This window comes from Camellia sinensis, chromosome 9 (genome assembly GCF_055761805.1).
Source record: "Camellia sinensis isolate YWXY chromosome 9, ASM5576180v1, whole genome shotgun sequence".
Lineage (NCBI taxonomy): Eukaryota > Viridiplantae > Streptophyta > Magnoliopsida > Ericales > Theaceae > Camellia > Camellia sinensis.
This window is the reverse complement of record NC_138969.1, coordinates 120473862-120618040: the sequence shown is the minus strand read 5'-3', so window position 1 is coordinate 120618040 and position 144179 is coordinate 120473862. Positions and strand designations below refer to the sequence as shown.

The window sequence follows — 144179 nt, the reverse complement described above, 5'->3', positions numbered from 1 at the left end:
GCTTGAATTGGTTGTGCCCGTATTTTCCCTCTTGGGAGGCACGACATCGGGTATTCTGTTATCTCTTTCCCAAAATTACTTCCTTGGGCTTGGTTCCCCGGAGCGCAAGGCTTTAATCCCATTTTCCGTAATGTATGCTCGATCCACCACCTCCGCATAGGTTGGTAGTTTCAAAACCTCCAGCCTGTCCTTGATTTCAGCATCCAATCCTGCTTTGAATTTCCTGGCTTTTCGAGCTTTGGTGGGGATGACGTATGTCGCAAATCGAGCCAGTTATGTGAACTTGCTCTTGTATTCAGCCACCATCATGGTTCATTTCCTTAGATGTATGAATCCTGCTGCTTTTTGTTCCCGCAGCGAATCTGGGAAGTATTTTGCATGGAATACCTCCAAGAATCTTGCCCAAGTAACAATATCTTCTTTCTCCAGGATAAGAAGTCACCATTCTTATGCATCGCCTTTGAAGGTGAATGTGACGAAGACTACCTTCTATCTCTCTGTGCAAGGTAGTGCGCGAAAGATTTTCTCCATGTCTCTAACCCAAGCTTCTGCCACTAGTGGGTTTGGACCGCCGATAAACGTGGTGGGTTTCAGATCCTGAAATTGTTTAAACGTAGTTGGTTCTTCTCCTCTCTCTGGTGTCCTATTGGTTATGCTGGTTTACAAGGCCTGCAAAAAGTTAATGGCTGCTTTTTTCATGATTCGCTTCATTGGGATGGTACCGCTGACTGATGATCCGGTTTCATTTCCATCGTTGGCCATTACTACAAGGTAAAATGATATAAGTGTAGACACCCCATTTTTGACCGACCTTAAGACTCAGACGTCACCGATTGAGCGCTTGGTGATGTTGCATAAAGTGCTTGTTCAGAAGTTTCAGGGTCGCGGCCGTAAGCCCTGCCTCCGGACTTCCGAACCCTTTTCTGTGCCTTGTCTCGGTTTGCGAACCTGACTCGGTTTTCTCTGTTTCTTTCCCTGAGGGGAGAGAGAGGTCCCGTAGACCATCTCTCAATGTCCGTAGGCTACATTTGGTGGCCGTAGGCCATTTTGCCCATTTCGGAGTCCGGTTCCCGGTTTTCGGAGCCGTCAGGCCGTGTGCCTCGGTTCGGGACCGCTTAACCATCTCCTATTGCCCTGATTTTTGGCATACATCCTATTTCATCCATTTTGAGGGACACTGAGGGCTGAGAAACCCACTTCGAGGTCAAATACGATTTTCGGTGCTTAACAGCCCATTTCCGGGACCCCGAACTACGTGTTTTGGCTCCGGAACATTCGTCTTGCAACGGTTTTCGCTCATTTTTGGCAGGTACCTCTGTTTTATCACATGGAAGGTCACTGAAGGGTGGGAGGCCAGCAATTGTTGCGACAGCCAGTTATCTCTCCTCCCGAGCCTCCCGGCGCCCGTTTTTCTAACTTCCGGGCTAATGTTGAATACCTTAGAGCTAGCGTTGCCAACTTTCAACCACATATCTGTGATCTACACATCTGAGAGGCCCCTAAAAGTTCATGGCCGGCCATTAAGGTCATTTGACCCTTTTGACCCCTTTCTTCCGGGCTAATGTTGAACCCCTTGGACCCTTTTTCTCCAACTTTCAACCACATATCTGTGATGTACACACCTGAGAGGCCACTAAAAGTTCATGGCCGGCCATTAAAGTCACTTGACCCTTTTGAACCCCTCTTTCCGAGCCACTGTTGAACCCCTTGGACCCACTTTCTTGGAATTTCAATTACATGGTTGTGTTGTACACACAAAGGCCTACCTCCCCATTACCTGGCCGGCCAGAAAAGATGCTTGACCCTTTTGACCCCTAGCCGGCCGGCTAGGGGGTGTGGCCGGCCGGCCACCTCCAGCAAAAGTAAGCGGCCGGCCGTGCTCCTCTCACTGTTCCCCTTCCAGCTGTGAGGCAATATCCCCCAGATATTTTCTGTATCCGGGGGATATTTTGGGAGAGAGTTTTCCTCTCCATTTGACCCCCCTTTTACACCCCCTTTCTTGACCATATAACCAGCTGAAGACCTTCTTCTAGGGGGTTAGAAACTTTCATCTTCAAGCTTCCATAGCCAACTCCATCTTCTTCCTTCTCAATTCTTGAAAAAACCCTAAGTCCCTAACCATCATTCCTTCTACACCACCAAGCTCTACCACCACCATCTCATTTCCAGCAACAAGGAAGGATTCTTGAAGGCTAAAGAAGCTGCAAATCCATCCAAGAAGCAACAAAAGTGTTGATCTTCAAGGGTAAGTAATACTTTGACCCTTTTGACCCTTTTTCTTGATCAATATGTAAGCCATGCATGCTTTTTGTGTTGAGCTCCGGCCATAACTGAAAGTGGCCCTCTTTTGAGCTCATTTTCACTTTTCATTAAGGGCTCAACCCTGTTTGAGCCCTCCATGATGCACTTGCTTCATTGACCCTCTTGTATGTCAACATTTTGCATGCTATTTTTAGCCTATATGTAATCTGTTTTTGAGCATGTTGTAATCTGTAAATGTGCTTATTTTGGGCCCTTCTTCAACATTGTTGAAGGGCCCCTCACCATTTGGTGCCTCCATGTGTCACTTGTAGTTTAATCCCCTATTTGGCCCCATTTTTGCATAAATTGGTAGCCCTCTTTGCTTCTGTTTTTGGACCTTGGTCCGAACTTAAAGTAGCCTTATTTTGGCCTATAATTCATGTTTCATTAACACTTTTTTTCTTTTTGGTGAATATTTTGCATACTTCATGTTATAGCTACTTTTGAGCTTCATTTTGCATAGCATTTTTAGCATATTTGTATATTGATTTGAGGCTTGTCATATACTGTAAATATTCATATTTTTGGTCCATCTTCAGTGTTGTAGAAGGAATTTTTTCAGTTTGGGTTTAGCTTATACCACTTGCTTCATTACCCCTATCTTGGCCCCTATTCTTGTATGCTATTTTTGCCATACCTATATTTGCTGTTTGGCCATGTTTATAACTGGAAAAGTGCTTATTTTGGGACTGTCTAGCTTCTGTCTTTGCATTGCATGTCCATGTTGTGCATGTTTAGTATGGCTATAGGCCATTTCGGATGCCTAATGTTGCATTTCGGGACATTTCCTTGCATTTCATGTCATTTCGCTTCATTTCGGGACTGTTTTCCCCCATATTTTGTTGCTGAAATTCCATTAGCATGCTTGCATATCATTTTTGCCATGTTGCATCACATTTCATCATTGCCTCGGTTTGCGTGCCCGTGTGCACGCATTTCGAGGCACCTCATTTTCTACCATCGGCATCTTATGTGAGTGTGGCTGAGGCTCTCTCATGTTAGTATAAGTCCATTTGTCATTTTCCATGTCATTTGCATTGCGTATGCATTGCCTCGGTTTGCGTGCCCGTGTGCACGCATTTCGAGGCACCTCATTTTCTACCATCGGCATCTTATGTGAGTGTGGCTGAGGCTCTCTCATGTTAGTATAAGTCCATTTGTCATTTTCCATGTCATTTGCATTGCGTATGCATTGCCTCGGTTTGCGTGCCCGTGTGCACGCATTTCGAGGCACCTCATTTTCTACCATCGACATCTTATGTGAGTGTGGCTGAGGCTCTCTCATGTTAGTATAAGTCCATTTGTCATTTTCCATGTCATTTGCATTGCGTATGCATTGCCTCGGTTTGCGTGCCCGTGTGCACGCACTTCGAGGCATCTCATTTTTATCATTCTGTCATCGCCTCGGTTTGCGTGCCCGTGTGCACGTACTTCGAGGCATCTCATTTTTATTGTATCTATCATCGCCTCGGTTTGCGTGCCCGTGTGCACGTACTTCGAGGCATCTCATTTTCATTGCATCTGTCATCGCCTCGGTTTGCGTGCCCGTGTGCACGTACTTCGAGGCATCTCATTTTCATTGTATCTATCATCGCCTCGGTTTGCGTGCCCGTGTGCACGCATTTCGAGGCATCTCATTTTCAGCATTCCGTCATTTTCTCGGTTCGCGTGCCCGTGTGCACGCATTTCGAGGCATGTCACTCCATGGCATTGTGTATGTTAGGATTGTATCTTAGTTGCATTTCATGCATATCATGCATATTGCATCATGTCCGGAATAGGAGTTAGCCCGGGCACGGGAAACGAAGTACATTTCGTACTTCGAGTGACGGAATGTATCTCAATTCCCCAGTCACCGACACTCCGGATTATCCATGATGGAGTTAGGTTTTAGCTGTAGTTTCATGTGCATTCATCCTATATTGAGTTGCGCATTTCGGCTCCTCGGCCATCATGCCTCGGTATGCGTGATTGGTGGCACGAGGATCGAGACATGCATATATTTGTGCAAATACATTGCTATGCCCCTTTCCTGCTCTCTGTTGCAGCAAAACGCAGAATCAGCAACTTTTCGAGGCTTGGCACGCATTTCAAGAAACAGGTGTAAACAGAGGCTAATTGGGGCATTCCGGTGGATTTCCGCGCAAGACAACCCGGACATGCATCATCCATCAGAAGCAAGGCAGTCCCTGGCTTGCACGCCAGTTTTATTTGCTTTCTTAGTTAATTAATTAGAAATCTGTAATATTTTGGACTGTATTTATTTGGGACTGTATTATTTGGACTGTACTATTTATTCGGACCCTCTGCGCGAGGGCAATGTTGTAATAAGTGTGTGTGAGTGTGTTGTATGTCTTCCAACCCCACGTCTTTCTCCCTTTTATTTATTCGCTTTTGATGGTTAAATTAGGGCATGTTTAAATTAGCATACAGTATGACAGCATGTCTGCATCATTCGTATGTATTGCATGCACCGGGCTCGGCGCATCATACTAACTGCATTGTACTTTCAATTCCAAATTGAATATATGTTAGCTGTAGCATTTCATATGCCATGTTTAGAATAACCGAGCCTGCTATAGTTGCATTTTGCATGTGTTGCATTAAGCATTTCTGTACACTTAGGATCATGCATGATTTCTAATATAGTTTCTATTTTGGCTTGGAGTACTCGGTGAGTTTTATGCTTTAGCATCCTTGCATGCGTGTGAGTGAATGCCATGATAGCATGCTTACCATGAGGCTATGTGCTTATATGATATAACTGCCTGAATGCCTGTGGGTGAAGGTCGGGTTATCTGAATTGGAGTAAATCATCAAATGTTTCAAGCCTACCTGTGGGTAGCAAACCATTTTCAAAAACAAGCATGAAATGTTTTGTTCCAATTCGGGCGACCCGGTCTATACTTATATGCTGTGCGCATCACATAGTAACCTAGGCTAATAACCGGTATAAGAACTCACAATGTTTTCAAAAATTGATATCATGGTTAGTAGAGGCCGGTCTATGACCGGGCGAGCGGGGGTGCTCACGAAGTGACCTTCCCCAATCGTACCCAAGTTCCCGAGCCGAGGTAACTTTGGTGATGACGGACACGTGGCCTTTTTGGCACCGAGTCAGGGTTTCCTAAATTTCCCAAAATAAAATATTTAGGTGGCGACTCTGTATCTGGCAAAGCAGTCCATGTTTGGCACTTCTTTCAAAAATCTGTTTTTCTCAAAAACGATTTGCCGGATTTGGACTCTTTGGTTCAGACTTAGAACCGTGACTACAAAAGTCGAGTCCGAGCTGTAGCGAGGTCCCCCGCGGGCTTGTTACAGTTTCTGGCGACTCCGCTGGGGATTTAGAGAACTTGACTCGAACTCATGATATCTGTTTTTGACTACACTTGTGTGTTTCTTTGCATTGCATTTGCATTGGTGCGCCTAGGACACCGTGTTTGCCATCTGCTATTCCTGAACGGTTTGCCGGAGGCTTGTCTTGTCAAGGCATGACCATAAGGCTGACCGGTTGTGGGCTCTGCCAGTATGGGAACACAAACCCCGGTTTTACCGGGGCACCCTCTTTGACCATTCGACCTAGTGCATATTCGGATCCATAGTGACCATTCCAAATTAGGACAGGTTGCTTACCCGTTTATAGGTTGTTTGAAACCGCTGCGTGCGTAGTGAAACCCTAGCTCCTGACAAAATAGGACAGGGAAACCCTACCCCTTTATAGGGGTGTTATGGCTCTCACTTATCTGTTATGTGCTTTAGAGTGCGTCTCTACAGGAATGCATGTATCAGTGTATGAGTTTGGGCGTCAGGCCTGCGGGCACCAGTTTGTGAGTTTGGGCATCAGGCCTGCGGGCATTACTATCAGTATTTGGGAGTCAGCTTTACCTGCGGGTATCAGACTCAGATTTTGAAGCCGAATTTTGGGGCAGAATTCAGTAAAGGGCACACTCATTCAATTATGCTCGTATCTGTTCAGATGGAATCAGGCTGAGATGCTATCTGTTTTCCCTTTTGCTAGGTAGTCTTGGAACTATAGCTTCAGAAGGCTCCGATATCCCCCGAGTACATTGGATCCGTGTCGATAGACTTTGTCAGGTCGGAAATTCAGTTCAAGGGCAAATCAGTGTTCTTTCGCTGAGGTAAGGCAAAGGAGGGCCAGTTAGGGTTCATTTTGTTCATCTGATCCGACAGTCACCAGTCACATCATTGGCAGACCCGTGATGGCACAGGGTTCGGAAGATCTTCAGAGAACTGTGATAGGTTTGGCCTCCGGGACGTCGGTTCCATTATCGACCACACCACATACCGGGAACTTCATGTCAAAAGACTCCCCGATGTTGGGACGGGCAGCATTTGAGGAAAGCCAATCCCTCGGCAAAGTGGAGGCGAGTGGAAGGAACGAGGTAGGGGTGGACATGGATCCTCATAAACATCTTCTGTTGGCTGTTGAGGCTTTGAAAGCCGAGGGACTGAACAAAGAGCAAGTGTTCGCAGTCTTTGCAAAAACTGTGGACGACATTTTCGCCACTCAAGTTGGGGGCAGTTTGAATCAAGGGGCAAGCCGGGAGAAGGGTCGTTGTATCAGAAATGTTCCTTTCGACTATAATCCTGCACTTGGAAAAGATCAGCAAACTAGGCCAGCACCTGCTAATCCCCCTGCTGGCGCGTCCAGCAAAAATCCACAAACCTCAAAATACCCACCTCGAGGCCAGAGGGTGTTCGCACCATTATATATGTCTCTATCAGCGGCCTTTAGGATCTTGATTAGAGAGGGGGATTTGAAGCCCCTGAAGCCGCAACCATTACCAAAGGACCTCCCTCTCTCGCACAACCCAGCCGACTACTGTGCCTTCCATCAGCGAGCTGGCCATGACACTGACACGTGCTTTCGTCTCCGCCACGAAATACAAGATCTGATCGACAACGGGGTCATCCCCGCACCAGGTCCTACAAAGTCTATCGGCACTTGATCAGTGAACTTATGGGGGATAATGTGATCAAAGGGATGAACCACCTGCGGGCAGCGCTCAATTTACTTCAGACGTGGGAATGGCATGCACTGTTCTGAGCAATATGCAAATACCAGTTTTTGTGCTTTTTGACTTGGGTAGTGAGTTAGTCTTGTTGTCCTGTATAGAGTCAATCTTTTCTTTTGTGTCGGGTCTGTCTTATCATATCGAGTCAGTCCTGTTGTATAGGAGTCGGGTGATCCCAGGGGTGTTACCTCGGGCATCACCATTTTGTTTTGTGTTTGTCTTTTCGTTTTGTTTTGAGTCTGTTTCTGCCAGGGAGCCAGTTGTGCCAACAGTTTTTTTGAATGAAACAGCAGTGATTTCCACACTCTCACATTTGCTTCTGCCATGTGCTAGTTGTGCCGGGATTTGAATGAAATGGCAGTACATTCCACCTGCTCTCTCTTGCCTTGAAGTCATTGTAATGACCTGAGTTTTTCAAAAAAAATTTTGAACACTGCGGTGAAAACGAAGAGGAAGGAAGTCCTCGGGATTTGCAAAACTTTGATCAAATTGAGAGAAAGAAAGGCGTGCTAAGTCCTTAATGAATGAAATCATGCTTGTTAGCGTGAGTACTGGGAAGGATCCTGGCTTGATCCAAATTGGTCCCACACCGTCTTCAGCGCGAGCGATTTGTCGCTTTCTTAAAAATTTTCAAAAAACAAAATGTTTTGCGCGGTCCCGCGAAGACCTGTGTAGAATCACTTTTGGGATTGTGCAGCCTAGGATCGCTCTCGGCCTCGAGACTCAACCCCTTCGCTTCCAAACCTTGAACTTAAATTCAGAAGGTTCAACGGTCAACTACGACGTGAGACCTGTGTGGCCAGATTTCAAAGCAGCCCTCGAACAAGAGGCACCAAAGTCAGGTCAAGAAGATCAGACCTCATCAGAAGAAGCTTACGAAGCTAGAACAGCAGCCATTCTCCTGGATTCAGATAATTTCAGGATCTCAAAACCATTTGGCATGGACAACGTTACACTTTTACCCTTGAGAGGCTCGCTGGGCCGAAAACCCGGAAGGGCGACCCAGGCAAAAGTTAGAGCAAGAGAAAAATACAAAAAATGCAAAAAGATAAAAAAGAAGAACAAAAAAGAAATATGCAAAGAAAAGAACAGAAAAGAAAATGCAAAGAAAAGAAATGAAAAGAATTGAAAAGAAAAGAAGAACAAAGCTCGCAAGGTCGAAAACCCGCAACGGGCGCCTTGGTAAAAGTTAGAGCCTAAAAAGGAGAGGTTAATACCCGAGTGTACCTTAACCCCGAACTACGTGAGGCTTGATTCCCATCTTTGGGATACGTAGGCAACTTCATTCTGAAGTCCAGCCGTAAAATACTTCAAATTGACTGTGCCCATGTAATGGTTTTGATCATCTTCGATTTCTCTGTATCTGAGAATTTGGTTGTATTCGTCGCTCTAAGGACTGCCTACAATGCGCTGCGGTGCCATCCAAACAAGGGGCAACTTTCCGTTGCCATTCAATGCACCGCGGTGTCATTCAAACAAGGGGCAACTTTCCGTTGCCATTCAATGCGCTGCGGTGCCATCCAAATAAGGGGCAACTTTCCGTTGCCATTCAATGCACCGCGGTGTCATTCAAACAAGGGGCAACTTTCCGTTGCCATTCAATGCGCTGCAGGTGCTATCCAAACAAGGGGCAAATTTCCGTTGCCATACAGAACGCCTCAGTGTCGTTCCAAACAAGGGGCAACATTCCGTTGCCATGCAGTGTCCTTCAGACAAGAGGCAATTTTCCAGCCATGGATCCGAGGTTGCGCATCTCAAGAGTAGGTTCCGTACTCGTTGAGCAGTGGTCATTTGCAAAAATAGTTTTTGAGAATTTTTACTGAGGTTGACTAATCTTCTCGAAAGGTATTCCATTTTTAAAACTGGACCATCCCTTGGACCCAAAAGAGGAAAATTTTTAGTGCTCACAGCCTAACTTGCATGATTTTAAATCAGAAAATTGAACAAGCATGTTAATCTAACTCTCATTTTGGTCAAAAAATTTTTTTAGGAGAAAACTAAAACAAAAAATGGTCAAAATGATGAACTAAGGGCATAGTTGAGTCAGGCTTCCTGTCTTTCCCATTGTCAACATACTTGCCAAGAAGGGCACTCTACCTGCCAGAAAAGGGCACAACTAAGGGCAGAAAGCTCTCACATCCTCCAAGCAACGAGGTATCAAGCAAAGTGCGAAGCACGAACTAGAATGGGGCAAGATATTCCACTCTCTTGTCTGGACACATCTGATCACGTCCAAACTCCCCAGCAGAGCATCATCAACCGATGTTAGCTGAAGATTTGCTACACACCCAGTTGTAGCACAACCTTTCCGTAGGAGGAACTCACTGTTGTGAGCAGAAGAAAGAGAATCTAGCAGAATGCTAGGGACGCGAGCCCACAATTTGCTGTTCGTCCATCAACCACCCAGGGGAGGGATGAAAAATGAGAGATTGAAGAATAGAGAGACGTGCGTTGAGAGAAAAAGTGAGAAAAGGGCTTTTTCAGAAAAACAGAGCTTGAGGGCCGAGCGATGTGAGAACTACAAATGAGAAAGGGTGGGAAACACTACCCGGTGAAACAGGCTCCCTGTGCGCGTCTGAGTGTCGTGTCTTTTTATTTTATCTCGATTCTTGTTTTGAGTCGTTTCGAGTGTTACTCGATGTGTCTAGGTTGTGTGCCTTTTATTTCCTTGTTGAGTTGTTTTGCTGCGTTCAGTCATAGGCTCAATACTTGGCCGAAAGCTCATCTCTCAAATTCAAAAATAAAATCGTTTTGCGCTCCGAACGCCGTGCCATTCTCCACATCTGTGCAAAACAAGATTCATTCTTTCATAAAACCTCAGGGTTCAACCCAGGTCATGCGAGAACAGCAAAACTAGGACCCATCTGAAGCCATATGGGTTCCAGACTACAAAGCAAAAGCAAAAGAGGAAATGTCGAGCATCTGAGTTTGTTTCAACTTCAGTAAGTTCCAAGACTACATTCCGTGTGTACCTCTTCAAGTCTTGCCAAAGCTCCGAAGTATGAATGTGCCTCTACCTCAAGCTCAAGATCAAGTCTGCTTCAAGCCAAAATGGTAATCAGAAGTGCTCTCCCTGAGTACCATTCCCCGCCAGAGGCATCTTGGCTGTGTTCGCAATGAGTTCCTAGGAGACCAACTGCGACGGTGGAAACTAGAGTTCGAATGGCTGATGCCTAGGACGCAAAGGTTCGGGATTTCCGAGACTAAAGTCTGGTTTAAATACCCAGAGGCGTGTCCTCGGCTTGAAGTCTGTATGGAAGCCCCATAGGTTGAGATAGCGTGTATGCACCTCAATTCTGGATACTGAACCAACCTAGTCTGTCACCCCGTTGGAGAATAGGGAAAGTTGTGAACATAGCCAGAAAGGAAAGGTAGTAACTGCGGTTTGGAAGTACAGTCAAGAAAGCGCAAGAAGGACCTACTCTTTTCAGCTCAAAATGTTTCTGCGGGATTTTCAAACTCATGTCTTCGATGTGTAGCTCATCGTCAGTCGGCATGCACGAGGTGTATCCTTTTTGGAATGTATCATGACCCCTCCGAGAGGTAAATCGGAGGTTGCGTTTGGAAATTGGTCTACTTAAGGCTAGTATTCCCTTGTTCGGTATTTTGTTTCAAATATGCGTTGTCACGCACACTCCACCTGCATTGTTATGCTCATTTGTTGCATTGTTATGCATATTTATCTAGCATTGTTATGCTCATTTGCTGCATTGTTATGCATATTTATCTAGCATTGTTATGCTCATTTGCTGCATTGTTATGCATATTTATCTAGCATTGTTATGCTCATTTGTTGCATTGTTATGCACATTTATCTAGCATTGTTATGCTCATTTGTTGCATTGTTATGCACATTTATCTAGCATTGTTATGCTCATTGTTGCATTATTAAGCACCCACTTCACTAGCATTATTATATCCATTACATTGATTATGCACATCTATCTCGCATTGTTATGCTCAATTACTTGCATTTTTATGCACCAGTTCACTTGCAATTATCTTTCTTTCTCCTCGCGCGTGCGACGGGTTAGACCCTCTTCGGTTAAAAGCATTCGGAAGAAGTCCCAATGCTCACACCACTCTGAAACGCCGGGATACGTCCCTATGTTTCTCCCTTTCGGTTAAAAGCATTCGGAAGAAGTCCCAATGCTCACACCATTCTGAAACGCCGGGATACGTCCCTATGTTTCTCCTCCTTCGGTTAAAAGCATTCGGAAGAAGTCCCAATGCTCACACCACTCTGAAACGCCGGGATACGTCCCTATGTTTCTCCCTTTCGGTTAAAAGCATTCGGAAGAAGTCCCAATGCTCACACCATTCTGAAACGCCGGGATACGTCCCTATGTTTCTCCTCCTTCGGTTAAAAGCATTCGGAAGAAGTCCCAATGCTCACACCACTCTGAAACGCCGGGATACGTCCCTATGTTTCTCCCTTTCGGTTAAAAGCATTCGGAAGAAGTCCCAATGCTCACACCATTCTGAAACGCCGGGATACGTCCCTATGTTTCTCCTCCTTCGGTTAAAAGCATTCGGAAGAAGTCCCAATGCTCACACCACTCTGAAACGCCGGGATACGTCCCTATGTTTCTCCCTTTCGGTTAAAAGCGTTCGGAAGAAGTCCCAATGCTCACACCACTCTGGAACGCCGGGATACGTCCCTATGTTTCTCCCTCTTCGGTTAAAAGCGTTCGGAAGAAGTCCCAATGCTCACACCATTCTGAAACGCCGGGATACGTCCCTATGTTTCTCCCTCTTCGGTTAAAAGTGTTCGGAATAAGTCCCAATGCTCACACCATTTTGAAACACCAGGATACGTCCCTTTGTTTCTCCTCCTCGTCCTTAAATTCTTGGGATACGTCCCTACACCTCTGGGATACGTCCCTAAACACCGAGTTACAGCTAGCTGCATTTGCACGATCATTGGGCTACCTTCGGCTTCTTGCATATCATTTGCATTTTGCCCCCTGCCTGCGGGCATGCCTGCGGGCACATCTTTTTCCATCTTGTATGTTTGTCTGAGTCTTCGGCCTTGTCAAAAATGGGTCGTCTCTAGGCTTTGACATTCACTCCCGTCACTTGTGACTTCCGAGTTCTGTCAAAGAGGGGCAACTGTAGACACCCCATTTTTGACCGACCTTAAGACTCAGACGTCACCGATTGAGCGCTTGGTGATGTTGCATAAAGTGCTTGTTCAGAAGTTTCAGGGTCGCGGCCGTAAGCCCTGCCTCCGGACTTCCGAACCCTTTTCTGTGCCTTGTCTCGGTTTGCGAACCTGACTCGGTTTTCTCTGTTTCTTTCCCTGAGGGGAGAGAGAGGTCCCGTAGACCATCTCTCAATGTCCGTAGGCTACATTTGGTGGCCGTAGGCCATTTTGCCCATTTCGGAGTCCGGTTCCCGGTTTTCGGAGCCGTCAGGCCGTGTGCCTCGGTTCGGGACCGCTTAACCATCTCCTATTGCCCTGATTTTTGGCATACATCCTATTTCATCCATTTTGAGGGACACTGAGGGCTGAGAAACCCACTTCGAGGTCAAATACGATTTTCGGTGCTTAACAGCCCATTTCCGGGACCCCGAACTACGTGTTTTGGCTCCGGAACATTCGTCTTGCAACGGTTTTCGCTCATTTTTGGCAGGTACCTCTGTTTTATCACATGGAAGGTCACTGAAGGGTGGGAGGCCAGCAATTGTTGCGACAGCCAGTTATCTCTCCTCCCGAGCCTCCCGGCGCCCGTTTTTCTAACTTCCGGGCTAATGTTGAATACCTTAGAGCTAGCGTTGCCAACTTTCAACCACATATCTGTGATCTACACATCTGAGAGGCCCCTAAAAGTTCATGGCCGGCCATTAAGGTCATTTGACCCTTTTGACCCCTTTCTTCCGGGCTAATGTTGAACCCCTTGGACCCTTTTTCTCCAACTTTCAACCACATATCTGTGATGTACACACCTGAGAGGCCACTAAAAGTTCATGGCCGGCCATTAAAGTCACTTGACCCTTTTGAACCCCTCTTTCCGAGCCACTGTTGAACCCCTTGGACCCACTTTCTTGGAATTTCAATTACATGGTTGTGTTGTACACACAAAGGCCTACCTCCCCATTACCTGGCCGGCCAGAAAAGATGCTTGACCCTTTTGACCCCTAGCCGGCCGGCTAGGGGGTGTGGCCGGCCGGCCACCTCCAGCAAAAGTAAGCGGCCGGCCGTGCTCCTCTCACTGTTCCCCTTCCAGCTGTGAGGCAATATCCCCCAGATATTTTCTGTATCCGGGGGATATTTTGGGAGAGAGTTTTCCTCTCCATTTGACCCCCCTTTTACACCCCCTTTCTTGACCATATAACCAGCTGAAGACCTTCTTCTAGGGGGTTAGAAACTTTCATCTTCAAGCTTCCATAGCCAACTCCATCTTCTTCCTTCTCAATTCTTGAAAAAACCCTAAGTCCCTAACCATCATTCCTTCTACACCACCAAGCTCTACCACCACCATCTCATTTCCAGCAACAAGGAAGGATTCTTGAAGGCTAAAGAAGCTGCAAATCCATCCAAGAAGCAACAAAAGTGTTGATCTTCAAGGGTAAGTAATACTTTGACCCTTTTGACCCTTTTTCTTGATCAATATGTAAGCCATGCATGCTTTTTGTGTTGAGCTCCGGCCATAACTGAAAGTGGCCCTCTTTTGAGCTCATTTTCACTTTTCATTAAGGGCTCAACCCTGTTTGAGCCCTCCATGATGCACTTGCTTCATTGACCCTCTTGTATGTCAACATTTTGCATGCTATTTTTAGCCTATATGTAATCTGTTTTTGAGCATGTTGTAATCTGTAAATGTGCTTATTTTGGGCCCTTCTTCAACATTGTTGAAGGGCCCCTCACCATTTGGTGCCTCCATGTGTCACTTGTAGTTTAATCCCCTATTTGGCCCCATTTTTGCATAAATTGGTAGCCCTCTTTGCTTCTGTTTTTGGACCTTGGTCCGAACTTAAAGTAGCCTTATTTTGGCCTATAATTCATGTTTCATTAACACTTTTTTTCTTTTTGGTGAATATTTTGCATACTTCATGTTATAGCTACTTTTGAGCTTCATTTTGCATAGCATTTTTAGCATATTTGTATATTGATTTGAGGCTTGTCATATACTGTAAATATTCATATTTTTGGTCCATCTTCAGTGTTGTAGAAGGAATTTTTTCAGTTTGGGTTTAGCTTATACCACTTGCTTCATTACCCCTATCTTGGCCCCTATTCTTGTATGCTATTTTTGCCATACCTATATTTGCTGTTTGGCCATGTTTATAACTGGAAAAGTGCTTATTTTGGGACTGTCTAGCTTCTGTCTTTGCATTGCATGTCCATGTTGTGCATGTTTAGTATGGCTATAGGCCATTTCGGATGCCTAATGTTGCATTTCGGGACATTTCCTTGCATTTCATGTCATTTCGCTTCATTTCGGGACTGTTTTCCCCCATATTTTGTTGCTGAAATTCCATTAGCATGCTTGCATATCATTTTTGCCATGTTGCATCACATTTCATCATTGCCTCGGTTTGCGTGCCCGTGTGCACGCATTTCGAGGCACCTCATTTTCTACCATCGGCATCTTATGTGAGTGTGGCTGAGGCTCTCTCATGTTAGTATAAGTCCATTTGTCATTTTCCATGTCATTTGCATTGCGTATGCATTGCCTCGGTTTGCGTGCCCGTGTGCACGCATTTCGAGGCACCTCATTTTCTACCATCGGCATCTTATGTGAGTGTGGCTGAGGCTCTCTCATGTTAGTATAAGTCCATTTGTCATTTTCCATGTCATTTGCATTGCGTATGCATTGCCTCGGTTTGCGTGCCCGTGTGCACGCATTTCGAGGCACCTCATTTTCTACCATCGACATCTTATGTGAGTGTGGCTGAGGCTCTCTCATGTTAGTATAAGTCCATTTGTCATTTTCCATGTCATTTGCATTGCGTATGCATTGCCTCGGTTTGCGTGCCCGTGTGCACGCACTTCGAGGCATCTCATTTTTATCATTCTGTCATCGCCTCGGTTTGCGTGCCCGTGTGCACGTACTTCGAGGCATCTCATTTTTATTGTATCTGTCATCGCCTCGGTTTGCGTGCCCGTGTGCACGTACTTCGAGGCATCTCATTTTCATTGCATCTGTCATCGCCTCGGTTTGCGTGCCCGTGTGCACGTACTTCGAGGCATCTCATTTTCATTGTATCTATCATCGCCTCGGTTTGCGTGCCCGTGTGCACGCATTTCGAGGCATCTCATTTTCAGCATTCCGTCATTTTCTCGGTTCGCGTGCCCGTGTGCACGCATTTCGAGGCATGTCACTCCATGGCATTGTGTATGTTAGGATTGTATCTTAGTTGCATTTCATGCATATCATGCATATTGCATCATGTCCGGAATAGGAGTTAGCCCGGGCACGGGAAACGAAGTACATTTCGTACTTCGAGTGACGGAATGTATCTCAATTCCCCAGTCACCGACACTCCGGATTATCCATGATGGAGTTAGGTTTTAGCTGTAGTTTCATGTGCATTCATCCTATATTGAGTTGCGCATTTCGGCTCCTCGGCCATCATGCCTCGGTATGCGTGATTGGTGGCACGAGGATCGAGACATGCATATATTTGTGCAAATACATTGCTATGCCCCTTTCCTGCTCTCTGTTGCAGCAAAACGCAGAATCAGCAACTTTTCGAGGCTTGGCACGCATTTCAAGAAACAGGTGTAAACAGAGGCTAATTGGGGCATTCCGGTGGATTTCCGCGCAAGACAACCCGGACATGCATCATCCATCAGAAGCAAGGCAGTCCCTGGCTTGCACGCCAGTTTTATTTGCTTTCTTAGTTAATTAATTAGAAATCTGTAATATTTTGGACTGTATTTATTTGGGACTGTATTATTTGGACTGTACTATTTATTCGGACCCTCTGCGCGAGGGCAATGTTGTAATAAGTGTGTGTGAGTGTGTTGTATGTCTTCCAACCCCACGTCTTTCTCCCTTTTATTTATTCGCTTTTGATGGTTAAATTAGGGCATGTTTAAATTAGCATACAGTATGACAGCATGTCTGCATCATTCGTATGTATTGCATGCACCGGGCTCGGCGCATCATACTAACTGCATTGTACTTTCAATTCCAAATTGAATATATGTTAGCTGTAGCATTTCATATGCCATGTTTAGAATAACCGAGCCTGCTATAGTTGCATTTTGCATGTGTTGCATTAGGCATTTCTGTACACTTAGGATCATGCATGATTTCTAATATAGTTTCTATTTTGGCTTGGAGTACTCGGTGAGTTTTATGCTTTAGCATCCTTGCATGCGTGTGAGTGAATGCCATGATAGCATGCTTACCATGAGGCTATGTGCTTATATGATATAACTGCCTGAATGCCTGTGGGTGAAGGTCGGGTTATCTGAATTGGAGTAAATCATCAAATGTTTCAAGCCTACCTGTGGGTAGCAAACCATTTTCAAAAACAAGCATGAAATGTTTTGTTCCAATTCGGGCGACCCGGTCTATACTTATATGCTGTGCGCATCACATAGTAACCTAGGCTAATAACCGGTATAAGAACTCACAATGTTTTCAAAAATTGATATCATGGTTAGTAGAGGCCGGTCTATGACCGGGCGAGCGGGGGTGCTCACGAAGTGACCTTCCCCAATCGTACCCAAGTTCCCGAGCCGAGGTAACTTTGGTGATGACGGACACGTGGCCTTTTTGGCACCGAGTCAGGGTTTCCTAAATTTCCCAAAATAAAATATTTAGGTGGCGACTCTGTATCTGGCAAAGCAGTCCATGTTTGGCACTTCTTTCAAAAATCTGTTTTTCTCAAAAACGATTTGCCGGATTTGGACTCTTTGGTTCAGACTTAGAACCGTGACTACAAAAGTCGAGTCCGAGCTGTAGCGAGGTCCCCCGCGGGCTTGTTACAATAAGCGCGACATCACATTAATACGACGTCATATATAGTGTATTAGTTTTACTATTACATTAATATTACCACATTAATGCCACATAAAACATTATATATACATTATTGTTACTATACATAAGGCGTTAGTCCAGTCGTCAAGAGTTAATGTCTAATCCTACTGATACAAAAATATAAGGATTAGACTAGTCATTGTCAGCTCCCAAAAAAAAAAAAAAAAATCAACAACATCTCTCGGTTACGCTCCTAGAATAGGTCACTAAGCCCCCACAAAAACTGACTTTGGAAGACTGGGCCGTGGAACACCCATGGGAACTCTTGCTGCACGAGGGACTCAAACTTCCATCCACCGAGCTCAATCACAAAACAGCGCCAAACTACCTGAACCATGTAGGTCAGTACAGCGTGGTCATATCCCCAAAACTGTCGCCCAGTGAGCCGCATAGGTATCTGTAAGTATGTGGTACAGTCAGTGTAGTCCACAGCTGGGGTCTGGACAATGTGCTGTGGAGGAGGTGTCGTAGTGCGAATATGGCTGCTAGGGTATATATTCCCTCTCCTCTCGGCAAAGTCTAGGGGTAAGAGAGCAACCAAGAAATGTGGATGTACCAATCCGACGACGTGCGTCAGCCCAATGTATCTCTCTCAAGTGCCAGTCCGACTAAGTCTCCAAAACAGGTAATCCTCATCAGGGTCGGCCTGCAAATATACTGGCCTCCCCATGAGTCGGTCAAGGTCGGGATGGGTCTGTCTGATGGTGCTATCTGAGTCTCCCTATCCCTCTAATAAGTTAGGGGCCAAATGCGCTCCCTAAGGCTCGAACCAAATCAATTCTTCCTAGTGTGCCATGTCCTACAACACATGAAAACTTAGTTTACCCAATATTTTAATTAAATCATGTTGGACACAATATTTTATTTATTTATTTTATATTATGACAATATATATATATATATATATATAATTAAACAATTATGATGTTGGACAAAATGTAGTGTTTATTTATTTTTATTCTACGACAATATATATGTTTTTATTTATAGATACTCATGGTTTTGTTTTGTTTTGTTTTGTTTTTTTATTTTTTTATTTTTTATAAAAGCTCTGATACCATTTTTGTCAAGACCCAAACTCGGAACCCAAAGGTTTTGCGTCGCAACAAGATAAAAATAAAATAATTCTAAAATTTTTGCAGTAGTAACGCAACAGATAAATTAAATAAATTAAAATAAAATAATTGGATACCAAAAGTTTGTTAAAAAGAAACAAAAAAGTCATTTGGGCTTTTATTTTACTACACGAGTCCAACCAAAAATACAGATAAAGAAAAAAAAAAAAAACTTTGTGATTTATCCCCCATCTTGAACCTGCTAAATCTCGCCACGTGAAAGGGATAACAACTATAAGCACATAGCAGAGTGAGAAATATTATACTGTGAGTATAGGGGCACAAAATAGCCATGAATAGTTATTTAAACTAAAACATTAGCATAATTTAAGTTGACTAAAAAAATTAATTTAGTGGCAGAAACTGAAATACAGAAATTACGTAAATAACTATAACCACGGTACAGAATAGAACAGAATATGGGTCACTAGAGTGACAATCAGAACAGGGTTCGATGGATCCATGACAAACAGAGGACCACAAAGTAGCCAAACAGGGGCTAAGGGTTATTTAAGTCCCCCAAGACATGGGACTCCCGTGGTAGTACTTACAGAAAATAATTGTTTACAAAATCATTGTCAAATAATTATTAAAAGTTAAACAGACATATCCGTGGGTTTCAATTTAAGTAAATAGAGTTCAGAAAATAATCTACATTTTTGAAACATTAACGTAACCATAAAACATAAATTATATAAAATAAATCGTATAACTCAAAACATTCGTAAAATATATTATGATAACTCAAGATATATTTAAAACATGATATCGTTGCTCAAGGTATAATATAACTCACCCATATAAATTACTCTTATTATCATTGTGCTTCCTTATTGATTTCACCTCATTATTCATACCCACCCAATGTGTGAGGCCCAAGCAAAGGACATCACACGTAGAACACACGTGGCAGCTTCTGACCCCTTGCCCTCTTCCCTGATTTACCTTTTGGTTTGCCTCCGGATTTACCTCTTCGTTAGACCCTTGTCTTGTCTTTTACCAAGAGTCACTTAGGTCTTTTGTAAGGGTTATTATCCTATTTGGTAATCCACAATGATCCCTAAAATTACGTATGATTATTAGTTAGATTCACCTCTAAAAATCTCACTATCAAACTATAAAACATCACTTACTACTTACTAAAATATTTAATATTTAAAATGTGGTGTCCCACAATCTATCTCTTTAACAAAGATTTCCATTATTAGACTAAGGAATTGTATTCAATTATATATATATTTATTTCTTATTTATTTATATTTATTATTATTATTTCTTTTATATATATATATATATATATATATATATATATATCCTATGAGTAATTAATATAATCATTGTATTAAAGTCATTTGGGCTTTTATTTTATTACAAGAGTCCAACCAAAAATTCAGATAAAGAAAAGAAAAAAAAAAAAAAGAAAATTCAGAGATTTATCCCCCATTTTGATTCTGCTAAATCTCGTCACCTGAAAGGGGTAACAGTTATAAGCACATAGCAGAGTGAGAAATATTATACTGTGAGTATAGGGACACAAAATAGCCATAGATAGTTATTTAAGCTAAAACATTAACATAATTTAAGTTAACTAAACAAATTAATTTAGTGGCAAAAACTGAAATACAGAAATTACGTAAATAACTATAACCATGGTATAGAACATAACAGAACAGGGGTGAAGTGACAATTAGAATAGGAGTTAATGGATCCATGATAAATAGAGAATCACAAAGTGGCCAAACAGGGGCAAGGGTTATTTAAGTCCCCCAAGACATAAGACTTCCGTGGTGGTACTTATAGAAAATAATTGTTTACAAAATCATCGTCAAATAATTATTAAAAGTTAAGCAGACATATTCATGGGTTTCAATTTAAGTAAATAGAGTTCAAATAATAATCTACGTAATTGAAACATTAACGTAACCATAAAACATAAATTATATAAAATAAATTGTGATAACTCAAAACATTCGAAAATTATATTACGGTAACTCAAAACATATTTAAAACATGATATGGTAGCTCAAAGTATAATATAACTCACCCATATAAACTGCTCTTATTATCATTGTGCTCCCGAACCTTACTTGGACATTGGGTGGGTACAAATAATGAGTTGAAGTCAAAGGAGCGTAGCAAGTAAGGTTCGAGAGCACAGAGATAATAAGATTAATTTATATGTGTGAGTTGTATTATACCTTAAGCTACCATATCATGTTTTAAATATGTCTTGAGTTAGCATAATATATTTTACGAATATTTTGAGTTACCACAATATATTTTATATAATTTATGTTTTATGGTTTTGTTAATGTTTCAATTACGTAGATTATTATCTGAACTCTATTTACTTAAATTGAAACCCATGAATATGTCTGTTTAACTTTTAATAATTATTTGACGATGATTTTGTAAACAATTATTTTCTGTAAGTACCACAACGGGAGTCCCATACCTTGGGAGACTTAAATAACCCTTGACCCCTGTTTGGCCACTTTGTGGTCTTCTGTTTGTCATGAATCCATTGACCCTTGTTTTGATTGTTACTTTTGTTACTATTACACCAAGCCTTTGGGTACTGGGTTTGGGTCGTGACAAAAGTGATATTGACAAATTTTTCTATATTTTGAAATTCGATTAGCAGAAAACATAATAGTAATAACTGCATTTTTTATTATAAGTACAAAAATCTCATATGCATGCATAGCTTCTTTAACAATCAAGTTTAAAATATGGACACAACAACGAACATGAAATAAATCACCATCAACAAATAATTGTGAAGTTGATATTAAATGGATTACAGTCTAATTATAATATGTTGAATTATCTAAACTAATTGTAAGTATTTTATTTTGTAAAGTCCACTCATATAATACATTTCGTATTTCTACATTAAGCGAATGACTAGTGTATGGAAGTTCAACTAATCTAAATGAAATAATTCTTTTATTTAACTTCTAATCATTATCAATAAACTGTGCACATTGATATTCTAAATCATTATTTGACCACAGATCAAATATTAAACAAATTCTTTCATTTAATTTTTTAAAGATATCAAATAATTCACTTTTAATATCCTCAATTTTTTTTTTAAATCCTGTTTCTCGTAGTATTTTTTGAAAAACTTTGATATTGTGGTGCAAAATTTTCGTGAGTCAGTTTGGTAAAATCGGGACATTCACTAGTAGTAAAATGTTATTATTTTTTAATAATATAATCAACTACAGAATTTTGTACACGTATACAATCATATGAAAATGTTTTCAAATGACCAGTTGATGAAACCCCTAATTGCGTTTGGACTTCTAATATCATGTTGTTAACTTTGTAAATATTTGTTAGCATGCCTTTTTATATTACTAGTACCTTCTGCCGATACAACACTAAATTAATGTGAATAATATTTACATTTTACTTTAAATGTAATTGTACCATCATGACTATTTATAAATATTTTTTCAAAATATTTCCAAACACTACTAGTTGTGTCCCTAGATGATGATCCAACTGTTAGAAGAGGGATATTAGAAGGAGAATCAACAGGTTCATATTGTGTAGTATATGTATCAATATCGATATAAACATTAAGAATATTAGGATCCATAGTAATATAAATAAAATAATATATAAGAACTAACAATTAATTTAAATAATAAATAAATAATAACAATTAATATATGTTCAGAAATAATTAATGTAAAAAAATGAGTAGCTAATAAATTTAATTAAACTAATTAATATTACTGATTGACGAATGAGATACAAAAATTATTCGATAAAAGTTTCTTTTTGTACAATTGTAATTGGTATTTCAGGATGAAACTTCAAAATTAATTAAGAGTTGAGAGAGATTGAGAACTTAAGAGTAAGAGAGAATTATTTGTGAAATTTATTTTGAAAGATGGAAATTATTTATAAAAATTTAAAAGATCGAAGTGAATTTGTAAATAATAAAAAAAAAAAATAGACCGTTGTGTTATCCAGTCATGTCGCCGTTAAATTTTTCTTTCTTTCCTTCACTGCAATTTGCAATGGTGGCGCATGGCATGGGGCAGGGCGACAAGGCAGGCATCAGTCCTGCCTGCACAATGAAAAGACTTTCCTTTTTTTTAAAAAACAATAATGATTCATCCCATTAAAAACATCACTAATAATAGTATTAATATATTAAAAAAAAATACAAGATCAAAATATCACATCATTAATGGCGAGATCCACTGCCACCTAATTAGTGGGAGCACTAGTGTTCCCAAACATTTTTCTTTAAAAAAACTTTTCATATGATTTGTTTAAAGTTTTTTTTTTTTTTTTAATCATGATGAAAACTTACTGTCATAGTTGATCACGAACTAACAAAAAAAAAAAAAAAAAAAAGTTTTATCAACTTCCATCAATCTTTTCATCATTTCATCGTGTTTGTATTTTTTTTTTTTTTTTGAACTAGATCATTTCATTGTTGATTGGCTCCAAACAACTACCGAAAATGTGTTGGCGGATTGTTAGAGGGTATGGCTTCTGTCCAGTCGGGGATTAGACTGGACCGTATTGTTGGATCTGTGGAGGTCCATCACGGGTCCCATTTTGATAATCTGAACCGTTGAATGTGTAGAAATTATCGAGTACTGTATGTCTGTAAAAAATCACGTTGATCGGATATCGATAGCTATATGATCAAAACAGTTTTTTGTCAACCGTTAATTTGTTCACCGTCCAATTTTTTAATACGAAACTGATTTGATCATATAGCTATCGATATTCGATCAACGTGATTTTTCACAGCCATATAGTATTCGACGAGTTCTATATATTGAACGGTTCAAATTATCAAAACGGGACCCGTGGTAAGCCCCCACGGGTCCAACAGCACGATCGAGTCCGATCTCAGACTGCACAGAAGCCATACCCATTGTTACATATGCCAGAGTTGATGTTGTGATGTGTGTAAATGTTTTTTGTGTGGTGTGTATTTAAATCATAAGCTAGGGATATATTTAAAATATTAGATGTGCGGAATGAAAAAAAATATAATATAATTAAATTAATAAGTATGTGAATTAAAAAATAATATGCACAAAATATAAATCAGTGTGTTTGGTTTGAATTTTTTGAATTAAGTTTTTTGAAAATTGAGTTTTTTAGTTTTCGTGTTTTTTTGTTTTTAGTAAATATTTTTAAAATTTTAAACATTTTTTTTATTTTTTTAGATGCACCTTACTTAGATGTATCTAAAAAGTAAAAAATTTGTAAAAAAATATTTTTAAAAATTAATAAATACATAAAAATACAAAAAAACGTACTGAATTCTCGTATTTTATGAATTTTTAAAAGGTTTTTTTTTATTTTTTTTTTTTACTTTTTAGGTATATGTATGTATGTTAGGTATATTTAAAAATTAAAAAAAATTATTCAAAATATTAAAAAAATTCAGTAAAAACAAAAAAAAATACGAAAAATAAAAAAATAAAATTTTCTGAAAAATATTTTTAAAAAATAATAACCAAACATGGTAAATGATGTATGGAATTAAAATTACCCACAAGTTATCGAGCGTGTAATTACGGCGTTGAAATAAAAAACAATGCCGAAATATCACCTGCTAATACTAGAATCAATAATGTTACAGACGTTAAATTTTTATTACTAATACCACTATTATGACAAGTAAGAAAAAATTAAAACACAAAGCACATGTGACAGTAAATGAGACCAACTGCTACATCTCTAGTGCATACCACTAATTAGTGGTCTGCATCATTTTTCTACTAAAAAGTAAAAAAAATATTTAAAATTTTAAAAATATTTACTAAAAACAAAAAAACACGAAAATTAAAAAACTCAATTTTCAAAAAATTTAATTCAAAAAATTCAAATCAAACACACTGATTTGTATTTTGTACACATTATTTTTTAATTCACATACTTATTAATTTAATTATATTATATTTTTTTTCATTCCGCACATCTAATATTTTAAATATATCCCAAGCTTATGATTTAAATACACACCACACAAAAAACATTTACACACGTCACAACATCAACTCTGGCATATCTAACAATGGGTATGGCTTCTGTGCAGTCCGAGATCAGACTCGATCGTGCTGTTGGACCCGTGGAGGCTTACCACGGGTTCCGTTTTGATAATTTGAACCGTCAATATATAGAACTCGTCGAGTACTATATGGCTGTGAAAAATCACGTTGATCGAATATCGATAGCTATATGATCAAATCAGTTTCGTATTAAAAAATTGGACGGTGAACAAATTAACGGTTGACAAAAAACTGTTTTGATCACTTAGCTATCGATATCCGATCAACGTGATTTTTTACAGGCATACAGTATTCGACAATTTCTACACATTCAACGGTTCAGATTATCAAAATGAGACCCGTGATGGACTCCCACAAATCCAACAACACGGTCCAATCCAATCCCGGACTGGACAAAAGCCATACCCTCTAACAATCCGCCAACACATTTTGGGTAGTTGTTTGGAGCCAATCAACAATGAAATGATCTAGTTCAAAAAAAAAAAAAAAAAAAAAATACAAACACGATGAAATGATGAAAAGATTGATGAAAGTTGATAAAAAATTTTATTTTTTTTTGTTAGCTCGTGATCAACGATGACCGTAAGTTTTCATCCTGATTAAAAAAAAAAAAAAACTTTAAACAAATCATATGAAAAGTTTTCATCATTGATTTTTTTTTTTTTCCCTCACAATCCTATGGAAGTTGAATTTACAAAATAATAGTAACAGTTCTTTTGCTCGCAAAAAAAAAAAAACATATAAGAAAAACCACTTCCACACATAAAATATTACATTTTCATCCTTGCATTGGTTGTAAAGTTATATTCTTCTCTAAATTTAAACTTCTATAATTTTGTAAATCTTTCATCACACAGATCAAGAATGACGGAAGTAAAATAGAGTGCAACAATAGTGAGAGTAAAAAACAATAGAAGAACAATGTAGGCATTAGCGTGATTTTTTTTCAAAAGATGTGTATAGAGAAAATTTAGTTTTAAGATTTGTTGTGTATTGATGTCTATAGTGGTCATTTTGTTTAATGATAAAATTGCAATAAAAATTTAATTTATTAAGTGTGTGCATAGAAAATAAATGATGTGTAGAAATAAAATTACTCATAACTTGTGCACACATGGTTCTCACCTTTCATTTTTTTGGTTATTTTATTACATTTTGACCTCCACATATATAATAATTACACTATCTTCATTTGGGATAATACACAATGACCCATAATTTTAAATTAAATTATATTTTATCACACACAATTATAGAACCAAATCTATTTTTTCCTAATCCTGATTAGTTGACATTAATACGATGTTAAAACTAATTGAACATTTGGGGTGTCACAGTTTCTCTCGCAATAGAGCTTATTGTGCACTAGCATATAGCAGACAGCCTTTACCCTGTTACGAATGCATGCAGTATCAACACATGAGATAATAAAAAAATATATGACAAAAAATTTGTGGTCATTGTATCATTATTAAAAAATAAATAAATAAACTTCATTTTTTAAATGTCCAACCATAGCCCAAAAAACCTGTCTCTGAATGCAAAGAGTGAAAAAAATATATATATTTCTTTCTTATCAAGAGGCCAAAAAGCAATCATCTTTGAATGAAGACACTTAATTGGACAGGCTGAAATTTTATTTATATATAAGACTAATAGATAAAAACATTTTATTCAATGGCTCAACTAAAAAAATCATTATCCTAAGACGTTGTCAATATTAAAGTCTATAATTTTAGTTGCAATAATTGAAAAAGAAAATAAATTTTAGATAAAAGATTCACAAATACAAGAAATTAATAAATGTATAAAATGGTTAAATATTAAAAGTCTCTAATTAAAATTCTGCCTCAACCTTCTTGGGTTGGCTTATTCCGTTGTCTATCACTATCTCGTAATTATGAAAATGTTACTTTGATATTGTTATATATAAGTTTTAGGCTTTGTTTGATTAGCAAAATTAATAGTGAGAGGATTAATAGTTTATGAGATTAGTATAAGATTGATTATCCAGTTAGATTAATGAAATAAATAATTCTCTCTCGTCCAGATTTGTTTTACAATGGCTATGTAAATATATAATCTCGATTATATATCTGTTTTAGTTGTATAATTAAAAAATTTATCAATTCTGTTAGATAGAATGTCCATTAAAATCCAATTTAGATAATAAAAATTGTAACAAAATAATAAAATGCAAATGTCATGGATTAATAATCTTAATCCTATGTTATAATTCAGCCAATCAAATAACACCTTATTAGATAAAGATTATTGACGTTTAGGATTTGTCCAGTATTTCGGTACATCTTAAGGGCAAAGGCCTTGAAATGACACTAATTAATTGCTAGCATTATAAAGCGAGTCATTTAATGCTATTAGGTTATGTTTGATTGACAGGATTAGAGTATGTGATTAAAATTATTAATCTGTGAGCCTAATAATTCTGTGTTTGTTGTGCGATTTTGTTTCAAGATTATTAATCCACTGGATAATTAATCCAACAAATTTGTAGGATTATTAGTAATGGGATAGGGGTGAGATTATATATCTTGAGTTGAAAAATAAAATAAAAAGACTCTTTTACTTACTAATCCAATACAAATCAACCAATGGACAGGAGGATAATTTATCCTACTAATTCAATTGGATAGTGAATATCACACTAATTTGATGAGATTATTAATACCTTCACTATTAGTCTTGTGAATCAAACATGGCCTTAAGGTATTGTATTCTCGTTGATAATTTTTGTACAGGGGTTGAATACATAATAACAGACCGTATATTTGAAACATTACCGTCTGATGAGCAGAAGCTTTGGCACTCCCATGCATATGAGGTCTGCACCAACTCCAATTTTTTTCTTCATCTTTTCTTTTTTGAAAAATATATGTTCTAGTTATGCATCTACTTCAGTAAATTATATATATAACATTATTGTCAAGTAATTAATGTGAGTATTGTTGGTTCAGATCAAATCAGGCCTTTGGGTGAATCCTGAGGTACCAAAGCTGGTTGTAAAGCCTGAACTTGAAAATCTCACCAAAACTTATGGTAAATTTTGGTGCACCTGGCAAGCTGATAGAGGTAAGTGGATAAGAAATTTGGGTCTCTCTCTCTCTGATTTGAATATCAGATTAGCAAGATCGAGTAATATTTTTCAAATAGAAAAATTATAATGTTTTTGTAAAAAAATGAGATGTTTGAATTGGAATTTTTAACTTAAACAAAACATATCATTTCATCAAGATTGTTCTTAATTTTAGAGAAAATTACACTAGTCTCGATATTTTGCTCATTATGTCAATTTTTGGTATGTGTTGTTTCAATTGACTTAATTTTAATCCTAACTTTGTTTGGTTTGTATTTGAGAAATATATTTTGAGATAAAAAGTACAAAAATTTGTTTGGTTTGATATTTTTTCAAAAGATGTTTTGAAAAATTATTTTGAGAGAGAGTTTTGAAAAAAATGATTGATTTGGTGTGTATGAGAGAGAGATTTGTTTGGAAAACTTGTAAACCAAACAAGTTTTGGAAAAAAAATTTGGAAAAATTTGTTTGGTTTGATTACTTTTGAAAACTTATTTGTAGAGAATTTTTTCCAAAATTTTTTGAGAAACACAAACTAAACAAGGCCAGTTTTTGTCTCTAATTGATCCAATTTTGATGATGGCAATTGATTTTTTTTAATTGAAGTGGAACACGAGCGTAGCACAATATTCTCTAATGCTTTGTTTGGAAAGGTAGATGAAATATGAATAAAATATACTTACATTTCACCTAATTTCACACCTTTTTTCTTTCCGTTTCCCTTTCCAAATCTTTTCTCAAATCCCTCAACCAAACACAGCGTAAGGAAACCGTTAAAAAGAGCCGAAAATTTTTTTCTCTCTCTAACTGAGAGCTTCTCTCTCTTCTATGAGGGTCTCCCTGCCTTAGGGCAGTTTCTGGGTTTCTCCGTCAGTAGCCCTCTTTCAGTCACTCTTTCTCCTTTTGTTCTCTCATTTCTACCTCTAGTCCACATTCTTTCTTCGATTCGGCTCCTTCTCTGCCCCCTCCTCTTCGCTTCTAACCCTTTTATCCTCTCTCCATCCCTTACCCACTTCGTTACTTCAGTATGGCTTCGATAAGTAGCAACCCTGAGGTTGGCGACGAGCTGATTCTCGAAGCTGGTGGTTGCGAGGTTGAGATTGTCTCCAAGTTTTGTCTTATTGGGAAAGTCCTCTCACCCAAAATCCTCAACCGAAATGCAGTCTCCTCCATTATCAACAGTGCATGGAAACTGCGAGGTACCCTGAATATCTCCCCTTGGTCTGATAATATTTTCCTTTTCCATTTTACGGAGGCGGAGGACCACAACCGGATCCTTTTCGAGAGCCCTTGGTCCATTATGGGTTCTCTCTTGGTTCTTCGTACTCTATCGGCCGGACAAACTGCAGCTGAAGTTGATTTTAATTGGTGCTCTTTCTGGGTACAAGCTCATGGATTGCCATTCCATAATATGACGAGGCAAACCGGTGAGATTTTGGGTTGGCGAGTTGGACATCTGGTCCATGTGGAAGCACAATCTGAAGGTTTACTCCTCAATCGAAGCTTTCTCCGCTTTCATGTGGTTATTAACCTTCAAGAACCCCTCCCTAAGGGTGTTTGGCTCAAACGCCCACAGAGTGGCTCGATGATTTGGGTTTTTTTCAAGTATGAAAGGCTTTCTGACTTCTGCTATGACTATGGGAGGATTGGCCACGACAATAAGATTTGTAAATTTGTATCTAAGGAGCAAGGCCTAGCATCTGGCTATGGTCCAGAGCTTCGAACTGGGGCTGTTAAGAGTTGGGGACTGTAGGTTGATCAACTTATCAAGATGGAGGAGGAAATGCTTGTTAGGGCAAGCCCTCCCTCCAGTCACCGGAATCAGCACTCTGCTTCACCCTCCTTCGACTCCACGGCGACGCGTACTCAACCAGGCCACCAAGACATAGTACCGCATTCGTATACCCCTTTCTCTGGTACAGAATTATGCGCACGATCCTATGCCTTTCCAGAGACAGATGGCATTGTCAGCTCAGAAACAGGTGGCACTCTCTCTACTGAGCCACCTGGCTTGACCGTTATTGATATACCTCCAAGTCTTCCTAGTATTGAAGGAGACAAATTTTTCTTGTCCTCTCAGCCTCCCCACCACACTGATGATTCCTCTTCTCTAGACCTGATAACCAAAGTTGGGCCTGCCCTGGAGCGATCCACTTCTGCCTTGAGGTTCACTTCTCCACCCACTGGGCCTGCTTATTATGTGACAGAACCACCAGACAGCCCACGTACCTCGACCCCTACTCCCCCCTCTGGCGAATTGGGCCTCTCACTCCAAACCCCTGGCCCTCTTCCACAAACACTGGCCCCTTCTTATGCTCTGGATTCATGCATTTCCAAAGCTCTTAAATCCCTCTCCCTCAAAAGGAAAGACCCTGAAGAAATTCAACCCTCATCTAGACCCTCTAAGCTGTTGCGTTATGATGCACCCTCCTCAGTGGTCCCTCACATCTCTGAACCACCATCACCTTCTCTGCTTGATGGCATTGGTCTTTACTCTCCTGGGCCACCAACCGCCAGACAGCCAACTAATGCCCCAGCTCGTCGTCGAGGCATTCGGGTTTCTCGAAGGAATACTCTGGTTGAAATTGCGATTGAAGAAGCTGGTATTCACTCAGATAGGGCAGCTCTCATGACAATACCGGTAAGTCAGTGTACCTCCGGAACTGACCTCTTAGACTCATCTCCTTCTAGTTCTACTCAGCTTGTGATTCCGTGTGTTGAGGCGGTGGTGGCTGGCCCTAAACAGCCACAAGGTCCATGTTAATCCTGAGTTGGAATTGTCAGGGGGTGGGGCGACCTCTGACATTCCAAATCCTCCAAGGGTTGTGTCGAACCCATCGTCCTCAAATAATTTTCCTCATGGAGACGAAAAATAATCAATTGAAGTCGGAAGCTCTCCAACGGCGGCTCCGGTATCCAAATAAAAGTTATGTGGACCCAGTGGGCCTTTCAGGAGGTTTAGCTTTGTGGTGGTTGGATGAGGTACATCTACAGGTTAGTTTTAAGTCGGCAAATCTCTTTAATTGTCATGTCTCTGATAATCTCATTAATTCCCCGTGGCTAGCTACTTTTGTTTACGCGCCCCCTAGATGGACGGACATGAGGGTATTTTGGCAAGTATTACAGGCAATTGCTCAAGACAACCATGATCCTTGGCTTTGTATTGGTGATTTTAATGAAGTGGGGATGTCTTGGGAGAAACAAGGAAGAGTTGCTTGTAATCGTGCGAGGATAGAACATTATCAGAGGCTCTTGTCGGAGTGTCAACTTATGGATCTTGAATACAAAGGCACCCCTTATACCTGGACTAATAACCAAAAAGGCATCTGTAATGTAAGGGAACGGCTGGATAAAGCTTTGGTAACTGTTAATTGGAGACTTTTATTCCCCTATGCTCAAGTTCATCATGAGCTTTTTCTAGGCTCGGACCATTGTCCCCTTCTTCTTCATTGCCAAATTCCTCCAAGGAAAGTGCCCCACCAGTTCAAGTTTGAGTCTATGTGGACAACCCATCCTGAGTGTGAAGAAATTATTAAGGCAAACTGGATTAAATTCCAACCGGGTTCTCCAATTTCTAAAGTTTGTTTCAAGCTCCAAGCCTGTCAAAGAGGCCTTTCTGAATGGAGTAAACAAGCCTTTGGGAACAACAGAGCAAGATTGACGGCTTTGAAAACCAGACTTCATCAACTACAGTTTCTCCCCTATTCAGATTCTAACGACACCCATATTCGACTCGTGCAAGCTGAAATTGAGATGGTTTTACTAAGGGAAGAAATGTTCCAACACCAGAGGTCTCGAATCAATTGGCTCAGTTATGGGGATCGTAACTCGGCTTTCTTTCATGCTTCGGTCGTCCAGCGTAGGCAGAGAAATCAGTTGGTAAAGCTCAAACTAGATAATGGCGTCTGGTTAGAGACTGATAGTGCCATTAATGATCATCTCTCCTCTTACTTTTCTCACCTTTTTCAAGCAAAGGGACCTAGACATTTTGAGGACGCTTTGGCAGCGGTGAATTTGTCTGTGACTCATTCGATGAATGAGGCTCTTCTTAGGCCAATCGATGATGATGAAGTAAAGCTTGCAACCTTTCAATTGGGTCCTTTAAAAGCCCCAGGGCCTGATGGGTTTCCCGGTCTGTTTTATCAAAAGCATTGGCATGTGGTTGGGTCAGATGTGTGCAAGGCGGTTCGTAACTTTTTTCATACCGGTCGATTGCGCGAAGGTGTAAACCACACTAACCTTATCCTTATCCCTAAAGTGCAAGCCCCGGAAAAACTAAGTCAGTTTCGGCCTATCAGCTTATGTAACTTTTTCCTGAAAATCTTAACAAAGGTGCTGGCTAACCGATTGAAGGTCTGTATCAAGTAACTTATCTCCCCTCAGCAAGCGGCTTTTGTGCCTGGCCGCCTCATCCAAGATAGCATTCTAATTGCGCACGAGGCCTTTCACTTTTTAAAACATAAGAAGCAGGGGCGCAGGGGTTCTATGGCTCTGAAACTAGACTTTAATAAAGCTTATGACCGCATTCAATGGGACTTCTTACAAGCTACTCTTCTTCGTTTGGGATTTCATCACAAATGGGTACGCTTGGTAATGGAATGTGTGACAACAGTGGAGTTTTCAGTGTTCGTAAATGGCGAGAGGCGCACCTCATTTACTTCCTCATGTGGGCTTCGTCAAGGTGACCCACTCTCACCATATTTGTTCCTCCTGGTTGCTGATGTGTTTTCTAGTTTACTTCATCAAAGTCTTCTTTCCAATGCGATCTCTGGAATCCGGATGCGTAGGACTTGTCCCCAGCTATCACATCTCTTTTTTGCCGATGATGCCATTATTTTCTTTAAGGCTGAGCATTATGAGGGTCTTCATATTCTGAATATTTTAAGGGTCTATAGTGAGGCATCTGGCCAAATTCTCAATTTTGATAAGTCTGGAGCTCTTTTCTCAGCTAACACCTCAGTTAGTGCTCGCCAGGCCATGTGTCTTCTATTGGGTGTTTCTGAAGCTAATCCTAAAGCCAAATACCTGGGCCTCCCAGCCTCATGGGGAAAATCTAAGACTGAAGCCTATAGTTTTCTTTTGGAAAAAGTGTTGCTGAAATTACAAGGGTGGAAATCCAGCTTATTATCTCAAGCGGGCAGAGAGACTCTCATAAAGGCAGTTGTTCAGGCTATCCCCTCTTACGCGATGGCATGTTTTCAGCTCCCTCAAGCGTTTTGCTCTAAGCTCAACAGCTTTATTCATAATTTTTGGTGGAAGGGAGATCCGGAAAATAGGGGCATCTGTTGGGCTAAGTGGACACATATGACTAATCCGAAATCGGAGGGGGGTATGGGGTTGCGTGATTTTAAAGATTTTAACCTCGCCCTTCTGACCAAACAGGGCTGGAGATTATTGTCTAATCCGGACTCCTATTGGGCTCGAATGTACAAGGGACTTTATTTCCCTCATTCTTCATTCTTACAAGCTACTAAGGGCTCAAATGCATCATGGGCATGGAACAGTCTGTTATAGGGTCGAGAATTGATTCAAGTTGGTATTCGGTGGCAAGTACACTCTGGAAAGCAGATTCGTCTATGGGAGGATCCGTGGATTCCGTCAATTAAAGGTTTCAAAATCCTTTCAGCAAAGCCTCCCACCTGCGATGTTATGATGGTGGCAGACGTAATTGATCAGGTTCATAAGTCTTGGCATTTGGACCCACTGTTGCACTGTCTTTCCCCAGCCGAAGTTGAAGCCATATCAGTTATACCTATTGCAGTGGAGCGACGTGATGATTCGGTCATTTGGCACCAAAACAAGTCCGGCCTCTACTCAGTAAAATCAGGATATGCTCTAGCCAGATCTCTTAGAGACCGATCCTTGGACAGCTCTCCCTCATCCTCTATATCCCTCGTCAATAATATGTGGAAGATTATTTAGGGATTAGAGACTCCACCCAAAATTCGACACTTTTGGTGGAAGGCTTGTCATAACCTCCTCGCAACCAAAGTTGGTCTTTTCAAGCACAAATGTGGCACTTCAGCAGTCTGCCCAATCTGTCTTTCTGCTACTGAAACAGTGGAACACTTGTTATTTGACTGCTCTTGGTCCAAAGCTGTGTGGTTTGGAAGTCCACTTAACCTTCGGATAGCCCTTGGCTCAATCCCAAATGTGTCTCAGTGGACAAGTGATATCATTAGCCAAGCCTCCTCCCTCTCTGATGGCAAGGCCTCTCTCAGCAAAATTGCCATTGTGGGTTGGTTCATATGGAAATCGAGGAACGAGTTCGTCTTCAATAATATCCCTGTGGATCCTTTGGCAACACTCCATAGAATTGCTCACTCTTGGACTGAACCGGAAGACTTCTTAAGCACTATCACCAATCAAGATCATCGGCCTACTTCTCTGTCCTCTACCCCTGTCTCAGGATGGATACCAGCCAACTTTGGTTACTTCAAGATCAATTGCGACGCCTCTTTCTGCCAACGGAACTCCATGGCTGCCATTGCAGCAGTTATTCGGGATTCCAATGGCCAACTAATTGATGGTAACGCCAGGACTGTTTCGGCCTCTTCAGCCTCCCAAGCTGAGGCTTTCGCTCTCCTCATGGCTTGCCTTATGGTTAGGGCCCATAACTTGTCCTTTGTGGAGATTGAGAGTGACAACCAAATGGTTATCACACTGTGTGTTTCAGAACAGGTACCTCCCTGGGAGTTGAGTGCTATTATTATGGATATTCGCTACTTTGCTTCTGCCTATCATCTTTCCTTTTCGTGGACTCACAGATCCAACAACCGGGTAGCACATTGGGTGGCCACATCCCAAGCCTCTCAGGATCTTCCTGTATCCTGGGCAGTGATCCCACCAGATAGTCTTTTATCCTTTTTAACTGCTGATGTATCTTCTGCTAATGTATCCTCTGTTGTTGGTTAATAAAGTGTTAGTGCCTTTCAGCTCAAAAAAAAAAAAAAAAAACACAGCGTAAGGGAAAAAATTGTAAATTTGTTTAATTATCATCTAAATGTGCGAGTTTAACTATGTATTTTGGGAAGCTGGTAAAAAGTCAGGTTCTAGCTTTTTACTCATTTTGTGTCACATCACATCTCACATAACTTACTCACAAAAAGACAAAATAAGTTTAAAAAATTAAAAAATTAAGGCTTCGTTTGGTAAGACTCTCAAATTATAATTCCACCCATTGATTTGAGTGTGGTATTTGTTTTGAGCTTTCAAATCATAATTCTACACTCATTTCTCAAAATTCAATTCAAAACATAATTATTACTTTTCAAAACTCATAACTAAACACATAATTCAAAATTCTTTTCAAAACTCAATTCAAATCAATATTTTAATTTTTTAAATATTTTAAATATTTAAATATGTTAAAAATATTTTAATTTTGTTAAGATTTTAAATATTTTAATATTTAAATATGTTACGATTTTTTAATTTTTTTATTTTTTTAAATATTTTAATTTATAAATATTACGATTTTAATTTTTTAAATTTTAAAATATTTTATAAAAATAAATTCAAACTCTATTTTATAAAAATATTTTTAAATATTTTAATTTTTTGGTTATGTATTTGGTTACGATTTGAGTGTAGAGTTGTGAAAGTAGTATGGAGTTTCGAGTTATGTGTTTGGTTATGAGTTTTAAAAATAATTTCTTAATTGAGTTTTTTTTTATATGTTTGGTTACGATTTGAGTGTAGAGTTGTTTTTAAATTTAAAATATTAAAATTTTAAATTATTTAAATTTTTTGAATATTTATTTTAATTTTTCACTTATTAAATTTTTTAGATTCTTTAAATTATTTAAATATTTATGATTTGAATTTTTTGAATATTTATTTGGAAAAAAAATTATTTCTTTTGTAGTATTTTCAATTAAAAAATTGATTAATTTTATTTTCTGTTAACAATAAAAAATTTTAATTGAATTTTAAAAAGAGTTTGGTTATGAGTGTTGATCAAAATTTTCAAAAGTGTGAAAGTAGTGTGTTTTGTTATGAGTTATAACAATTTGAATTAAGTTTTGAAAATGCTTTCCAAAACTCATAATCAAACAAAATTTCTTACTTCACATGTCAAATCAAACTTTCAAAACTCAATTTCACACTTAATTCAAAACTCAATTCAACATTATATTCAAAAATCATAACCAAACAAATTTTCTACACTCAAATCATAATTTAAAACACACAAAATCAAAATACAACTCATATTCTCAAATCATAATTAGAAAGTCTTACCAAACGGAGCCTAACTTTTTACCAACTTCTCAAAACAGCCTGAGACTTTAGATATGGGCGAGTTAACTCACTGAAATAATAACAATTTTTTTAATAAATCATATATACATAGAGAGAGATGATACATAGAGAGAGGGAGAGAGGAAAGTAGATAGTAGGGTGTTGGGGGAGGTGAGGATGACAGCAAAAGCGGTGGGGGAAGGGAAAAAAATGCAACAAGGGAAGTAGAGTGATGCTACTGGAGAAAGAGGGTGGGAGAGATGTGACGATAGGAGAGGAGAGGGGGATGTGATGGGGAGAAGATGAGAGGAATGAGACAAGGGAGAGTGGAGGGATGTGACCACTATGACAGACGATTCTCAAAATTTAGATCTTGTTTTGCATGATTTAAAAAAGTTAAAAAGTTACTATCCTATTTAAATTACATTATCTTATTTAAATCATATTATTTCTCTAACACATCACTTTAAATCTAACCTATACTAAACTCATATTTCATAAAAATTAAAAAATATATTTATTTAGATCATCCCAAATCACCCCTTACTATAAGACGGTGATTCTCAAAAATCCCTCTATAATTGATGATTGTAATAGACGACATTGTTCGGCGGCTCAAGTCTTCATCTTAAATATTGGAATTGATGATGATTTTATTGTCTTTTAATTATTTGGGTGATGTTACACGGGGTATTGGGTTTTAAGCAATGATATATTTTTGTAATTTTAAAATTTTGAGTGAGCTCTAATGATGTGGTAAAGAATAAAATAAATAAAATAAAATAAAATTAAGGCTAAAATATCACATTGCAGTGGAATCTATTCTTATTAGAATTCATTAGAGTCTATTTATTAAGACTCTCAATCATTTTTTATTAAGTTTTATTTTTCATCTGTAATTGTAATTGTGGGATATTGGAGAGAGAAAAATGGGGGGAAGATAGGAATGGAGGAATTGGCCAAGAGATGATGGAGGGAATGACTAGTTGCTGGTTGTACTGAGTTCATGGAGGTGATGGATGGGCTTTTGGAAGGGGCTTTATAGAAGCGGTGGTTGCTAGTGTGGGGTTTGGAGGCGGGTGAGAGGTGAAAAGAGTTTTTTTTTTTTTTTTTGGGGGGGGGGGTTTGGGATGATCAACACTCATTTAGTATTTTAAAATGGTAGTACTAATATCAGTTCTAATAAATTAATAGTATAAAAAAATAAAAAATAAAATAAAGACTAAACTATCATATCGATGGTGAGATCCACATGATGCCACGTCATTAGTGATATATTAAAAAAAAAAAAGAAGTGAAACTATCACATTAATGTCACATCAGTGGTGAGATCTATATGGTGCCACGTCATTAGTAGTGTATTAGTGGTATTGAATTAATGGTCTAAAGCATTTTTCTTAGATGATGATAGTGGTTTTTGGTGTTGGCAAGTGAGGAGTGTTCTTCAATGGAGGGAGAGAATAGTTGTGATATTGGCGAGAAAAATATTTAAATAGTAATATTACAAATATAGAATTAATTATTTTGAATTATCATATTGTAATTTAAATTTATTTTACATATAGATTTCATATTACAAAAATTCAATGTTAACTACACATATCCATTCGGGATAGTTAAAATGGGATTCATAGACTTAATTCATATTTAAATGGATGATTTTTGTATACAGAATTAGCCACGTGGGATGTATGTGTGCCACTTTTGTTTGAAAAAAAATAAATAATAATAGCAGTTTTATTGGATCGATTGGAAACATGAACTAGTGTTAAAATGAAGGGGTTTTTTTTTTAAGGTCCCTGATATTAATATTTTATAGCATAAAGGACATTCAATATTTTTATAATGTCTAAGGTCCCTCAACAATATTTTCATAATGTCTAAGGTCCCTCAACCTTGATCTAGAAAAATTTCAGTCTAGAGAAATTTCAGTCCAGAGAAATTCTGGCCCAAAGAAATTTTAAATTTCTCTGGACCAAATTTCTTTAGAAAGTCTAGAGCAATTCTGAATTTCTCAGAATTTCTCTAGTCTAATTATTCTCAGAATTTCTCTGGCCCAATTCTTTCTAGAATTTCTCAACATTTCTCTAATGCATTGGCTGAGTCCAGAGAAATTTTGAATTTCTCTAGTCCAATTCTTCTCAGAATTTTTCTGGCCCCAATCCTTCCTAGAATTTCTCTGATGCATTGACTGACTAGAGGAGTGGTTCATGGCGTAAATTCAATCCAGAGAATTTCTCTGGACCAACCCAGAGAAATTTCACTTCAAACTAGAGAATTTCTCTGGACCAACCCAGAGAAATTTCAGTTTAAATCAGAGAATTTCTCTAGACCAACCTAGAGAAATTTTCTACGCTTGATTAATGAACCTGTTGGAGGGGAGTGGAAGGGAACATACTGGGCAATCTGGATCATTTTCCACAAGAGGGCAAAAATGTATTATAAGAGAAGGCCAGAGCTAGTAACCTTTGTTGAAGAATCGTACCGAGCTTACCGTGCCTTAGCTGAACGGTATGACCACTTATCTACAGAGTTGCAAAATGCCAACAACACCATTGTTACTGTTTTTCCAGAACGAGCCCAATTAGCAATGGATGAAAACAACTATGGTTCTTCTAGAGCTCCAAAGAATCTTTCACAAGCATCAACAAAGTTTCCAAGTAGAGACTTGAACTTATTACCAACATCAAAGAAACTGCAAAACAAGGAGTCATCAAAAGAAGTAAATGTTAGTAAAACTGCTTCCACGAAATCTGGTTTGAGCAACTCTGAGGCGTTTAATGAGGTTGACAAGCTTCATAAAGAAATTTTGGGACTACAAACTGTGAAAGAGTATGTGAAGAGCTTTTATGAAAGTGGGCTTGCAAAGTATTGGGAAATTGAGAACCAGACCACAGAACTACAAGAGAGAGTTTTCAACTTCCAAGATGAATTCGGGGTGACCAAGGTCATTGAGGATGATGAAGCTCGAGCTTTAATGGCAGAAGCGGCTCTACAATCATGCGAAGAGGTATTGGCTCAATTGCAGGAGAAACAAGAGAGGTCGAACTCAGAGGCAAGAGCAGAGTACAAAAGGGTTGAGGATGCTCGCGAGAAACTTAGGTCCCTAAAGCACAAGTTTCTTCCTGACCAACAAATTGAAGTTTAGGTCTCAAATCTAACCTTCGAAATGGGTCACACCACTCTCAATCGGCGAAAGAGAGAGAGAGAGAGAGTGTTGATCAGAAGCTTGCTGCCATGGTTGCGCGCGGTGTTGAGGTTGGTGTTGGTCGATTCTTCGCAGTGGTGCTGGCTCGGTGCAGAGGGACAGAGAGTTGATCAGAAGCTTGCTGCCATGGTTGCGCGTGGTGTTGAGGTTGGTGTTGGTCGATGCTTCGCAGTGGTGCTGGCTCGGTGCAGAGGGAGAGAGAGTTGTTTGTCCATAGTTTCCGATGGTAGCTCTTCGTTTAGATCGGGCACGGAAGGAGAGACAAAGAGGGGGATGGACCTTAGACTACAAAAGAACATATTGTGGACCTAATCCATTACTAAAAGTTGGACAAGGACTGTAGACCGATTTTCCCTAAAATGAAGTCTATTAAAGCAAGATGGACAAAAATGACACAAGGTTTGAAATATAGAGATTGTTAGTATGATTTGGTTTTAATTTCAAGGGGTGATTATATAAAAAATAAAAAATAAAAAAAAAACCTCAAAATTTGACATTGGTAACAAAATAAACTTGAGTTTTTATTTTATTTTTTAATCTTTATTTTTTATTTTTTATTTTTTATCTTGTTAATTTAAACATTAATTTTTTAATTTGTTTTCAATCTAAATTATTTACGTAAAAATCGAAATAGTATTTTAGTCATCAAAATTTAGTTTAATGACTAGGGTTTAGTCATCAAAATAATATTTGATTTGTTTTTAATCTAAATTATTTATGTACACTTATATTGATTTTAACGATCAAAATACTATTTTATTATCAATTTTAGAATTTTTTTTTTAAAAGATTAAGGTTTAATAAATTGATAAAATTGAAATTTTAAAATTTATTTTGTTATAAAAGTTAAGTCGTAAAAGTTTTTCGCTATTTTTCAGGTACACGTCACAACAATTTGAACACATTAAACACATGGTCAATATTGTGCCATTAGAATATTTCTCTGAGCTCTTCCTTCGGGGAAAAAAATACTATGTATGAATGTTCATATAATTTAGCAAGAATAAATCATGATTTGTGGGTCAGTGTGGGTGATAGGCTTCCTCTAGGTCCACCTTCATTGATGATGTCCCCACAACCTGCGAACTTAGGCAAGGTAAGGCCGCACTTATTTGAGAAGAGGGATTGCAAGTACAAGAACTCAGTTGATGATCTGAAGATGTCAAGAGTGGAGATTGAAGAACCAGAATGGATCAATCCACAAGCAGAGAACTGGAAACAACATGGAAATTAGGGCTTTGTTATCTTGGTTGAGCCAATTGAAATGAAGAAGATGGCACCTTTTCCGTGAAAAAGTGGTTAACATAGAGACAAAATGGACTTTGGACTCATACATTAGGTAGGTTTCCTATTCAAGTCCAAGTATAAACATGTAGTATTATAATATCTGTTAACATGTGTCGTGTTGTCCTATTAATCTAAGTTTGGGACTCTCCACCATGAATTTGGACTTGTATGAAAGTGGATGCACTACATATAGTATATATGGGTGGTGCAAATTTTTTTATTCTATTTTATTAAATTCTCTTCTCCCATCTCGTTTTATCTTTTGATATTGCTTACTTTTCCAGGAGCAAGATTTGTCAATCCTTATCTTCGTGTATGTTTTGATATTACTTATCATTTTAGGGGCAATTTGTCAATACTGTGCAGTGATTGGAAAAATATTTCAATTTTCAATTTGAAAATACTTAGATATTCATATATATAAAATATATAATAGTTGTTCTTATGTTGATATATTAAGGATAATCCCTCCATGAAGGCGCTGTTAACAATTTTTTAATTTCTAATTTGAAAATATAAGAGTTGCCACTTAGATATATCTATTCTATTATTAAAAGTCAACACCAATTTTGGTGTCATGAAGCCCAACTTTTGATTCCAGAAGCTTTTGCCACCTGTAATTAGATAAATAAATACATCCACATCCTCCCTACCCCACTCCACCCACATTCCCTCACATATCTCAACCAAACCAATTCTGAACTTCCACAAACACCTTTTTTTTTGTTACACGATCCACAAACACCTTTTCAAACGCATATTCATCTCTAACATATTTAAGACTACGAGAATGGTACGTAATTCAAATTTTGTGGCTCAAAAGTGGCTCAAATGGCCAAAACGACGTCGTTTTGAGTACAAAACAACATAAAAATAGCCAAAACCCGTTTTGGCCATTTGAGCCACTTTTGAGCCACAAAATTTGAGTTACGAGACATTTTCTTTAAGACTATTGTTTTTCACAAATAAAAAAAAAAAAAAAAAAGACAGGGCAAGACTATTGTTTCTCTTTGATGGTAAGTAATTTAAGAATCATTAATTTTTATATTTTCATTGATTGAAATTTTTGTTTTTTTGTTTTCCATATATGTTTTGTTTATATATTCTGTAAATTGTTTAAGAATTTTAAATTTTTTATTTTCCAAATCAAATCAAAATCAATTCGATAGTTCGAATGGTTTCTGGTGTTGCGTGGTGGCGTGTGTGAGAGAGGGAGAGAGAGAGAGAGAGCGGGCGGGGAGGTTGCTGTACAACGAAGAATGGTTGTTGGATTGTTGTGTGTGGTGCCGGTTTGATTTTCTAACAATATTTTTAGAATTTATTTTTTAAAAACTAATATAAAAAGAATATTTTAAAACTATTTTAGTTCTCTCAAGAATGATGGCAGAGAAAGTGTAAACAAGACTATTGTTTCTCTTTGATGGTAAATGATTTAAATATTTTCAATTTTAATATTTTTATTGATTTTATTTATTTATTTTCATATATATTTTTTAAATTGTTTAAGAGTCTTGAATTTTTTATATTCTCAGTCATAGAAGTTTTTGTTCTATTTTGTTGATCATGTTGACTGAAAAAATAACAAATAAAACAAAATTAAAAAAAAAAATGTAGACGTTATAATTTGAATTTTAAACTTATATTTTTATGAATTTTTTTTCATAGAAACCGCCATATAAAAATCTACATGTTTATAATGTGATTTTTTTTTTTGAAAGTTTTATTGATGGAAACATGCAGACATTATGATGTGAAATTTTTCAATTTTTCTTTTTTTTTTTTTTTTTGATGGATGAACCAATTCTCTCTCTTAAAGTCTTTATTTGTTATTTGGGTTCTAGAGTTGTGTTTATATATCAATTGTGATGAATTAATTCTTCACTTTTTTTTTCAGTTCTTTCTCCCAATTTTTTGGACTGAAACTTTTTCTTTCTCAATTTCTTTTTATTTTATTTATTGTATTTTTTATTATAAAATATCAATTGTGATGAATCAATTCTCCACTATTTTTTCCATTTCTTTCTCTCAATTTTTTTTGACTGAATTTTTTTTTCTCTTTCTCAATTTCTTTTTAATTTATTATATTTTTTATTATGATATATCAATTTTGATTGACCAATTCTCCTCTCAAACTCTTATTTGTGTTTGATATGTATTACTAGCTAAAACTTTTTCTCCAATTTTCTCTCAATAAGAAGTTATATTATAAGATAAGGAAATTTTAAAATATTTTAAAATTAACAACAGAAAACATATAGGATAGCTATAAGATTATGCACGAGTAACAAATAATTTTCAATTTATTTGTTATATCAGATAAGGTTCAATTTATTTGTTTATTTTTTATACTTATTGATTAACAAATTATTTGTAGATAATAAGAAGGTTTCAACAAATATTAAAATTGAAAAAATAATAATTTAAGATACCTTGAAAAATTATGTATGAGTGTAGTTTTAAATTTGATTAAGCAAATAAAAAATAAATTTATAGATAACAAGGAGGACACCAAAAGTAATTAAAATTAAAATTTTAATTTATTTGTTATATCAGATAAGGTTCAATTTATTTGTTTATTTTTTATACTTATTGATTAACAAATTATTTGTAGATAATAAGAAGGTTTCAACAAATATTAAAATTGAAAAAATAATAATTTAAGATACCTTGAAAAATTATGTATGAGTATAGTTTTAAATTTGATTCAGCAAATAAAAAATAAATTTATAGATAACAAGGAGGACACCAAAAGTTATTAAAATTAAAAAAAGATATTAATTTTTTTTTTTTTTTGTGATCTTTCTTTCCAGTTCTCTCTCAATTTCTTTTTATTTCTTTCATTTTTCTTTTTTCATGATATATAATAAAGTTATTAAAATTAAAAATAGATATTTAATTTTTTTCATGATGTTTCTCATAATTTTATGAATTCATAATGTATATATATATATATATATTTTTGGTGGTGAAAATTAGGAAATATTGTATATTTTTAAAAGATTTGTGTATATTATATTGTTCATATTTTTGTTTGAAATATATACCAAGTAAATGTTATATTACACATAGTCAGAAATATTTAGCTTACATTACATTACACTTATAATTCATATGTATATTATTATTAAAAAATATAATAAAAGAATAATATCTTTTTTTGCTGAATTTGCACATGCATCGCGTGTGCCTCAGCCGCTAGTATATATATATATATATTAACAATGTTTGAGACCCTCCTTTGGGAAGACTCTCACCACCCCCATAGTGATGTGAACCAATGATATGTTTGTATTGTTTTTTTTTTCCTCTCTCTTTCTTACTTGGACCAATCACAAGTGAGTGGGGGTAATGTTCTGTGAGGGTCTGAATTATTACTGTATATATATATCTATAAAATAATTGTTCATCTGTATATTAAATAGGTGAAATTTTTTTTAGAGCAGTGCTAGGGCCCTCTTGACAAATTGAGACTCGAATGTTTTGAATTGTTTGTTTGTTTTTTTTTTTGTTTTTGTTTTTGTTTTGTTTTGGGTTTTTTTTTTTTTTTTTTTTTTTGTGGAAGGGTAGTTATGTGTAGGGTTGTGTTAAAAAACTAGACATCTCATACCAACTTAGCATATATGGTTTGACAAGGTGAGTGAGTTGGGTTGGACTGGTTGGGTGATGAAATTGAATTTCATATAGTTTTGTACGAGTTTTGGCTATATTTTTATTTCAAATTTGGAAGACTGGGAGGAAATTGAAATGGCTTTGGTATTGTGTATGCAAAAAAAAGAAGCTCGTACAAAACTATATAAAATTAACAAATTTTAACCAGCAATCTAACTGATTAGTCAATTTCATCACCCAACCAGTCCAATTCAACTCACTCACCTTATCAAACCATATATGCTGAGTTGTTGCGAGATGTCTAATTTTTTGACACATCCCTACATATAACCACCCTTTCAAAACAAAAAAAAAAGAAAAAAAAAATTCAAGGAATAATGTCCTTTAAAATAATAAAATATATTTCTTACCATAATATTTTTCATCAAAAAAAAAAAAATTTCGTTTTAGTTTTCTGAATTCAATTTTTTGAAAATTGAATTTTTTATTTTTTGTGTTTTTAGGGAATATTTTTAAAATTTGAAGTAGTTTTTTATTTTATTTTTATTTTTAGATGCACCTTATTTAGATGTATTTAAATAGTAAAAATATTTGTAAAAAAATATTTTAAAAAATTAATAAATATACAAAAATCTGAAAAATATATTGAATTTTTATATTTTTTTGGTGTTTTTGATATTTAGTAAATTTTTTAAAGATTTTTTTCACAAATATTATACTTTTTAAGTGTATTTATATTAAGTGTATTTAAAAATTAAAAAATACTTAAAATATTAAAAAAGTTCATTAAAAATAAAAAATATGAAAAATATAAATATAAATTTTTTTAAAAAATATTCTGTAATAATAAAAACCAAACGAGCGACCTTTTTAAATTGAACGTTTTAACAATATTTTCATAAAATTGTAACACAAATTTCTGTCCAATATGGCTTGCTTTGGCAAGCTAGCAAAAAGCTAGCTTTTAGCCTTTTTTTAGTCAAAAAAGTTTACTTTTTTACCCAAGTCATTACTCAAAAAGCTAATTTTTTTAGAGTGATGCTATTAGTACCTGTCAAAATTCTTTTGACCCCCCATTTTTATATATATATATTTTTATTACAATTATACCCTAAGGTAAAATTACATTAAAAGATATTATTAAATGGAACACCCACCTATCAATAAGAACTAATACTCTATAATATTGAACGCCTACCCTCACCCCCACCACCACCCCCACCTCCAACTTCAAGTCCAACTATACGTATTCCATGTCTGTAAACCCTGAACCTATTACTTTTCATAACCAACTAACATAAACCCTAAATCTATTATTTTTTATAATCATTTTAAATCTTGAATGTATCATCTTTATCACCATCATCAACGCTATTGAACTTGAAAATTTTGCTTCAAGTATAACGTATACTTCATTACTTATTTCACTGCGTAGAGCAATGGAGGACGAGGACAACAATTCTAGTGAGACCGGCGTTCCATTGATAAGTTTATCTGTCTTGTATTAACATTCTCGATCGCTTTCGGTCATTCTTATTTCGTTCGAGCTGTTCGGTGCTGGTTTGCTGTCTGTTAGAATTATGTTCGGTAATACAGTACTGAACATAATCCTTTCGTTCAATACATAGATTCCGAACATTAATGCAAATAGTCAGTTATGTAATTTCCTTTGTTAAACTAACTTAGAATGGAAAATAGTGAATTGGAATGGATTTAAGTTATGTATTTTGAATGGATTTAATTTATATTATTTTAAGTTGTGAATTGGAATGGATTCAAATTACACAGTGATGAACAAATTTTGTGCAGACATACAGTGCTGACAGGATCATTATTGTTCGACAAAACAGTTCTGAACAAAATACATTTTTTCGGCTACACAGTGGTGAACAAATTGTTTTGAGCTACATTCCGAATTCTGATGGCGATTCAGACGATGATTCTGTTTTTCCTCATCTTCCAAACGGTTATGCAAATCCTGTAGAAATTGGAGTATCTTCGATCGATCTCAGCAATGATGAAGATACAAAAAGCAACAGAGAAGATGATGATGAGAGGATGAGAGAGGTTACTGATTCGGCGATACGGAGAGCGTTCAGAGAAGATGAGAGTCGTCGGAATGCTTCGTTGACGGCCGAGACAGCGACGAGAGTGATGGAGGGTTGGGGTCGAAGAATTCTATACTAGACCAAAGCTCCAAACTCTGAAGATTGAGTGAATCACGGAAGGTGATGGATAAAAAATTAGATAGGTGTGCATTTCATTGTGAAAAATATTATGAATATGAATAGATTTGATAAGAAATGGAGTGTTCAAAAAATTATTATTAAAATTTAGAGTTTAAAATTAGAATCCAAAAAAATAAAAAGTGCAAAAAATTTTAATAAGGAGTAATAACAACACTCTTTTTTCAATTAAAAAAAATTAAAAATCAACTTTTTATTAACTTCTTAAAACAGCGCTACGAGAAGTTGCAAGTTGCAATTGGAAAAAGACCATTGTCATATATGAAAAATAAAAAATAAAAAAATAAAAATAAAAAGACCATTATCATATATCAGCCGTCAAGGTCCCACCTTAACCACATGCGCCGTCACCACGTTAAACCATATCACACCAACCTCTCAGGCGCCGCCTTCAACTCAAAATTTGTCAAGGTTCTTTCTGTTGAAACTTCCAACTACTTTATCAAACTATTACACAAATCCTCTACCAAACCCCCTCAATTCCTCACAAACACTACTAGGGTTTAAGCTGCTCCAAACACTTCCTTCAATTCACCATTAAATTATCAAATTTTTGGTGGTTTTTGGTGATGGATTCGACGGCGACGGCGCCGGTGAGGTTCACTTTGGGAAAGCAGTCGTCGCTGGAGTCGGGATTCGGCAAAGGCGACGACAACGACAGCGACGGCGAGTTTGAGGAGAGAGAGATTGATGCGAGTGTGAGGCTGATGTACTTGGCAAATGAGGGTGACTTGGAGGGGATCAAGGAGCTCTTGGACTTGGGCACCGATGTCAATTACCGGGATATCGATGATCGGACCGCTCTTCACGTGGCAGCTTGCCACGGGTCTACTGATGTTGTCGAATTTTTGCTCAACAATGGTGCTGAGATTGACCCCAAGGATCGCTGGGGAAGCACGGTATAGCACAAGCTCTTAATCTCTCTCTCTTTCTACGTGTTATATATTTGTTTGAGTTGGTCTATGTTATGATTGTTCAATTCAGGCTTTGTTTGACGACATGTAGTCAAAAAGTCACTATAACTTATTACATTAATGTCTCTGCTTTCCGTTTGTATGTTCGTAAAAAGTTAAAAACTTAGTAAAATAGTCGATTTCTAAACAGGGCCTCAATGGATATTCTAGAATTGTGGTGTCTGGTTGGTTTGGACTGTGGAGAGAGAACAGTTTGGTCTATCTGTGCTAAAGATGATTCGTGATTAGAAACGATTTTGATGAGTTTATAGGAATTAAGCATTCAGGTAAATGTTTTGATGATACCAATGAAATTTTAATCTAGTTTTATACTTCTAACATTACAGTCTAAACATTCTGATCAGATTTATATTACCCAAGAGCTAGGAAGCATGGGTGCGGGTGCTAATACAAACATGGGTACGGGTACATTATGTATGTGTTGATAAAGTAAAATAAAAATTAAAATAAAATATGGGTATGGTTGGGGTCTATGAAGCACGGGTACTTCGAAAAATATGCCCTACTCGTACCGGGTACTTACCGGCGTACCGTACCTCGTATGGTACTTCTGCATACGTACCAGGTACACGAAACACGTACCCAAGTTTTTTCTTCTTAATTTTTAACGTACCCAGACGTACCTAGTATATATCCAAGCCGTACCGTACCTCAGTTGAAACAATATATTCCTTCTACTACAGAGATAAAACTCATTTCACTAGATTTCTTTTTCAGTTTTTGTTTTATGCTTAGCATGATTTTAAAATTAAACTATGGTTTGTAAGTTGTTTAATATATTGATATTTAATTTTGATTTATACTTTTCCTTTTGGCATTAAATGTTAATTATAGGTTGGACCTTAACAAATTAAACCATTTAATTATTTTTTGCATTACTCTAAATTAAAAATAAATATTTTTTTTACAAGCGTACCAAGCCATACCCGTACCCTATTTTTTTTGAATTTTACCGTATCGACGTACCCGTATCGTACCAGTACCAGTACTCGTACCCGTACCCGTACCTGTGCTTCATAGGTTGGGGTCCATAAAAAATATATATTTTATAATTTTGAGTAGCATGATCTATGACAATTAAAAAGCCAAATGCAAAAGATCATTAAAATAAGGTAGGGTGGTGGACATAGGCCAGATGGCCCCTAAAGACCTCATGAGCCCACCCATGATTTATAGGACCCATGATTTATAGGACTTGGGATGGTTTAGGCCCATAAGGCCGGGATGGGTAATTTTTTTAGGTCTAGTTATAATATGGGCCAGGCTTGAAAAGCAGCCCAACGTAGCCATACCCGCCCACAAACTGTATTACAATATTTTTTTATAAATTATTGTTGAATTTTATTTTTTTACAAGTATAAATTATGTATTACTAGTTATGTAAATAATTAGCTATGAACTATTAGCTTTGACTAGGTTAAAAGAGCCTGAAATTACTAAATTAATTATAAATTTTTTATTTGTAAATATGAAAATATATTGATATTAAATAATATTTTGTTTTTAGACGGGCTTGGGAATAAAGTATAGGCTTGATCTTGGGCCGCACTAGGCTTGGGAAATGACTTCAAATGTTGTTATGTCGTATGGACCTAGCTCAAACCTGCCCAAACCCGACCCATGTTCATCCCTGTTTAATGCCAAATTAAGAAGGATCCAATCTACATATCAAAGTTCAATTGGTCAAAAGAGGAAGCTTATTGAAAATGTTGAGCTTTGTGGTTGTCAATCTTAATCAGTAAAATTGTCATAGACAACGAAAGAAAGAAGCTCTGTGAGAGAAATCCATAGAGATGCTTTATGACGAATTTAAATGTTTTGATAATTGCAAGCATATCTTATATAATTAAAGATTTTAAAAATAGGTTCAATATAGTAGTTCGAGTGCCCCTATGTTTTTTAGAATTTACATTTTTGCCTTGACGTACTCACAAATCAGAACGCACACATGTTGTATCTGGTACACACGCAGTACCCAACATTAAAAAAAATAAGAAAAAAATAGTGGATATGCTTTTTTCACATACCCGGTACTCGTTCGACAATATTTTCAGAATACTATGCTTCATAACCTAAGAGACCCCTTCTACTAGCTTGCTTACCCATTAGTTCATGCGCGAAGCTAAGAGGAATCCTAGATTGGTCAATCAATTCTACTTCAATTACTTGTATAGCAGATATTTTTTTTATGGGATGGCAACATATGGGTGCACTTTGGTACTATGAGGAGATGGTTGTGTTATTCATTGAAATCATTAACCATGTATTTGCCAATAGACTTATCCAACTTAATACATAGTCGGGCCTACCAACCTTTCCTCACTTCTTGCCTATGATTTTTGATCAAATTATCTTGTTTCTCATTACCATAAAACCCCTCCTTGTTACAAACAAAGACCCTGGAAGTTATTTTATCGGTATGCTTATTCTTGTTATGATAGGACCTTCTGTTAGTAAATCCTATTCTCCCTTCACGCACATTATAAAATTCAAACACAATTTGTTCAGAATCAAACCCCATTCCATGTTTAGGCTTTCAATCACAATTTCTCAACCCGTCAACAATCGTGTGGGGTGCAGCAGTTGAATCAGCATAAAATGCAACTACAAAGACAAACCTTGATTAAGAACTCAAAGATGAAACATGTGTCCCAATTAGAAAATTGTGATCAATGTCAAGAATCCAAACCCAATTTTTTTTATTAGCATTGGTGCTATCGTGACAATTCCGTTAACTTTTTTTTTTTCTTCGATTGATAAGTAAAGTAACAATATAGAAAGCAAAGTAAACATCAAAAAGGGCAGCCATCCTCTTGAAGAGGAGCAACCTATGTTACATGGACTCAGGTATGGGTGTCGGGTGCGGGTGCGGGTTTGTATCTAGAGATTGGACTAATTAAATTATAAATTTAAGGATATGCGTGTTAGAATGTGTTAGGATATTTCCCATTTTTATTCATTCAGTCTCTTTATTTGCTGTAATGGGCCTTTATTTAGGCCTTAACTTATGTTTATGATTTAATATAAAAGGGTATGATTAACCACTCATACTCTAATCTTTTCTCTTCTAAAATTAACATGGTATCAGAGCTGAACTAGAAGAAGAAAAAGAAAAAAAAAACAAACAAAAAAAAACAAACCGTAGCCGTAGCCGTACCCCCACCACGCCACCGCACCACCACCCCAGCCTACAAGCCCCCGGTGAAGCCACTTAGGGTTCCGACAGCCCTAGTCGACGGCACCTAGGGTTCCGACAGTCCCAGTCGGAGTCACGACTCCAGTCGCAGGCCCAACCTAGGGCTCCGACAGTCCCAGTCGCAGGCCCTAGGGTTCCGACAGCCCTAGTCGGAGTTGCGACTCCCGTCGAAGGCACAGGCGCATCTCTCTCTTAGCTGGCTTGGAGCCCTGTGGTCTGTCCTTGTCGACATCTCTCTCGGTCTCTACATGTAACTCTGTCTTCATCTTTCTCTGTGTCTTCGTCATACGTAAGCCTCTCTGAGTCTGTAATCTCTCTCTGTCTTCTATAACAAAAAAAAAAAATAAAAATAAAAATAAAAAATGTTCTATTAAATTTATTTTAAATTCATTATTATTTTTTCCCATCTTTCGGGTTTGTGATTCACTCTGGATGTATTTGTGAGGGTTCCGTCGCGACGTCATTATGGCCGAATTGACTAGTGAGTTTACTACTTCGCAGCCTGCTACACAGGGCGCAAGTCCTATTTTGACTACTTCGATGACCGATTCTCTTCACCCTGGCCAGAAAATCACCACCTCTCTCTTTAATGGTCAGAACTATCTAGCGTGGTCGTAGAGTTTGACTATATTTTTAAAGAGCAAAGGGAAGATGGATATGTTGATGGGCGTGTTCAGGCTCCCAGTATCACCGATACAGGTTATGAGCAGTGGGAGATTACCAATTCTCTTATCATGGGTTGGTTAATACACTCTATGGTTCCGGAGATCGGTGAGGGATACTTGTCTATGGACACAGCACAGGATATTTGGGAGGCTGTGGCCACTACGTATTCCCGCAAAGGTAATTTCTCACAGACTTTTGAGTTACAACGCTCTATTGATCGGTCTGTTCAGGGTGAGATGACTATTCTCCAGTATTTTACTTTCCTTAGCAATGAGTGGAAGCGACTTGATCATCTTCAGGACTACAAGCCTATCTGTCCCACAGATTTTGCTGGTTACTGAAAATTTGTTGAACAAGTGCGGGTCTTCAAGTTTTTGGAAGGTTTGAATGTGGAGTTTGATCCTGTTCGGAGTCGTGTGTTTGGTATGGATGCTCTTCCTTCTCTCCAAGAAGCGTTTGCTTATGTGCGGAAGGTTTGAATGTGGAGTTTGATCCTGTTCGGAGTCGTGTGCTTGGTATGGATGCTCTTCCTTCTCTCCAAGAAGCGTTTGCTTATGTGCAGAATGAGGAGAGTTGTCGTTCTGCTATGCTTCCGACTATCTCTTCTGATCGATCTGCCTTAGTTTCTGCCCCTTCTCGAGATGGGGATCGTGGTTCTCGCTCTCCTTCTGAGAAGGATACTCTCTTCTGTGATTTTTGTCGTCGCCCTCGCCACACCCGTGAGACTTGTTGGAAGTTGCATGGGCAACCATCTGGAGGTCATGGAGACCGTTCTAGTTCTCGAGGGGGTCGCTCTGGACAGGCTCGATGCCGTGGGCCCAATGCCCGAGCCCATCATTCTGATACAGTTGAGCCACAGTCCACAGCTCCAGTTGATTCATCTGTTGATATCTCAGGATTTTCTACTTCTGAGTTGGAGGTTGCTCTTCGCCACTTGTTAGACCGTCAGGCCTCTAGTTCATCTTCAGGTAATATTGCCCAGTCAGGTAACTTAGCTTCTTCTACAAGTGCTTTCCTCTCTCATCAAGCGTTACCTTGGATTATCGATTCTGGTGCTTCCGACCACATGTCTGGTTCTTCTGATTTGTTCTCCGCGTATACCCCTTCTTCAGGGCAGGATAAAGTTCGAATTGCTGATGGTACCATTTCTTCTGTGTCCGGGAAAGGTTTAATTCATGCCACTGCTTCTCTCCCTTTATCTTCTGTCCTACATGTTCCCAATTTTAGTGTTAATCTTTTGTCTTTGAGTTGTATTACTCGGGATTTAAATTGTAGTGTGACCTTTTTCCCTGACCATTGTTTGTTTCAGGACCTTATCACGAGGAAGATGATTGGTAGTGGTAGACACGAGAATGGTCTCTATATCTTGGATCAAGCAGACAAGCTGGCTCACTCATCCATTCAGTTTCCATCTACCAAGGAAGACATCTGGCTGTGGCACCGCCGTCTTGGGCATCCATCTTTTTTGTTACTTAAGCATCTTTTTCCCTCTGTTTTTTTGAAAAATAATGTTTCTGAGTTTCATTGTGAGTCATGTCAACTTGGCAAACAACACAGAGCTTCTTTTGCTCCTTCTATTAATAAAAGTTTAGTTCCTTTTTCTTTGATTCATTCTGATGTATGGGGTCCCTCTTGTTTTGTCTCTTTAAAGGGTCAACGATGGTTTGTCACCTTTATTGATGATTGTTCTAGGACCACCTGGGTGTATCTTATAAAGGACAAATGTGAGGTGTTTTTTGTGTTTCAAAATTTTCGTAAAATGCGTTGCACTTAATTTGGGGCAGTTGTCAAAATTCTGCGTTCTGATAATGGGGGGAATACATTGATTCTGGACTTGCCAACTATTTTGCCACTCATGGTATTATTCATCAAACTTCTTGTACCAATACCCCTCAACAGAATGGTGTTGCTGAGCGTAAAAACCAGCATCTTCTTGATATTGCACGTTGTTTATCCTTTGAAATGCGCGTTCCTCGATCCTATTGGGGGGAAGCGGTTCTCACTGCTGCGTTCCTCATCAATCGGCTTCCTACCCAGGTTCTTCATAAACAAACTCCTCTTCAGGTTTTGTTTGGCTTCCAAGCTTCTGCTGCCTTCTCCATTCCTCCCAAAACCTTTAGGTGTGTGTGCTTTGTTCATAATCATTCTCCTACCCGTAGTAAGTTGGATCCTCGGTCTCTTCGGTGTGTCTTCTTGGCCCTTGGTGTGAAGAGACTCCTGTATCACTACCATCACCATCAGTTATTGTGACTCCTGAGACTATTATTACTGATGATCCAACTATTGAGAATGCTGACTTTCCATCTATAGTGAAAGACGGCAAAGTGTATGTCAGGGACAAGGGTAGACAGAAAGTTACTTGGGTACAAGAGACCAATTCAGATTCTCCACTGCTATCTTTTTCTTCTGATGAGTGTCCAGAATCCTCTCCTTCTGGTGAACCTCCAGGCAACTCAATTCTTTCTGATCTAGATGTTCCCATTGCTAAAAGAAAGGGGGTTAGGTCGTGTACTCAACATCTTATTTCTCATTTTGTCTCCTACACTAATCTGTCTTCTTCCTATAAAGCTTTTTTGTCTAAAGTTTCTTCTGTGAGTCTTCCTTTCAATTTTCAGGATGTTCTTTCTACTCTTGAGTGGAAGCATGCCATGATGGAGGAGATGAGAGCTCTTGCTAAAAATGGCACTTGGGAATTGGCTGCATTACCTAAGGGCAAACGACCTGTTGGATGTAAGTGGGTGTACACTGTAAAGCACAAAGCCGATGGTTCAATTGAACGTTACAAGGCTAGATTGGTGGCCAAGGGTTTTACCCAGACTTATGGAGTAAACTACCAGGAGACATTTGCACCGGTTGCTAAGATGAATTCTGTCAGAGTCCTCTCCCTTGCCTCTAATCTTGACTGGCCTCTCCATCAATTTGATGTAAAAAATGCTTTCCTCCATGGAGATCTGGCAGAAGAAGTGTACATGGACATTCCCCTTGGCTTTGAGGATGTTAAAACCACAGGAAAGGCGTGTCGGTTACGCAAGTCACTTTATGGCCTTAAGCAGTCTCCTAGGGCTTGGTTTGAGAGGTTTACTTAGGCCATGCTGAGATATGGTTTCAAATAAAGTCAAGCTGATGATACTTTGTTTGTGAAACACTCCTCACATGGTAAAATGACAGCTCTCATTGTCTATGTGGATGATATTGTACTCACAGGGGATGATGTTGAGGAGGTTCCTCGGTTAAAGGAGTATTTGGCTAATGAGTTTGAAATCAAAGACTTAGGCAAACTGAAGTACTTTCTAGGCATTGAGGTTGCTCGGTCCAAAGATGGTATCTTCACATGTCAACGAAAGTATGTGCTTGATTTGCTAAAAGAAACTGGAATGCTTGGAAGTAAAGCATGTGATACACCATTAGAACCCGGACTAAAGCTTAGTGAGGATGAAGGAGGCGAGCCTGTAAATAGGGGGAGATACCAGAGACTAGTGGGTAAGCTTATTTACTTATCCCATTCGCGGCCTGCAAGGTTCTGAAAAGCGGTTGCGGTCGCCGTAACGGTGGCGGTGGCACGGTTGCGGTGGCACGGTTGCGGTTGTGGGGTGTAAAGGCCGTAGCGTAATGGTTGCGGTAACCGAAACCGTGAATTTTTTTATTTTTCGCACAATTTGAAAAAAAACTTACCGATATACATTTTTTTTTCCATGATCATATTTATTGGGTTTAAAATAAATATTGATCAATTTTTGTAAAATTTTAAGTATGATCTAATATATTTCATATTTTTAAATCTCTATAAACCGTGTTTTTTACATTTTATTTTAATAATTAATGACTTTATATTATACAAAAAATCAATCACTAATTATTATATATAAGATAAACAATGATAAAAGTAAGATAATAAACAAGAGTCTAAATATATATATATACACATATTTTAACCAAGCCAAATAGATAATGACCACACTTATTATTATTATTATTTTCAAACAATATATAGGTAGACACATACAAACAAAATGGTTGAGTGATAGCAGCTGAATAGAATAGCATAGGTCTTACATCCTCAACAAATCAATAACATGTTCATCTTCCCTCTTCTCTCTCTCTATCTCTTACTCCTCCATCTTCTCGCTTTATTTTCCCTCTTCTCTCTATCCCTCTTCCTCCATTTTCAACTTTTTTTTGTGTGTTTTTTCGAAAGAAGTAGTTCGGAATCGTTACGTAACGGTGTAACAGGCCGTTACGGCTGTTACGACACCGTTACGACCGCTACGGCTGACACACCTGTGAATCTCAATCATATTGCAAAAGCGGCCGTAACGGGTGTTAGTAACCACCACAACCGTTACGTAACGGCGTTACGTAACGGTTGCGGCCGCTTTTTAAAACCTTGGCGGCCTTATATTGCTATTGCAGTGAGTATGGTTAGCCAGTTTATGCATGCTCCGCGTGCAACTCACTTAGAGGCGGTTATGCGGATTCTGAGATATTTGAAATCTTCTCCGGGTAAGGGTCTTTATTTCTTAAAGCATAGTCATCTCAGTGTGGAGGCATATACAGATTCTGATTGGGCTGGCTCAGTAACTGATAGAAGATCCACCTCTGGCTATTGTACCTTCGTTGGAGGAAATCTAGTTACTTGGAGAAGCAAGAAACAAAATATTGTTGCGCGGTCTAGTGCAGAGGCCGAATTTAGAGCTATGGCTCAAGGTGTGTGTGAGCTTTTATGGATTCGATTATTATTACGGGATTTGGGGATTCACCAGATAGATTCTATGAGGCTATACTGTGACAATAAGGCCGCCATTAATATAGCCCACAATCCGGTTCAGCATGATCGGACCAAGCATGTGGAGATTGATCGGCATTTTATCAAGGAAAAGCTTACTAGTGGCGCTATATGTATGCCTTGCGTGCGGTCTGGGGATCAATTGGCTGATGTTCTTACCAAAGGATTAGGGATTAAACCGTTCCGTGACATTCTCGACAAGCTGGGCATGAGAGATATTTTCACACCAGCTTGAAGGGGAGTGTTAGAATGTGTTAGGATATTTCCCATTTTTATTCATTCAGTCTCTTTATTTGCTGTAATGGGCCTTTATTTAGGCCTTAACTTATGTTTATGATTTAATATAAAAGGGTATGATTAACCACTCATACTCTAATCTTTTCTCTTCTAAAATTAACAATGCGGACTCAGCAAAAAAATGTCAATTTTTTATATTAATCAAGTATGTGAAATAGAATGGTGCTATATGTAATTTACAGTGTTAAAAAGATATTTATAGTAATTATACATCAACATGTACATATAATAGTAGTGTTAAATATATTTATATAAGAAGTGTCCGATGAAAAGTACACATATCCCATACCTTTGTCCAAGTGTCGGGTGTCTGACACGGGTATTTGATTTATTTTGAAGAGTCCGGCTAGCATAGGGAGCAACTAGCCAGGTTGGGGGTAAAGAATCCCAAACAGTCACATTATCCCTACTCAAACCATGCTGAGCTACCGTGTGTGCAGTACCATTGCGTTGTCTGCGAAATTAATTTATAGATTCAACCATATAATTCATTCTTCTATGTTATTGACACTTGATCAAATGAAAATCCAAAAAAGATAATCCGCATCAAATTAACACCAGCAATGCATAGCTGACAGTAAGATCCAGTAAGTCCAAACTGAATAACTTGATAGAGGAGGAGAACTTAGATAAAAGATTCAAATATTTATACCACCACAAGTTCAGTTTAAGGGGTTTTTTTTTTTTTGATAATGTCCATTTGAATTTTTTTAGTAGGTCATAGTTAGAAATCAAATTGTTCTCAATCAAAGAATTTCTTTTCCGTACTTAGTGTTCTAAAAGTTGTTATTTAGCACTAAGGTTTTGAATCCAAAATGCAAATTGCATGTGAAGAATAGTCAGTGTAACAACAATAATGCGTAGAAATTTAAAGTGCAAATTGTGAGGATAGAGAACCCCAAAACCCCACCCATTAAAATTTTTATTTAGGTGTGGATATAAAGAAACATAAGATGCTTGCATGAAATCATCTATTTGACGCAACCGATTACACTTATTATATCAAAAAATAACTAAATTAATAATGAACACAAAGAAAAACACTAGATTTAGAGAGTTTGGGAAGAGAGGAGAACGTACTTTATCGTCAATATGGAGATAGTTGGGGTCGGAGAAGAAGATAGGATCAGATGCTTGATTGGAGGGAAGGAGAAGATGAGATCGAACATCGAGTTCAACCTTCAATCTTGTGGGCGATGGGGTTTTGTAGATATGATAGGGGCTTTTAGATCTCAACTATGCAAGATATTTTAATTTTTCTAATTTTAACCCAAGTAAATTTGAACTGTTATATGATGTCATTGCTGATGTGTCATGTTGTGGTTAAAACCCATAACATGATCACAACAACATTCACTACAACAGAGGATCCCGTTCCAATTGTTTTTCATTGATTGTCTTCTCTCTTTCTCTCTCTTGCTCTGTACATTGTTGTATGTATTATGTATTTCTATTTACACTATCATCTTCATGACGGTTCATGTTGTGAACAGCCTCTTGCAGATGCAATACACTACAAAAATCATGATGTGATCAAAATTTTGGAGAAACGTGGTGCAAAGCCTCTGGTATGTCCTATACATTGATTGTGTGGGTGTGGTGAAATTTTCTACTAGTGACACCTCAATATTTAGGGACCTTTGTTTGATATTTGTCCTTGTTGTTTCTTTGACATTCTCTTTCTTAAAACTATCATAACTTAGATGGGACCCATGCATGTCAAAAATGCTCGTCAAGTCCCAGAGTATGAAATTAATCCGAAGGAACTCGACTTTACAAATAGTGTTGACATAACTAAGGTAAACTAGTGTTCTTTTCTATTTCGTTTGCTACTGCAATTAAGCATTGATTTCCCCTTGTTCTCTTTGATGGAAACCTTTTGGTGTCAATTTCTTCATTCATTCTTAAAGTGTATATTGTTCTCTTTATTATCATTGCTTATCTTGACTTGATTGAATGTAGTATATTCATTATTATTAAGACTTCTGGCTTGCTCATATTCTTTTGCGTGATTTGGTTTTGTGGGGTTTAGTACTTGAAGAGGCTAGACTAAACTTTGAGCACAGATGATGGAAATTCTTATGTGGTATGATTGATGTCAATATATTGCAAGCTAAGAAGCACAAACACTTCTAAGGTGGAGTGTCCATGTAAGACACTTGTCCGAGTCTAACACTGACACTTTTCAGATACTTCCTGATGTGTGTCGAACACATGTGGTGGCTGTAGAAATTTTTTTCAGTGGGTTCAACAAAAATTTGAAGTACCAAATATCTTATAAATTTTTTTTTTTTTCCACTCTTAAGCTATGTTTGGATGACAAATATCAAAGACAATGAATGAGAATTTCATTACTAAGAATAAAATTCTTGTATCAATTAAAATTCTTATATCATTGCTTTATTATCATTGCTTATCTTGACTTGATTGAATGTAGTATATTCATTATTATTATGACTTCTGGCTTGCTCATATTCTTTTGTGTGATTTGGTTTTGTGGGGTTTAGTACTTGAAGATGATGAGGCTAGACTAAACTTTGAGCACAGATGATGGAAATTCTTATGTGGTATGATTGATGTCAATATATTGCAAGCTAAGAAGCACAAACACTTCTAAGGTGGAGTGTCCATGTAAGACACTTGTCCGAGTCTAACACTGACACTTTTCAGATACTTCTTGATGTGTGTCGAACACATGTGGTGGCTGTAGAAATTTTTTTTCAGTGGGTTCAACAAAAATTTGAAGTACCAAATATCTTATAATTTTTTTTTTTTTTTTCACTCTTAAGCTATGTTTGGATGACAAATATCAAAGACAATGAATGAGAATTTCATTACTAAGAATAAAATTCTTGTATCAATTAAAATTCTTATATCAATGCTATTCATCCATTTAGTTGGTTTGGCTAAGAATTGTCCTATGAAGTACAGATACGAACACATGATATGACACAAACACATCGATATGAAATTTTTTGAAAAATATAGGAAGGAACATGAATATTTAATTCAAAAAAATAAAATTTTTAACTCTAGAGGAAGAAAATAAATATGAATTTATGTTATTTTTATTTTATAATTTGAATCCTAAGGTATTTTATTCAAACTTGTAACGTGTTCCATGTATATCCAAACGATTGACACGTGTTTTCCAAGTGTCTGAAGCGTGTCCGAGTGTGAAAATTTTTAAAAAATAGGACATGTTTAGACTTGGTCCAGCTCCAACAAGTGTTGGGAATTGTTGACGAAGAGTGTTGTGTCGTGTCATGTAAGTGTCTGACATGACATGTTGACACTCCACCTTCTTAGAAGTGTCCTTGCATTTTAGGAAATTCTCTACAGAACAAGGAGAAAATTTGACACTTACTAGAGTTATTTAAAATTTCTTTTTGGCTCTAAGCTAATTTGTAATTGTAGTGGGTTCAATTGTTGCTAGTTAATGAGGTCAACTTTATCTAAAAATGTACATAAAAAAAATTAAAAACTATTAATCCATCTTTTAAATTTTAGGAACTAGTGTTTTTTTTTTTTTTAAATTAAATTTTGATATGTACTAAACTATATATTTTGCACGCGTCCTCTATTTCTTTAAAATTTACGTACCAACATATCTGTCTATGTATTTGTGTTCGTGATTCTCATATTGCAAGTTAGGGGATATGCTAACGTTGATGTACTTTAGTTTAGATAGGTATCGATATTTTGCTACGGTTATGTTTCTCATGACTTGTTAGAACATTGTATTTACCTTTTCTATTTCCTAGTTATGGTTGGATATGTGCTTTGCGGCAATTCATGTCTTCAGTCAAGTAAGTTAATAAGCCTAGATGAATGAAATATAGTTTATGTCAATTTATTGAGTATGGACAGTACATTGTTAAGTGACTTGGTAATATATTCTTACATAAGTGAACACGGACAACTTTTTATTTTTTTACTATGATAAGTCAAATATTGCCTCCATTGTATCCTTTATGTGTTGGTGATTATGTTGTTTTATACTTTTGAAGTAAATCATATTAGTTATGGAACATGGAGGTATAAATATCTATGTGTTATCTTTTGCATTAAGAATGATGTCTGGGGTGGTGTGGGATGGGAAAGGAAGCATCGTTATCTCAAAAGAGTGATGAAGGAGGAAAATGAATTTGTTATGGCTGTCACATTGAATATTAAGGTTTGGAATATAATATGAAATTTCTTGTGAAGGTGTGAGAGCAAAGCTTGTATTTTGATTGAAACATTGAAAGAGTGGTTTTCGTATCCTTGCACAAAAAATAACTACTGTGAGTCAGATATTGGCTTTCAGCATGAGAGCTCTGGGGTTGTATGACTAAGATGTTAGAAACAAGGCTATGTTTGATTGACAAGTTTTTGAAAGCTATGATAAGAGGGAAAGAGACATAGCCCAAGTCATCCAGTAAAATGAAAAGAATGCACTAGGAATGGTTGACCTGTGCTTTTGTCTTTCATTGTGGTATGGGTCTTTCCAAGCGGTGAGGTTTACACCCATTCGCATTAGTTCATCCAAAGTTCCTTACCCTTATGCACAAATTAATTTTTTTTGACTGATGGGGCTAACAAACAATTAATGAGAAAATTGGTGAAAAGTCCATCCTAAAGAGTGTAAGGCATTAGATCCAAGGAAAAATCTTATTTGGTGAGAAGGACACATCAGAGAAGTCACTGGCGCTAGAGAAGTCGCTTGTGCCAGAAAAGTCGCCGGCCTTGGTGGTGGTGATTGGCGGCTGGTGGCTAGTGGCAGTAGGTAGGGGTGGTGGGGAATGTGTGATATTCAACAAATAGGGTGTTGAATGAGTGACATGTGACACATTTTAACAAATAGGTAGTTTGGTGAATTTCAACAGATAGACGAATTAGGTGATTTCAAGAGATAGATGTGTTGATTTCAACAGAGTGTCCTTTTGGACAAATTATGTCATTTTGGCCCAAAGAGATTAGAGTGTCAGCCTAATGGCCTAAAGGATTAAAAAATGGACCTATGGCCTGAGTGCCCACAATTAATTCTAGCCAATATAAAATAACAAATATAAAAAGAAATCTGATGCTACCATGCTTGACTTGGTCAATCACGCATTAACATCAGTCACTAGTTCTAATCTAATCTGATTAATGTTAACTGTGCATTTATGGTAGGATGGGCATGTGGAAACTTGGTGTTGTTTCAAGAATGGTTGTGTTTTTTCTGAGTGTCAAGTGTGAACTCAAGGTTGTTGATCTGATTATTTTCTGTTGCAGCCATCATATGTCTGCATATTTTTTGTCTTGAAAGTTTTATCTGTTTTAAACTGACTGTATGGAGTGTATCTAAGGGAACCTTCTGTATTGCATCATGGCGAGGGATAAAAGTTGCAGTGAAAAGGCTTAAGGAGGAAGTGACAGCTAATGGGGATAAAGTGTTAGTTGTCCACATACTGGAAAATCATTTGATTTTGCATTATTTTCTGAACTTTCTTTCTTCATTTTGCTTTTATTTTAAAATTGCTGATTCTGTACAGGAGGGCTTTTAGAGATGAGCTTGCATTGCTTCAGAAGATACGGCATCCAAATGTGGTACAATTTCTGGGTGCTGTAACTCAAAGTACTCCTATGATGATTTTGACAGAATATTTACCCAAGGTCTTTCTCATAGTTTACTTACTAGCTCCGTATTAAGTTTCACCTGATGATCAAAATCTTTGCTGATTTCTCAGTTCTTGGATTACTGATATTGATATGTTTTTTTTGTTTTTATGTTTTTGTTTTTGGTGCATTATGAAATATGGTCCTAACTATTTAGCATTTGTAATAGCAGTTAGTGATTTTTTCATGGTTCCCATTCTTTATTACTCTTTTTTCGAATTTTACCTTTGTTAAGGCTTGAATATTCAATCTTCAAACCTCAAATTTTATGTACTTAATTTTCTTTCTATATAATTGTACGTGCTGACAACCATGTTTGTGTCTATAGTATTTTCTCTTTTGTTTCTGGTTGTCATTGTTTTGGTGACCTTGTATCTATTTCATACACAAGTACCCTTGTGTTTTGTTATAATTATTTTGTTTTCCTTTTAAGTTCTGTCTATCTTAAACTTTGTTGAATTCACGTTTAAAAGAGAATTGCACTGCTGTTGCTGTTGCCATTAAAATATATATCTGTTTGTTAGCCTTGAAGTTGTGTTGTTCTCATTAAATTTACCAGTTAGATTCTATGGTATCTATTTGCAGGGTGATCTTCGTGCATTTTTAAAGAGAAAAGGAGCCCTAAAACCTACGACAGCTGTGAGATTTGCACTTGATATTGCAAGGTTTGTTACTCTGTTTTGTACTGGACTTTAGAAGATTTTGTCAGATAATCTGTCTCTGATGTTTATTTCCATTATAAAATTAAATTATATTGCCATTGATAGGTATAGATGTATGTATTGGTTTGCATTTAATTGTCTACAAAACTAAAATCTTTAAACGAATTTGGGAATGTAGGTTTTTGTTTCATGTTTTGTTTTGTTTTTTTGTTGTTGTTGTTGTTGTTGTTTTTTTTTTTGTGTGTGTGTGTGTGTGTTAGAAATCCACAATATGCTGTGGCTGTTGCAGTAGCTTGGAAATTGCAATGCATTGTGGAGTGTATCTGCAGCATATAATTAATGCCTTACGAGGCTGCCTTAACACATTAATTACACTCACATTGTAGTTTTCCTATAAAAGGCAACATTACTTTGTAATGGAAACTTGAGCAATTGAAGTAAAAATCTCTCTCTGCCTATAACTCTTTAATTGCACTCATTATTGCATTTTCTGCCAATTTGCTTGTCATGTGGAAAATTTGCTTGCAAGCAGCCCAAAAAAGGCTACCCCACAATAAGACTGTGAGAGAGAGACTATTTTGCTTTTTTGTAGGAAAAATTACAATGTGAATGCAATTAATGTGTCAAGGCAGCCTCAAAAGGCAGGAATTATATGCCCCCGGTACACTTCACAATGCATTGCATTTGCCATACACTTCACAATGCATTGCATTTTCCAAGCTACTGCAAGTGCAACACCATCACTTAATTTGTAATGCAGTTTTTAAAATATCACAATCATCATTTCAATTTCTGCAACAGTGCTTGATTTGAACCTGGTGCCTTTGCTTTCATCCAAATGCTTGATACTGGTGACCTCTACTACTGTTGGGACTTTTTTGTTTATTTGTCAGAATTGTGCACCATTTTCTCTCCATAACCTACAAAGCTGCATTGCCTACCAATTTTTATTTATGTATTACTATTTTTTTTTTTGAAGTACAACCTACTAAGAAAGCCTCTTATGGAACAATTTCAGGAAACTTGCCCACCAAATTTTGGTCTTATTGTAGGATAGCCTCTTTTTGGATTGCTTGCTAGAAAATTGTCCATATGTCAATTGTTGGGCCCTTAGTAGCGGTGACCTCCTACTTAAGAGACGTTTCTTACTCAGAAATGCAATTCTGCATTCCCATGTAGCAAACTTGCAAGAAACTTGATCTCAACTCGCTCTCAGCTGAGATAGAACCTCTCAAATGTATAAAACTCACCGAAACAAAAGAAAAACAATTCAATGTAGTTTCTATTTAAAAGTTGTTTATTTTTACTTAACCAAGATGATTTGTAATTGACATTAATCTTTAATATTTATTCATATTTTAACACATAATATAACTAAGCAGAAAAAAATAATTGTTAGAATATATATGGATTAATTACCTAAAAGTCCTATCTACATATTTGGTAGTAGCTTAGGTCCTGTCAAAAAGTTTTTGAACTAATAAGTCTCATTTACAGGTAAAAAGACGTTTTGCCCTTTAACCTAAAAAATTGTATATATAATAGGATTTCCAAACATCCATTGCTGTCTTCATTCTCTCTCTCTTACTTTTACACCCACTCCCCAACAACCACCACCAAACATCGCCTTCTCTCTCATTTGTCTTCTCTCTTTTTGTCTTTCTCCATCGCAAATGGTTCGGAAGATTCAATCACGGCAACTCACGATCTTTGTATATCTACAATTGTAGCAACCACAACAAAATTTCCCTCTGCACTGTTGGAATTCCCTTTGGTTGGAATCTCTTGACCCAAACAAAACCATCCGAATAACCCGTCAACATTCGATGCATCTAATCTTGAGAAATCTGTGCCTCCCGAATATTTGAAATTCATCTGCAATTTGGAAAATGAGATCCTTAATGTTTCTACGGAGAGCGAGACGATGAAGCTTGAAGTGATGAGGGCCCAAGCCATGATTAACATTCTGCAATCGCGTATTGATCTTCTGAACAAGGAAAACGAGGACTTGAGAATCTCTCTCATTTGTCTTCTCTCTTTTTTTCTTTTTTCTTTTTTTTTTTTATTTCAGACCCTCTCTCTCTCTGTTAAATAAAAAATGGAGCCAAAATACATTCGAAGTGGTCAAACCATAATTTTGTGCTTTCTCTCATATTCTCTCCCAAGTACCATTTCAATGGCTTCCGAAGAACAAAGCAGCCCCAAGGCTGAGAATGTTTGTAGGTAAGAACTGAGACATTCTCAGTTCCAAAACTGAGAGTGTTCTCAATTTAAAATTGAGAATGATTTTAGTTTACAAAAATATCCAGTAAAATTGAGAAATTTTTCAATTTTTCTGTGTTAAAACTGATAATATTATCATTTTTTCAATTTAAACTGATAATATTCTCAATTTTAAAACTATAAAAAATTGAGAAATTTCTCAGTTCACACGTCTTGAAATCAGGAAGCAATGAAGACTTCAGTTTTTTCAGTTTTTGCATTTGCTTCTATATGTGGTCCATGGTGGAACAGTGCTTTTTGGTTGCGTGCTATTCTACTAGTTAATAAACTCCTTTATGACATGCAGCCTGTATTTAGTCCTTCTGTTTTAGTTGAGATGATTAGATCTGACGGCTCATCCACAATCTCTGTATTAAGTGGTGAATCTCAATCTGCTGAGTTGGCTCATGGAAGAAGTGGTCAGCGGTATCGGCGAAGAAGGCGTCGCAGGTGTTGGTGACAGTGATACCACGGCGGTGGCAGGCGGTGAGGTCGACGTGGTCGAGGTCGGCGCTGGAGCCGACGACGCACTGGGCGGAGGGGAAGGAGGAGTCCTACGGAGGAGACCAGAGACTGGGTCTATGGGGAGGAGAGAGAGACTGGGAGAGAGTGTTTGTTTAGTTTTTGTTGTTGTTGTTGTTGTTGTTGGGGAGTGGGTGTAAAAGTAAGAGAGAGAGAATGAAGACAGCAATTGTTTGGTAACGAGGAGGTCTTGGAAGGGTAAATTGGTCTATTAAAAATTAATGGGACTTGAAGGAGCAAATAATTTTATATAGGACTTAATAGATTATAAGTTTACAAAATGGGACTTGTATGTAAATGTCCCAATATATATTTATATTTAATACACAAAATATTTGTATGCTTGCATAGGCGCTTCCAACCTTAGAAACTTCCATCTACTCACTCCCCCGCTTCTGCTCTCGTGCTTGCCCCTGCTTCGTGCAACTAAAGTTTGGCCTTACTGTGGGCCCGCCTCTTTTGGGCTGTCATCCATGAGTCAATGAAGTTGAAATCTCTCTCTCTCTCTCGCTCTCTAAATTTCTAACACGAGTTAACAAGTAAAAAAAGTAACAGTAAATCCCTAAGGAATCTTGAAGAACCCAACTGATATATGCTAGCTAAATGTTGATTGGATGATTAACTAAGCTTTTCTGGTTGGAGAACAGGTGGAATTGCTCAAACTTCTAACTAAGGAGTTATTTAGCAAGCCTTGTGCTTGTTTGTCAGGAGTCATTCTAATAAATTTGAACTGCAAGCTAAAACTACTTTTCCTTATGTACACGATATTAAGAACAATTTATGAGTGACATAGGAAATAGGAAGAGGAGTATATGCTGCATTGGACTATTAAACTATTCACAAAACTCAACATTGACTCCCAAAGTACTCACTTCTAACAAGAGCACACTTAAAAGCTAGATGGTGTGATTTAAAAGACTCCTTGGTTAGATGCTAATTAAAAGACTATTTCCATTATAATGCTATATATAATATTTTTTTTTTTATCAACAATAAAATTTCATTGATTAATCAAAAAGCACTAAGGATAAGGCATCCCCCCCTACATAAGAGAAGCAAAGAAAGAAAATACATAACCTAAACAAAGACTACATCAACAAAACCTACAAATCACACACTGACAACCAATCTGTAGTTAAAAAAATAATGGAATTCCCCTAAAAAGAGGATTCACCAAAGCCCAAAAAGAAGTTAAGTGACAAATTTTATTCCACAAAAAATCCACATCCGAGTTTTATCTTTGAAAATTCGTGCATTTCTTTCCAACTATAAACCCAAAAAGTTACAAAGACGACGCAAAACCAAAGCACTTTGGCCTTCTTTGATCTTCCCAAAACACGAAAATCGATTAAAAGCATATGTGCACTACCTTTTTGGGCCACCCACATAAAATTCCTCAAAAGAAACACTCTATGCCATAAACCCAAAGCAACTGAACAGTGCAAAAATAAATGATCCAAGGTTTACCATCCTTACAACACATAATGCATCATTGGGGATTTAGAGAACGATTAGGTCTTCGTTTTTGCAAAGTATTGTTTGTCAAAATGCCTTCTTGAACCAAAGACGGCATGAAAACCTTTACCTTAAGAGGGACACAAACCTTCCAAATTCTTTTACAAAAAAGAAACTGAGGAACTTGAGGATTATCAATGATTTTGTCAAAAAAGGACTTGCAAGAAAAGATACTTGATGAATGAAGAACCCAAATCTTCTTATCCTCCAAAAGAGGAACCAAAGAGAAATGACAAGTCCTGACAACAAAGATGTCAACTCTATAGTCTCCCTATCATTGAGATTCCTAGAGAAATTGAAATTCCAAGAGATTGGAGCCCAAAATGAACAAGCCATGGAAGCAACAGAGCGTAAGATTTCTGAATGTTTTTTTTTATATATTCAATTGTGTCTGTAATACAAGAATACATTGGTTTATATAACAATCTAACCCTAGTATATAACAATCTAACCCTAGAACAAAAAAGGAAATACGAATTATTCATTCAATCACTAATATATACAAAATATATACACTACTATATATTCATAAAATCCCTAATATATTTTCACACCCTCGCTCAATTTTAAGGTGTTTTAGCAAAAAACACTGAGAGTTTGCCTAGAAGAAATTGAAACCAAGCAATGGTGTGAGTTTTGGTGAAGAAGTCAGTGAGTTGCAGAGCTGAAGAGACGAAAGGAAGTGAAACAGAGCCAGACTGCAGATGCTGATGGACAAAGTGACAATCAATTTCAATATGCTTCGTTCGCTCATGGAAGACAATGTTATGTGCAATCTGAATAGCACTGTAGTTGTCGCAATAGAGAGAGGTCGGAGAAGACTGAGGTACACTCAAATCAGATAGAAGACAACGAAGCCAAACAATTTCAGCAGTAGTATGAGCCATAGCACGGTACTCAGCTTCGGTAGTAGAGCGAGCAACAACAGTTTGTTTCTTGCTTTTTCGAGAGATCAATGAATCGCTAAGAAATATACAGAAACCAGACGTGGACTTGCGATCAGTGACATCACCAGCCCAATCAGAATCAGCATAACCGACCAAATCCAAAGAAATATAGTATCCCGAAGATAGTGAAGAATCCGAACCAAAGCAACCCAATGTGTAAAAGGAGGAGCAGAAATAAACTGGCTAACCACATGAACATCATAGGCAAAATCAGGACGAGTAACCATCAGATAGGCTAAGCAACCCACAAGCTCTCGATATAAAGTATGATCATCCAGAGGAACACCATCAGTAGTGTTGAGCTTCCCATTAAGTTCAATGGGGGTATCAAAAATCTTAGGATTAGTAAGACCGACCCAATAAATAATCTCATTGGCATACTTAACTTGGGACAAAAGTAGCCTTTGGGAGAAGAAGTGACCTCAATACCAAGAAAATACCTTAATGGGTCCAGATCCGACCTCAATACCAAGAAAATACTTTAATGGGCCCAGATCCTTCATTTCAAAGGTGCGAAAGATGTGCTGTTTGACCTCAGAGATAACAGAATAGTCAGAACTAGTGATGATCATATCATCTACATACCGTAATAAGGCGACAAGACCGGTAGATGTGTGAAGAAGAAACAAAGCGAAGTCATGGGCACAATGATGAAACCCAAGCTCAATGACAACTGTTTGAAAACGATCATACCAAGCATGAGGAGATTGTTTCAAATCATACAGAGCACGCTAAAGATGACAAACCTGTCCAGAGGAATGAGGAAGGCTAGGGGGAGGACGCATATAAACCTTTTCAGTGAGATGACCATTAAGAAAGATATTCTTAACATCCATCTGATAAAGAGGCCAATGAAGAACAACAGTGACAGAGATCAAAGTACGGACAGTAGTCATTTTGGCAACAGGGGCAAATGTCTCCTCATAATTAATACCATACTCCTGTGAGAAACCTTTTGTAACCAGGCAAGCTTTGTAGCACTTGAGAGAAGTATCAGAATGAGTCTTGACTTTATAGACCCATTTGCAACCAACCAGATTCTTGCCAGCAGGTAAAGGAACCACCTTCCAAGTAGTAGTCTTCTGCAAGGTAGACAACTCATCCTCCATAGCTTTAATCCAATTAGGATCCTGATAAGCTTCCTTGTAAGACTGGGGTTCTGAAAAAGAATGAATAGCAGACAAAAAGATACAATATAAAGGAGAAAAACATATTCTAGTAAAACCAAGTTTGTCTACCTATTTACGGATGCGAAGGGGATACTTACAGTTGGCAAGATTATAGTCATCAGAGGCAGGAGGATCAGCAGTAGGAGCAGAGATAACCGGTGGCGGGAGAGCCTTGCGATGGGGAATAGACTAACAACGGAGGAGGAGACGGAGATGGAGCCAGAGGAGAAGGAGAATGAGGAGGAAGAGAGGGAATAGACTTATAGGGGTCAGTGGTCAGCATGAGGGGTGGTAGAGGGAACAAGCTCATGGGAAACAGTAGAGATGTACTCATCCGAAGAGACCTTAGAAGGAAATGGATCAATGTGAACCAAATGCTCTTTGGAAATTGGAGCAGTGATAGGGGGAAGTTGAAAGTAAGATAGATGTTCGAGAAAGGCAGCATGGCGGGAGACATAAAGGCGACGAGAAACAGGTTCATAACAGCGATAGCCTTTCTGGGTAAGATTGTAGCCTAAAAAGACACACAGAACATACTGGGCACTAGGTTTGGTCCTATCTTTATGGGAAAGAAGAACAAAACAAGCAGACTCAAAAACACGTAGGAGGGAGTAATTGGAAAGTTAGGAGAATAGAGCCTCATAAGGAAAACGACCAGAGAGTAGGAGAGCAAGTATACGGTTTAGAAGAAAAAGAGCAATGAGAACTGTTTCACCTAAAAAAGGAGCAGGAACCGAGGCAGAGAGAAGGAGAGACCTAGCAATTTCAAGGAGATGACAGTGTTTATGCTCAGCACAACCATTTTGGGTGGGTGTATCAGTGCAAGAGGTTTGGTGAATGGTACCCAAATTGGCTAAATACTCACAAAACTCAGTTTTAAAATATTCCCCACCCAAGTCGGATCGTAACAATTTAATGGTAGCCCCAAATTGTGTAGTGATCATAGACTGAAAGGTACGATATATTTGGTAGAAGTCAGATTTATGAGTCATAAGATAAACCCAAGTATAACGGGTGCAATCATCAACAAAAGACACAGTAAGCGAAACCCCCTTTAGTGAGAATAGGAGAGGGTCAATGGAGAAACAAAAACAAAAGTACTTTTATTAAATGGTAAAGCTAACATTTTGGCAAGTCTACACCCCCGACATTCATCAATTTGACTAGGAAAATTTTTACCCAATAATCCTGATTGAGTTAAAAGCCGTAAGCGGTCAACAGACAAATAACCTAGGCGAGAATGCCATAAATAAAATTGATTTGACTGAGAATCTAACTGAAACGAGGAAAAGGCAACTAGAGAGGTGGATAAAGGGAGATACAAGCTTTCTACCACATGGAGATCTCCAACTCTACAGCCGGTCCTAATCTGCTTCTTGGACACCCGATCTTGCAAACAACAGACAGAAGAGGAAAAGATAACATTAAAACTAGAAGCATCAAGTTGACTGATAGATAATAAACTGACAGATAGTTGAGGAACATAAAGAACCGAGGGAATAGTAACAACAGACATGGTAGAGGGTAAGACAGATCCAATAGATAGAACAGGCATACCAGACCCATTAGCAGTATTTACAGTAATAGGAGAGGGAAGGGGGATACCGTTTTGAAGTAAGAAAAGGTGAGGAGTCATACAATGAGAGGCACCAGAGTCAAAAAGCCAAAAAGAAAAGGAGATACTTGAAGAGGATCCAAACAAACTTGAATAAAGAGATGTGAGAGCAGAGGCATATGGGGATGGTTGGGAGGTGAACAAGAGATGTTGAAGCTGAGCAATTTGGAACTCAAGGAAGCCAAGTCAGTATCACGAGCCGGAATAGATGCAGTATAAGCAGCAGGAGGCCGAAAAGTATTCGGAGCATGGCCTTGGAATTGTGTTTGAGGCGGCTGAGAAGACTGAGCAGACTGACATCCCTTATTGGGACAGTTGTATTTCCAATGGTTCTTCTGATGGCAAAAGGCACACGCATCAGAGGCTAGTGGCCCTTTCTTAGGCTTCACAGTGGCCTGAAGCCGACGAGGTGGTGGGGTTGACAACAGAGGAGGCTGAGTAAGAGCCAAGAAGACAGATGGAGACAGAGTCTGACTGACCATCTGAAGGCAGGTTTCCTCGGAGAGGAGCTCATGAACAATAGCATCGACAGAGGGAAGAGGAGACCGATGAAGGATGCCACCACGGATAACCTCGTACTGAGGGGAGAGAGGTGTTAAGAACTGCACTGAACGAACTTACTCCCAAAACTCAACGTAAGCATTTAGTGCCTTGAGGCTAGATGGTTCTATGAGAGCCAACTGATCTCAAAGACCTGTCATCTCAATGTAGAAGTCCTGAATAGATTGATCCTACTGACGAGCACTCTAAATAGCTGTTTCTAACTCATACCGCTTGGCAAAGTTGGACTGTTGATATACACCCAATAAATAGTCCTAAACCTCCTTGGCAGTACTGTTTTTGGAAAACATCATTCTAATACGGTCATCCACAGAATTATGAAACTAGGTTAGAACTTGGGCATTATCACAATCCCAAGTGTCACAGGAAGTCAGATATCCTTATACTTTCAGGTCCAATGGATGAGGAATAGAATTAGAAACATAGTCCCATTTTTTCTGACCCAGAAGGAAATTCTTCATAACACTAGCCCAATAAGTATAATTGTCATCAGTGAGTTTACATTTGATGGCTTAGATTTTGGTGTCTGTCATTGTAGTACCAAAGATTAACCGATTGAAGTATAATAATCAAATAACAAGTGGGCCAAACTGTAAATAAGAGGTTTTAACCAATAACAGTACTGAGAGAATCAAAATCCCGAACACAGAGAGAGAGAGAGAGGGAGAGCAACATGCAAAAGTCGATCGAGAGGGACAGAGTCAAACACTACTTCGATCGCGTGAACCAAAGCTAGAGAGGGAGAGTTTAGTCGAACCACGTTTGTGATTCTAGAGAGAGAGAAGCTTCTGATGATCACGAACCAGAGTCGATCGACCTAGGAAGACTAGACCACTCAACTTCAACCAATGAAGACGAGACAGGACTTCGACTGAGGGACTGAACTAGCGACTGAACTGATGTCCCAATGCGAACTAGAGAATCGATGTCGAGAACTAGAGAGAGACTAGTCAAGAACTTGTTTCAATATTGCGATTGGGGGAGAAGATCACCCACAACTCACGATTGAGAGAGAGCAACAGTTTCTAGGGATTTTGGCTCTGATACCATGTAAGATTCTGAATGTTTTTCTGTATATTCAATTGTCTATAATACAAGAATACATTGGTTTATATAACAATCTAACCCTAGAACGAAAAAGGAAATACGAATTATTCACTCAATCCCTAATATATACAAAATATATATGCTACCATATATACATAAAATCCCTAATATATGCTCACATAAAGCAATTATGAGATCAAGCCACTTGATGTAAATGTGAAAAATCCAAGGCAAAGGAGGATGAACCCATCAAAAGGTCCTCCCAAAATCGATCAAGTTCCCTACTGCCCACCCTCACAGAAAGATAACGAGACCAAAGTGGATAGATGTGAGAAATTGACTTACAAGGAGCACGACAAGTTCCCCTCAAAACCATATGTGAATCCCTACTAATATCTTGAGTCCCATATTTGCTTGTAATAACAAGATGCCATAGTGAATCACTCTCAATTGGAAATCATTAACCATTTGCCAAGTAGTGCTAAGTTCCTAGCGACTATGTTGCCAATGGCCAAACCCCCTTTCTCCTTTGGGAATGAAACTGTTATGACCTGAATCCGTCTTTATAGGTTAGGATCATAATTGGCCAGTAATCATAAGACTACCTACGGCCTCAGACAGAAATCCAATAATATTTACTAATAGGGGGCTAAAAACGGAAGTAGAATAATTAAGTTTGTCTGATGAGTTGTACTTATATGGCATAACAAAAACATTTCCTATATATAATAACTCACACAAGAGATAATTACAGAATACATAGTCCAAGATCATTCAGTCATCCCTTGTCACACAGTTCAAACTTATAACATTACATATACGGTCAAGTGACCGACAAAAAGGGGACAAAAATTCAAAGAGTAAATTAAAAGCCTCTTACGTGAGGTAACCTTGGCTGATTTCAAACACTTAGTACTCTTACACAATTTCATTAGGATTGGGGCTGGACATCTCTCGTTGCTCACCTACATATATATAAATAAAGAGTGAGCTAACGTCCAGTGAATAATACCTGAGTAAAGAGGTTAATGAATGAGATTCATATGCAACTAAGTCATACTTGTACTTAATAAAAGTGGTGAATATTTTGATATATTTCTGTAGGAGAGTTGCTGGATACATGGGGATGTTTTGTGAAGCTTGAACCGCTGTGAATCTGATATCTTATATCCATAGTTGTCATCTAGACTTTCAATTGACTTCCTACAGACTTCAATTCATGCAAATGAATAGTACAAATTTGATGGGAGTCAAACGTGGTTGATATGATTTCTAGTAATCTAATTGAACAATTGACTAATTATTTATTTCTTGCCATCTTGCCTGGGGAGGTTAAAAATCAAGGAACACTTAAGGGCTAAGAAGCTTAGTTTGTTTTGGACACGCCTCAACATGTGTTGGATAAGATTCAAACACATGACTAATTATTTATTTCTTGCCGTCTTGCCCGGGGAGGTTAAAAATCAAGGAACACTTCAGGGCTAAGAAGCATAGTTTGTTTTGGACACACCTCAACATGTGTTGGATAAGATTCAAATTTACGTGTTAGTATTTTAAATATTTACAATCACACATGCTAAGGATATTTAGGGGACACACATATGACATGTACTTCACTTATACACATATCACACATCAATTTTTGAAGGAATAACTTGGGAATCAATAATTAAAATCAAAACAATGTGGATTTATACATATTAATTCCTTCTAATTTGTGCTTTTTAAGTTTAAGAACTTCAAATTAAAACTTTCAATTTGTTTGTGAATAGACATTTTTAAAATGGATATTAGGACTTTTTGTTTAAAGTTTTTTTTCCAATATATAGAATGTGCAAACATTTTTGAGCTTTTGTCATATAACAAAACATTAATATATTCATGATGTAAATAATGATTTAAGTTATTTGTTATTTTCATGTATGTATAAATATATATATATATATATATGTATGTTTATATAAATATTTATTTATTTGTAGTTGTGTTCCTACCATATTGTCTTGATTTTTTTTAAAATTACCATGTCGGTGCGCCTATGTCTTGTCATGTTTGTGTCCTGTATCCGTATATATGCTTCTTAACGTTAGGGGAGATTCAGTATTTGAGAATGCAAAATTACTTTTCAAGATGATCTCTTCATGTTTGAGTTTTTAAGGGTTTCTTGGATTGAGTTGCTAGCTACTTGTGCGAAAAGATCATTCAAATTGTAGAATGCTCTTCTTCTACTACTACTTCTTCTTCTTTCCAATAATAAATATGATAATAGTTGTTACTATAATTATTATTAAGCTTATGGGAACACTTTTTTTTTTTTTTCATCATTTGTGGTGATTTCTCCAGGGGAATGAATTACTTGCATGAGAATAGACCTGAAGCAATCATTCACTGTGATCTGGAGCCTTCGTAAGTTCTCTTGGTTAAGCTAATTGTTTTTCCCCTGTAGAAGAGAAGGGTTCTTTTATCAAAGTTCTATAGCTTCAAATGAACTGTGAATATGCACACCAAAAAATAAAAAATAAAAAAAATTTGGAATTTTCTCTCTCTCTCTCTCTTTCTCTCTCTCTCTCTCTCTCTCTCTCTCTCTCTCTTTGCTAGTGCCTGAAAATGAACAAACTTTCTTATGTTGTTTGTGAGTAAGATAACAGAAATATATTGCGGGATGATTCTGGGCATCTGAAAGTTGCAGACTTTGGGTTTAGCAAGCTGCTAAAAGTAACCAGCGGAGTCAAAGAAGATAGGCCCATGATCTGTCAAGACAATTCTTGTGAGTGTGCCCAATTTCAGTAGTGTTCATATTTCTTGCTGTTCAAATTGTAGCAACTTTTACATACACTCATTGTAATTTCTTCCATGCATTCTTTTTTTTTTTTTTTTGTTTGCAAATACGTACCTTTTGTCTTTTTTTCTTGAATTTTCTGTCAGATTTTCAAGTGGCAACATGTTAACTCTGATTATTTGTAAGTTGACGCAGCTGTTAATGAAATTATACCCTTTATAATGACCTTAATATGCCATGAACAGGCCGATATGTTGCTCCAGAGGTTTTCAAAAATGAAGAGTATGATACCAAAGTCGATGTTTTTTCATTTGCTCTGATTTTACAAGAGGTAAAGGTTTCTTATCCTTCATTCCTGCATTGAATGTGTTTTTGAGACAGCTTGCTTCCTCTTTGGAAGTTAGATTCTGTTCCTCTTTTTGCCAATTGTCCATGTGTTTTTTCCTTTACTTTTTCTGGATTTTTTGGTTCAATATCCGCTGATCATGGAAGATCATAATATTCCCTGCCTCAAGAAGTTCATGTGGGCATGTTTATGTTACAATTTGGTAATGTACATCATGTTTTATACCACTACTGTGAATGTTCTATGAAAATGATATTATGCATATTTGTGATCAGTGAGGACCTTCCTTGGGTTGCCTTAATTCAATACCAACTAATTCAATTGATTTCATCCTGCATTGATGAGAATTGGTAGGATCTGTTAGATATTTAGGCCTCGTTTGGGAACCCTCCTTTTTAGTTAAAAAGTCAAAAAGTTACTAAATTAGCCAAAAAGTCAACAACCCATACCAAAAAGTCAAAGATTTTCTTTTCTCTCTATTTTTTGCACATCTTTTCATAAAAAGCCAAAAAGTCATCCCGAATATACTAGTTTTTTTCAGCTCATATTTTAGCCAAATAACCAAAAAGTTACTAAATTAGCCTGTTCCCAAACAAGGCCTTAATTATATATCTGCTTTTTACTAATCACTGGAAAACTCTGATCTTGACAAACCTGTAATGCCAACTTGTCGGTCTTTGTGGAAGATGTGATGTTAGGGATGAGATATTGGTTGCATGATTGCCACATGTCCTTGCTTTGTGGTTGTATTTCATTTATATGGGGACCCTGAATGCTAACTAATGCAATGTCAAATTGACAAAAAAAAAAAAAAATAAAGGAGAAAAAAGAGAAGAATAAATGATAAGTGAAGTATTTTTTCAACCATGATTGATTGATTCTTTGTGAAATTAACTTACGTTTTTTTGACAAATTCATTGGTCAAAACAGGCTTATAAGTTGACATTTGTAATGTGCTATAATTTAGATGATTGAAGGCTGCCTCCCATTTTATGGAAAGCAAGAGAATGAAGTCCCTAAAGTATATGCCACAAAAGAGCGTCCTCCATTTAGAGCTCCAACCAAGTGTTATGCCCATGGACTTAAAGAGTATGTCCTACATGTTTCTTAAATATTTTTTTGTTGTACTTGTTATTTCATCTCATCTACAAATTTAATTAATTTATAGCTAATCTTATTGTCTTAGTTTTATAGCATTTAAGTTATGGTGCATTGTTTTATACTCCCATCTGTCCCATTTTGTTAGTACTTTCCATTTTGGGTCCCAAAATGTTGGTCCCTTTTGAGAAGTCAAAGGAAAAAGTGTTTAGTTTTCTAAAACTAGATCTCAAAAAGTGGTTATAACCAAATTAAAAGTTGAAATCAGAAGGGTGTTTTTGGAATAAATACTTTAAATTTGAATTTAAATGTAATAATTACATGTCCCCCCCAAAAAAGGGTCTAACAAATGGGATGGAGGGAGTATTATATGTTCATCTTCATTTTCAGTGTAAATTACACTGGCACCCCTGCACATTACATTGAATCCTTCTTGGTCCCCCATTTTTCATGAACCGCTTTACACCTTCAGTCAAGTTGTAATGTGGTTCTTCCATGCCTTTCGGAAGATTGATAGTACTTGATCACATGACTATCACATGTCTCTGTAATAGGAATTGACAACTTTACTCTTACATTGACTCAGTCTAATTTAAACATTCACTTGTTATTGACTCATTCCATTAACTCACATATTAACTCAAACATTAACTCATACCAACACCCTTTTGGCTACCTCTTCCTACCCCTTCCTTACCACCCATTGCCATGCTTACCTTTCCCCACGGCCAATGACCTCCCACCACGACAACCAATGACTATTCTTTCTCCATCCCCTCCATCGCAACCCCTTACCACCTATCTACTCTACCCGTACCTCGTGTGGTTGGTTGGTGCCCTTTTCTTGCACAAATCTTCTATGGAATTGGAAGCTAGCTCTTTTCGAGTTGCTCCATGGGTCCAATTATGGGAATCATAGCTACCATGTGAACTTTTTAGACCATTATTCTCAATATCATAAAAAACAACATCACCGCCACCATTACCATGTGATCTTTGGTAGTTTGACACTCAATCATATTCTTGATTCCACAAATTCTTCTATATCTATGTTGAAAAAGCCCTTAAGGAAGCATTGTCTTGAGCCTAAGTACGATGTAAGATCTTCCCAAGGTCTTAGACCTTAAATCCAAAAAAAAAGATTCAACAACTATTGTGTGGTGAGGGTGAGTGGATGGGAGGAAGCGCCAGGGGTGGTGATGGTTGGGGGAATTGGCTGTGGTTGGGAAGGAAAAGATTGGGTGATAGTGCGTGTTAGGGAGAAAAGGGGGGGGGGGGGGGGTTAAGGGGTGATGCTGGTTGGGGGCATTGTTTTTAATAACAATATCGGAATATGTATTGGTATCGGCGATACGGTCATTATATTAGACAATACAGGATAGTATGGATCAATATATTGATGAATAAGGGTATCAAGAGTCCAAATTTCAGGTACTTAACGACCGATATTTAAAACGATAGTTTGGGGGAATTGGTGGGTGGTGAAGGCCGATGGCCTGGTAGGTGGTGGGAAAGAATTGGTAATGGTCGGTGTCAGGAACTAGCGGTGGCTAGGGCTGAGCAAAAAATCAAAAATATCACAAACCGGTGCAATATAGACCAAACCGCACTATTTGGTTTGGTTATCTCAATGCATGGTTTGGTCCTGATTCTTAAAATATGGGAACTGTACTTCACAATTCGGTCTGTTGTTTTATAGTTGTGTTTCAGTTAGAACCAAATCGGACCATTTAGATATATACAATACATATATATAATTTGTTATCGATGGTAGACACTCAAGTATCGTACATATATTCATAACCTGTTAACCTTTTGCTGACAAGTGTGTTCTTGTATAATAGTATGACTAGTTCTAAACAATCATATAAACAATTTTGTTTATAAAATGATGATGTATTGCTTGATCTTTGAGCAAGTTATGATTATATTGTGAATGATGAGAAAGTTCATGAAAACCGTGGTTCCAAAACGAACTAAATCATGGTTTTGTTAATTGGTTTGGTTCTAAGATTTTCATGGTTTGGTTTAATTTTAAATTTTATGTAACTGTAGTGTAGACTTTTTATTTTGACTGACCCTAAGATTTTGGATACTAGCAATTACTTCATCATTGAAATATTTAATATTGTTTGGAGTTGCTGTATAAAGCTATTTCGGCCAAAAAATCAACTTTTTGCGAAAGTGAACCATTTTAGTCCTAAACCCATTTTTAGTCAAAAACCAACTTTTTAATTGCAAGATTGAGAGAGAAGCTCATCAAACATATTTTTCAGAATTAATGATTGGTTTTATCAAAAACATCGATCGTAAGGCAATTCAGGCTTACCTGGGCCACAAGCAAGCTAAGGGCATAGGACCCTGCACTTGTGAATGCATGCATGGCATGTGTACCAAGGCAACAATGTGAGTGTGGACGTTAATTGTGAGTGCACACAATGGTTGTGTGTGCGCACACAATGGTTGTGTGTGCGCACATCCAAACGTGGCAGAGCTAGGTATGGAAACTCAATCTTAGTGCATTTCTGGTGGGAGGCGGAAGAGAAAGCGATGGGGGTTGCCCTAGCTTGTCCCCCCACGCCTCTCAGTGCCTATATAAGCACCCTCTCCCCCTCCCTTTCAAGGGGTTAAAAAATTGAGTCATTTTTGTGAGGTTTTAAGAGAGAAACAACACCCTACTCCCCTCTTCCCCCAAATTGCCTTAGCTCCGAAAATACCACCCTCTACAACAACTCTTAACTTTAGAAAATCCTCTAAAGCTTGAAGGACTTGAATTATATCAGAAACCCTTGCCTGAGGAAGGCTTGCAAGCAAGAAACTTGGAGTTTCCTTGCATTTTTCTTTATGTGCACTTTGGTTTATTGAAACTAGCAGGTAAACTCTCTCCTTCTCTTTATTTCAGTACCTTTTTTTGCTTACTTTTCAGTATGTAATCATGTAGGGGTGTTAGTGTAAGTTTTCTGAATGAATCTCTATATTTAATTGTGTCTAATACAAAGATTACAATCGATATATATAGCAAAACTAAACCTAATATGAAATAGGAAACAATCGACCCTATACAACCAACCTAATATTCACACAATCAATGAACCCTATACAATCAACCTAATTGGTATATATTTCCATAATTATCATATTAACATATATTCTCACACCTCCGCTCAAACTCAAGGTGATTGAGCAGAAAACATTGAGAGTTTGCCAAGAAAAAAATGAAAGCGAGCAGTGGTGCGAGTTTTCGGAGAGAAATCAGCAAGCTGCAATGCCGAAGAGACGAAAGGAAGCAATATGGAGCTAGAATGCAAATGCTGGCATACAAAATGACAATCAATCTCAATGTATTTCGTCTGCTCATGAAAGACAATGTTATGTGCAATCCGAATAGCACTATGGTTGTCACAGTAAAGGGAGGTCAGAGAAGACTGAGGGACACCCAAATCAGTCAAGAGACAATAAAGCCAAACAAGCCAAACAAGCTTAGCAGTAGCATGAGCCATAGTATGGTACTCAGCCTCAGTAGTGGAACGTGCAACAACAGTCTGTTTCTTGCTTTTCGAAGAAATCAAGGAATCACCAAGAAACATGCAGAAGCCAGAAGTGGACTTGCAATTAGTGACATCATCAGCCCAATCAGAATCAGCATAAGCCACCAAGTCCAAAGAGGAAATAGAAGACAACAGTAAACCCTGCAATATAGTACCTTGGAGACAGCGAAGAATCCGAACCAAAGCAATCCAATGTGTAGAACAAGGAGCAGAAACGAACTGACTAACCACATGAACAGCATAGGCAAGATCAGGGCGAGTGACCGTCGGATAGACTAAATAACTCACGAACTTTCAATATAAAGTAGGATCATCGAGAAGAATACCATCAGTAGTGGTGAGCTTCACATTAAGCTCAATGGGAGTATTAGAAATCTTAGTGTCAGTAAGACCGGCACGATGAATAACCTCATTGGCATACTTAGCCCCAGAGAGAGAGAGAGAGAGAGTAGCCCTTGGGAGAAGAAGCTACCTCAATACCAAGAAAATACAGCAAGGGACCCAGATCCTTTATTTCAAATGTGCGGAAAAGATGTTGTTTGACCTCAGAGATAGTAGAAGAGTCAGAGCCAGTTATGATCATATCATTCACATACAGTAATAAGGCAATAAATCCCGCAGGGGTGTGGAAAAAAAATAAAGCAGAGTCCTGAGTACAAGGATGAAATCCAAGTGCAGTAACAACAATTTGAAAGCGATCATACCAAGCACGAGGAGACTGCTTCAAACCATACAAAGCACGCCGAAGGCGACAAATCTGTCCAAAGGAATAGTGAAGGCCAGGGGGAGGACTTATGTAAACCTTTTCTATGAGATGACTATTAAGAAAAGCATTCTTAACATCTATCTGATATAGAGGCCAAGAACGAACAACAACGACAGAGATCAAATTACGGACAGTAGTCATCTTGGCAACAGGATGGGGATTAGCTTAGTTGGCCACCATGCCTTCCTTAGGGCTTAGTCCCAAGGAGGTCATGGGTTCAATTCCCCTTAGGGGGTTGAATTAAGGGAGTGCAAGCACTTAGGTGCTTTGCCAAGGGTGGGGAAATTTTCTCCCATAGGTGCTAATCTAACAACTAACATTTGCCGATAAAAAAAAAAAAATTTCTTGGCAACAGGAGCAAAGGTCTCCTCATAATCAATACCATACTTCTGTGAGAAACCTTTGGCAATCAGACGAGCTTTGTAGCGCTCAAGAGAACCATCAGAATGAGTCTTGACTTTGTAGACCTATTTGCAACCAACTAGCTTCTTGCCAGCAGGCAAAGGAACCAATTCCCAAGTACTAGTTTTTTGTAAAGTAGATAACTCATCCTACATAGCTTGAATCCAACGGTTATCTTGATAGGTTTCCTTGTAAGACTGAGGTTTTGAAAAAGAATGAATAGTAGACAAAAAAGTACAATAGGAAGAAGAAAAGCATGTATTAGACCAATCTAACATTTTTAGAGGATGACGCGCTTGAGTAGGATATTAGTGTGCAGTAGGATCAGAGTCGTCAGAAGTAGGAGGATCAGCAGTAGGAGTAGAGACAATCGGTGGAGGGAGAGCCTGGCGACGAGAATACACTAACAACGGAGGAGGAGAAGGAGGAGAATGAGCAGGCTAGGGAGGAGGAAAAAAGGGAGTAAGGTCATGGGGAATAGTAGAGATGTACTCATCAGGAAGGACCTCAGGAGGAAATGGGTCAATGTGAACCAAATCCTCTTTGGAAACTGGAGCAGTGATAGGAGAAAGCTGAAAGTATGGCAGACATTCGAGAAAAAAAACATGACGGGCGACGTAAAGATGACGGGAAATAGGGTCATAACACCGATAGCCTTTCTGAGTAAGATTATAACCCAAAAAAACATATAGGACAGACTGGGCACTAAGTTTGGTCCGATCTTTATGGAGAAGAAGGAAAAAACAAGCAGACCCAAACACACGAAGGAGGAAGTAATTGGGAAGTTGAGAGAGTAGAGCGTCATAAGGAGACCGATTAGAAAGAAGGGGAGTAAGCATGCGGTTAAGAAGAAAAGCAGCAACAAGAACTGCTTCTCCCCAAAACGAAGCTGGAACAGAAGCAAAGAGAAGAGACCTAGCTATCTCAAGGAGATGACGATATTTACGCTCGGCTCAACTATTTTGGACAGGGGTATCAGTACAAGAAGTTTGGTGAATGGTACCCAAATTGGCCAAATACTCACAGAACTCAATTTTAAAATATTCCCCATCCAAGTTTGATGATAATAATTTGATGGTAGCCTCAAACTGTGTAGTGGTCATAGACTGAAATGTACGATATATTTGGTAGAAGACAGATTTATAAGTCATAAGATAAACCCAAATATAACGGGTACAATCATCAACAAAAGACACAGTATGCGGAATTCCCTATAGTGAGAACAAGAGAGGGTCCCCAGATATTAGTATGCACGAGAAAATAGAGAAACAGAAATAGAAACAGAATTCCTTTTATTAAAAGGTAAAACTGATATTTTGGCAAGTTTACACCCTCGACATTCATCAATTTGACTAGGAGAAACATTACCCAATAATCCTGACTGAGCTAAAGACCGTAAGCGGTTAACAGACAAATGACCTAGGTGAGAATGCCATAAGTAAAACTGACTTGACTGATAATCTAATTGAAATGAGGAAAAAGGAATTGGAGAGGTGGATAGAGGGAGATGCAAGCTTTCTACCACATAGAGATCTTCAACTCTACGGTTGGTTCCAATCTTCGTTTTGGACACCTGATCCTGGACACAACAAACAGAAGTGGAAAAGATAACATCAAAACTAGAAGTATCAAGTTGATTGATAGATAATAAACTTACAGATAGCTGAGGAATATAAAGAACAGAGGGAATAATAACAACAAACATGGCAAAGGATAAGACAGATGCAACAGAGGGAACAAGCATACCAGACCCATTAGCAGTATTAACAGTAATAGGAGATGGAGGAGGGGATATAGAGGTGATGAGTCATATAATGAGAGGCACCAGAGTCAAAAAGGTAGACAAAAGAGGAGATACCTGAAGAGGATCCAAACAAACCTGAATGAAGAGAGGTGAGAGCAGGGGTAGATGGGGATGGCTGAGAGGTGGACAGGAGGTGCTGAAACTGAGCCATATAGGCACGCAAGGAACCCAAGTCAGGATCAGAAGCCGGAGCAGATGTAGTATAAGCAGCAGGAGGTCGAAACTGTGTCTGAGGCGACTGAGAAGATTGAGCAGACTAACGTCCCTTCTTGGGACAATTGTTCTTCCAAGGGCAAGGAACACCCATAACAAAAATACCAAGAAACATATTGTTCTATATATAATTAACTGAACGTAATACATACTTTCATTTCCATTGGCCTACAGCACAGATGGCAAATGATACAATCCACATAACACATAACGCTTTACCGGCCTCACCCGGAGGGGAATGACCCCAAGGTCACACTTTACCGGGCACAAATTGGAGGAAGAGGAACCTATCTCAAGGCGCCACGCTTTACCTGCCTCCGGGAGAGAAATAGATCTCATTTTCACGCTTTATCGGGCACAAACCAGAAGGGAGAGGAACCTCTAGCAAGGCACCACGTTTTACCAGCTTAATCAGAGAGAAACAGACGTCCTAAACAACATCCAAGCAATAACACAACATGTTAGACTACATAAATACCGTACAAGTGTAAAACTGTCACGACCCAAACCCGCCCCTAAAAGTTTGGTCCAAGACGGGCCTGTACATAGGCCTCAAAACAGAATTCTATAATAATACATAAGCAAATACGAGGCCACAAGCGGAAGCAAATATTAATATAAAGATAACGTCCATTGTACCTGTACATACATGATGAGCTACATAAATTTAAGCCTTTAATTACACTTCCATATAATATGTACAGTCACACAACTTAGATAGATCTCACACACAAACATATAAGACTTAATAAATTACATAGTTAAATTGCGTAATTCCCCATACAAATCAAGGCCCCAACACAGAGGCGTACCCCAGGCGGTTTGGCAGACAGGTGGACCTTAAGACAACTCTAGTGTCGATCCCCGATGGCTCACCTACATAAATAGATATAAAAACGGAGTGAGCAAGGCTCAGTGAATAATAGCAATATAAAGAGGTTAGTTGAATGAGCAAAACCTTGGAAAGTACAAATAGACATATATCAAACCATACTCAGGTCTTATCCATAGTCATGTTTCAGAACGGCCTTGGGCCCATATGTAATACAGATCGGCCTCAGGCCCATGCAGAATACAAAACGGCCTTAGGCCCGACATATTAAACAGAGCGGCCTCAGGTCCATATGTAATACAAATCGGCCTCAGGCCCAACAGATTATACAGAACGGCCTCAGGCTCAGCAGATTATACAGAACGGCCTCAGGCCCAACAGATTATACAGAATGGCCTCAGGCCCAGTATTAGCAAAACAAAGTAATCTCAGATTCATAAGAATACCATTACACAATAGTGCACATAAATTTCCCCATGGTTTCCTACAAGTCGACATAGTTGTCTTGCGTATAACAGAACATTAATAATAACTATTAACAGAAGGCACATGTATCACTACAGTACTATTAGTAGGGACAAAACAATTCACATCATAATGGCCTCAGGCCCACTTCTATTAATAGGGACAGAACGACCTTAGGTCCATACCAATGCCATTATTCAATCATATCCGTTAATTTAATCAAAGTATAATATCAATGGAATAGGCCATTCACAAATAACAATACATAAATCATAATCACAGGAAGTAAGTGAAACATATCGTTACACTACTATTACTCACAGTGATCGGCTTCCGGTAGTAATGGGACGATGTCCTCGTCTCGACCTACAAACATAGTGCACAACACATAATATGAGATTATAACCGATCCTTTACTTATTCTCTTTGACCAATTAATCAATTAGCCAAGGTGGTACCAAGCTCATTAGTCCTTAATAAGTTATAATCCACGTTTTAGAAAATAGGAGGAATCGATGGATAATGGTTTAAGCGAAAAAAGGGTACATAATCGGTAGACTGAAAGTGAGCAACCCTCACTAATTTGGGCATATTTATTTTTGTACTTAGAATTTGAGAGTGAGACCACCACCATTGGAAACTAGACTTCCGGGACTTGATTTTAGGATCAAGAATTACTCAAAACGGAGTCCGGATGCAAAAGATATGCTAGTTCAAAGTTGGCTGGACAGAGTTGTCCCCGCACGTGCGGGAATGGGGCCGCATGTGCGGGGCTACGTGCCTTTTTAGCAGATTCAAATTTGGTTTTGGGACTGGACTGCCGCACGTGCGGGAAGACCCGCCGCACGTGCAGCTCTGGGCCATTTTCAGTCCGAAAATGGCTTCTTGAGTTGGACCTTCTCATTTTCAAAGTTAAACCTCAAATTCATGTAAATCAAAGCCCAAAACCCTTTAATACATGATCAATTTTACACTATTAATTTCTATCAAACATCATAACCTCAAAATACTACTAAATTCCCAAGCACAAGAACAAAATTAAAATTTAAAACACAAGAGCATAAAGTAGCCATGGTTTGGGGTTCAAAGCTCACATCTTTCATATTTACATATATCTTCATTGATGTGTAGCTAATCATGCAAAACTTCAAGATTGGAGCTCAACTTTCCATAATCCACCTCAAGATAAACAAATATAAAGAATTTAACTCTTCAATTAAGCAACTCTTAAGGAATCAAGGTTTAATTTCATGAAGAGAATTCATTTCATCCATAACCCAAAACTCCAATTCATCTATATGTTACATCTTCCAGATCAATCTTTGATTTCATGTAATTGATGCTTTAAACATAAGGATTCAAGATAGATGGTCATACCTTAGTTTAATCTTTGTCTTCCTCTTAGTTTTCTTCAATTTTCCCAAGCTTCCATGGATGGTGAGCTCTGTTTCTCTCTTGAAGAGCTTCCTCTCTCCTTTGCTCTCCATTCTCTCGGTTCTCTCCCTCAGATATTTTGTTTGACTTCAAGTGATGAGTTCCACCACTCATATGGCACATCTATACATATATATATACATACATAAACTTAACAAAATAGGGAGAGCCAAACACGACCTTACGAATCGCATGAAATCAACTTTCAATTAAACCTTCCAGATGACTCTAAAAATTGTGCTGATCATAAATATGTCCTCTGTTCTGGTTTCTGAAGCCTCTAAGACCTTCAATTTGCGGTACAAAGTTAACCACCCAAACGTGCATTAACGAATCAAACGAATTAGATTTCCAATTAATTTTCCCAAATAGTTTTAAAAATTCCCATTAACATATCCAAGTACTCAATTTTGATTTCTGAACCCATAAAGGTCGGTAATTTCAATTTTAAAGCCGTGACTCAACAAATAATTCTTCAATTTGAACAGATATCATTAAATTAAAATGCATTAACCCACAAGGACATAAAAGTAATTTCGGATATGGATTTTGGGGTCGTTACAAAAACATAAACATAATTTATTCAATAACAACGTCATCCTCCACCGATGACCAAGGACAAAACCTCTAAATAGATAATTAAATGACTCATGAATTAGATTCGCAATTTCAAAACATCAACATTACCAATAACCACATTCCCATGTCATCTCATAAAAGAATTAGGCTCATTGTTTTATGTTCAAATACCAAACCGGGTATTCCAAACCCTCAACATTTCCAAACCATAGCTAAACCTCTTTTTGTTTAACAAAAATCTCATTTTTAGTAACCAAGTATTAATTCAATCCCCCAAAACATTTGTTCAATCTCATAACTCATGACCCAATTGTTACCCAACTTTACCCCATTTTGTTTATTAATGGTTGACAATAAATTAGTGCTTTTCGCCACGATCAACATAGACATGATTAACTACTTCCTAACATACCAAATCAACCATCAATCATACAATTCTAACTCCTAAGTTCAAACCCCAAATCCCCTTTCATGCTTTTGGAAAATCTCTTAACAAATATATTTTTAAATGCAATAAAAAACTACCATATGTCTATCTATAAAAAGGTATTGAAGAGGAGCAAAAGAATCTCTACCTCTTGAGGCGATGAGGAGACAACCCAAAAATCACTGGCGACGAAATGACAATCTGCTCAGATTAAATGGAAGCCCTTGCCAAGCTCTACATTTTGGTATATTGAACTAAGGTTCAAAGATGTTTACAAATAGATGAAATCAAGGTTAAAAAGCTTGAAAACTCAAAAATGGCAGAAAGAGAGAGAAGAGAGAGTGAAAAGTGAAGAGATTTGTCCCAAAAAGTGACTTCTAAAGATATGATTCTGTACAGACTGCTCGAGCAGTCAAAAGTGCGCTTGAGCAATGAATCAAGGCTTCCAGTATCTCAGGCAATTTTGAAAAACTGAGTTGGAAGGGTCTATGGACCGCTCGAGTGGTGAAAGTTGTGCTCGATCGAACTATGCACACAACACAGATTTGCAAACTTCAAACAGGCATAACTCTCTCGTCCGACTCCATTTAGGGTCGTTCTTGTGTCCAAATTGAAGCCTCGGAAGTAAGCTTTCCAATGGTTCTAGCCTCACATCAAGATTCAAAGTGTGGAGAGAGAAAATGATAGAAGAGTGAAGACTATTCAACAACTATGTGAATTTGGAGTTTTTGATCCAATCTTGCCCAACCACTATGGTAACACGTCAACTAAGACTCAAATATTGACTAAAAAGGTTCTCAACTATGATAATCAAAGAGTCAAATATAATTCCATTATACTAAGAAACACGAAGTGCTACAACCCACCTTAGGAAATATCGTCCTCGAAATTAAGAATGCACCAAAACACAAGGCAAACCAATTACAAAAGGAAATACAACCAACCATCCAAGTCTAGATCCATACTTGGGATAATTTCTTGGATCCCAGTCCAACACCTCGGGGCCCTAAAGACACCCGAACAACAAAAATGCAAGAAAGAGGTCACGAATGATTATTCGATCCACACAACTCGTTGGAGTCTACGAGACGAGAAAACAAGCGATGGACTCTACGTGCACTCCAAAGACGTCAACCACCACTGGGCGCTCAACATCCGAGCACTAGGGAAAAGAAAACCAGCCTCACAACAAAACTCTCGGTTAACTCTCACAAAAGAAGATGACTTACCACGAAAACACGGCCCAAAAGACAACACTCCGGCACAATAAGCCCCAACAATACCAAACCCTCCTTAAAACAAAATACCTAAACACACGACTACCAATCTAAGCTAAGTCACTACACAAACCAACCATGAAAGGTGACATAATTCACAACACATCCATGTTTTAAAAAAACAATTTTCCTCATTTTCTTTGAAAATCTCTCTCTTATATATAAATTTTTTTCTAAAAAGGTGCTCAAACTTGCAATGCCCACAACTAGAATACGTTTTTGATTTCCATGTAAAACTTAAAATTTTGCGACTATCCTTTGAAAACAAAATAAAGTGTTATTCAGAACACGTACTCATTCACATTCTCATGATTTGTTAGATTCAGCTTTTATTAAATCATATAAACTACGCATCGAAATCATTTATGACCACTTAGATTGAATCTACAACATTACAGTTCAACATTGCCATCCGAGGCCACAACTCAAGGAAAAATTCATTTTCCGAATTCATTTCTCAACATAAAATAACTAGTGAACCTCAACCGTCACCCAACAACACCCATCACTCTTATAGTAATACTACAACACCAAAAACAACATTTCTATAACAACAAATTAATAAAAATAACAACCGTGCTAATAATATATGAAAGCACAAATAAAGTTTACATATTCTTGAGAGCCTCATTCCCATCACCATCTATCAATCACACAATGGCGCAAAAGCGCTCACAACACGACGGCCTCAACACGTAACCCCAACCCGATTTCCAGCTACTCGCACCAACTTCACATTTGCCTACACGAGACTAAACACTCACAAGTCCACACTAAAGCGCTGCTCAACCTTACAACCCTTATGTTTAATTTCAAGCTACTCTCGAGGTGACTATATGTCAACCCAATTCCGACAACAACCAACCAATCAACCAACTCAACAACCCTCAACACTTGGCACCCAACATTAACATGCTACCCATCATCGATTTCTTCAAAATGGAGTTTCACAAGCAAACCCACATACCTACATATTTCTTAAATCACACCGGATTCCTTATGATTAGACCACACCACTCTTGCTCCCCAAACAAACCACCATTGAGATGCTTGTATGGCAAACGCTCTCATCCCTCCACGTGCAGAAGACCGATAAGGTCAACGGCCATTCACATAACCTCGTATACACAAAACAAGCATCACCAACACTACCCTTCTTACCTAAGAACACAACTCCAGCATGTAACAAATAAATTCCCCTCACATAGAAACGGCACCCACACCTAAACATCGCACTCAAATCGTATCCACACACAACTATCAATTCTCAACAAACCACAAACACATGCACTGCCCTCATCTTTAAAACATACAAGTCTCATACTCTTTCCAAACACTTTCACAATCCATCGGGTAACTCCTACCTATCTCACAGAACCCTAAGGTATCACACCACTCCAAAACAAACACACTTAGAACCATACACTCTATCCTCACTACATTCAAGACTAGTCAAAACAATGAACAAACCTTTGCTTTTCAACAAACAACTCTAAATCAATCCAAGGCATCACAAGACAACACATGCTTAACTCAGAAAAGTAATACAGCATAATAAAATTAGGATTTCCAATCCTTGTAACACTTTTCAACACAATTCATACATATGCAACGTGTGTAGGCTTAAAGTCCTAAATAAAATAACATCACATTATATTACAAAATAATAAAACTCCACCACACCATAACATCACCACCATCCCCGCTTGGACTACTGAAGTTGTCCTGCCTACGTAGAGCGCAATGACATCAAATATGGCCCGATCGACCACACCTAGAACAAGTAAGTAGTCCTCTATTCCGCGATTGACTTGAAGAAGCCTGAGTCTGATTGGACCTCCCAAAGGACGAGTCCGAAGAAACAAAAGTAGATTGAGGTGACAACTGCGCCTATGCCTGAGATCTCCCCCGTCTCCAATCTTATTAGGTCTACCACCTCCCCGAACAGTCAAAATTGCCGATATGGCCTCGTTCTCTCCATCCCGACCAACCTTAAGAATAACGGCTTCCACGTGAGCTGCTGCCTCTATAAGTGTGTGATAATCTCTAAACACAGCCCTGACAACCTTTTCCCTGATATCATCACACAACCTTCCCTCAAACTCAAGACAACGACTCTCCCCTGTAGCGACCAACTCTGGAGCGAACCTCGACAAACTAGCGAACCTTGCCTCAAACTGTGCTAAAGGAGTATTGTCCTGGCGCAACTCAACAAACTGTTCCCTTAATCTTTCCAAAGCGGACGGAGGAAAATACTTAGCCAAAAAGGCCTCAGTGAAAGCAGCCCAAGTGGTGCCCACAGAAATCTTTGCAGACTTCCACCAATAACCGGCGTCTCCCTTCAGTTGGAAACCAACTAAAACAACCCTCAACTCCTTGTCCTTGACTCTGAGCATATCAAGAGTCTTGGTAATTTGTTCTAACCAATTTTCTGCCTTCAATGGTTTAGGCTCTCCCAAAAACTCAAGTGGATTGGAGCAGAGAAACTCCTTGGTAATCTTGAGGGTATGACCATGGTTCCTCTTATTGTGAGCTAGAACATCTCTCATTGCACTTAAAATCTCGCATGCAACTTTCTTGCCACAGTCGATACTGTAAGGACAGGTGCTAACGGAACTATTGTGCCCCTACTGACACTTCTACTCCAAATACGACCTCCATTTCCTCGTGTAGACATCCTATAAGCCAAAAACAAAACCAAATTTAGTGAACAACACAACGGCCTTCCTCGAGGCACACACTCACCACCGCTAAGCTACAAGACACTTAACACAAAATCACGCAATCCTATTTACATAAACAATTAAACATTTAATCACATAGTCGAATCAAGTCCACAAAGATAGCTACTCGTCTCGGAACTCTTAAGAAATTCTCATAAGAAACCACGTTGATCAAGTGTGTTTCCAATAAGATCTCAAAGCAAGTTCACTGGCTATCGGCACTATCCATGAAACTTAATTCTATGCTCACATAAATGCAACACATAGAGTCCTAACACTTATCCTAACTATATGCAAACATCCTCATCAAGCATAATAAGTCCATTGTGGTAAAAAACACTTCCCACAAGCCCAAGGTATTCAAATCCTGTTAGCTCTGATATCAAGTTGTCACGCCTCACTTTTTATTACCGAATAACATTACCATGTCCATTAACATAAATCCATTTCCATTAAGAACAAACAGAACTATACATACATTACTTCCATAAACAAATGAAAGTCCTTTCAATCGTACATATATAGAATGCAACATAAATTACATTTAAATAAAATGCCTGTAGGCTTACATCTTTATATTAAAAATAAAGGTTTAACCCTTTTACAACAATGACGTTCCGCCAACAAGTATAGGTCCCGTGGCCAACAATTAAGGAAGATCACCGATCTTGAATTATCTCTCAACTTGCAACGTGGGATGTAAAGATCCTATAAAGATCCTATAGGTCCCGTGGCCAACAAAAATGATTAGCAACGTGGAATGAATATAAAGTTCAGTAAAGATCCTAACATGATCCTAAACAATAATAACATACAGGTATCTATGATCATGAATGCACCATGACGTACAATATAAATAATGTGACAGTTTAATATTTCAAAATTTACTTATATAAGTACATTTTCTCCAAAAACAGCCATTTGAATACTACAAGATGTAAAACCATTTGTTTTCTTTCCAATTATCTAGTGTAGTTCCAAAAACATTTCTTCACAATACAATCTTGGTTATTTAAACCTCTATGTTAATATAAAAGAATTTCGTCTCCACATTAGTTTTGAAAGCACATTCACAGATACAAGTCATAACCCAATCTCATAACTCAACTCACTACATATACTTATGCAACAACACATCTACTATCTTTCCTGGCCATAGGCCTAAGGGTAAGACTAAGAAAATATGAGGAAGAAGAACTCCGAAAATATGAGGAAGAAGGAATATATTTCTGTTATATTCAAAACTTCTTATTTTACAAGACCAAATGACACTCCTTATATAGGAGATATTACAAACATCATTATAACCCATTATATGCCACTTACATATTATATATTACCACTATCTACCACTATCATATTATATACATGCCACTATCTACCACCAACACCACTATCATATTCTATACATGCCACTATCTACCACCAACACCACTATCATATTATATACATGCCACTATCTTATTATATACATTAACACAAATTTCCAGCACTCCCCCTCAAGCTGGTTTGAAGATATCTTCCATAGCCAGCTTGCTAGTCAGCTTATCAAATTGCTTCTTGTGTAGTCCCTTCGTTAGCACATCAGCTAATTGTTCACCTGTTGGAAGGTAGGTCATACAGATTATGCCAGCATTGATTTTCTCCTTGATGAAATGTTTATCCACTTCTATATGTTTTGTGCGATCATGTAGAACTGGATTATGAGCTATAGATATAGCTGCTTTGTTGTCACAATAGACCTTCATAGGTGTCGGGTGAGAAAGCTTTAATTCTTCAAGAATTCTTTTAATCCACATTACTTCACAGATTCCATGGGCAACAGCTCTGAACTCTGCTTCTGCACTACTTCTAGCTACCACATTCTGTTTTTTACTCCGCCATGTAACTAGGTTCCCACCTACAAAGGAGCAGTATCCGGATGTTGATCTCCTGTCTGTAACACTTCCTGCCCAGTCTGCATCTGTGTATACTTCAACTTGAAGATGTCCATGTTTCTTGAACAGTAAGCCTCTCCCTGGAGTTCCTTTCAAATATCTTAAGATCTTATAAACGGCCTCAAAGTGCTCTGTCCCTGGTGAGTGCATGAACTGACTTACCATGCTGACTGCAAAGGCAATATCAGGCCGCGTATGAGACAAGTAAATCAATTTCCCGACAAGTCGCTGATATTGTTCCCTCTCTTTGACTTCTTCAGCCTTAGCAGCTTGTAACTTCAAGTTAGGCTCGATCGGAGTCTCCACCATCTTACAACCAAGCATACCTGTTTCTCCAAGGAGATCAAGAACATATTTTCTCTGATTAACGAATATACCTTCCTTGGATCTTGCAAATTCCATTCCGAGGAAATACTTGAGGGCTCCCAGATCCTTAATGTGAAATTCTTTTGCGAGTTTCTCTTTGAGGGCTGCTAACTCTGCTTCATCATTACCAGTTAAAATGATGTCATCAACATAAACAATCAAAATTGCAATTTTACTGTTTTTTGAATGTTTATAAAATATTGTGTGATCTGCTTGACTCTGCGAGAAGCCACAACTGAGAACTGCCTTCCCAAAGCGTTCAAACCACGCTCTTGGTGATTGTTTGAGTCCGTATAATGACTTGTTCAATCTGCATACTCTGTCGCTTCCAAGTCTTTGCTCAAATCCCGGCGGTAGGCTCATGAAAACCTCCTCTTCAAGATCACCATTAAGAAATGCATTTTTAATGTCAAGTTGATGTAGAGGCCAATCTGAATTTACTGCAAGAGATAACAGTACTCTGATGGAATTTATTTTAGCAACAGGAGCAAACGTCTCCTGATAGTCGATCCCATAAGTTTGAGTGAAGCCTTTAGCCACCAGTCTCGCCTTGTATCTCTCAACGCTTCCATCTGCGTTACATTTTATCGTAAACACCCATTTACACCCAACTGTTTTCTTGTCTTTGGGTAGATCAACTATCTCCCAAGTACCACTTCTCCTTAAAGCATTCATCTCCTCCATGACTGCTAATTTCCAATTCGGATCATCCAATGCTTCCTGTATATTCCTTGGAACAAACAAGTGTGAAATCCTAGACATGAAAGCTCTATGGTTTTTAGACAGTCTTTGATAGGAGAGGTAATTTGCAATAGGATGTTTAATGCAATTTCGGACACCTTTCCTAATTGCTATAGGAACATCAAGGTCGGAAATAGAAGGAATAGGATTACCTAAAATTTCGATGCCAGAACTCGGGTGGACATTCGGGTCATTAGGATGGACATTCGGGTCATTATTCCTCAGATGAAATCGCTTCCTAGTATAAACCTGAAGCTCAGGATTTAGATCATTTTGTAGTACTTCTCCCCCTAAACAAGAATCTTCTTGACTAGGCACCATAGAACTTGGTTCTCCTAAGTGATCATTATCAGACAGATGTGATTTTTGTGTAGGATAAATGACATTGGGGAGCGGGATAGAAATATCCCAAAAACGGTCTTCTACTCCACTTGTCTCCCCCTGAAGAGAAGTGTTGGGGAAATAGGATTTTGTTTCCACAAATGACACATCCATACTCACATGAAATTTCTTGGTTTGAGGATCGAAACACTTATACCCCTTTTTGTTTGAGGAATAACCCAAAAAAACACATTTTATAGCACGGGGGTCAAGTTTTGAACGAAATTGACTGGGAACATGAACATAGGCAGTACATCCAAAAACTTTGGCGGGTAAATCAGAAAACAATCTCGTGTCAGGAAAAAAAGTTTTGAGACAATCGAAAGGTGTTTTGTATGTTAACACCTTTGTAGGCATCCTGTTTATCAAATAAGAGGCTGTTAAAATTGCTTCACCCCATAAATATTTAGGAACATGCATGTAAAACATTATAGCACGTGCTACTTCAAGTAGATGTTTATTTTTTCGTTCTGCAATGCCATTTTGTTGAGGGGTATCCCGACATGTAGATTGATGAAAAATTCCCCTTTTTTCCAAAAACTCACCCAACTGCTCATTGAAATATTCTGTTCCATTATCAGAATGTAAAATACCAATTTTGGTTTGAAATTGGTTTTCAATCATATTGTAAAAATTTGTGAATAAATTTTTCACGTCACATTTTTTATTCATCAAATAAATCCAACATAAGCGGGTATGGTCATCAATAAATGTAACAAACCATCTTTTACCAGAAAGAGTAGTGATTTTAGAAGGGCCCCAAACATCACTATGAATCAAATAAAAAGGTTTGGAAGCCTGGTAAGGTTTTGGCAAATAAGTAGAGCGATGAAATTTTGCAAAAATGCAACTTTCACAATGAAAAGAAGAACAATCAATCCCTTTAAATAATTCTGGAAATAAATGTTTCAGATAAAGAAAACTAGGATGTCCTAGCCTATAGTGCCATAGCATTATTTTTTCTCGAACAGAGATTGAACTAGTACTATTAAAGCTCTGAGCTTTTTTATTACTAACAGGTACTTCATCAAAGTAGTAAAGACCTTCAAGCATCCTAGCACGCCCAATCATCATCCCCGAGTTCTGGTCCTGAAATTCACAATGGGATTCAAAAAATGTAACACGACAATTAGAATCCTTAGATAGTTTACTGACAGACAAAAGGTTACAGGCTAAGTTGGGGACGTGAAGAACAGCATTGAGATTAATTTTCTCAGTTAGTTTAATAAATCCTTTTCCTGCAATAGGTGAAAAACTACCATCGGCTATTCTGATTTTGTCATGACCAGAACAAGGGAAATAGGTACTAAATAAATGGGAAAAACTAGTCATGTGATCGGAGGCACCGGAATCTATGATCCACGGAGAGAAGTTTAGGCAAGAGAAGGCTTTAGGATTTTTACCTGTTTGTGCCAACAAAACACTAGGAGTACCGGATGAGGAGTTGGATTTTATCAGCTTTAAGAGTTGATCAATCTGCTCTTTGTTGAAGGGACCTGAATCGGCTTCATTAGCGGTAGGAAAGCCACGATTCTTCTCTCCTTGTTTGCTGCTTTTTTAGTTGACAGGTTTGCCATGGATCTTCCAACACGTTTCGCGTGTATGGCGAGGCTTGTTGCAAAAATCACACCAGACCCGTGGCTTATCATCAAACCTGCGCTGGTAATTTGCAGCCTTGTTGGCCGCAGCATCGCTAATTAAAGCAGAAATTTCAATTGATTCACCAGTACCTTTTTTCTTAAGCATGACGCTCCTTCGGCTCTCTTCCCTTCTGACTTCGGCAAATACTTCGCCAATGGATGGGAGAGGAGGTCTGCCAATAATTCTTCCTCGCACTTCATCGAACTCAATGTTGAGGCCGGCAAGAAACTTGTAAATACGGCTGTCTTTCACAGTTTTCTTGTGGTGGTTGCAGTCGTCAACCGATTTCCATTCGTATGTGTTGAAGATGTCAAGATCCTGCCACAACCTTTTCAACGAATTGAAATATTTGGTGACGGAATCATCTCCTTGACGAATCTCTCCCAACTTCAAAGTTAATTCGAAAACTTGAGATTGATTTCCTAGGTCAGAATACATCTGACTAACATTATCCCATAATTCTTGTGCAGTAGGATAGCACATGTAATTAGAGCTTATATCCTCCTCCATGGAATTGACCAACCATGTCATAACCATGGAGTTTTCAGCGTCCCAACTGTCGAACAGCGGATCATTAACAGCAGGAGCCTTCTTGTCACCAGTGATGTAACCGATCTTTCCTTGCCCACGGATATACATCCGGACAGATTGTGACCAGCGGAGAAAATTATCACCATTTAGGCGGATGGTGGTGATTTGGACAGAGTGAGAGTTGGACGTTTTCACCGGAATGGCAGCGGCAGGGGTTGAAGTGGTTTCGGACGTGACTTTCGACATGGCTATGACGGTTTTAGGGCTGCTGTGTTTTTTGTTGCTCTGATACCAACTAAGAAAATATGAGGAAGAAGAACTCCGAAAATATGAGGAAGAAGGAATATATTTCTGTTATATTCAAAACTTCTTATTTTACAAGACCAAATGACACTCCTTATATAGGAGATATTACAAACATCATTATAACCCATTATATGCCACTTACATATTATATATTACCACTATCTACCACTATCATATTATATACATGTCACTATCTACCACCAACACCACTATCATATTCTATACATGCCACTATCTACCACCAACACCACTATCATATTATATACATGCCACTATCTTATTATATGCATTAACACAAATTTCCAGCAGTAAGGAACACCCATAACAAAAATACTGAGAAACATATATTTCTAAATATAATTAATTGAACGTAATATAATTACAACTATGATAATCAAAAAGTCAAATATAATTCCATTATACCAAGAAACACGGAGTGCTACGTCTAGACTAGAAGAACCTGAGAAGAAAAAACCTTTTGATACAAATTTTTATTTTTTTATTTTTATATTATTACTAAAAACAAAAAGTTTGGGAAAAAATGTGTTGTTTTTTAGCCTTTGCAAAATAGAGCAGTATCTTCTTATTTGGTGATTGTGTCACCACTTTTTCTTCTCTCTTTTTTGCCCATCAACGCCTGCATGCTGCTGACATTCCATGTTTAAATTATTTAAGTGGAAATGGTGAGATATAATCCATATTTTCTAGCTGACCTTCTTGCTTTAGTAGGAATTTGATGAATGCAAAATGAGGCAAGATTGAAACATACGAAAATGGATAGCACCTGTTCTCTTTTGTTGATTCTATAGGACATAAAATCATTGTCTATTTGCAAGTTAAATGAATGGGACCTTAACATAAATTTTTGAAAGGTGTCATAGCATTTTTTGTTTTTGATAACCTTAGTAGGACGCTGTATAATAGGCCCCATGTCTGTTTCCTCAGTTTAATAGTATTTGACACATTACATTTGGGCAGTAGTTCCTCTTTTTTTTTTAATAAATATGAATAATAGTTCCTGCTCCACTGCACATATTCTCTATCATGTATGCCACATTCTCTGAAGCTTGCCTTGCCAATCTATTTATGAGTTTTCTTCGAAAACCTAAATTTTATTTATTTATTTATTTATTTATTTACTTCCCATTACCCAAAACTATTGAATTTTTGGCTCTGCCCCTACAAGTAGGCCTTTTTGTTCTTTGTAAACATGCCTCATTTTTCACCAATTTTACTTTATAGCAGTGAATAATATGTGTGAGTAAGAGCCAGGCTTGGGTTGGGCAAGGGAGTCATTAGATTGACAAAAGTGATAGAAATATATGTGGTCAACTTTTAAGTTGAACCTGCCTTGAATTCTCAATTTGGAGACTATTTTCATCTAGAGCTATTTTCTTTTCAATGTTAAATAGGTTGGATCGAAATTGCCACACTTTATTTTATTTTTGTAAATTACATATTAAATATCTGTAAAAGAATGATGTGAGAAAAAAAAGAAAAATAACCAACGTGAGATAGAATCATTGAGTTGAACAAATCTACTCATATTTGACATGAGATAGAATCATTTCCAAAAGTATTGTTGTGTTATTTGGCCGTAATGTCAGTTTCAGGACTTCATATTTTACGAATTGAGATACTCTGTGAGGTTGTATTTTGCAAATTGACATATTCCGGGAGGTTGCTTGTTTCTTAGTCTGTTGGTTGCTGCATGGATCTGGCCAACCCCGTGGAAAGGTGTACAAACTGAAACTGTTAAAAGACAAAGCAAACTCATCAAAATTTGTGGAGCTGTAGGTCTTTAAGAATAATTCAGCACTCTGTTAGTTATCACAAAATGCTCTCCATTGTAGCTTTCTAATCTCTTTCTAATAGTTGTTTTGGAGGCTGAATTATATTTGTTATAATGAAGAAAACTGACGATTGTGCCAGCCCTGGAAATATGATTTTTTTTGAAATTATTTTTTTCTCAATAGTTTCTTGTAAGAACTAGTTTGGACTTGGGTAGGAATGTAGAATGCATGGTGGGGACTAAAACATTTACCTGTTAATGAATGGTGTTATGTTGACTGGAAGAGGCTTGTAACGCATTGATAAGTGATTGTAGTTGGGGAAAAAGTGAATTCAGATGGCACCATTTCTTTGGAAGTGGGAGCTATAGTGTTGGGTTTTCTGATTATGTGAAATGGAAAAATAAATATTTAATGGAGTTGGGTTTTGTGGAGCTGCATGCATGATGCATGGATGGTGTATCTTCATTTATGGCTTGGAGAGTGGTAAAGTAATTGTTGTGTGAAGGTGCACGCGGTTTGCTTTCTAGAGAGCGGTAGTTGGCAATGAAGAGGCACATTGGATTATGATTTATTGATACATGCATGGTCTTCATTCTTTGATTCATGGTGCATCCGACATTGGGTCTTGCAAAGGCATTGTTTGGGTCTTCATTTTGGTATATAGGTTGACTTGAGATTGAGAGAGGGAGAGAAGTCTCTCCAATGGGTGTGAGAGAGAATAGTGAGGAAAATGTGTAATGGTATATGGATGAGAAAATAAGCACCAGGGTGAGCAAGAGCTCAACTACCTTGACATGGGGTTCGAGTAGTGGTGTGTTTTCCGTACGTTTGGTCATCTCACATGTACTCTTTATTTTCTATACCGTGGTTTTATCTCTCTCATATGGATGTAGGCATTTGGGCTGAACCACATTAAATATTGTGTGTTTCTTATATGTGCGCATATATTATATTGGGTATGCTTTCCATTGACACATGGGTTTCATATTTTAATATGGGGCATTAGAGCTGTTAATGCAGAGTTCATCCCCAACATAAAGCGCAGCCTGCTAATGTTGAGGTTGTAGGTTTTAACTTGAGGACAACCACTTTGTGCAAATTATGTGAAATGAGATGTTTGTGCCCAATCTACCCTTCCCAGACCCCCATCAAATGGGGACTCAACTGGGTGTAGTTGGAAGCCATGAATGTTACCCACACCCAAAAAAAATAAAATAAAATAAAATAACAGTAATAAGGGAAGATTTCAATATAGTGGTGATTAAGAAATATAATTACGAAGTAATGAAGGCACAAATTTTATTGCACAATCCAATGCATGAATCATTTGTACATTCATTACTTTGCAATTATTTTTCTACTCCATTTTTTTCAATATTCTCCCTAATAATAATAATAAACAGAAAATTAGCTGAGAGAAGCACACCACTGGTGAACAGGAAGACTTTCATGGCTTTCCCTTTCTTTTCTCTTCTTATTTCTGTTTGATAACCAATGGGACATTAGGGCTTAATAAGATCACCCTAAAAAATATTTCGAACCCCCAAGGGTTTCGATTAGAGGAAATCTAACCATACTAAAAAAAAAAAAGCCATTATGTAGTTAATAAAGCCTACATATAATGCAACCACTTCAATTTGAGTATGACAACTTTTTTTATTGTACTTGTGTTTTTCTTCACATCGCTTCATTATGCATTGTTAATTAGCTTTCACTCATCCAAAAAACCTTTGCTAATTAGCTTCAAATTTGGAAACGTTTAATTACACATAGATTTGTCAATATACATGGACATTTTTTCTGTACTTAAGGAATACTTAGACAGATTAGATACATCCAGGTATTGAAATTAGGGTTTATATTTTCTTAAACTCTTGTCTTGGTTTGTAACTGTTAAATTGTAATGGTCATTTAATGAGAGTCAGTTTGTTGCGATATTTACTTAAGAAGTCTTGATCCTATATTTCTGTCACAGGTTGATTGAGGTGTGCTGGAGTGAGAACCCAGCCAAGAGACCGACATTCAGGCAAATAATTTCTAGGTTGGAGACCATCTATAGCAGTATTGGTCACAAGAGGCGTTGGAAGGTTTTTGTCTATCTCTCTCTCTCTCTCTCTCTCTCTCTCTTGTTTAATTTTTTTTGTTTGGTTTTTTGTTTTGTTTTGTTTTTTTCCCTCTTCCTTGGCATATATAAATGAAATGTCCTTTTACTTCTGTTTATACTCTATTCGAACCTCAACAGGCCTGTTTGTTTGTTTGTGCCAAATATTACCTTTTTTGGGGAACTAGGTGTTACATTTAGTAGGGTGGTCCTTTTGGCTATCATTTCCACATTTGCATGCTCTTGCATGGATGATTACTCTCTCTCTCTCTCTCTCTCTCTCTCTCTCTCATTTTTATTTGTTGGTTTTTGATTGCTTATTCGGGTTCATGATGTATGTACAGATTAGAACTTTCAAATGCTTTCAGAATCTGGAGGCCATGGTGAAGAAAGACCTAGGTAGTGTAAGTAATCGCAGCCGGTCATCTCGTTCTACTAGAAGCATATAAACAGATGGGATTTATGTTCCTTTCAGCGTGTCAGTGTGCAGTAAGTTTAAATTTTCCATCTCTATGGGCAATAAAGAAATTTTTTTTTTTGTATTTCTGTATAAATAAATAAATAAATTTTGTGTGTAATTTGGAAATTTCTTCCACTCATAGGCATTATATTTCTTCCTGGTTTGTCAACTTGTTGACTCTGCATTCCTGAACTGAGAACAAAAATTGATATGCCTTCTATTGCTTGAAATGGAGATTGTTTATATATACTTTCGATGTAATCACGTTCAATTCTGTACTTTCTTATTGTAAAGTTAGAATTTTATTTGTGTTACAAAGTTGATGTTGTGTTAGAATTTAAATCTGTTATGGATTTAAAACAAACTGAGGTGGCTTCTACTGATTGGTTAGTGTTGTGGGCTGACTCTAGCATTGACCAAATAATGCAAGCCACCTCAGCCGATTGCAAGCCAGCCTTGAAAAGACGATGTTCTCACATTATGTCAATGAGCCCATGTCTTTCTTTTTGAGGATGGTGACAAAGTCCATTTGTTGGATAACATGGAATCATATGAAATGAAAAGAAATTTTAGGAGGCAATATGGACCACATGATTATTCGAATTAAGAAGAAAAATATTATTAGCATATAAAATTGAGGGTAGTAAAGGAAGGAGCACCAACTTTATTAAAATTAAAGAATATATGTCTAGTGTGGTTTAATTTCTCTATCAAGATGGTGACAAGTCCATTTTTCTGGTACTATGGAGCATGGAATCACATGATGGGAAAGAAAGTTTTGATACAAAAGTTGGTCTTTGTTTCGTCTAGCAATTCATACGTTTCATTTTCTAATGCCGTTTTCAACTACGTACCGGAAATTAAGTAGGGCTCTATGTACATGAATTCAATTTTGAATTTTGTATGTCCAAAAGTTTACACTCTAAAACCTTTTGTCCATAAGGACAAGTTCTTTCAAAACTACCCTTCCACTTTTCATGCATTTTATGTCTTGAATTTCTTTCTCATCTTGGATTTTTATTTTTTCAGATCTCTCTCTCTCTCTCTCTCTTCATCTTTGTTGCTGACAATCTTCATTTAATTGTCAACCCATTGTTCCTCTATTGCCACAGTTTCTCGGTTGATCTGCTATCACTGCTTTGTACTCCATCTTTCTCCGATGTCCTTTTCTAACTTTAATCATCATCAAGAAACCTTAACGTTATACCTTTGGTGTTATCTGCTTCGATCTACACCGATGATCAAGAAACCCTAACTGCCAAAGGCCATCATCATTGTCATATTCAATCTCCCTTCGTCGACCTCTTTTTTCTTCGCCGTTGCTCTGACACGATGGTACACGGTCTTGTTTACCACAAACCTTTTGTTTTTGTTTCTTTCGTTATCTTTGGCCCATCTATCTCTCTTCATCTTCGGCTCTCTTTCACCTTAAACCCTCTCTCTACCTCAGATCCGGCTATTATAACGCTCTAATTGCTTCAACGTCGTCGTTACTTCGGCATCGACGACATCTTTGCGATTTCGTCTTCTTCATCGACGTTGTGTTCGCCACACGTGGTGTCGTCTTTTTCACTGACATCGTCTTCTTCAATTCACATACTTCTCTCTCCTCACAATACCAAGGCAAGCATCTCTCTCTCTCTCTCTCTCTCTCTCTACATTTGTGTAGATATATATATATATATATATGTGTGTGTGTGTGTGTGTGTGTGTGTGTTTATAGATAACTATATATGTATATGTATATGTATATGTATATGTATATATGTTGAAATTAAGCACATATAGGTTCTTTTTCTATATTTTATCTGTTTGAATTGTATGTGATCAAGATCTGTACTATTTGAGAAATTATTCGAACACCATCGCCACTGCAGTTGAGGAAGCCTAGATCTACAACAATCACACTCCAACATTGCGGCCTCACCAACTTGGGTAACATCACCCTCCTTCCAGATCCGGCAAAAAGGACAATCGATATGTGTTGATCTCACTGCCACTGCTCCTTCGCCGATTTGTGTTTTATGAATGTAATGGTGATTCACACACACACACACACACACACACACACACAAAAGATCTATAATCTCAGTTTTTTTCTTCTTTTTTTTTTTTTTTTGTTGAAAATATTTGTTGTAGAAATTTGTATGGTGTTTTGGATGAAATTGGATTTCTTGTTGGATTTGGACAAGAGTGTAGAACAAATAGGGTTGAAATCTTTTTCTTTGGTTGGACATTGAAAGCACTGGAACAAAAAAGAGGGATTGGAGGACAGAGAAACTAGATCTGGGGAGTAAAAATTAAGCAAATAAATTTAAATTGATAAGCAAAAAGTTGAACAGATAATAAAATTTGGTTTGGTTTGGTATTTCAAAAGATAAAAAAAAGATTGAATAGATAATAAAATTTGCACATATATTTGAACAGATAATGGGAAAAAATTGAGTAGATAAGGAAAAAATTTGAACAGATAGTCAACAAAAGTCAACAGATAAAAGAAGTCAACAGATAAATTAAAGGGTAAAATTGAAAATAAAATATCCTCCAAAACTAACAGAAGGACTTTTCACCAAACTATTTCACAAAGGGTAGACTTTCACTAATAAAAAATATTCATTAAACCTAATGCCTTGTACCCTTCTTACCTTGGACTTTTAAACAATTATTCCAATTAATTATTTAAATATCAACTATCGAAGTGAGTTTTCATTGACATTTGAATAATTAATTTTTGCCTGCTAGTTCATATCTGAACTGATAAAATGATGCGAACTAGGAAAACTTGTGATATGCAAATTGAAACTCCCTATCGTATTCAAAAAAAGGGTGGCTAGAAGATTTGCTAGAAAATTTTTGAAATCACAAAAGTTTATTCATTCATAAAAAATGCCTTAAACTCCCAGAGAAGGGTGTCGGGAGAGATTCCTGGTGTCCCTTGGGCATTTTTTTGCGAGCCCCAATTATACTTGTATTGTGTAGAACTAAGATTTTTATGTATAGGAAGAGCAGTACGAGAGTTTCTCTTCGATTTTGATAGAAAGAGTGTTTTTCTTGTTGTATCTTTATTTTTGGATTTCAACATTCACAATGGTATCTTCTACTATTTTGGCTGTTATTAAGCTCTAGCCAATTGTGGATTTTGTTCAACGGTGGTAAGGACGATGATGACGGCTAGTGTGTGGATGATTTTCCGACCATACTGCCCGCTTAGTAACCAGCTGGAGAGTACTGGCAGAATAGATGGCACCTGACTGACCTGTAACAGAAATATAAGAATCCCGCGGTGGTTTCGACCACCCGGGGCACTCCGAGAATCAAGTCAGTATATCTCTCAAAGATAAATCAAGTACTAAACTCACAAGCTTGAGTATCAAAAGCATACCTTAGACCCATGGGGGTGCCTCTCTTTTATAGCCAATACAATCCTAGTCCCAAAAGGAGCCTGGCCCTAATGGACTTAGGATTACTGCTAATCTGAGACTCCTAGTGGGATTAGGATAAACTCTCTAAGAGTCTTATCTTTACCCAAATTGAAGTCTTCTCCCAATCTGGGACTCTTGTCCATATCCAAGTTGAGTTCCCTCTTCATTCTAGGACTCTTGTCCCTTATCCACTTATCTCGGATTCCGATATCTTCGGAGATAACCTCGGCCTTGCCGAGATCACCTCGGCGTTACGACCAGGACACGTGGCACCTCGGCTGACACGTCGGCGCCACCTTGCCACGTGTTGGTACTCAGAAAATATAACTCCACAACTGCCCCCTAGGTTCTATTACCTCGGCATTCTGAGGTGATGGAACCTACACTGTTCGTTCATCTGTGCCCCTCTGTCCGTGATCAAACTTGCCAACCTCAAAGTTCCCTGGACCTTACTGTCCACTGGTGTCAAGAATCAAGTTTCATGCTTTCCAAGCTGCTTGAAATCGCACCTCCTAGCCGAGGTTCTGGTTCCATTAATTCGTAAATTTCAAGAGCTTTGCAACTGCTCCACTCACACTCTCTGGTGAGTTCCCAATTTCCAGTCATCTATTTGACTCCGGCGATTTTCATATCGGCGTTCATTTGGTAGGTTCATAGATTCTTACTTTTTATTAAGCTTAATCTTTCAAAACACTTCTGATTTACTTTGAATCTGTTTATTTGCCATCTGTGGCCTTCTGTTCTCGTCTGTCTTCAAGTTTTTGATTTCTTATTGCTAAAATGCCTGGAACTGCTCTTGTCATATCCGCTTTCTGTTGCTAGCATTGTGTCTGGGTCATTACTTTCTTGTTCTTCACATACTTACTTAGTGCCTGTGTACTTGGCTTTATTCTTTGAACTTTGTTATCTTCTTGACTCTGTTTTTTCTCTTCTTGTTTTTCTTGTTGTATTTCCAGATTCTTGCCTTCGTTTCTGTTTTTCGTAGTCTTAGAACCACGTCCCTTCTTGAAATTGTTGCCGAGATAGTGGTAGAGAAGCTCTTCCAGCTGACTGCTAATGCTGAAACCACTGTCAACCGTTGAAGTAGATTAGTCCGACGTTCTTGCCTTAGTCCCTAGTTCTTTAAGGTCTTCATTTTTGTACTTGCCAACCTTCTCAGCTTTTAACAAGCTAGTTGGTCATCTCGGTTGATCATATCTCAGAAACGTCTTTCAGTGTTATCTCGGCTATACCAATCTTGTAAATTGCTACAAACTTCAACAAGTGGTAGACTTCATAATCTTCGGTTAACTCATTTTGTAATTTGCTCAAAAATTTCAACAAGTGTTAACATTCCTTGCTCCTTAATTATCATTCATTCCCCCTACACCTTCTCCCTGCCCCCTAATGTGAACGTAAGTTGTACTTAGGATCACATTAGAGAAGTGGGCTTCGTGCTGTAGTCACAGACCTGATGTGTTCTTCTTTCGCCGATGTATTAAAACTTATGGTATTTAATTCACCCTCTTTAGACCCTCTTTCTCTTGGCCTTTGCAAACTATCATCGCTGTTTCTTGAAGCATTTATTCCTTTCACAATTCTGGTCACCACTTCTGGCATGCACTTAGTGGTTCTAATCAAAACGACGTTTGACTCCGGCGAATCTTTTGCCGACATTTAACTTTGTGCACTCTTTAACTTGTAAATTCTCTCAGAATTTCAACAAGTGTTAAACATCATTTCAGTTTAACTTCGGTTAAGTATCATCTCAGTTTAACTTTAGTTAAACATCACCTCAGTTTAACTTCGGTTAAACATCATCTCGGCTTAACTTCGGTTAAGCATCATCTCAGTTTTTGACGTTTTTCCTTTTTTTGTCGCTTGTACTCTTGTACCTTTTTGTTCTTTAGATAATGTAAGTTCTGCATATAGCCGATGTGCCTCCTTGTTCTTGAATGTCTAATTCAACTTTCCTTCTCTAAATGAAGCGCTCTTCGTCGCCCTCCTGGACGAGGATTTTCTTCAGTGTCTCTTCACTCTTTTTGGCTGGCTCCTTGCCGACATCATCTAGGACCTCCATGTCCTCGTCTTCAATCTCTGCCTTCCCTGGTTCCCGAATGTTGCAGGTAGTTTTCATTGCTACCATGGAGCAATTCTTTACCTGCAGTTGGTCTCCTCTGACTTCTTCAATCTCATGTTCTGTAGGGAACCGCAATAGTTGATGCAACGTTGAGGGAACTGCCCCCATTGCATGCAACCATGGCCTTCCCAAGATGATGTTGTAAGGTGAAGGCGTGTCAATCATGACGAATTCTGTTTTGATCTTCTTCTAACTGCTCTTGCATGATTCTATATTTTGCATGTTTTTCATATTTTGCCTCCTTTGTGCGATCTTCTTGAGGTTACATACCTCGGGTATAATAGCTACAAAACTTTTACTTCGGCAAGATACTGACCTGCAAACTTTTCATAAATTCTAACAAGTGTGAAACATATACTACTCAATGTTAACGTTGCAAGCTTTTTCTCAAGTTTCAACAAGTGTTTAAACGGTGATCTCGGTCTAGCCTACTTGTAAATTGCTACAAATTTCAACAAGGATTAACATATACTGTAACAGGGATCAACAAGGATTAACATAACGAGTGTTAAACAATAATCTATTTGTAAATTGCTACGAATTTCAACAAGTGTTTAAACAATATAGTTAGCTTTTATCTCAACCTGCAAATTGCTGCAAATTTTAACAGATGATCACATGTCGGCTTAACATTATCTTGTAAATTGCTACAAATTTCAACAAGTGTTAAGCATCTTCTTTGGTTGGACCAACCTGTAGATTGCTATAAGTGTGCAAACTATAACCTCGGCTTCACTTCGACTTGTAAATTGCTACAAATTTCAACAAGTGAAGAGAAACAGTAATCTCGGCTTAACTTCAACTTGTAAATTGCTACAAATTTCAACAAGTGAAGATAAGGAATAATCTTGGCTTAACTTTGACTTGTAAATTGCTACAAATTTCAACAAGTGAAGATAAGGAATCAGCTTAACTCCAACTTGTAAATTGCTACTGAGAGGGGAATTTTTGGGAAAAATTGGGCCGAGCTGCGAGTTGGGCTTTGAGGCCCAAAACGCAAAGGACTAAGTAAGAAGGCCGCAATGGATACTCCGGCCCAGAAGGGCAAGGTTACTCCGGCCTTGGGGAGACAAAGTTACTTCGGCCCAAGGAGGTGAAATTACTTCGGCTCACGAAGGATAAAGTTACTTCGGTTAGAGGATTGTAAATGCACTTCGGTCTGGGAGCAACTTGAAGTTAGACCGGCCTTGAAGTTATATCGACCTTAGAGGTATACCGGCTTGGGTGTTATACCGGTCGAGAGTCGTTGGTTCGGTCCAAACACATCATGGGTTGAACAGATGAGAAACCGATATAAGGAAAAGTAAAGGGAAGGGCTGAACGAAGGATAGTTCGGCCTACTTTACTTCGGTCACATGGAAGTTCGGTCATGGAGAAAACCATCCCACTTGGTTTAAGCAGTGGGGGAGGGTGTAAAAGGATAAGCATTATCCTTTGGAGTATGAATCCTAGGAGGACTCTGCATGGAGAAATACAAGTCCTACCAGGATTGTGCCACGGGAAACTTATAAAAACCCACAAACATCACCTTGGAGGAGGTAATTGAACATAATTCTTTCTGAGAACTCAGAGCATTGTCTATTTGTCAAGTTTACTGACTTAGGCATCGGAGAGGTTTCCGGCACACACCCGCCGGCTAGCTCACGTTTGTGTTTTCAGGTGATAAAGCGACGTCGTACGGAGAAGCGTGGACTTGGTCAACAGGATTATACGAGGAGAATTATTTCCTTCCCGTACAATTGGCGCCGTCTGTGGGAAGTACAGACAAGAACAAAAACCTCTTGACTAAGCTTCTCATTTTTCTCAAGTCAATGGCACACATTGAAGAACTACCACAGTCCGCCGTCGACGAACTAACTCCAGACGGGGGCGCAAGGCGTGAAGGATTACCCTCTGTCCCTCCTATGGCAGATCTGGAACCCCAACAACATAACTCCAGAAGGAGTGGCAGGGGAAGGCGGAATAGCAGCCCTCGTCACTCTCAAAGTCCTGACAGGCAAAGGAGGAGGATTGATCCTCAGGCCCTGGAAGATCGCGTGAAGGAGCAAGATGAACTAATTCGGAAGATGGCGGCGGATATGGAAGCATTAAAACGCCAGATGAAGACTAAAGATGTGGCGACAGGAGAGGGGCGCAAGCACAAGACGCCCCCTCGCCACTCAGAGAATCGTAGTAGGAATACTACACCCTCCCAAGGAGAAAGCAGAAGCCTCAGGACAGGCGACACTCATTCCTTATCTTCCAGGACTCGTCACTCCAGGTCTGAGAGGACGAGATCCGAAAGATCATATACTGAAGGAAGCACGTATTGGCCTTCACACTCACACCAAACCAGATCTAGACAAACAGAATTGCCCAGGTCATCCGACTTACGAACCGTGCTCGAAGAAAAAGCACGATGCAAGGAGGATGCCAGGGCAAGGGATCCACACCGAGTCTCGGCCTTACAACGGTTGGCTCCTCGGACGCATGGAAGCGTCGAGGTTGGAATGCCAATACCGTAACCGGCCTACGAACCAACGGACAAGGCATTGGCAAGACTACAGACTTCGCCGTTTGTCCCAGCAATCGAAAACGCGCCCCTACCATCAGGCTTCCTTCAGCCGAAATTCACCACATATGAAGGGAAGACGGACCCGTATTCACACTTTCGCCACTTTCGCCAAGTCATGGCTGTGTACAGGCGAAACGAGGCCTTAATGTGCATACTCTTCCCGTCAAGTCTTGGCGACCTAGGCTTGACTTGGTTCGAAAAGCTCCCAGAGGGCAGCATAGCCTCCTGGGCCCAATTGGCAGAAGCGTTCGTAACAAGGTTTCGAACAAACACTAAAACACCGGTGGAGATAGACCAGTTACTCTCCATCGACATGGGTGAAAAAGAGACCCTCAGATCTTACAACAGTCGCTACTGGGAGACATTTAACCAGATTGGAGACTGCCCCACCAATCTAGCCATTGCGCAATATAAAAGAGGCCTTCCAGTAGGGAACAGACTAAGGGATTCGATTACCATGACGCCACCCCTCACCATGGAGGCCCTGATGGAAAGAGTGCATCAGCACATCAGGGTAGAAGAGGATGGCGCACGTACAAAAGCAAAATCTAGTGCAAACACGGTACCAAAAAAGAAGGCCTCAGCAAAGGTCAATACAGTAGACAGGCAGAACAAAAACGGGCGTGGCAGACGAGATAACGAAGAAGACCCAGACAAAAGATGGTTGAGAATCCGCACTGCCATAACAACGGTGTTCAAAAAACCAATATATCGGATTCTGAGCGAAATAAAAGACGAGCCTTTTGTCAAGTGGCCAGCCAAGCTAGGGGAAGGTCAGAAAAATTACGATGACAGATCACGGTGCACCTTCCACAAAGAAAAAGGGCACCGAACTGAGAATTGCACACCACTGAAACAGCACTTGGAAGAATTGGTGGCAGCAGGCCACTTGGACGAATACATTGAAGGAGGGACGCAACCAGCCCCCCAAGATCATAATAATCATCCCAACAGAATGCCAATTGACGCCCCACCACAAGGCATCATCAATGTAATACATGGAGTCTTTGAACCTGAGCGTGTATGCGAGCTCAGGGGATCAATAAAGAAGGCTGAGCACTTTAGGGAAGTGTTAAGTGCCCAACCTGCCGCCAAGAAGGGGAAGACAGAGGCAACAAATGTCATGTCCTTTTCGGATAAGGACTTGGATCGAATATACTGTCCTCACAATGATGCGCTGGTCGTCACTCTCCGAGTCAAGGATTTTGACGTCAAGCGGATTCTGATTGACCAGGGTAGTTCATGTGAGATCATGTACTACGACACATTCAAACAACTGAAGCTGCAAGACAAAGACTTGGCGCCTGCAGTTTCTCCCCTGATTGGATTCAACTCCATGCCAGAGTGGCCTGTCGGCAAAATAATCCTTCCAGTCAGAGCAGGGAGTGTAACAAAACAAGTGGAGTTCTGGGTATTGAAGGTCCCCTCCACATACAACATCATCTTGGGCAGAACATGGCTGCATGCCATGCATTCGGTAGCGTCATCATACCATCAGGTAATGCGGTTCCCCAATGACACCGGCATAATTGAAGAAGTCTATGGCGATCAGATCATGTCAAAACAATGCTTCGCCACAGCGAATGGAAGCCGAGCTGCCAAAGGATACGTTCATTCGGTGGAAGAACCAGAAAGTAATGAACTATTTGCGGACGTCGGCAAAGAGGCTGATCAGAAAGCGGTGGAGGACTTGGTGGAGGTAAAAATAGATGAGAAGAACCCGGATAAGTTCTTCTTGCTTGGCTCATCGTTGTCCAGCACTGAGAGATTAGAGGTCTTGGAATTCTTGACCTCTAATATCGAAGTGTTTGCCTGGACGCCCTACGACATGCCAGGTATTGATCCAAACTTCATCAGTCACCAACTCAATGTCCACCCATCCGCTAGACCTGTCATTCAACGCACACGCAGATCGGCACTCCACCATGCCGAAATAGTGGCAGAGGAGGTAGGCAACCTGCTGGAGGCAGGAGCAATAAGAGAAGTGCACTACCCAAGATGGATCTCCAACACAGTTGTAGTGCCAAAAAAGAATGGTAAATGGCGTGTCTGCGTCGACTACAAAACAGTCAACAAGGCGTGCCCAAAAGATAGCTTTCCTCTACCAAGGATAGATCAACTGGTGGACTTAACGGCAGGGCATAACCGACTTAGCTTTCTGGATGCATACAGAGGCTACCACCAGATCGCCATGCATAAACCAGACCAGGAGGTCACATCCTTCACAACACCAAGGGGGCTATATTGCTACAAGGTCATGCCCTTTGGCCTAAAGAACGCAGGGGCGACATTCCAAAGGATGGTCACCAAGATGTTCGAACCATTGTTAGGCAGAACAATGGAGGCTTACATCGACGACATGGTGGTCAAAAGCAAGAATGAGAATGACCATCTTAAAGACCTAGACGAGATGTTCCAGATCCTGAAGAAACACAAGTTGCGCCTCAATGCGTCCAAATGCGCATTCGGAGTCGGATCTGGCAAATTCTTGGGCTTCCTGGTGACCAACCGAGGTATAGAAGCAGACCCCTCTCAGATCAAAGCAATCCAGGAGTTGGAGAGACCAAACTCAATCAAAGAAGTGCAGCATCTCACTGGTATGGCGGCTGCACTCAACCGGTTCATAAGCAGGTCGTCAGACAGACTACGACCATTCTTCCAAGCTTTAAAAGCCAAGTTTGAGTGGGATGAAGAATGCGACCGAGCTCTGGAAAGCTTGAAGGAGTACATGTCTTCCCCACCACTACTTGTTACACCAGTACCTGGTGAAGAACTCTTTTTGTACCTGGCAGTCTCTCAGCACGCAGTCAGCGCAGTGTTGGTTCGTGCAGAAGGAATACAACACTTGCCCATCTTTTATGTCAGCAAGACATTGTTGGGAGCCGAAACAAGGTACTTGCCCTTGGAGAAACTAGCATTAGCATTAATGATGGCATCCAGAAAATTGGCGCACTACTTTCACGCCCACACCATAGTCGTCCTCACAACCTTTCCACTAAAAGCTCTGTTTGAAAGGGCGAACTTTAGTGGGCGAATTTTGAAGTGGGCAGTAGAGTTGGGACAATTCGACATCAAGTTCCAACCCAAGACCGCAATAAAAGCCCAATCTTTGGCAGACTTCGTCGCAGAGTTTACTCCTGGAAGTCATCATATCTGCCCAGTCGACCTAACTGACACAACCGAACTAGGGACGGAAGTTGACGCCGGAATAGCGCAACCCCTAGCAGAAGGTAGTCAATCAAGCACCAAGGTAGACCATACTAAGGACAACAAGGAAGAGACAAACAAAGGCTCACCAACAGTTCAAACAGAGGACAAAGGACAGACAGCCAACATGGACCTTGAAGAAAACACCATTCTTGACCTCACGACATCATCTGATCCTTCCACTTGCTGGAAACTATTCGTTGGAGAGATGTGGAAGCTCTTTGTGGATGAAGCATCCAACCGACATGTGTAACAAGCCCGTGAGGGCCTCATGCTACAGTTCGGACTCGATTTTGTGCTACGGTTCTAAATCTGAACCAAAGAGTCCAAATCTGGAAAATCGTTTGAGAAAACAGATTTTTTTGAAAAGTAGTGCCAAACATGGACTGCTTTGCCAGATACAGAGTCGCCACCTAAATATTTTTAAAATGGGGAAATTTAGGAAACCCTGACTCGGTGCCGAAGGCCACATGTCCGTCATCACCGGAGTTGTCTCGGCTCGGGAGCTTGGGTACGATCGGGGAAGGTCAGCTATGAGCACCCCCTTTCGCCCGGTCCGAAGACCGGCCTCTACTAACCGTGATATCCGTTTTTGAAAACTTTATGTATTCTTAAACCAATTGTTAGCCTAGAATTACTATGTTATGCGCGCAGCAAACAAGTATAGACCAAATCGCCCAAATTGGAACAAAACATTTCATGTTTGTTTTTGAAAATGGTTCGCTACTCGCAAGTAGGGTAAAATGCAGATTTTGCCACCCTCAAGTGGGCTTTTAGAAAAGATGATTTTGCCACTATCTAGTGGGCTTAAAACTCACAGTTTTAATGCATTATTCCAATTTAGGTGATTCAACCTCCATCCACAGGCATTCAAGCAGTTATATCACATAAGCAGCTAGCCTTATGGTAATCATGCTATCATGGCAACATTCACACGCATGCGATATGCTAAAGCATAAAAGCTTACCTAGTACTCCGAGCCAAAACAGAAACTAGTTAGTAATCATATGCATGATCCTAGTTCATGTTAAAAATGGCTAATGCAACACATGCAAAGATGCACTCTAAACAGGCTCGGCTAACCCTAAAATGGCATATGAAATGCTACAAGTAACATGTATTCAATTTGGAATTGAAAAGTACAATGTAGTTTGTATGATGTACCGAGCCCGGTGCATGTCAACAAATGCATGAATGCACGCGTGCATAGCATAAGGTATGCTAAAATAAATGTGCCCTAATCTACCGTCATAAGCAGGTAAATAAAAGGGAAGGAAGAAGTGGAGGTTGGAAGACATGCACACCACGCACACACACTTATTACATAATTGCCCTCACTCGGAGGGACCGAATAAATATTACAAATTAATTAACTACGCAAGCTAATTAATATTACAAATTAACTAATTTAATTAACAAATTAAATAAATTAATTAAAACAGGAAAACGCCTCGGGAAGCGCGCCACCATGCATAGGCTGCCTCTGCTTTCCTTCCTTCACTCCTCTGGAGGCTGTCAAAACCTCAGGACTGCATCCTTGGACAGAGGGGATCACCACTGGCTAGATGAAATTTCCACCGGCAGTGTTGTATGATCATTGGCACCAAATGAAGTTGTCGGCAGAGAAGTTGTTGCCGGCCGGCACCTTACACTGCCGGTCGGCAGAGTATTCCTGCAGAACCTGCAACCCACAGCAACAGAGGACAAGGCAAATCATGGCAGCACAATTCAAGGCATATATGCACCAACCATGTCCCTTATCATGATAATGACTCAAAGGGGCATGTACCTCGATTCTCGGACCACCAATCACGCATTTCCATGCATGATGGCCCAAAGAACCAAGTATGCAACTTTGATTTCAAATGCAATGCAAATCAATCAAACAAACTCCCAATCCCTATCACCCAAATCAAGGGACAAGGAACGCATGTTGATGCAATGCAACCTAAGCATGTTAGCTATCATGCAACATGAACAATGCAATGTAATCATGCAAAGCTTACAAGCAAACATGCAAGGTAAGCATGCAAACCAAATAGAAGATGGACTTAAACATGAATTAGGCAGCCCCAAATAGGCCTAAAACAGTGGCCAAAGTGCTAAGTGCATGGTGGCAAATGACATGCAAACATGCATAGATACATGGTCGAAGACTTAAGCATAATGAAGCCGCTTTTCGACGCATTTGAAAGGCACAAACATGGACAATTCGCATGCAAATTTCAGAGGCGATAGGTGATGCAAAACAGCCCCGAAACATAACGAAACAACACTCAACGCATGGAATGAATCCCGAAATGCGAAATTAGGCATATGGAATGGCTTACAGCTATACAAAGCATGCATAATATGGACATGGAACATGAAGACAGAAGCAAGACAGCTCTGAGACAAGCATTTTTACAGTTCATGACATGGCCAAACAGCAAGCAAAGATAGGGCTAAAATGGCATACAAAAAACGGGGCTACCACATGGATTTCAAAGCAAGTAGCACATAGAGTATCCAAACAGTGTTGAGCCCTTCTTCAATGTTGAAGAGGGGCTCAAAATAAGCCTATTTTCAGTTTACATCAGGCTCTAAAACAGATCACACGCAAGCCAAAAATTCTATGCAAGATTATGGCATAAAGAGGGCTAATGAAGGAAGTGCTAGCTACTGTCCTCAAACAGCAAGAGGTCCTCAATCAAACATGAAGAGGACCTCAAAATATGATGATTTGAAGTTTAGGTCAGAGCCCAAAAGTGCAAGCAACTATGGCTTAAATATGAAGCAAGAAAAGGCTAGAAAAGGGAAGATGAGGACTCACCCTTGAAGACCAGCAAACCAACACCTCTTGAACCAAGTTTGGGAACTTTTAACCTCTGGAGGACAGCCTCAAGCTACTGGAATAGGCGTTGGATGCCTTGTGCTATGAGTTGATGAAGAAATGACCCAAGAACAAAGGTGTTTGATGGTTGAATGAGAGAGATATGGAGAGAGATGGAGGTTTGTATGTATGTATATCAGATATATGTGGTATATCTCTGGTTTTTCTTGCCTCAAATCTCTAACCTAAACAAAGGAGGAGGAGAGGTGCTTATATAAGCAATGCTAAGCTTCTAAGACAAGTTTCAAAGGGGCCAAGGGGTTCAAGGGGGGTGCAAGGCTTCTAGAGGAAGCTAAAACAGCTGGCCAAGCTTCTAAGCTTGGCCAAAAGGTTCAAGCTTCTAGAAGGTTAGGGGGTTCAAAGGCTCACAAGGTGCAAAACAAACACACATGTGCGTGGGGGATCAATTCTGTGCATTCCAGCTGGCACAGCTGGAATCCACTCAATCTGCAGAATGCTCCGGAAGGTCGTCGGCTAGCAAAAATTGCCGGTCAGCAAAATAAAGTGCCGGTCGGCACAATAAATTGCCGGCCGGATAAATATAGTGCCGGTGGATGGCTGGTAAGGTCAAAAAACGGCTGGTTGGTGTCTAGATTGAAGCCCCGGAAGTTAGCTTTCCAATGGCGCAAACCTTGCATTAAAATTCCTCCTGTGGAAAAAGTTATGCCCATTTTGGTGAAGCCGCGCAGATTCGATCCAACCGGGATGATACCCAACTTCAACCAATCATATCTCCCCCACCCGGACTTGGCTCTAGGAGATTCTTGAGTGCAAAATGAAGCCCCGAAAGTAAGCTTTCCGACGGTGGTGGCCCCATAGCTAAACTCCAAGTGTACAGATAGATAAGCCCGATTCAGCGAGGGATGCTCGACTCGCTTCTTCCCGGATTCATGCCGAACTTCTCCCAAACTAGTTTTCTCCTCTCCTTTTCTCTTTTCTTCAACTCCAAAACCCTAAACAAAGTGTTTTGAAAGATTTGCCTCTCTTCTAGCCAAAGAAACTGATTCTTTGCCCTGCACATCTCTCAACACCGAGCAAACCATCAGTAGTGCCCAAGTCTTAAGGGCGGTCAAAAATAGGGTGTCTACAACATGGTGCAGGGCTTGGCATAGTCCTCATCTCTCCAGACGGCCTGGTTATAGAGCAAGCAATCAACCTTGGCTTCCCAGCATCCAACAATGAAGCGGAGTATGAGGCGCTTCCCGCAGGACTCAAGTCAGCACACTTCATGAAAGCAACCGAACTAATGGTATACAGTGACTTTCTGCTGGTGGTAAACCAAATTTCTGGCGAATACGAAGCAAAGGACGACAGAATGGCCAAGTACCAAGAGTTAGTCAGAACAGAGATCAAGAAGTTTGATGTGGTAAGGATAGAACAAATTGGCAGGGAGGAAAATTGCCGAGCGGACGAACTGGCAGGCCTGGCCTCAATGGCAGATACATCAATCCCTCATCCATTACTCATCGACTTCTTACCAAGACCAAGCATAGAAGACCCCGAAGCAGAAGAAGTATGTTGCACAGAACTAGGCCCTTCTTGGATGGATCCCATCATCCTATTCCTGAAAGACGGCATCCTACCAGAAGAGAAAAAAGAAGCCAACAAAATAAGGGCAAAGTCACAGCGATTTTGGCTATCTCCATCTTTGGCATTATACAAGAAGTCATTCTCTGGGCCTTACCTCAAGTGCGTTCATCCCAGCAAAGTAGAAGCATTCTTGTTCGAAATACACGAAGGGGTGTGTGGAAGTCATCAAGGGGGAAGGTCGCTCGCTTACAGGGCTATTTCGCAAGGATATTGGTGGCCATATATGCAAGCAGACTCAGAGAAATATGTGAAGAAGTGTGAGAAATGCCAAAAATTCGCGCACCAAATACATCAACCAGCAAGAGAACTCCTACCATTAACTAGCCCATGGCCTTTCGCAATGTGGGGCTTGGACATAGTAGGACCACTTCCAACAGCACCCGGGGGCAGAAAATTCTTTCTCGCAGCAACAGACTACTTCACAAAGTGGGTGGAAGCAGAAGCATTGGCGTCAATCAAAGAAAAAGACGTGAAGAAGTTTGTTTGGCAGAATATCATCACTCGGTTCGGTATACCAAAAGCACTGATCTCAAACAATGGAACTTAGTTCGACGGCATAATCTTTAGAAGCTTTTGTGAAGAATACAAGATAGAGTTCTACAATTCCACACCGGCATATCCTCAAGCAAATGGGCAGGCTGAAGCATCAAATAAAGTCGTCTTGGATGGACTAAAGAAAAGGCTAGAGAAAGCAAAAGGCAAATGGACAGATGAACTTCCTCACGTCTTATGGGCTTACCGCACCACGCCTCGGTGATCAACTGGAGAAACACCATTCTCCTTAGCCTATGGAATGGAAGTAGTGATCCCACTAGAAGTTGGCCTCCCCACAATTCGAAGCGAAAATTTTGATCCAGACTTAAATGGAGAAGCCATAGCCTTAGAACTCGACCTTGCAGAAGAAAGAAGAGAAAGAGCACTAGTCCACATCGCCTCATACCAACGAGAGTTAATCAGAAAATACAGTAAAAAGATACATCCAAGACAATTCAAGATTGGGGATTGGGTACTATGCAAAGTAATGGGAAACACTTTGATCCCAGGAGACGGCAAGTTAGGCCCAAATTGGGAAGGTCCTTATAAGGTGGTTGGGTTAGCAGGCAAAGGGGCATACCACCTAGAAGACAAGGATGGCAAGGCAATCCCTAGGCCATGGAATACAGCCAATCTCAAGTTATTTTACTTTTAGCTTTTCTTCTCCAAACATGTGTAATTTCTTTTTCCTTCAATAAAACGAGCAATTCTTTTACAGCACAAGCTATTTTTTGTAAAAGTTAGCTTTAGTAAAGAATAGGCACATTACAAGCATTTTACTCTAAGTTAGCCGGAAAAACTAACTTAGGGGTTGGTTGGAATAAACCAACACCCTTCCTAAGCCCAGGATAAGGATCCAGGCCGCAGGACATTCGGTCGGAATAACCAAATACCTTAAGTTAGCTGGAAAAACTAACTTCAATGGTTGGCTGGAATAAACCAACACTTGTTACTCTTCAGCCGAAGTAAGGGAAAGGCTGAAGAGTGATTGGCTGGAATAAACCAACACTTGTTACTCTTCAGCCGAAGTAAGGAAAAGGCTGAAGAGTGGTTGGCTGGAATAAACCAACACTTGTTACTCTTCAGCCGAAGTAAGGGAAAGGCTGAAGAGTGGTTGGCTGGAATAAACCAACACTTGTTACTCTTCAGCCGAAGTAAGGGTATGGCTGAAGAGTGGTTGGCTGGAACAAACCAACACTTGTTACTCTTCAGTCGAAGTAAGGGAAAGGCTGAAGAGTGGTTGGCTGGAATAAACCAACACTTGTTACTCTTCAGCCGAAGTAAGGGTATGGCTGAAGAGTGGTTGGCTGGAATAAACCAACACTTGTTACTCTTCAGCCGAAGTAAGGGTATGGCTGAAGAGTGGTTGGCTGGAATAAACCAACACTTGTTAACTCTTCAGCCGAAGTAAGGGAAAGGCTGAAGAGTGGTTGGCTGGAATAAACCAACACTTGTTACTCTTCAGCCGAAGTGAGTACAAGGCTGAAAGAGTGGTTGGCTGGAATAAACCAACTCTTGTTACACTTCAGCCTAAGTAAGGGTATGACTGAAACTGGATTGGCTAGATTAAACACTTTGTACTCCTCAGCCGAAGTGATTATATCGGCTAAGGAGTGGTTGGCTAGTAAGCATAGTTTAGAAAGCCAAAACCGAAATAACACTTGAAGTAAATAGAAGACATTACAAGTGCAAGCATACACATCAAAACCGGAGTAAGAGTTGCGTAAAATTTTCATTCAAAAGAAAAGTCAATACAAAGGGGCATAGTTCGGTTACAAAGAAAAAAAGTACAAAATCAGGAAAAAAGTTCTTCAATATCAGCATCAAAACCTACATCACCACCAACTTGAAGACCGGTTTCTGGAGGGAGCTCATTCACAGTGGGGAGAGTCACTTCGGCTGGAACCACGGTCTCACTGGGAAGATCAACAGTTAGGTCTTCAACAGTGGGCACCGACCGAACTGGGTGGTCCACATTATCGACCGGAGTATCTTCAGAAGAGGAGTCATCAGAATCTGAGTCTTCCAGAAACTCTTGCTGCAGGGTATCGGCATACTCCGCCAGGGACTTCGGTATGAAGTAGTCTGGAGGGTTGAAGACCTCGGTCTGTTGGTCATGACCGAGCTGCTCAACAGCCGCCCTCCAGCCACATTTGCAGAACAACTCCTTGGCAGCATCGCATTGTTTCACATAGGCTTCCTCCGCCTTCTTGTAGCCCTGCTTGTAACCCTCCTTTTCGGCTCCCTCCGCACTCTTTTTTAGTTGGCTTATTTCGGTATCTTTTCTCTTTTCTAGCTTTAGCGGCTCACGCAGATATTTGTCTTTCATTACAATGGCCGCTTTTTGCCTCTCCGCTTCAGCCGAGCTAACCAGATCGGCAAGTCGACCGTTCTCTGCTTGAAGCTCGGTCAGTTTCCTTTCGGCCTCCGCTAGTTCGGCCGCCTTTGCCTCGGCTTCCGCCATTGCTTGCCTTGTGGTTTTTCTTAGTTCTTGGACTTTCTTGTATGTAATATTGTTCTTTTGTAAGGCCTGGCAAAACAAAGATTTCTTTTCAGCCGAAGTAAAAGTTGGAAAATTTAGGCAGAAAAAACAGACAGAACTACTTACCAAGATCATGGACTTAGAAGCAGACCGGATTGACTTCATTTCGGTGTTCAGTTGCTTCAAGTGGTGCTCCATGTCCTTGGGGAGGCACACACTTTTGGCCAGGTTAAAGGCCAATTGGTGGTCTTTTTCAGCCACGACTGAGTCAGTAGCTTTGATGTCTCGGTCGTTGAAGGTCAGCGGCGGAGCCCACTTCGGAGATTCAGCTCGGTCAGTTTGCTCCGGTTGGGGGGAAGGTTGAGGACTTCGGGGGATGGATTCAACCTCATCAACCAGTTGCTGTTCGGTCGATGTAGATCGGGCGCGTTTGGAAGGGCGAGATGAAGAAGGCCGTTGAGAAGGGAGGGCCACAATGGCAGGCTGCGCCTCAATCGTCGGTGGTACTTCGGCTCTAGTTGTCGCGGTCAGAAGGGCCCTAACTCTGCTTTTCTTTGCCATTTCTTCTTCAGCAGTTAATGGGACAAGTCGTATTTCTGGTAAGGTTGGGTCCGGTTCTGGCGCTTCCTCAAGAAGGAAATCGGTTACTCTTGCTTTTCGGCGACCGCTATATCGGTAGGTCGGTTCAAAGTTTAGAAGCTTGGCCCAACTTCTTTCTTTAATCCGTAGTGCGGCTCGCAAAATCGCAAGGTTGGGGTAGCTATACAGGGAACGGAGGTGGGCGAAATCTGCAAAAAAGAGAAGTGTTAGTTCGGTCAATAGACTAAAAAAAACCGAGATAACATACAAGGAACAAGACCGAAGTTAAATTACCAGGCTCTCCCTTTTTCCAATTTATAGGTCGGCCAGGAATTTGGGCTTGAAAATCCTCAAAGTTCCCAGAGACCCAGAAGAAATCATCGTCATTAAGATCTTTGTCCGGTGTGTGTTTAACTATCTTCTCTCGGCGGCGGCGGATCCTAAGGTAATAGACCCACCCAGCATCTTTCGAGCCGACGGAATATTGATGGAATATTTCGGCAAGGCCAAGGTTTAAACCGGTTTGGTGGTTTAGTGCGGCTATTCCCATAATAATACGGTATGTATTGGTGGACAGTTGGGTGGGGCATAACCTAGTTTGCCTAAGGAACTCACAGATCAATGGTTGGACAGGAAACCGTAGTCCGGTTTCTATTATGGATTGAAGGGTAAAAGGGACGAAGCCTTCGTTTTCCCAAGGAATAACATCTTTTTTGGCCAACACCAGATGGACGTCATCAGGAATTTGGTAATCTTTCCTAAATTCGGCCATGCCACCAGGGGTCTCCACTAGGTACCTATACTTACCCATCTGGTGAATAATTTACTAATAATTTATGTCGGTGCAAAAATCGTGCTCAGTAGCTCGGTTGAGCGCACGCAGGGGTGCCTGGGTAACCTAAGTCTGCAAAGTAAAAAACAGAGGGGGTTAAAGCACTGATCAACGGACCGTGCTACAATTTAAAAGCAAGGTATAAAAGCCCTACTTCGGCCTCAAAGAACTGGTTCTTTCATCAAAAGGTTTGGTAGCTCGGTTTGAGCAGTGTGCTCGGTAGACCGGTTTAACGTCTAGGGGCAGCTTTCTGAGTTCGGTCTTAAAAACTATGAAAGCTGGTTTAGCCCCAAGGCCTAAATCGGTTGCAGTGTGAAGAAAGTTACTTCGGTTGAGCCCCTAGGGGCGGCTTTCTGAGTTCGGTTTAGGAACCAAGAAAGCCGGTTTGGCCCCAAAAGCTTAGTTCGGTCGACCACCGAGGTTCCTAGTTTGCTATATTCAAAACTCGGTGATCTTATTTCGGCTCAAGTGAGTCAGGCTCTGGTTCGGTTATTGACTACAGAGATCTACGTATTTGGGGCAAACAGGATCCTAGCTCGGTTGCTATGTGATTTTGGATCTAAGACTGGTTTTTCTACATAACAGTTCATACACGTACAAGTTCTATGGTTTTTTCATGAAAATACAGAAGCAAACCAGAAATGGACAAAATGTTTGCAAAAAAATACACAAGCATGCTTCACCAAGATAGAGAAAACAGAAAAGAAGAAAGCAAAAACGAGTTTTTTCAGAACTTACCAGAGGGAAACAAAGGCAAAGAAGGGAGAATGGTAGCAAAACCACAGCCTCTTCGAGTGCAACGGAAGAACAGCTAGAGCACACAGAGAGAAGACGAAGAATATGAAAAGTGTAAGTGAATATGAAGATAAGGAATAATCTTGGCTTAACTTTGACTTGTAAATTGCTACAAATTTCAACAAGTGAAGATAAGGAATCAGCTTAACTCCAACTTGTAAATTGCTACAAATTTCAACAAGTGAATTAAGGAATAATCTCGGCTTAACTTCGACTTGTAAATTGCTACAAATTTCAACAAGTGAAGATAAGGAATCAGCTTAACTCCAACTTGTAAATTGCTACAAATTTCAACAAGTGAAGATAAGGAATCAGCTTCACTCCAACTTGTAAATTGCTACAAATTTCAACAAGTGAATTAAGGAATCAGCTTAACTCCAACTTGTAAATTGTTACAAATTTCAACAAGTGAAGATAAGGAATTAGCTTAACTCCAACTTGTAAATTGCTACAAATTTCAACAAGTGAATTAAGGACTAATCTCGGCTTAACTTCGGTTAAGCATCGTCTCGGTTTCACTTCGGTTAAACATCATCTGGGCTTAACTTCGGTTAAGCATCATCTGGGCTTAACTTCGACTAAGTATCATCTCGGCTTAACTTCGGTTAAGCATCGTATTGGTTTAACCAACTTGTAAATTGCTACAAATTTCAACAAGTGGTAAACGCATTCTTCTTCTCTCTGCCCCCCAGTGTGAACTTAAAATCCACTTGGGTTCTCATCATACATGTAGCTTCGACCTTGTCGCCGAGGTTGAATTCAAGCCGAGGTTATCGGCCTTGGTTTCTCTATTTGGCTCTAACCTGAGTTTGATTTTTGGCCTCGCATCGGCGAGCTGTTTCTCTTTTCTCGTTCCGACGCCTTTGTTCCCGGCCTGTCCTCCTCGGCCCTAGTATACTTCTCAACTCTGGCCAACTTTAGTCTGATCTTGTGTGTTTCCTTTTTATCTTCTAGGATCTGAGATATGCTCATTGTGCTCTTCTCTTCTCGGACTCAGGTGCCGAGATCTTATCTTCTGGAATCTTGGATCTGCTCACTCAGGTTGAGCTCTTCTTTTCTCGGACCTACTCATCTAGGCCGAGATCATGTCTTCTGGGATCCGGGATCTGGAATTCGGGATCTGCTCACTTAGGTTGAGCTCTCGTCTTCTCGGGCCTACTTGTCTAGGCTGAGATTATGTCTTCTCGGATTCGGGATCCAGGATCTGAAATCCGGGATCTACTTACTCAGGATGAGTTCTTCTACACTTGAATGTTATCTCCTTGGGAGCGCTCATGCCCCCTGCCTTTGCATCCCTTCTGGAAGGGTCTTCGTTCCTCCGCAGTTATCTACCCTTCCATACCTGGAGGTCTTCTTCGTTGCTTCGATCTGTTGTCTTTGGTGCGTCACCTTCCTGGCCGGCTTCTTTCACTCCGTGACTTTGGTCACGAGTTTTTGTGTTGCTATTGTCCCCTTCAACGTCGAGATCGATAGGTCTCCAACTCTCAGCAGGAGCGTTGTCTCTAATCTGATCCTTCTGTTCGTCATTGGCCATCTACTCTTCTTTCTTTCCCACAGACGGCACCAAATTGTGTGGGTGATTTTCCGACCACACTGCCCACTTAGTAACCAGCTGGAGAGCACTGGCAGAATAGATGGCACCTGACTGACCTGTAACAGAAATATAAGAATCCCGCGGTGGTTTCGACCACCCGGGGGCACTCCGACGATCAAGTCAGTATATCTCTCAAAGATAAATCAAGTACTAAACTCACAAGCTTGAGTATCAAAAGCATACCTTAGACCCATGGGGGTGCCTCTCTTTTATAGCCAATACAATCCTAGTCCCAAAAGGAGCCTGGCCCTAATGGACTTAGGATTACTGCTAATCTGAGACTCCCAGTGGGATTAGGATAAACTCTCTAAGAGTCTTATCTTTACCTAAACTGAAGTCTTCTCCCAATCTAGGACTCTTGTCCATATCCAAGTTGAGTTCCCTCTTCATTCTAGGACTCTTGTCCCTTATCCACTTATCTCGGATTCCGATATCTTCGGAGATAACCTCGGCCTTGCTGAGATCACCTCGGCGTTACGACCAGGACACGTGGCACCTCGGCTGACACGTCGGCGTCACCTTGCCACGTGTTGGTACTCAGAAAATATAACTCCACAGCTAGTATGGTTTTAAGTTTTCTCCGAATCACATCTATGAGAAAATTGGTGATTTTTTAAAACCAAGATTAATTTTTTGATGACTTTTTGTAATTAACGGTTTCTTCATTTGGGTCTGTGGGCTTTGTAGTTCTTTTATTTATTTTATTTTATTTTATTTTATTTTTAAGCAATGTTATGGATCCTAAAAGATTATAAGAATTTTTATATAATATTCGCATGGGTGTAGGACTCATGCGGGATCCACATTATGTAAGTATTGATTATAATTTTTTTAATATTTTTTAAAAAATCTTTTAACATTTTTGGGATGCACGGATGCTGTTTCTTGTTTCTTTATTATGTGAATTACATTTTTGTCATCCTAAAAATTAAAAGAATGCTCCTGGGTAAATTACCGGTTACCCTATTTGATAAGTCTTGTACATCTTTTTAGGTCTCGTTTAGGAACAGATTATTTTAGTAATTTTTTAAATTTTTTTTGGCTAACATATAAAATAAAAAAAAATTAGTATGTTTGGGTTGATTTTTTGATTTTTTACTAAAAGATGTGTAAAAAGTAGAGAAAAAAAGAATTTTTGACTTTTTTTGTTTTTTGTATAATCTGTTAGATTTTTAAATTTTTTTAATGAGTTTTTGACTTTTAAGTGAAAAAGTGATATTTTCAAATGAGACCTTAATATACGAATAAGTTTTAAAATGCTTATTTTGCTTTCAATGCTTTATGAGGAATTTTCTTTTTTTTTTGTTACAGGAAAATCCTCCCTACCCTCCCGCAGGTCCAAGGCAGCGCCCCTTGCAGAGATCACCAAGGTGTCCTGTTAGCCTCTTATCCGTTCTGAGTGAGGAGACTATAACCTGGGAACTTGTCCCAACCTCTCAGAGATCACCAAGGTGTCCTGTTAGCCTCTTATCCGTTCTTGTTCCGACCGTTCTAAGTGAGGAGACTATAACCTGGGAACTTGTCCCGATCTCTCAGAGATCACCAAGGTGTCCTGTTAGCCTCTTATCCGTTCTTGTTCCGACCTCCCAGAGATCACCAATGTGTCCTGTTAGCCTCTTATCCGTTCTGAGTGAGGAGACTATAACTTGAGAACTTGCCCCGACCTCCCAAGACAAGCTCTGCTTAAGTCAGGACTCGCACAGCGGGAGAGCATTGAACCCACTTTCCGAGTGAGGAGACTATAACCTAGGAACTTGCCCCGACCTCCCAAGACAAGCTCCGCTTAAGTCAGGACTCGCAGAGCGGGAGAGCATTGAACCCACACCAAGTGCTGATTAGACAACTTGAGGTCTAACCTCTTAACCAACTGTGCTTCACTCAGGAGATTGGCCCAGGGGGAGGGAATTGAACCTGTGACCTTAAGACTCAAACCCCAAGTCTTAAACACAATGCCACCCACCCCTGAGTTTCTTTACGAGGATGTTGATAGATTAAAAAACAGTAAAACTTATAGATAAATAAGTCTGATACGTAGGACAACTGGTAATTTCCTTAAGTAATAGATAATAGATATACATGCCCGGTCAGGTTTTGGATCCACCATGGTGTCGCTGTGGGTTCACCATGGTCTTGCAGTTGGTTGGGCTTTTGCATGAAGTCTTGAGCTTTCATAATTTCTTTCTAAAAATTAGTAGCACTTTTTTAATTTTTTTTTTTTTTAAAAAAAATTGTTTTTTAGAAAAATAATCAATAAGTCTTATTTTTCTTTTAATATGGACAATTAAGCTCTATTTGTCATAAAATATTTTCAAAAAGTTTATTCCTCCATAATGGTAACTTAATTAAAATTAAAATTTTTAATTGTAAAAATTATTAATATTATATTAAAAATTATAAATAACAATTGGATTGAAACAACTATAGTATAAAATGCATAATTTTTTATTATTTCAAATTACGAATTTTTTTAAGTGTAAGCAATCTAAAAAGGCTAAATTCTATTAAAATTTCAAAGAGTAATGAAAAGTAATGCTATGACAATTTTATATATTTCTTAATGCATGGAATAGTTGATGAATCTTATATTTTACCTTTGTTTGTGAAAATTCATTTAATTTCAACAATTAAAATATTTTTATTATAAAATTTTATATAAAATAAATAATTTATGAAATTTTTTGTTCATATTTTAATGAGAAAAATAAAATAAAATATACTATTATGAATAATTAAATTTTTTTATAACAATTTATAAAATAAAAAATAAAATAGGATATATTAATTAATATTGAAATTTGATATAACTCAATAGTAATTTTCAAAACAAAATAGAACTTACTGGTAATTTTTTCATCTTAATTTATGAAATTTTTTAATACAATATCATAAATTTTACAATTAAAAATATAATTTTATTTAAATTAAAATATTTATGAAATTGTTGTTCATATTAAATGAGGGGTAAAAGTGGGATAAGATACATCATTATGGAGGAATAAGGGTGCTGCTATTAGCACTTCATAAATTATTTTAGACCCCTTAATTTCTAGCTTTTCTTAAAATATTTTTTTATTACAATAAAACCTCAAATAAAATTACTACAAAGGATATCATTAATTTTGGGACACCTCATCTCACAATTAAACTTACACACCCACTACATCATGAATTAAGATTTATGAGAGCACCCACCTCTATTACCACCATCCATCTTTGCCAAATCCCACCTTCAAAACTTACCCACTCTCAAAACCTTGAAAACCTTTTGACGGCAATATTTCGGCAGTAATTGTGGCAACCGTTTGATTACCTACGTTGAATGGTCAAAACATGAAAATTTCTTAACACATTGAATAGTCAAAGTTGTTAGCACTTGTAGAAGTTTTCATTTTTTCAAGTTCGGGAATACAAGCTTGAACATTACTTATTTGTTTGGGAATAGGTTCCAGAACAAATAAGTAATGTTCGGGAATGCACGTCTGAACATAAAAATTTACATTGAACGGTCAAAATTGTTAACGTTTGTAAAAGTTTTCATTTTTTAAAGTTTGGGAATACAAGCCTGAACGTTACTTATTTTTTGTGAACACATTCCCGAATATAGATTATTTGTTCAGGAATGAAGGTCCGAACATGAAAATTTATTAACACTTTTAACGGTTAAAATTCTTAACACTCGCAGAAATTTTATTTTTTCAATTTCAGTAGTTTCAGTTTAGAAGAAGCAATGTGTGTGTGTGTGTGTGTGTGTGTGTGTGTGTGAGAGAGAGAGAGAGAGAGAGAGAGAGAGAGAGAGAGAGCGCATACCAACTGTGACAATGGTTAAACCGGCAGAGACGATATTTTTCTTCTTCTTCGTGGGTTTTAAAAAGGATGAGACTCTTGTTCTTCTTAGTGAATTTTGTTAGGGTTTTTTGGAAAGAAGGTTTTTTTGGGGGTGTGGGAGGTATGCATTCAATAGATGGAATGTTTAAGGATAATTTTGGTATTATTTGGAGGGGGAAATTTTAAGAGTTTTAAAATTTATAAGTGGAGGTCCAAAATAATTTATTAGTACCCCTCAGGAATAAACCTTTTGAGAACATTTTTATAACAAATAGGACTTAATTCTTCATATTGAAATTTGATAGGACTTAATGGTAATATAAAGAGCAAAATAGGACTTATTAGCTATTTTTTCAATATTTTTTATGTAGTAGATGAGGCAAATTTTATTTTTCAATTAATGTTTTTGTTGGCATTTCTAAGCTTTGTATATTCAATTAATTAAGTTCTGAGGATAAATCTGTTCACAACCATTAAATTAAAAATTTTACCCATTTTCTTTTCTGAAAATAAGCAATTCTTAGAGCATCCATAAAGGGTTGTGATCTGTTCACACCAACAACACTTGTAATGCTTACAAAAAGCAATGCTCGAACCAATCTTCGAAAGTCTGATTTATAATTTGTTAGACTTAAGTTATTAATTATTGTTATATTTTAATAATGAATAATATCCCCATCAAAAAAAAAAAAAAAAGGATAATACCAAAATATTATCATACTTTAGTAATATTGTTCTAATAATGCAAAATGTTATTTATTTAAATTTTAAGGCAAAACGTTAAGCATAAATACTATATTTAGGTAACATGAGGGACGAAAAAATAAAAAATAATTTTCAAAGTTTATCAATGATGAAATATAACAAAAGATTTAGCTAGCCATGGGAGAGCTCAAAATTAAATTTCATATTAATTTATTTGATAATAGCAACCCGTTTACCATAACCATCATAGTAGCTTTCAAAAACCAAACCTATCTAAGATTATCTTTGGGTTTCCAATTTATCAAAGGTCAATCAAAATGAAAAGAATAAAAATAAAATTACTTCTACACACTCATGTTTAATGTGTTTGATTGCACTTGATAATTTTTGCATATGAAATAATTGGCGAAATTAAGTACATCTTAATATTTGTAATAGATCAATAACATGAAAACATGTAAACATTAATAAATTTTTATACGAAATATAGAGAATTTTTTTTTTTTTGGGGGTAAGTAAGAAAATTTTATTTTATCTCTCCCAAACTATCACTCAAAAATCAATTTAACCATTGTTCTTTTAATAATATCAATTTTAAACTTAAACTATTTAATTTTATATAAATTTACCCCTACCATTAGATGTTGTCTATAATAAATAGAAGTTGCTAACGTGGCACAGAAACTTATTTTGAAACTTTATTTTACCCTTAAATTATTTTCAAAATATTAATTAGACCCTGATATATATATATATATATATATATATATATATATATATATATATATATAAATTAAATTTAAATATCCAATAATAATTTTCATCTAAAAAAGCAACGAAAATAATTTTTAAATAATAAGATTTATAAAAAAAAATATTTTAAAATATGATTCATTTAAAATTGTAGATGAGCCTCAAATTACCTGGAATCCGTACTAGGAAAACGAATTGAGTCCAAAATTTTTAGTCTTCTTTTTGTCTCTCCTAGCAGTTGTAGCCAGCTTATGTCTCAGATTAATCTCAATAGAACTAATTGATTAATAGGAGCTTGAAAACGTAGTGGGAAAAATCTATTTGTGAAAGAAATATCTTTTTTAAAAATTTGAAAAACTATGTTGAATGATGACAATTATTATTAGATATTTAAATTTATTTATTTTATATAGTAAGTGGTCTAATTGATATTTTAGAGACAGTTTGAGTGGCAACTTGAAGTTTTAAATGAAGTTTTGGTTTCACGCCAACAACTTCCATTTGATTATAAATAGTAACTAATGATGAGGTAAAATTGATCCAAAATTAAATAGTTTAGGTATAAAATTGATATTTTTACAAGAACAGTGGTTAAATTGATTTTTGAGTAATAATTTAGGAAGCAAAATGAGATTTTCTTCAAAATATATGTAGTTTCTAGTCTCAGGTTGTTTTGGTTTAGCCATGGCCAAACCAAGACCTAACTCTATCCTATTAGGTCATGTTTGATTAGCATGATAAATAGTGAGAGGATTAATAATTAATGAGATTAGTGTGTAGTTGGTTATCTAGTTCGATAAGTGAGATAAATAATTTTCACTTGCCCACGCCTGTTTTTGAAATAAATATAGAAATATATAGTTTCATCTATATGGTTGTTTTATATTGTTAGATGTAGGATAAAAAAATTCACAAATTTTGTTGGATAAAATATCCATTGGGATATAATTCGGATAACAAAAATTATAACCAAACAATAGAATGTGAGTCTCATGAATTAATAATATCAATCCTATGCTATAATCCATCAAATCAATCATGTGCTTACGTTAATCATTTCCATGTATTACGCTTTCTCGTCAGTAGGAGTATCATGTAAATAATGTCATATAATACTTAAAATCTCATGAACAACACTAACTGGATGAGAAGCAGCCAATTGAGGCCACAAATCTTCGAAGAAACAAATGACACTGCTAAATAGGTCCATTTTTATAATAAAATGAAACATAAAAACGTATTCGTACACACACTGCAACTTTCGGATTTTATAGAATTTTGCTCTATAAATGAAGAGAACAAACACTGAAAACCCTACTCAATGGTGGTCAAAAACTACTTTTCTCAAATTGGAGAATTCCATATATAATGGGCAATCTTCTGCCTTGTCATAATCTCTAAATGTTCAGACTGTGTGGCAAACAAACACAAGCCCTTACGCTCATCGAAAAACTACCAATTCTGTTATCCTCAATTTGTTACATAGAAATTAAAATCCGATGACAAATTTGCCAAAAAGAGAAAAAGGTCTAAGAACATGGGACTCACTCTCAGCCACAACATTTAACAAGTTGTGATGTTATTAGATTACATAATCAGTGGTTGTGCTAGTAGTATGCTTTTCATTTTTTAGCCCACATGAGAAAGGGCTAGACAGTGGGTGATGGCACTAGTGCTCAGTGACATTGGTTTTTCTGTTCTTATGTTCGGAAAATTTTGTGTGAGTGGAAAAGTGATGTAATTCTTTCAAGGACAAAAAGGACTTTTTCCTGGCATTTTTAGAAAACTTGGCTTTTAAGGGCTCTATCATTATGAATAATTTTATTTTTACACAACATTTACTCATTGTACATATCATTTTTCAGTGTATATACATATATTTGTTTACCTATTGTTTTACTCATTTCACACTGCAAATATTCTAAATATGTTCCCAAGACATAATACGTGCACACACATCAACACCAAAATTCGACACATTATGTACACATACCGCATAAAATATAAAATCACACCACACCCCTAAACATAAGCCTAAATTGTGCCCAACACGTTATTTTTTGACACACTTCGGCAATATTGTGGCGATTGAAGCACAACAAAAGAAGCATATAAAGTACAACATTCTCTAACATTCTCTAAAGTATACGATTTTTAAAAATCAATAATTTTGAGTTATTATTTTACTATTTTTGTTTTTCCTTTCCTATTAAGAGAATGAAAATCATTGCTACTGGTTATCTGAATAAATTTAAACAATTTGGCAATCAACAACCGAATAAACAATAATTTTTGACTTTGTCTTTTTGAATAAAATATAAATTTTCGAGATACAAAGGAAATACTTTCGATTTTGTATCTCCGAATTAAATTTATATTTTTTAGTTTGTGTATTTTTTTTTGATCCTATAATTCTGAACTATTGACATTTTTTTGGTTATGTATTTCTGGATGATTTTTTTTTTAATTTTTTTATTTTATTTTTCATCCTGTGTGTTCGCATTTTTTCGGTCTTGAAAAAAAGACGTGTACTGAGAATTTTCATATTCAAAAGTTGTCTATAAGGAAAATCTAGTTTTAAAGTTTGGTGTGTATTGATATCCATATTGATTATTTTATTTAATGATAAAATTATAAAAAAATTATTTATTGTGTACAGAAAGTAAAGGATGTATGCAAATAGTAGTACCCAACAATTATAGTTTCAAGATCAATCAAGTTGTATTTGACTTTGGCTTGCACTTGACTTGTCTGGAGGTTCATTTAATATATCGAGGACTTCTATGATAATGCGCAAATATTTTGTGCCCCAGCAATGATTCATCCCACTAAAAATATCACCACTAATAGCACTAATGCATTCAAAAAGTAAAAAAAAAAAAAAATACAACTCCAAGACCAAAACATCACATCATTAATGACGGGACCCACTGCCACCTAATTAGTGGGAGCACTAATTAGTGCTCCCAAGCATTTTTCTTTTGTGCCCATATCAAGTTATTAAGCTATCTAATCAGTGTGTTTTTTTACTTTTTTATTTTATCAACGAAAAGAAATTTTATTGATAGATTGCAGTGTACAAAATATAATGATTACATCAATAAAAGGGGTGACTGCAAAAAGTATTTGATCTAATGATTGTATAGAGTATTACTTTGTAGTGTGAAATTATATATTCAACACTTACAGAAGGGAATTTGATACTTGTGGTGTGTATTTTATTCCCCATTATGGGGTGTTGTTTGTAGTTGCTTATGTTTTCTCAAATTGGGGCAGTAGTGCTGTTGGGGTTGGTAATTGTGTTATATTTTTAGTTATTGTTGAGCTAATAATCAGTTTGATATAATATTCTCATATTTATAATTATTGTCCTACTTATTGACATAAAAGAAACTTATCAAGCTACCCGTGAACGCAAATTTAACTTGCCAATTTTTATTTGTGGGATTGTTATGCCTTACTTTTCGTACTTGTAATTATTCTCCTGCCAATTGGCAATAAAACTTGTCAAGCTACCTTTGAACTCAAATTTGACTTGCCAACTTCCATTTATGGGATTGTTAAGTCTTTATTTTCTCATTCCACCTTCTAATATTTTATAATTCAATAAAATATTACTTTCTTTTTTGAGCAAATAAAAAAGGTAATGAGGAACTCTGGGCTCATATAAAAGCAAATAATTTTGGTCCATTCACAATTCGAGTCTTAATTTAGAGTTGGTTGAGAATTTCAGAGAGATAAATGAGACCATTGATTAAGCATATGTACCTATCTGATGCAGTACATGAGAAGACAGAATTTAATCGATCGACAAACCATGTGCCACCTTAAAATTGTTAGATGAGATTACTGAATTTGGTTAAAATGAGACACATTAAAGATTTTTCCACCACGTAATCTATGACAAATGTGTTTTTGTTTTGTTCAGCATGATCATGTGATGTTCCTGGCTGAAGAAAAAAATGTGTCAATTAAGAAAGTTAGATGTTGTGTCTGATGATTTGTCACCATCAAAATAGCAAACCAATTTCTCTCAATGGCCTATAAAGTTTACGAAGAAAATAAACATCATTTAATAATTTTTCAATTGTTGCAAGGTTTAGTTGCATGGTCATTCTTTACTAATACGGTGGCATGGATTAGGATTGAGGAAAAAACAATTATTAGTTATCTGTTTCGATATAAAATTGTATTCGCTCATGCCAAATTCCATAGTTTGCTTGCTTGAAAAAGGATTTTATGATCGTTAACCTGGGTGCTGGCTCGGGTGCATTTTTTTTTTGATCCGCAAAATGAAGTTTTATTAATGAGAAAGAGTATACAAAGTTTGAAAATACATCAATAAAGGGGAGGAAGTGCAAAGAGCATTATGGAACATCGCCTCAATCCCAACTAGCACTACAAGAATTAACACTTTTGGCAACAAAAAAATTGGTCGCTAAAAGTCAATTTTTGGTCGGCAAAAGTTATCCGCGACCAATTTTTTTGGTCGCTACTTTGGTCGCCAATTGAGGGTCGGCAAAAGTAATTCGCGACCAAAATTGTGGTTGGTCGGCAAAAGTTGGATTTCGCGACTAAATTTTTGGTCGCTAAATATTTAATTACCGTGACTAATTTATTTTGTCGCCAAAACACTTTGGTCGCGAAAAGTAATATTTTCCCGACCAAAAAGTTTGGTCGCCAATTATCACATTCAACGACCAAAAATTTTGGTCGCCAATCGTGACATTCCGCGACGAAAATTTGTTTGGTCGCGAATTGTAACATTTCGCGACCAAAAAAATTGGTCGCCAATTGTAACATTCTGTGACCAATATTTTTTTGGTCGCCTATTGTGACATTTCGCAACCAAAAAATTTGGTCGCCAATTGTGACATTTTGCGACCCAAATTTGTTTGGTCGCCAATTGTGACATTTCGCGACTAATCAATTGGTCGCCAATTGTGACATTCTGTGACGAAAATTTGTTTGGTCGCCAATTGTGACATTTCACAACTAATCAATTGGTCGCCAAAACTATAAAAACATAACCAAATTTTGGTCGCCAATATCCAACAAAATAAACCTGTAATTTATAATAATTCATCCAATTTATTCAATATAATCTGTAAACAGAAGAAATCATTCAAACCAACAAATAAATTGAATCATCAACATTCAACAAAATATATATATCAACCATTTCTGAACCTGTTTAATTAAAGTCAGCAACTATTATAAGTTTACATCCACAAATAATTCGAAACTACATATTTCATCTAGCATAAAAATTTAACACATAACAAGTACTTGTTATTATGTTTTAAATTTTTATCCATGTACATCAACCCAAAAATATAACTAGTAGTCTACCAAATATTTTCTATACACACCCATCCAAAAATATAACTAGTAGTGTATCCAAAAATATAACTACTAGTCTACCTAATATTTTCCATATACATCTATACAAAAATATATAATCCTTCCAAAAACTCAAAAAGTCCAATTTGTCCTGTATAATTTAGCTTTGTGCACGAGTTCATCCATCTGTACCAAAGAAAAAGAGAAATAATGTCAGTTAAAATTGGACAAATAATGAAAAATGTCCATGAAAAGCAAAGGTCACATTAGCAAATTAAAATGACTACCATTATCAAATTGTAAATAAAACAATAGCATTCTTATGTCTATAGAATAAATTGGACGAGCCACCATTCCAGATCCAATATAGTGCCACACAGCAGAAACCAAACACGGCAACTGAAATTGATCCATATTGTCAATAACTCCTATCTTCCTATCTTTAGTTGGACAAATAATTGGACATATTGTCAATAACTCCATATTGTCAATAACTCCTATCTTCCTATCTTCCTATCTTCCTATCCATATTGTCAATAAATTGGACAAATAATTCCCTTCACCAAGTTCACCAATTCTCAAAAAATCAGGTGGGTACTAATTTGTACATTTTAACAATTTCGTTCCTATCTTTAGTTGGATGTTGTCAAGATTGCCCCTATTCGTCAAATGATTTTCAACTCTAAAGTTTGACAAATTTTAAGAGTGCCAGACTGGAGCAAAGTTGCAGCACCATAAGAACTTGTCGACTAAAGTTAAGCCTCAACACCACAATATGGTTTTAACTACTTAGCAGAGGTAAATTACGGGTTGTTTAGCAGCAAATTGTTAAAGTCCATACAACACATTTTTTTCCTATATAAATCATGGCAAGGATTCCAATTTCTTGGATTGGACATTATCATTTTCACAAGTCTACTGACATCATAATAGAATTAAAATATTTGAGAATATTGTGGAGGTATCCATTTCAAGAGGAACAGCAAAACGCACAAGAGAAAATTGAGGATTTCAACAACTGATTTTAGGTACTCAAAATATCAATTTGATTCCAAAATATATTAAAAATTAAATTTAAATATCTAATAATAATTTTCATCTAAAAAAGTGAGAAAATAAATTTTAAATAAAAAGACGTAAATATTTGTGTTATTGATCATTCTCCACAAAATTGTTGCTAAGTTCAGCATCAGTGCCCTTGGGTCAACGATATGACCGGATAGATTGTAACCTCGGCTTTGTAGGTTGAGATCTTGAGATATTCATCTTTATTATTATATATCATAACCCAAATCTAGAAAGAAAATATTTCTCTCACAGCATGTGTGGTGTAAATTTTTACCCACACTGTTTTTATTGAAACTAATATGGGAGATAAACTAGCTACAATTGCCAAGAAAGGGAAAGAAGAGAATAGACTAGGAATTTTGGACACATTTCCCTAAGATTGACTCAATGTAATTTTTATTAGAGAAATGTAACAGACCCATAACTGACACTCCTTAATTCGCCTACAAGGATGTGATGAGGGTGCTGATAAAGAAACTAAGCTTTATTTCATTCATTAACAAACCCAGAGGGTTCTAGTTCATTATATATACATCTGATGCAATGTAACTACTACCTACCTAATCCAACCACACTTTCTTACAGTTAACTAACCATAGTTCTAACAGACAAATAGCTGGATCTGAGAAGGCTGCATTGAGCTGAAGCTGGAGCTGCAGCTGTAGCTGCTGTGTGGATGACTAAGACTGCTGCAATGAGCTGAGGTTGGAGCTGCAGCTAGAGTTGCTCTGTAGCTCTGTAGCTAGCCATGGCTGCTGCTGTGCTACACATGGCTGCTAGTATGTTACACATGGCTCAGCTGTAGCTACACATGACTCAGATATCTTATCATTCCCTCTCAAACTTTGGGGACAAGGAAGAACCTGAAGTCTGCCTTGAAGATAGTGAAACCTAGAGATAGAAAGAGGTACTGACATTACTATGGTACTCCATGGCAAACAAGTATTTTGCTCCATCACCACCTAAATTCACCCCTTCCGGCGACATTTAAATTACAACATCTAAATTTCTCAAAGTTTGGTTTCTAGGTATATAGACAAAAGGACCACCCTAATGAAACAGAGTAAATCATTTCAAGAAAAGCTCTAGCTTTACAATTTCACCATCAAAAGAAATCAAAACAAGAAAAACAAGAACTTATCAAATTGCATTCCAAGTATAAAAATAAAAATAAAAAACCCTAATCCTGGTTTGTGTTACAGACTACAGAGCAGTGAATTGAGAAAATTGAAGGGAAGGATGGGAAATTGAGAGAGAAGAGAAAGTGGATTTGAATTTCTTACCAAGGGATGCCTCCAAACACCATAATCTATCAAAGATTTACGTACCCACAATTTTTTTTAATAAAAAGCAAATAACGGATCAGATTTCACCATTAACATTATTTTTCTATTCCAGAAGATGGCTCTTATATTTAATTAAGTAAATGAACAAATTCTAAATACATCTACATAATTCAAGAAAACTTAGATGATAATAATAATTTTTAATGCATTTTCATCATCCCAAAAACAAAGGAACAGTACAAATCTGAGTCTGCTTTCTTGCCTTAGGCAAAACAACGATAACAAAAAAAAAACAAAACATGAACACAAACATTGAGAGGGAGAGGGAGAGACAGACAGAGAATGAGTAAGAGAGGGAGAGAGGATTTATACCTCAATTTGTTTTTAGGCTCAAAACATGAGGCACACTAGCAACAGAATTCCCAAACCCAGGAATTGGGGCCAAAATAAACAATTTAGATACAATACCTTCTAATTCAGATCTTGGAGTAGAGGTATAGCCCAATCTCATGATAACACTGTACTATTAAATAATGACGGAGATAGGGGTGGCCAAAATGAATTTGTCAACAAAATTAACAGTAGAAAGAAAGCATGAGGAGACAGAATAAAGGGTCTATATATGGTAGAGACATTCCATCCATGACTTAATAACTTAACCAACCATGCTTTTAAAGGCAAAGCCCCAATCTGTTATCTTACTGATTAAATTAGTTTCATATTCTTAGGGTGGGGGCCCAAATGAATGCAACTCACTCTCATATATTGCTTCCCCTTAAAGCTAAGTATAATCAATCATTTCTCATTTTCAATTCATTTTCCCAATTATGGGTCTTTTTTTATAAAACAAATCATATGCACATAATTTTCAAAGTTTGGCTTGCAATCTATCCAAGCAAAAGTCACTAATTTTCCACATCAATGTGGTGGATGATTTGTATCAATCAAGGGACACTTCATTCTCAACTCTTCCCTAGCTAGCTACATCCATATATATTTGGACATGGTCTACGTATAGAAGCATGAATATATACTATACCACGTTCCCTATCAAAAGATCATAAATCATCTTAATTTCATAAACAACAATCACATTAATTATATAGACTAATGAAAAATTATGGGTATTGCTATTCCCACTAAACTTTTCTACAAATACACCCTCTTTTTGTTTTTCATTAATTATACAAAATTCCAATAACACCCTTGATACACTTGCACAAATGCCTGTAAATGTTTGAAAGATTAGTCAATACTGAAGGATATTATTGTAATTTTATACAACGGAGACAAAAGTAGAGTGGAAATAGTACCACCCAAAATTATATCACTGTTAAGCATGGGAAGTTCTTATCATGTCTAATAACTATGGGGATTCTCCAAGGGAACATAGACATCTAAGTTATTAATTTGGAACTTCATTGGTAGCAAGTAACCCTAATGAGGAATGTCTAGCTAGCAAGAAATGCAATGAAAAACCATAATTCTAGAATCTTGTGGACGAGGTGCTATTTTACCAGGAGTACTTTCAAATCTCAATGTCTGCTATGTAGATTGCCTTTTCCATATTCTCCTTCTACAGATTGTAAAAGACCAAATTGATTGACCAAATTGACAACGTAACAAGAGTAATTTGTATCTGGGAATGACCTACAATCTCTGGAGTAATTGAATCAAGAGTAATTGAATTATTCTGGACATAGAATCTCTCTTACCCTCCAATTGAAAAGGCCATATCATTTGCAGAATTTGTATCTGGGAATGACCTACTCTCTGTTCTGTCTTTGAGCAATGCTGGTGAAGTTTGTGCAGAAGAATTAACAAACTGGGACCCCTGCATCTTCTCATCTGCAATGGGTTGTCCCATCAGACCTCATTTTGCCAGATAATGTGTAATCCTAACCATTACCAAGTAAATAATCGGTAGGAGAATCAAACTGTTAGAGTGAAATGTAAGCTTCCCCTGCCATCACACAAGAAGTACAAACTAACAATTACGGAACCAATTTTTTTTATTTTTTATTATTATTTTTTTATAAGTCATTACAGAGCCAATTAATTGGTAAGGAAGAATAAAAATTCAGCAAAAAAGAAAAGACAGTTTTGGTCTGTCTTATAACTATAACTATTATGGAAAATTTTAAGTTTTGGCCTGCCTACTCTACTTATAACTATTATGGAATTCTAGATACAGATAAGGCCAAAGGAGAAGGAAAAATTTAAGTTGTACCTCAATCCATGCTGCCAGTTTTGGCCTGCCTGCTGTGATATCATAATTCTTCACATCCAACAAGAAAGGTTGAAATCTTTCAATAAAAGGAGCATAAGCTATATCCACCTGAAAGGTCATATATATCCCTTGTCGATTAGAGGCATCACAGTATCTCAAAGAACAAACCATGAAGTTGTACCTCATCATACATTTCATAAGTAAAAACCCAACATATCTTACACTACTAAAAAAAGTACTTTTTGCGACCGCTACAAGCCGTCGCAAATAATAAAAAAACAGTCGCAAAAGACCTTTTGCGACGGCCCATGCGACTGCAAATAGGGGTCGCGAATGTGGGGGTGGCAAATACTTTTTGCGACCGCAAAATAACAGTCGCAAACTATTTGCGACCGCCTAATCTACTTATGGCGACTAATGTTTTGCCGTCGCAAAAAAATTAAAAAAATACCTATAATGTATTAGCGACCATCTTCTTACCGTCGCAAAAAAAAAAAAATAAATAAATAAATAAAATACCTGCAATGTTTTAGCAACCTATATTCTCATATATATATATACTCGAATATTATATACAATAAATGTAAAGTAATATTTGTAAAAATTCTAATACACATTTATTATTTTCGGAGATTGACTACGGATGTTGCTGTAATCCAGATTGCATTGGCAGTTGAACAGAAGACTCTGGATTCTGCCGGGGCTGATTGCATCACAGAAGGCTGCATAACAGAAGATGCTACAATGACAGATTGCTGTGATGGTGATGAGATAATGTGCTTCTGTTCCCCTTGCTGGATCTCAGTTTGCATGTCAGAGTGAATGATATTTCCCTGATTGAAGCTCTGCTTCAGATGCTGATCTTCTAATTTCTGCTTGTAAGGATATTTCTCTCCATTCTGAACATGCTGCTGGTCTGGTTGAGGAACAACCGGAAGCACACATTGCCTTCCCTGCACCAGCCTCTGTTAAATAGCCGTCTCCAAGTTTGGATTCTTGTTAACTCTGGTCATGGGAATCCTAGTAGAATTAGTGGAAGTAGTCACTGTCAATGTTGAATTGGCAGAACTTTGTACAATAGAAGCAATACAATTTTGAAATTCCTGGAATAACAGCTGCTTAGATGTTTCAGGATGACTGGCCAATGGATTAGAGAGTGATTGTCCTTGATCATACAGCTGGGCCAAAGGCCTGTCAGATTCTATTTACATAAACAACCAGGAGAAAAAAATAAGTTAAGAAGCATTTAGTTAACATGTTGCTACTAAAAACTTTGGTCACTTGAAACATTTTAATGTTTTCAGAATTCAGACCGAGATTATTCTGAAATTGAGAAGAATTGAGATTAAATAAAGGAAAAGGCAAGAACGAATTTGAGAAAATGAAAATGCTTATTGAGAAAGAAATATTCATGTATATGATAAAATAAGAAGAGATGATGGAGTAGGCACAGACTTCCTATTGCCACACATAAAAGCACCTTCTCAATTTTAATAACTACCTTGATGTGCAGAATTTTCAACGGTATAAGCAGGTCCTGATGGTGAAGAACTAACCAGGGTCCGCTGGGCTTTTGTCTTTAATGACAGCAACTTTGAACATATCATGGACACATACTCCTTAAAGTAAAAATGTGAAAAATATTATTTTTGATGAAAACTCAAGCTCAAAATAAATTACTAAGCAGGTCCTTAGCAAGGATTTTTGTACTAACATAGCACAAATGAGAAAATGATCTACAACCAGAAAGACAGAGAACACATGCTGTATTTTATGGCATACAATCTTTGCAAGCAGAAAACAAGGTCATTAATAAACATACCTCACATGTGAGTGATATGATAAATTGTGGGAAAACAAATAAAAAGGAAAGCATGAACAATGCATAAATTCATGAGAAGGTAGACAGCAAATTCCCATCAAGTATAGAGAGCTAGTCAAAAAAATTCGGAGCGTGATATGTGATGTGGCTATTCAGCAATAAAAACAAGGGTTAGTTACACTATAACCCCTATGCTTAATCTAAAAACATATTACCCCATGACATTTAAAAATGTACACAACCTTGGAGTGCAAAATTGGCGAATTCCATCAAAATTGGCAAATACACGAGCGGGATTGAATGTGTATGATAAATTTAGAGTGTTCAATGACAATTTTACCCCCTATTTTTTTCTTTACTTTTCTCTTTCCTCCTCCCCCTTCTTCCTCACGCTGCAACCAGCAGCAATCTCACTCACCAATTCAATTGTCTTCTCTTCTTTCTGACTCTTTATTTTTCTTATCTCTCCTTTACCTGTTGAAGCCCCCACATATCAAGAACAACAAGCAACAACTGTTCGTGAGATGAGACAACCAGCCACTGTATAATGCAATTAAACAACATTCAAGAAGCAGCTTTCACAAACACAAGCTTATAACAGTTGAAAACTGTTAGAATAGATGCTACTTTATTTTATTGTTATTAAAACTCGATATTGCCTTCAACGATCAAATTAAGTTTTGAACTGTTAGAAGACGAAAAAGAAATAATCCGAAACATACAAAATAGTTGCAGCTTCTAAACTCTACATTAGATGATTATATGATGTCCCAATACAAGATCACTAATCTTCACCAAGAAATATAAAATACTATCTAAAACATAAGAATAGAAATTGCCCAATGTTCCCAATATCACTTGCAATCATCTTACAATACCTCGGCAGGTCTAACCTAAAGATGGGATTAGAAAAGGATTCTATAGGGAATAATATTGAATCAGCTAGGACAAGACTTCCAAAAATAGCCCTAAAGCAGTTCATCCTTTCTAAGTGCTCAACAACCAAGAGATAAATTGAGATGTAGAATATCATGAGAAAGCACTAATGTTTAGAAGATAATTAAGGAAACATTAGTACACTAGCAATTTTATTTAATTTGATGGAAAAGAAGATAATTCTACAATGTATTTCGAAAATCTAGTTCCTGTCTACTACTAGAGTATAATTGCTAAAATAAATGCAAGAATACTCTTTCAATATTTTCTTATTTCTTACCAAAGAAGAAAATATCGAGATAAAAATTGTACGCTACTTTCTCAGGTTTTATCAAATTAACGTATCTACTGGAAAAAAAGAAAGAAAGAGGAAACTAAGTAGGAAGCACAAATGTGATATTCCAAAATACAACATATTTGAGAAGCTATTTATAAGCAAAGGAACTTACTTTACTATTGCTCTTCGCACTTTCCGAAATTCTGATGTTGTGTTATGGGTTTGTAGACCCACTCAAAAATCATTGCATGATAACAATCCTGTGAATTTAAGTTTAACACGTGAAACTGCCGAAAGAACTGCAAAAAAGGAAACGTGCAAATCCTTTAAAATAATGGAACTATAATCCTGAAAATACAACTTTTCTAAAAATAGAACAAATAGAGAAGTCCTTGCAAATAGAATTGAAAAAGCCTTCACATATCCGTTGTGTTTCATCACTTAGAATTCAGGGGGAAAAGAAAGAAAAATATCCATCATAGAACTGATATAAAACACAACTTTTAGGCATGGAATAGTCATTCTCACTCTTGCACACCAAAAAATAATTCTAGTAACACAATCTTTGGTTAAGATTCTTTACTTTACCCCCATAATTTTTGTTATACACAGGCTTGACTCACTGAATTTTCACATAGACAGACAAAGGCAATGAGTCTACATGTATAAATAATGATGATAACAGCTATAATGATAAAAATTTAGAAGACAAGTGAGCTGTCCATTAAAGAACCTTACAGCAGTTCAATAGCACAGTTAGCAGTGTTTTTACAGTTACTGTAAATAGAGTTGGGCTGCAATGTCACTGCTCTCTTTCAGTCAAATTGTCTATTCTTGCTAAATTTGCTCCCAAAACCCAATTGTTTTGTTATGGTTTTTGTTAGGTGGAAAATTACGACTAATGTGTGTGTGCACAAGCATGTAGACAGTCCTCCTTGAATTGGATGAGAACGCAAAAATATAATTATTAAAACCCCAATTCTCAATCAATTACTCTGTCAAATATTTCCGACTTTGCAGACTCAACCATATTAGTCAACTGGAAACAAACTGGAAATATATTAGTCAACTGGAAATTCACCCACTTTTCAGTAACTTGACTTTTTTTTTATTGTAATTTCTCCTAAAAAAAGTAAATCACACTTTCTGTAACCAAAAAAAAAATAAACTCCATTTCATCTGTTCTATAGAAAAGATTAGTGATAAATAGATAAATAAATTATTTAGATGATAAGACCCACTTTCTAGCCATATTGTCCTAATCTTCAGTTTAGGATAAATAATTTGATTAAGTCAACTTGTTTTCATCCTCCAACTAGATTCTTTCCTTTTTTTTTAAATTTTTTTGATCCAGATATCTCATCTGATTCCTATTAAATCACTTAGCCTAACTACTACTTGACCATTAATTAATGCCATGCAACATTAATTCCAAACAAAACCTTTGTGCAATCTCTGTAATCTAAGCTTATGTCAAAATCATTTTTGTTGCTTTACAAATTTTTTTTAGCTATAGGAAGTCTAATTCAATCACCTACATATTCCCAAGTATCGTTTTCAGAATATGTGTATGTGTATATATACACATATATTGAAATCCAATCTACTTCTTATCGGTTTCGCTTAAAACCCAAGGAGAAAGAGTTCTCTGTAGTGAAAATTCACATTTCACCAACCAAATTGAAAAACAAATCCTTTATAAATTTCAAACCAACTTCACATCTACTCAATTGAGGCAAAGAAGAGGACTTTATTTTCTTTTCCTTCTCAAGACTGTCGAAAGAAAATGTAAGAAGACATGTTCTTGAGAAGAACAGAAGTCCTAGAGAAAAAGAAAAGACAAACAATGGATTATTATCCAAACACCTAAAGAAAGTTTACCCGATTTGCCTCCACAAGAGCATTTCGACTCTATCCCTTTCTTCACTATCTTTATCTTTGTCACAAAACTCAAATGATTCTTCTCTCACAGATTCTACTATTTCACTGGACCAGAAAATTTCGTTGGCACTGCAGTTGATCAGAAAATCTAAACATGTTGCATTAAAATCTGCAGTCACATAAAATGCTACATTTCAAAGTCTTTGCATAGTTCACATTGAACCCTCACTTTTTATATGCAAAATTGGAAATATATCAGGAAACCCTCACTTTGATATATATCAGTCAACTGAAAACAAACTGGAAATATAGCAGTATGACAACTGGAAACTAACTCCAAAAAAAAAAAAAAAAAGCCAACTGGAAACAAACAGTCAAGTTACCAAAACCCAAAAGTATACTCATTAAATTTTTTTTAAAAAAAAAAAGCGGAAGAAGAAATATATCAGAAACCATTGGCCATCATA

General features: G+C 37.8%; 4 protein-coding genes and 1 long non-coding RNA gene across 11 annotated transcripts in view; 4 read left to right on the top strand and 1 right to left on the bottom strand.

The window, feature by feature from the left end:
• The first annotated feature begins 28633 nt into the window (after window positions 1–28633).
• Window positions 28634–29359, top strand: LOC145799712 (uncharacterized). Its single transcript, XM_082889343.1, has one exon. It carries the CDS (start codon window positions 28634–28636, stop codon window positions 29357–29359), a length of 726 nt encoding a protein of 241 aa, XP_082745469.1.
• A 1106-nt stretch (window positions 29360–30465) lies between these two features.
• On the top strand, window positions 30466–31974 carry LOC114292410 (uncharacterized). Its single transcript, XM_082889342.1, has one exon. The coding sequence runs from the start codon at window positions 30466–30468 to the stop codon at window positions 31972–31974; it is 1509 nt and encodes a 502-aa protein (XP_082745468.1).
• Window positions 31975–46437: 14463 nt separating this feature from the next.
• Window positions 46438–101267, top strand: LOC145798735 (serine/threonine-protein kinase 12-like). Of its 2 annotated transcripts, XM_082887534.1 has the most exons (12): window positions 46438–47096; window positions 57607–57681; window positions 57817–57912; window positions 61447–61532; window positions 61633–61753; window positions 62342–62421; window positions 74400–74462; window positions 74705–74823; window positions 75081–75166; window positions 76149–76270; window positions 100421–100532; window positions 100891–101267. In XM_082887534.1, exons 1-12 carry the CDS (start codon window positions 46767–46769, stop codon window positions 100993–100995), a joined length of 1395 nt encoding a protein of 464 aa, XP_082743660.1. In that variant the 5' UTR covers window positions 46438–46766; the 3' UTR covers window positions 100996–101267. The 2 variants fall into 2 exon arrangements, with proteins under 2 accessions (XP_082743660.1, XP_082743661.1); XM_082887535.1 differs by lacking the exon at window positions 57817–57912.
• On the top strand, window positions 50868–52644 carry LOC145798736 (uncharacterized). The gene is made up of 2 exons (XM_082887536.1): window positions 50868–52199; window positions 52343–52644. The coding sequence occupies exons 1-2, from the start codon at window positions 51551–51553 to the stop codon at window positions 52369–52371; spliced, it is 678 nt and encodes a 225-aa protein (XP_082743662.1). The 5' UTR covers window positions 50868–51550; the 3' UTR covers window positions 52372–52644.
• A 32744-nt stretch (window positions 101268–134011) lies between the features above and the next one.
• LOC114281135 (uncharacterized) overlaps window positions 134012–144179 on the bottom strand; it is an 11005-nt gene continuing 837 nt past the window's right edge. Inside the window, exons 2-8 of one of the 6 annotated variants that reach the window (XR_014340222.1) lie at window positions 143713–143881; window positions 142004–142130; window positions 140959–141092; window positions 140298–140415; window positions 138797–139997; window positions 138282–138529; window positions 134012–134398 (exon numbers count right to left, since the gene is read on the bottom strand). This is a non-coding gene — a long non-coding RNA (uncharacterized LOC114281135). Of the gene's footprint in view, window positions 134399–134724; window positions 136172–138281; window positions 138530–138796; window positions 139998–140297; window positions 140416–140958; window positions 141093–142003; window positions 142131–143712; window positions 143882–144179 lie in introns of those variants that run through there. The other 5 variants (XR_014340225.1, XR_014340226.1, XR_014340227.1 and 2 more) reach the window with 5 other exon arrangements.

Coding starts and splice junctions, on each gene's coding strand:
- LOC145798735 (XM_082887534.1), top strand. CDS start 46,767: ATGGATTCGACGGCGACGGCGCCGGTGAGGTTCACTTTGGGAAAGCAG. Junction 62,422..74,399: donor TTTGCACTTGATATTGCAAG/GTTTGTTACTCT, acceptor TGATTTCTCCAG/GGGAATGAATTACTTGCATG. Junction 100,533..100,890: donor GTCACAAGAGGCGTTGGAAG/GTTTTTGTCTAT, acceptor ATGTATGTACAG/ATTAGAACTTTCAAATGCTT.
- LOC114292410 (XM_082889342.1), top strand. CDS start 30,466: ATGGAGACGAAAAATAATCAATTGAAGTCGGAAGCTCTCCAACGGCGG.
- LOC145798736 (XM_082887536.1), top strand. CDS start 51,551: ATGGATGCTCTTCCTTCTCTCCAAGAAGCGTTTGCTTATGTGCAGAAT. Junction 52,200..52,342: donor TTCTTCTGTGTCCGGGAAAG/GTTTAATTCATG, acceptor TGTTTGTTTCAG/GACCTTATCACGAGGAAGAT.
- LOC145799712 (XM_082889343.1), top strand. CDS start 28,634: ATGGCTTCGATAAGTAGCAACCCTGAGGTTGGCGACGAGCTGATTCTC.